This window comes from Varroa destructor, unplaced genomic scaffold (assembly GCF_002443255.2).
Source record: "Varroa destructor unplaced genomic scaffold, Vdes_3.0 BEIS01000004.1, whole genome shotgun sequence".
NCBI classification, from domain to species: Eukaryota; Metazoa; Arthropoda; class Arachnida; order Mesostigmata; family Varroidae; genus Varroa; species Varroa destructor.
This window is the reverse complement of record NW_019211457.1, coordinates 21,107,000-21,230,647: the sequence shown is the minus strand read 5'-3', so window position 1 is coordinate 21,230,647 and position 123,648 is coordinate 21,107,000. Positions and strand designations below refer to the sequence as shown.

Below are 123,648 nucleotides of genomic sequence, written 5' to 3'. Positions count from 1 at the left end.
TGAACTGATGAATGTTATGGCTTTTTATTATTCTTATGAAGAGTTAAGAAATGCAACTGTAGCGGAGCCTCTTATCAGTGACACTTCAAAGTATTTATAGTCCAACATGACCCCATTAAAACGAAACAAACTCGGAAAAGTAAAAATATGGAGAATTATTTTTATGAGATTTTTGTACTTCTTTCTATCGGAAAACCTTAAGGTATTATCGATATTTCGAAAACGGTTACAAAAAAACCATGTCTGGCATATCGGCTTGACCTAGTAGGCATCGATGTTCATATATCATAGCCAAAAACTTTGCCATTTTATTAATTTTATTCAACGAATTCTGAAATCACTCTGTAATTTTCAGTTAGCTTACTTTTTTTTAATTATTATAGTGTAATATACAGGATCAAATAAACTGTGAGAGCTTAGCACTAACTTCTACCAATATCTTCGCCAACCTATTATAATGATCGTAGTGCTGATATTTCAGACGTTTGAGGTAAGGCTAAATATTGCAAAAGTGGATTGGACCTATAAATTTCTTAAACTTATCTATACGATATGCAGAACAGCTGCTTCACCTTATCATATAAGTACGTCGTAAGGAAAACTTCATTGTACGGTATGCTCTCTTTTTCAATGCACCCCAGCTCATAATTTATGGTCAAATCATTTGTTGTGCGCTTCACAACGCGATCGTCAATCAATTTTAAGTACCATGAGTACGCGTCGATTAATCTATATTCATAAATTTACAAAGTTAACTGGACTTATATTGGTCTATATTTTCCATACACTTAGAACTCCTGCGCCTTCATTTTAAGTCAAAGAAACCTTTCGCCATATTTTCTTTCTCTAAGGGTTGCAACCCACTTCCTGTGGTTCTTTTTATGTTGCGTTCTAGTCACCTCCTACCGCCGTAATTACAGATCAGCAGCAGTTGACTGGTTGAAACCTCCTCCCTCGGCGTAACCCCGTTAGTATTCATCTCTAGTCTACATATCCTGCCTCTGACTTGTCGATACGATTGAGGCTTTGATAATAAAGCAGCGCCTTCGTGAGATACGATATCCACATTGTCTACTTACTTATCCTCATCATCTCTTCTGAGATCTTCACTATTTCTAACTTCTTTTTCAACCTAAAGGTGCTTGCTTGTAAGCACCTATCAACAAAAGAGGCTGTATAGTTTTCGTCCCCAATCCCAAGTTTGTCCGTAGCTAGGGTACTACTACCTTTTGCGGGTTAGGTTCCTAAAACAGGATCTAGCATATCCTTCGACCCAGTTTGTCTGGCTCACTGCTATTTCGGCTAACTATTGAGCAAGTTTCTGACCGTTTGAAAGCAGAGAATGGCCAAACATGTTCTCTTCGCTAAAGAAACAAAAACTTCGATATTCTTAACAACATAAAGCACGTCAGAAATAGTTGTGTACGTACCCTAAGAAGTCCGAGCAATCGATACCGCTTTACTTACAACTCAAGAAAATTTTCGGCATTTTTAGATTCCTTTTGGCATTTGCTAGTTCATTTGGTGATCTGGTGAGGCACTTTTTTTTTGAAAACTGATAAATTGTGCAGGCTAGTCGTTCTCGATTTTTCCTACTGTATTGACAGCATAACTAAAGATAGATGATGATTTTGCAACTCATCGCCATAGCGGTCCACAATCGTAAACATCCCCGACCTTAGACGCTCCTTAAAGCGTTTTTTCACATCGATAGATGCTTTACATATTTGAACACAAAAGATAAAAAGGCTTGTGAGCATAATGACGAGTGATGCGACCAAAGATGATTATGATATACCGTTGTATTACTCATTGCGAGCTTTCAAAACGGTTCAGTCGTTCTTGAAGATAGATTCTGTAATAACGTAAATTAAAAACTATTATGTTTCATCATAGGATGCATGATGTTTTTCATATATAAATAAACAATGTAAAACAGTCAAAGACAGAACGGTATTTGTGACAAGAGTTTCACAGGCTTTTCGATTCTGCTACCAGCGCCTTTCGTGTGATTAGTTCTCTAAGTTTTGGAAAGAATCAACTTGCGGAAATAAATGGCATCCTTAAATAGGAAACGAGGTTAACATGCTTGACTGCTTTATGATTAAATTGTATAAGTTCTTTGCAGAAAGTGAACTCCTAATATGTTATGATAAGTACGTAAGAAGCAGAGATAAAAATTTTATAGTCGGAACTCTTCTTTGCGATACAGCTCAAACTGGTGTGTTTTCGGGGATAACTTTTACATTTTGGTGTTTTGTGTACCAAAGCTTTCCGCTATTCTTTTATGATCTAGCCATTTCTATAGACAAACATTAAACCTGTCTAGAAGGATAAAAAAAAAAGATAACCTAATCTGTATTTTCACTTCGGAAATATCTGTGCTTCACGATTTTACAAGTACCATTGAATTACAGTTCACTACAACGCCACTTCGTTTGTATCATAAAGGTATCTCTGAGGGCTGACCAGTAACTTTTTAGATGAACAGTCGAGGATCATTTTGCTAGTCGGGAGGAGGTAGTTGCTGGAACCTAAGAACATCCATATCTTGCATATGGATTTCCAGTTCAATGGGAACCTACCAAGAATGTTTGACTTTCTACGTACTTTGTTCTATAATTTGATTTTCTTTTGAGTCGGTCATATAGGTAAATATATATAACCATTTTGTCGAAAAACATACCATGTTACCCCTCCTTCGTCTCTGTGTGCCTTTAATATAGTTTTTTGTAAACTATGTTTAAGAGATGAGATTCACGATCCAAGTGGCTTTTTTGGCTTTTTGGCTTTAAATACTGCCAACTTTAAAGGTGACAACATCACTATTTTTGCAACAGGGAATGAAACGAAGATCTTACTGTGGTGCAAGATGGAAGTGAACGTAGAGAATACACTGAAGGGTTCAACTGGCTTTGGAATGCACGCTTTGCTTGGAAATGGAATGCTTGAAAGCGGTAATGCGAGAAACCGACGATAATAAAGGATTCCAGCTAGAAAAAAAAAATAAATAAATAGGCAGCAGTCTTTAACCGGTAAATAATTGAAGCACTATCAGACAAGGGTTGAACTTGCATACTTCAAAAGAGTAGGTAAATAAAATGCATCTATGAAGCCATGCTGAAGTCTCCTATGACGATACATAATGAAGTTATTAAGTTATCGATTGACCAGCCCGAAGAGACTCGTATGCTTTTCGTATCAGGTGGAAATATTTAAGGATGTACACACTGCTGTAAGCTTCGAGATAAACAGAGGACATTGTTGTAGCGAAATTACTTAGGACTATTAAGCGACCAAATCTATTGATAATATTCTATTGGCCAATGTTTGAAAACTTCTGAGAAGTGACTTCCTAGGTAGACCACAATTATTACAAGAAGTTCCTTAAAAATTAGCATAGGGAAGAAGTAAAAAGAGATATAATTATGGTATGAGGAATAAATCGTAAAAAAAGACATTTTTAGTGTAAAGGTTTGCATTTATGCCTTCTATACATGTGATCCGGCAAGTAAGTTGGAGTACGTATCCTCTAGGTGCAAATCCCATATCTATATACCGTACTGATTCACCATTTCATACTCATTGCCCTCACCTTCGTACGTTGCCGCAGTACGCAGCGCTGATGTCGCTTATTGAATGACCCTTGCAGGTCGATTCGCCTATACTACCCTGGCCCTGCAACCATCCTTTTCCAGCACCGAGCAGAACCGTTGTCTGCTATACGAAGGTGACATAAGCCTACGCGCCCCGAGCCCTTCTATTTTTGAAGTGCATGCACTGACGTCATTACTTGCACTTCTGATGGTTCCGTTGCTCGCGCCTGAAACGATGAAAAGCTTTTTACCACTAATATTATAGGTCTCTAAAATCATGATTATATCGAAGTAGGCGGTCACGCAGAAAATTAATGTCTTCACACTCTGTTAAATTTAATATACTGTGACACATAGTACGGTTCGATGCGCGGTTAAGAAACCTGAAAGAAGAGCTATCCCTGGCGCTGCTCAACCCTTTTCTTCCTTAGACATGTTCGTTGGTCTTGACGAAGCCAAAAATTAAATGGAATCAAAATATCTTGTGGCTACCGATTACCTCGGGTTTTAACACGAACCACAAAAATAAAACTAACGATATTTGGGCGATGCGGTTCTTCTCGCAGCTCTTTTTTAGGTATTAAATGTGTGTAGTGATAAAGTAACGCTATTTCGAGCACGGCGATCGTGATTAGATCAAATAGCCTAGCAAATTTGACTGCTGTTTGTCTTCTCACAAGGTGATCCATCTTGTCGAAAAAATTATACGTTGTCTCGCCAATTAAAACTCGGGTCAGTGTTTTGATTGCCTCGTTGGCGTTTGAACGATACGATACAATACAATGTGAGAATCTTCTGCAGATGCAGAACTCTTAGTCAAAACTTTTTATTTTACATTCATTTTTAAACTAAACGATCGAACTATATGATAAGCTTAATATATTAATTAATCAGCTTGAAGATGTAATAATAATCTTTGCACCCAAAGGGTAATTCGAAGTGACGCATTCGTTTCGAGGATATTTTAGACTACCATAGGATTGTGTTATAAAGAATAAATTATTACTATTTTGATGTCTTATTGTTGTGTGCCTCTGGTGTTGTGATGTTTATTGCCTTTAATATTGGTCATGTGGCTCCCGATCGCAATATTAATCAGTTAGGCTCTCCTCTGTGGTAAGCTCTTTATAAAAGTGAGGTACCTTCAATATATGAAGTTAAGATAACACCTATATAACGAGAACAACTATTTTTAACGAAAGATGGTCAGACACAGTGAAACATTTCTATCCTGATGAACTATTGATTAGCTATAAAGTGTGGACAATACCGCACAAAACCCAAAATTATTACACGATATGCTTTAAAAACTACAATATCTAATCGGCAATAAGAAGAGCTTTATATCAGCTGTATTTGTTATATGAAAAAGGCCTTCGGTTATGCAAATATAATAAAATTCTCCCTTTTCTCCTTTTTAGTCTATGATGACATATATTATTGAAAATGGTCCAAAAGAAAATTTTGTCAGTGTTAGTACTAGTAACGATAGGACAGCCTATAAAGCAAAGCAGCGAAAGTTTTCAAAATGACTATTTGTTTTGCCTGTTTAGTAGGGCTTATGAGTTATATTTTATATAAATTATTTTTTCAGCAAGGGCAGAGCCATTAGGCACGCTGCTTCATGTATGGGCTTTGTGCATGGCCTCGAGCGACATAAACAAATTGCAATTATGCGTGGAAACAGTGTCTATGTGATGTGAAGCAAACGGAATGCGGGTTGTTGGGAAGAAAATGAGCATTATGAATTTGCTATAAAGTGGATGGGAAATGGAAGCATATACAGCCAGCTATCTTTTGGATGTGATCCTTAGTATTTCAAAATATACCTCAGTGCTTCAACCTGCCAAGTTCCGAAAGATTGGGCAGCATTAAGTACCACATTAAAATGTCACATAAAAAGCCACACAAAAAAAATAAAAAGGAAGTCCCTGCACTTCTTGTTTCTTAGTAGAGATCATCCACTTCTTTATTCCTGTGATTATTATGTTATAGATTTCCATTAATGTTCACGACTTTCCCATCTTTCAATCACATGGTATATGCCGTCTGGCCAATAAGTTTTGGCCAACCATAGAGTTCGGCAACTACGTTTGAGTTCCCGATCCGTGTCTTGGAGCAGGATGATACCGACGCCATTAGTCTTTATTTTGAATAGTGTGATTGATTCGGTACAATTGTCTGGTTTGTAGGAATCAGTTCCCTCTCAATCAGATCCTTACGGTCCCATCAAATGTTAAGCATAACCTTTTTTTGCCTGAAGATCTGGTTGGATCCTTAACCTTGGCTTTTCTTTAGGGGCCACTCATTATGATCTCTGGTCTGTGTTATCAAATAGAAATTACTTCCCGACCGTGTAAAGTTCGGTACTGGGCGAAACAGTGAGACTCTGCGTTAAGCTCTGTCTTTTCATTAGATTCAGAGAGTTCATGAAATACCCAAGCTTCAGCATTCTTTGTAAAGCCAAGGAACTTAAGGTCGTGTTGCTGCAGCTCATATTTTAGGATCAGTTGCCTGTCGGCCGTTTGGTCTCAAAAATGGCCTCGGATAGTCATCACCGAACTCAAGCCAAAGCGGAAGGTTTACTCTAGGTAAGACTGTTTTCAAAATTGAAAAACCAATCTTGAGCAGTTTTATAGCAATAGAATTGCCGTTGTACACAAAGCAAAGGACCCAGCTTAATTCAACAGCATTTTGGCTTTGATGAAATACATTTGACGTTTTTTTTAAGCGCGGAAAGCCTCTTTCCAACGTCATATAATTTGATAGAATCTTTGCTCAGGACGTTGATAAACGGTTCGCATACTATAGAGTCACATGCTCGACGGATCTTAGCGCTACCAGCAGCTAAAGCAGAATAAGTTTTTAAAAGTAAGGCTAGGAGTAGATATACTTGATTTTAAAACCACCGAAACAACAGATCCGTGAAGTTACACATGATGGGACAAACAGAGGCTTCAACAAAAGTCACGGGTCACTTGGATACTAATTGTGCTGAAATTGCAACACGCCACACGCAACCTCGATTGGTGACAAAGAGCATGGTGAAAGCTGTAAACAATAAAACTTGTTACAACTTGCTTAATGCACGAAGGCGTATTAGAAGCTCCCGCACTGAAAAAATCCGACTTCAATCACCTATGAATCACTTTCCGCTACATTGGTTGAAAGCATTGATTATATTTGAACCGGAGGCACACTGAACGATCCGAGTTTCCTGTTTAACGTATACCAACTCAAGGTATCTTAACGTCTAACACGCGTTAGGACAAATGCCTTGATTCAGTTAAAATTTTCATGTATCTTCATATAGAGAGATCTTCCTAGATTAATTTGCTTCCGTAGACTGTTATCGGAATAGTTTTATTGTCGTACAGTTCTAGCATCGTCTTCGCCGACAGTAAATGTGGTATTTTACTGCGAGGGTTCTCCTGCCTTTCTTTTTTACGAACAGAGTGAAGGAATGCGGATACAATCACTGCAAGGTACTGGAACTGGCTCACAGAATATCCATTTTGTAAGCAAACCTGCAAGAATGATTGGTGATTCTCCGCCGTTCGACCGCTACGTTTAAACTTGATCATTTCCATTTTTACTATGTTGATATTTAGGCGGAGTTGAATTTAGTCTTGCTATAGCCTGCTATAGAAAACAGCTCTTTGCAGAGAAGTACCTAACGTACCCTCGCGATAACGGCCGTGTCCAATTGTTTCTCCTTATAAGAATTTCGAGTAGAACTACGTCCTGTCCGTTTACCGAAATAGATTTTCTCAAGTGCATCAGTTGAACTGCGCGATCCAGCATGATCTAAATGGGAAATAGAACGAAGCGTTTTTGCCTCTTCCAAGCATTTAAGAGTATTGTTTGTGACTTAACGGGGTGGATATATACACATCATCAAACAGGATAGCTTTAACGGAAAACGGTTCCCGAACTAAAGTCAAGTGCGTTTATGTACATACACTGAGATATATATATATATAGTAATGTAGTTCTACCCAGCGGTGACAACTACTGGACTTCTCGAGACTCGCAAATTATTTTTTAATGCTATTTTTTTAACACCACGGACTCGCTTACGGAGTCAAATAACTTGGGACATATTTCACCTCTTGCATGACTCTTCCCACGACCGTTGGAATGCTTAATATTTTTGTTTACAATTGGTCGAGTTTTACACCATGGATTGAATTCCTTCGTTTTTTTTCGTTATAATTCACACGACCGCGGGTCAGTTTTTTATTCAAACTAGAACAATCGCTTCTAAGTTCTTTTAATTGTTACTATGTGTGTACCAATCAATAAACATAAAGGAAACCATTTAAGAAAGCAACTGCACACGAAACTAACAAACCTAACATTGTTAAGTACTTCGACTTACACAAGACTTAAATTTGTTATAGCAGCTTTTATACGGTTTGATTGACCGCTCTAATATCATATTAAAATACAGGTTCGCAAATATGCCGTAAAAAATATTTTTTTCAATGTATGGACTTATTGAACGTATTTCTAATTACTAGTTGTGGATTCTAGAGTAAGTATAAAATATGGGCTGTTCTAAACGCTTCCATTTGAATAGTTTTCGAACTATTACACTGAACCCGTTATTGCCCCTAACAGAGAAAAACAAACGTGTACTATTTTGCATGATGTTCGCTAGTCGTGTTTTGCGCAATAAAAGTTCGATGGAAGAACCATTGCTCTAGAGTCTCAGCTTTGATATTAAGCAGCGCCTGTTATAAATAAGGTAAACCGTACAATAGAAAACTGCCTAAAAATGATTTTAAGAGCACTATCCGGAGAATTTCTAAAGTTGCGTCTTTAAAAGAATACTAACAATAACAAAACAATACTTTAGGGCGAAACCAAAGCTTAACGAATGCTATCTCAAAGATCAAGAACTCTAATAATATTTCATTTGTATATTCCGAGAAAAGGATAAGAGTATGAAATAAGGAAGAAGGAACGTGTAATATGTGACGTAACAAGGTAAATTGTTGCATTTTGTGGCTTCGTAGTTTATACCTTTTTAAGAAAGATTAAAGATTCATTGCAAAGTAGATGAGGTTCCATGTGTCATTGAACGTAGCGCCTGATAAATATTTTCTCGACGCATGACCGCTGAAACTGCGTTCACTTTCGGCGAAAACGCTTTTGTACAATTTTGCCGTCAGGTGTTAAATAGTTGTATTAAAGAGAGCAACAATGATGACGGTTCAGATGTAGGTGCAATACCGATTAAGCTAACCATACGCGCTTCTTCATGTTTACTTAAATATCAGCCGCTTCTGACTGCATGCCCAGCTCGTGTAAGCATGGTATATGTTGTTATTTGCGGAACCAAGCAAAGAATATGAACTGAATAGTGCATATACCGGGTATGTAACGACATGCTTTAAATACACAAAGAGACAAAAGAACAATGCAAAGCGCTATTTATTTTACTTTTTGGCCTGTGCTTGCTTCTGACATTTCTAGCGCTGTTTCTCGCAAAAAAGGAAGAAGTATTGAATGTAACTCAAAGCGAGGCCTGGCGAAGATATCGAGTTCCGACGCTTAGCGCTTAAGTGTCCATTTGAATGTCCGCGTTGTTTATTTAATCAAGTCGAGCTTTTAGATGTACACGTTTCTTCTTAATATTTTTCTTTTTTTATTAATATTAAAGCTTATGGTCTAAAAAAGAGCTACAAGCTCAATGTTATCAAGATAAGTGACGTTATGATCTATAATCATTTCCAATGCATGAGGGCACTATCTATAAGGATATATATTCCACCATACTTACAGAAGAACTTGCCTTCCGTAAATATATTTCTTAAATGTTGCATTTAAGCCGTTAAGCATTATTCCAGACGGGTCTTGCTGGGCTTTTCTAATATATCTTTCCAACAGACTTAGAAGATGGCAGGGTCATAATATGCCATAGCAATTATTTGTCATTTGAACCAGCAGTGGCTGCATGTTCATGGTTACGGCGGCAGTACAGTGTAAAAAACGCCCATTAACCACTTCAGTCACGCCACTCCCGCAAGTATATTGCCGTTTTCAAAAGTCGAGTTTTTCCCGGGGTTAACTTGCGTTGTGTGGCGCTTTTAATCACTGTAAAGATTCACTTCTTATCGCTAGTAATAAGTTGATAGAACAAACATTTTTAGTGGCTTAATCAGGCGTGTTCGCTGTGGTATCATATACATTTGTTCAAACTGTACCTTTTTCCATAGTGCACAGAAAATTTGAAAATACTTGGTGAGTCACGTCAGCTGATCAGCAAGTTCCTGCTAAACTCCAGGAGAATATTTGTCCAGAAATGCCTGAAGTTCTTCATCCCATATCAGCACAAAACACCCTGACCATGAGTAAACATCTACGGAAAAATTTCCTTTCATGAAATTTAACAAGTCACAGATCTATCACGAGAGTTCAATAAACGTTCTTTTCTTGTAAATAGTACTAATTTTGCATTGGAAACGCGAATAACATGTTGCCTCAAGTGGAATACTTGGATGTGTATCTGATAAAGGACACAAATAGCTGTTCTGATTCAGAATAGCCATGATAAGCGAGCCGAATTTTGAAGCAGTACCTTTCTCACAGTGCAAGTATTGGAACCGCTAAGGGTTAGACGGGAAATTGATTTGTATACTTGATGTTATGCTGTTCGGTTGTTTGATTTCAAGAAATATCTATACGTTATTGACAAAGTCATATCCTTCAGGCAAATTCGGGGTCTTGTTAGATATTAATCTCAGATAAATAATAGATTTTATACTACAACGAACACTTTTCGCCAGAGCGTATGTATGATAAGTTAAAAACCTACATACATAATTACATTAGTGAACTGAATGCATAATGTGCTCCATTAAGCTAATAGCATCTAATCTATCTTTATATTGTATTTACTTCAGTCATGCGTTGCAGTGCAGTTTGCCAGAGATAACTTGAAATGGCGACAAAGTCGTCATTTCTACGGATATAGTAAGAAAGTCTAGGGAGCAGCTGACTGCTGCTCATTTCTCAAAAGCGCACTGTCCTTATGAGCCAAAATTTATGAAAAAGATCGAAGTAGCTAAATCTGTCGTAAGGTATCACAACACATTTACGCTTTCAAACATCACAAACTGATCATTTTTGAGCTGCTTTACTACTTCATATTTACTAAAGGTTGCATTCCCAGGTTACACAATCCTTGAATTATGCAGCGCTTTGAAAGGTTCTGTTCTCCCGTTCGTTTCCGTGATATTTCAGCCTTAGTTCTCCTGCTCCTGGCACGGCCACTTGAATGTCAGCAAATACAGCCCTTTATTGTCTCCTTTTGGCGTTTCGAGGTTTCTATTGCCGAAAAAAGGTGTAGGTCAAGGGCCTACGCTAGGCTCGGTTCAGGGTGTCCGCATTTATTACTGCCCACGCTTTGCGTCAAAACCACCGCGAGTTGCTTCTGGACATGCCACTGATAGCTTTTCAATGTTGCTCCTAAACCAACTGCACTAGCTTACGAGCCTTAAAATTTCCTCAATAATGTTGCAATCGTGATATAACATCTTATGATTCGTCGATAGAAGCTTGTTAATCCAGGAAATTTCATTATTTCATCAGCCAGCAATTGAACCACCTTAGGATGAGCATTTGTTGCACCAGCATCTAATGGTAGATTAGAAAATCCCATGCGTATAGTTCTCCTGTTTCAGAGGGGCTCAATCTTGACAATAGAATACGGCGTGTTCCTCAAAACATGTAGGGTTCGTCATTAGACTTGTTGTATATATTGGTAGAAACAAATTTACCGTTGTGTCAGAGCGACATGGACACGAAACGATCACAAGTATCGTCCTAGCAGCCTTTCTTGATTTTTGTTTATGGTTACCCTAACACAGGTGACAATATTGCACAAGCGGACGTATGCTATTTGAAGACAATTCAGCTTCACAATAAGCGCCATCTGGCTGATCTACCGATTGATCGATTAACTAAATAAAACGGGCAGCGAAAAGTCAGACTGCCTACGAAAACCGTCAGGTGAGCTGACATTTCGACAGAGATGTTAGTGGGGCAGAGCGTCGGTCGATCTGAGTGTGTGGTGCGTGTTTAAATACCTCCCATATTAGCACACAAACGACTCCTTTCGTGTTGTTGTTGTTGAATAGGTTTCTTCGTGCTGCACATATCATAAATGAGATCCTGGCAGTTTAGCTGGCTTGATGTACAGACAACACGACACAATCAATGATGTCGCGGTCTGAAGCGGGGCAATGTTAAAGAAATATTAGCTTAACGGCTTGCAGAAAGACCAAAGAACATGCTAATTTATCAGAACAAGCCCCTCGTTGCAATAATGCGAAAGCTAATATCAATTAATATATATTCATCTATGCAATACGAAAGGGTAATCGTGGCACATATAGCAGTGACTATGAAAAATATATTATACCGAATAAGGTAAGGATTCAAGTTCCTTATGCTTCCATTACGTTTCCTTAAATGCTTGTAGCTACCCGATATCTTCACATTTTACTGAAAAGAAACAAATGCGAGATGATATGCAAGAGCTATATTCAATGTAGAGTTGGGGAAGAAGACTAAGTACTGTTGAATATTCAGAGCCATATTTTGATTAAACATAATTTAGAAATATTATCGATGAAAATTTAAAAGATGGTAAGCCTTCGCAGGCTATTTTAAAGAATCTCTCTCGAGGAAAAGATAGAGCCACAGATGTAGAAAACAATCACTTTGTTTACCTAGATTCACATATTTCACTTGAGACAACAACAAGCGGTCACATAAATAGAAAAATTAGCAACAACTACAAGTCAATTGGACACAAAAATATATAAAATAGTTGTAACGAATATGGTTGGTTCATTTGCAGATCGCACACGGTTTAATAGGTGGTATTTTAGGCATATTTCTTCGCATGTGCCCTACATTCACGCAACGAGGTGCGGGCACGCTTCGTTTCAAGCCTAGATTACCTCACGAGATAGACACGTTACCACTGCACCATTGCGGAAATCACTGAATTAAACACGTTAATGACCTGCTGTACATGAATGCAGCTCTCTTTATAAATAATTTAATTAATTCTTTTGGTTCCGCTGATCGTGTCCGACAAGTCTGTCACAAAATGAAAAGTTTTTTAAGATTTGAAAGATTACTTGCTCGTGTTAGGCCGGTTGTTCGAAACTGTGATCACTTATCATCGATTACAATTTTATTCTTCTGCTTTGCCGCCGACAAACGTTCCAACTTACGTCAAAATGGGTAGGTTGGTATTACGGGACTCTGCGTCAAAAGCTAACAAAAAGTTAAGAAAAACCTTATATACTCTAATTGTCGCCTCACCTTCATACTTCTTTTCCACGGCAAGGGCTGAGCCAAATCGCGTTTTTCTTCAGCAAACAATTTGCCCTACGTATTGTCAGTTTACACGGTTAACAGTTATTACAAGTGACTTTTCAAATCGCGCAATCCTATTTTTCTTCATTCGGCGCCGGTAAGAATTATGCACCACAATGCGAACATGTTTGAAAAATGGTCGATTAGTAATACTAACAATCGAATATATTATGTATCCACCTTAGATTAGTAAACCTTTTTGTTCTTCATGGTTTTTTTTCTACTCTTGTTGGCAAGTTTTTTTACGGGTCGTTCAGAAGGCAGTCGCCATGGTCTTACAGCCGAATGTAGACTGGCCACCAGTTTGACCGGTCATTGATTATATCACATACACTGCTGTACTGCATGGTTAAGGTATTGATGATTAAACCACAGCCTTCCTCTGCGCGTTGGACAATGACCTGTCGTATTCTCGAAGAGTCTAGGTGCAAAAATGAGTATACGTTTCCATCTCACAGGTATTAATATGATAGAAACCATGCTACAACATTTCGGATCATCGGGGTTTTAGGGTTAGACAATACGTTCGAAGATATACTAAAATCAAATAGACTTGCCTTTTAGTTTATTACCAGGCTACTTGCTCTATTTTCGTGATAGTTTAGTGGATAACGTATCTGCCTGCTACTTTTAGGGACATGTTGTGGTTTAATCTCGAACCACCAGGCATAGACACACTTCGTTTCGTCCTAGGAGCCACTCATCTGATGAAATGCCTAACGGTGATACCGGAAATATAAAGGCTATTCACTTTCTCCGCTCTCTTTCTAAAAGTAAAAGAAAAGGTAGGGTTCTAGTCCAGTCGTAATTCTTATAGTTGGCTTTTAGCGTTTACCAGTTCCTATGGATCTCCTGCTGCTTAATAAGCCCAATTCCGCTAGTAGATTGCATCATAATGTGTGCTGGCAAAACTTGTCCTATTTTTTCTGTTATAGGCGGAAGGTACCACCCTCGATACTTCTGTCTTCAAGCAGTTTGTATGAAAATACAATTCTTAGGTATATCATTCGGTTCGTTTTTCAAAAATTGTCAAGGTAGCGTAAAGCCTTCCCAGTGTTTTATAACATTAGTGCTTATTGAACGCCGATTCCATTGTTCCTGACTTTGGATCGGTACGCGTTTTGGTGCTACTTCGATGTCAAGAGGATTTTTTTTCACCTCACGCGCGATTAGGGCAAGTTACATCGTCTATGTATTTTTCTTCGTGGTTATTTTTTGCAATTTACTTACTTGTGTCACGTGGTCCGAAATTTGATTGCAGTCTACTGTACCTAATCATTTCCTAATATCTCCTTTCTGGTACTGCTGTCACAAACTTAACTATCGAGAATACATATTATCTGTAAGCTGAAATTAACTTATTATTTTGCTATCAAAATTAAAATTTACAGCATGTAATTATTAGCTATGTAAGTAAGCTAGAGATATAATATTACATTATGAAAATATCAAATAAACTAATGTAATCTCTATTGATACTAAATTAGTTGTTTTTTTTGCAACCCTTCCCCTCACTCTAGGCTGAATGATTATATTCTTATAATTTGTTCATATTAATTCACAATTATAATTACACTTCAATTTTTGGTACTAACGGTTACTTTTTAAGTGACACTTGGCACTACTGATTCTGTGCTTATTCAAGCATAATTTTCAGATACTCTATCAGTACATTAGTGTTGATATAGTTTTATTTGCGCAAGTAACTTTGTCTGGATTACTTTTCCTTTTGCGGAAGTCTTTTTTTTTTAGTCTATGGATATCTCCTTGTCCCTTATCGCTTTTCCGCCTCATTTTGGTCGGTTATCAACCAGTTTTAGTTGACTGACATCCTTAAGTGTTAACGTGCCCATGCTGAAACGTGATGATTGCTTTTTATGGATTGAAATCGACGTAGTAAGTGTCGGGTCTGAGTTGTGCTTACTAAGCCTTCGTCTAAATTTTTCAATTGTAACTCTGCGCTCGCTTGCATGTATTAATTCGCAGAATTTGCATGCTTGCGTTATGTTTCCTTTCTTAACCTTCGTCAATTTTGCGGCATAACGGTGCGAGTTGGTGCGGGGTGACTCCATATTCGCTTTGCAACAAGGCACTGTGTCAAAGTGCGCTCCTGTATTGTTATTATCCTGCACCGATTACCGAACCGTTGTTGTTTCCAGCAGATGTGTCAGTCTATCATGTGTTATCTATTTTTCGTAAATTCTGCCCCATTCTCAACGCGCACCTTATACGTTTATAGTCTCGCCTCTTTTGCGTAGCGTCCTAGTAGCCATTTGTGTAAAAAATTTGTAGGCCGTATTTGTACTTGTTGACCCAGCTTAATGGGTGCGAACTGCCTTGTGCCTCTATCGTAGGTTAGGTCCGTTTCGCTTTTTCTTGCCACCTCGAAATAATTTCGGTACTTTAACAATAATTTTTTGTGCTGAGCCTATCTTCAGTGATCGGTAGTACGATGGCAGGTGTATGGTCGAAAAATTTCTCAGCTGCTGACAGACTATCTGACTGTTTTGTTGCTCGGCCTTTCAATAATGCTCTTTTGATGCCTTCTTTGTTCAAATCTGCCTTCTTAACCATGCCTCGGCTATTTTCTGCCCTTCATTCAATTGAGGGTGGTATAACGTGCTGATTACAAGCTTAACTTGCCAGGTATTGCAAGATTGTTTAAATTCTCAAAACATATACCTGGGACCCACATCCGCTTGTAATTTACTGGGTCTTCCTTGTCTACTGAAATGTGTGCTGGTCTTTGTTAGAGCCTCAACTGTAGTCGTGTTTCGGTTTAGTTCATCTAATTTAAAAAAGCCACTGTAATTGTATACAGAGGAATCACTTACTATGGCCTCTCGGAAATTGTTTTGTTCTGTAATGGTTTCGAGCATTGTCATGCTTTTTCCGTCCGACGCACACTGTACTTTCCCATTGAAATTCTCAAATCATATTTGACTCTAGGCCAATATATCGTATTTGTGATGCAGCAATACGCATCATCATAGATTAAATGTGAATTATGCGCCCGGTTCATGAACTAAATTTAAAGGTTAGGTAAAATTATTAGTGCTTCTCAGTTTACAAGCCCATTATCTACTACAATGTATCACATCGAATATTATTCGTATTCGTATCGAATGTCCAGTATGGGACAATATCTACCTTAACATACTTTTTTAACGGGCTAACCTTTCTGAATTGTTCTAACAAAGTGCATTAAAATTTTACAGTGTTTTGTCCCTCCTTTAACTAGATTTGTTAATGAATTGGACACCCGGTCGTAGTTGTGATGTTCGATTTGCTTCATTGAGGGTCTCCAGACAATCATTTGTCTGGCTCAAAATTGATATATCTGCGAAGTTATTCTTGATTTGCGTAAAAGCCTCTGTCGCTGACTTTGTCAGGCGAACTGATACTAATGTTGTATTAGCCTACGCAATGGTTCTGTGATTTGAGAGAGGTTAAGAATAAATGCAAACATATAGTTTACACACCATAGGAAGCTTGGCGATGGCATCGCTGATATAGCCTTTATCTTAAATAACTATAATCCAAATCTGCATTTATTTCCTTTCTCCTAATGATATAACCCATGAACTTAACTTTTGATATTCCTAGAGAAGTATGGTTTTGTTGAATGGGAATCCTACTTGACATGTCCTTTCGAACAGAGCCTGTATTACACGACTGATCCTTGCCGGCCTCCTCTTTAACGTTTTCTTCTCCCCATGCAATCGTATCATCCGTAATCACCGCAACATTTTTCAGCCCATCATTAACCTGACGTCTCTGATATTCCCCTTGGACTGAACCTACTTCTTGAGGGACCTTACAGTATTGATATTACCCTAGGGGAGTGAACGTTATATCGTTCATGCGTTCCGAATTTAAAACCATTTAACAGAGTCCGTCCCTGGCATCAAAAACTTCAAACATTTTTGTCTTGCTGAGATGATGCAGGGTATAACTGGAAGTGACCATTGGATATTTAAGTCTTTGAATAACTTTATGAGATGCAAGCACATCTAAAACTATTTTCGACTTACGTCACGTTGACACACGGCTATGATATATGAGACCCATTTTGTCGGATGATCTATTTTTTTAAATGACTCCTTGACGCGCCGGTTATTTGACGACACTCACTATAGCCTTCGTAAATGCTACTGCACAGGCCTTACACCGTCCTTGGCGTGGATTTTTTACTAGTTGAGGTAACTCGCCTAGGCCTTCAAATATTTTTTCGTCTTCATCAATGAATACGTTCAGTCGACATTTGCATCGTTCCACCACTCTGGTTACGCTTTCTACCACACTCAATGCTCTTATTAGCTCTAGCTCAAGATAAATGTTTACAGATAGTAACATCCCTGCATACCTGACGAATATTTAGAATTTAGCAACTTCCTTTGCCTTGAAAGTTTCGATCTTCAATGTTGTCAACCCACAGCTCTCGCTTACAAGTTGTATTTTTGTATTCGATTTGCAATTATTTTATGCGGCTACTCAACCTTTTACATATCTTTAGGACCATGACATCACACGTTGCTTTTGTGTCGAAAAGGGCTCGCAGCCTCCTGCCCCAGTTTTCGATATGCACGTTGACGTATAGTTTCCGTATGGGTAAACCGCCTATCGTCTATGTCTGGCAGAAATTGTGTTTCGAGTCATAACTAAACCCTCGGTACTGTTCCAACTGGCATTTCGGTACAACCCTAATGTGAAGCGCTTCTTTTTGCTCCGACCTGCACATGCGGCTAAAGTGATTTCTCTTGTTGTGTGTGTTGCCCGTTTGGCCCCGAATCGGATATTCCCTTAAGGCATGTACAGCTATGAAATTATTTAATCGTTTTTCGTCGTAGAATTTGCACGTTATCTTGTCCTGTGTCGCGTTCCCGTCATGCGCACGGCCGTGACTCGTTCAGCTCGAGTGTTTTCCTTCCTGGTATCAAATTAATCTCTTTCGACCAGCTGAAATACTCCTTCCATGCGTTTATATGTCTCCAGAATCCGCAAGACGACTCGAACGGTTTAATTTTGGCGGTCAACTTTTCTGAAGAGAAACACCCTGGCCATATTGAAACATGTGCCTTACATCAGTTGTCTTTGACCATGGTAATTTCATGTTTCTCATGGACACATTTCGTTATCTGTTGGTTTATTCGTTCTCCAAATTCTTTTGTGGTTCCAGCACCACTCTAATTAGCTGACTGGAACAAGACCTGTGAAAAAATATATTTCGATTGCACTTATACCGCTGCGATAAAGTCTCAATATTGAGAGTTTTAAAAGATGTGCATGTTTCTTCCTTGGGCTTATCCGGTCTATCAGAGTTATGTTAAGGCTGTTCGGAAAGGGTAGGTTTGCATCTCCAAACGCGGGTCTGAAGCGTGCCAGCCATGAATGAGGACCGAATATGTTGTTTAGCAGGGCGTAGTCGATTCATACCTCTAAGAAAATTGGCCGCCCTCGTCGGTCATCGATTCTGGAATCATGCCCCCTTTTACTGCACTTCCTTTGCTTGCTCCTAACCGTTATCTTACGTTGCTTTGATATCTTCACGTGCCTTGTTAAAATTTCCGAAGTTTCCTTTTATTCTGTCGGCTGCATTATGTTAACATGCAACAGTATGAAAGAGACAATGGTTGCGGTAGAACTGGAGTACAGAGGTCTCTCTGGAATTCATACTTGTTATCTATTATTGCTCTTTCCAGATATGTGTGCTAGCAAATAATCTTTCTGTTTGAGAACAAATATCTTTCAACAGCTTTTGCTCCATTTACCAGAAGCAGATCAAGATGCAGTGCGATGAGTCTACGAATAAAAAGCATAATTAACTCATATAAGTCATGACGGAAAAGCAAACAAATAGAAAAAAAGATTTCAATGCTATACTAGATCTGGTTTAGCAGCCACTTCGTCCTTGCATTGCTAAGTTGTTCTTAACGTAAGTTAGACTTAACTAACCTATATATAGCAATTACCTCGTTGTCATATTGGAATTTTCCAATAATTCTGTTATCTTACAGCAACTATTATATCTCATCACGTGGCTTCGATTAGTTTCCTTCGTCTTAGAATTACGCTCGAGTCGGGTTATAATTATTACAGTTTTTCTGAGTTTAACTGATTCTATTTCCTAGCTGTAGCTGATAGCTCTGCTTGTGCCACTAATTGTAAAACTGCAATCAATTTATGACCGTGTCCCGTTGGTCCGTTATTTGAACTTATCCTATTGCTCTCCGTACGCTACCTAGCTCGAACTAAAGATCGACTAAAGACCTTCTTAACTTCAGTTATTTCGCTGCGTGTTAGGCAGAAATACCATTGTATTGATTCAGTCACCCCCTCGCAGTGATGTCTTTCCCGTATTGTTCGAGCAACCTCCTTCTTACCTATTTACAGTCAGCCTATTCTTGTATCGCAATTAATCCATTACCCCACATCACTTATTTCGTTAAGTGTAACTTCAAAACATTATCTCCACCCTACAATTCCACATATTAAATGCACGATTATATTAAAACTTGTGGTTATAATGGTTGCACCGAGGTCACATAAAAGAAAGAAAATTTGACAATAGGGTTACAAGTTTTTTACGTTCGCTGTACAAAATACGACCGTTTACCACGCACACCACACGTAATTGTGGTCCATTTCGGCCCAAGACTCTCTGATTCAGTCTCAAATCTTGTCCACATAGACATAGCGTAGCTCACGTCGTACTGCCATAGTACGGATAGTGCCATAGTAGCGGAAGGCGGGGATAGCAGTTACTGCGGCCGTTGCAACAGCCTCATGAGGCTACGCATACACAATTTGAGCCGATTTCTCTCTACTTTATTTTCAATTGTCTTTCCCATAGCAATAAAATTGCTGCCGCTCTGTGAGGTACCTTGAATTCACCGTATTATGTATCGTCGAGGCCGTATCATGATGAGCTAACTGTAGTTGGTAATGAACGACCTTGCTCTCTTAACCACTACTACCACTGGATTATAAACATCTAGAATACACTCAAATTTATTGAGCTCTGCCGGTATTATCGACTCTTAAATATGTACCTCTTGCGTCAGTATTTACAACGTTGCAAGAAAGTGGTATGTTAAGCACTTTCATTAGACACCGTCACTCGAAATTCCACATTTAGGCCAGCTCCAATGCTTCATTACTCAAATACAAACCCATGGGGTTTGACATGACTTCCAACGCCAAAGAAGCTATCTTTGTTTTATTATATGTGCTCCAGGTAATATCTGTTGCTTCCTTAGATGAAATGTCGAGAGATCCAAATATCGATGCCTTAGCAAAAAGCCCTAGTTTAATGTAGTAAATATATTCTGCGCTCAGATACGATATTTGATAGACAATATAACTGATCTATAAACGTATTACCACGAACTGCAGTATATGTTGCAAATATGCCTTCTGTTTTAAACGTATATAAACCTAGATTAAGCCATATCATTACTATATAGCCGATATAAAAACAACAGCTTTCCCAAATTCTTTTCCCAGCTAATAATGTCTTCATTGACCCTTTTGATGAGGCAGCCATTTGCTATACCAATCCTTACTTGGGAGGATCATATTTTATGCTCTGACTTGTCGACTGAGATCATGGAGGATGTAACCCATACGCTAATCCCTTTTCGAAACATAGCCTATATCATTCTGAGCTCATGCTCATTCTAACACTCGACATTTTGCCTAACTCGAGTGGTTGCATTGCGTCGGGACCTCGCCCGCCCATTCCCGTCATTTGTACTCCTGTCATCCCTCTCACGTGTGTTACATTGGGTAGCAATGTATTTGTCCGTGTATTCACTCACAACTATCCAACTTGCTTGAATTCTCTATCTAGGAAGAGATCCGCCCCCAAATGTTGCCACGTTAGAGAAACTGTCATGCGCTGAGAGGCTTTTTGCTATGTCTTCTTTCAATGTTGGACAGCGTTGTCACGTGATCTGGTTGAAAACTCTGTCCCACTGCAGGAGTGATTTGTACTACTGAAAAACTGAAATTTGTTTTCGCCAATTGAAATTGCCTGAATATAATCTTAGAGGTATAACAATAGATTGAAAATCAGGTTTATAATCTTGGTGTAGAAAGAAACAAATAAGGGTAATCGTCTACTTCTTTTCTTACCTGCTATAAGATTGGCACTCCTGGCTCCCGACTGTCTCGATTTCTGCATTCAGCTTAGCAAGACAAATTAGCAATTGTAGCACCTTTTGTTGGATCTTGACAAATATTGAATTTGCTCGTCCACTAAAGAGACAAAGTGAACCTGCTTTCTCCTCGTCTACGATTACCGATAGCAGCAAAAAAAAATACAGCAAAATCTTACTCCGTCACGACTGAGAAATAGAATAAGCAGATGAGACATTAAATATTTGGTTATACCAGGTGTGTACTATGAATAAGTGCAAAAACATGTGATCTGTGCGCGTAGCACTCAACACACATTGGCATGATATTCCTACTTAATATACCTAGCATAAAAAATATTATCATCGCAAAATTAACCAGCTAGTTGTCAAATGCTTCAACTGAAGTACTATCTAAAAATCCACTTTTGGCTGAAGCGTGGCTATGGAAAACCGCCTGCTTCAGGGGGCCAGTAGAGAAAGACTCAAGTTCGCAAATGCAGTTTTAGCAGTTAGTGTTAGGTGTAATCCTTTGGATTCTACAGAAAGACTCATATCCAACGCGTAGATACAGTCTCGGGTGAAAACCGTCGTATTAGGGTGCAATGCGGAAGATAGACTTGTGCAACCATGCGTGAGGCTCGCACGGGATTCGTTGAGCTTTGGTCAAAGCTTTCGAAAAGCCTATAATGTGAGTAGTGCTATCCAAACCACGGTCGCAGTAGCTCTGAGCACTTTGTAGAAAGCAGTCTACGTAATGGCTCCATTTGAAGACAGATTTATGTCTCACGCTGAGCTGCTACGGTATCCCCGCTATTCTGCATTGTTACCCTTGCCCTATATATCTATCATCTTGTTCTGTGTAGTAATGGTGATTCGTTTTTTTTTTAGGTCTTTCATGAACTCTATGCCTTCTGCTCTCTGTCTCGTGCCTTGTCGTTCACATTGATCATCTCAGGCACACTTCACAATGTCAGCACCTCTACATATATTCCCCGTGCTGACTTTCTACATTGGTGAACACTTTTAAACACGCCCATGATTTCATTTCAGGTGGCCGCTCGATCGTTGCTTGCCCGTTTTCTTTCTTGAGTAAAGCCACACCAGATAGACAGAGTCACGTGCTTAACTTATGTTTAGCGCCTGCCTCAGCACCCATCTTTCGTGTTCTAGAGGGTGAAGCTTTAGCTAAATAATATAGGTTACCTCTCTTGAACTCTGCTCGTGCTTCGCATGCTATAATGTCGGATACGGGAACACCTGACAAATAGTTTCGGTTGTAATTGTATTTAAAGTATAACCAGGGACTAACCAATTTTAATTGGTCGCTAGTTTAGTTTCTGAAGCGGCTCATTCTAAACATTAATGCGCCTGGAAATGACTTTCGATTCGCCAGAAAAAACGTGTGGTTAACTGACGCGACTCTTTAAATTTTTCAATTCTACATAGTATTTCATTTAAGGGAATCCAAATTCCGTGACCAACTAACGGTGATTGGGCTTTTGTTGTTCCATGCATATAGATGAAATGAAATCTTGAAATTTTGAACATACGGCGCTTAGATTTCGATATGCAAATAGTTCGTTGTGGATATTTAGTTCTTGCTCAGATAAAATGGTATCACATGTACTCGGTATGAAGAATTTAATATAACAAGTAAGTTTCGTTCATATTCAACAAAGACTTCAGAAATTTTATTTTGCGTCCTGTATACACTTCGTTCTACAGACACCTCCAAAATTTCTCTAAGCTGATAAATTTCGGAGGGCTCGTTGCTGTAGTGAATTTATTCTTGAGTACTAGGAGATACTATATTCCTGCCCTCGTTAGAACCCCATGAGGAAGGATAGATTCGCAGAGGGGAAGCGAGATGACAATGGATGAAAGTAGATGAGGGTTCCCGCTGTCAAGAGGGAGTCGCGTGTGTCTAACCGGCCCCAAAATTGATACTTACATCACCGAGAAAGGCCGAGCTCAAAGGAAAGAAACGGTATTTTCCTAACGACTAAGGTGGCCTCCCCTTCCAACTCTGTGCAGCATGCTGCCTATCCGGACATTAAGGGTGTACGATGTCTATAGTGGGTGGACAAGTCCCACACCACCAAGACACGAAGCGCGGTATGACCTCAGTAACTTCGGCAAGCTTATATAGGAACATAAGAGTTTTCGCAGATTTCGATAAACTCTATGATCTTGGCATTTCCCTTCACGATAAAAGGTAGCGAAATACCAACGGCTGTACCGTTACGATATATTATTTTTTTTCTCTGGCAAACGTTATTGGTAGCGTCTTGTTTAAGATAAACGAACTTTAATGTAGGAATACATACATATCGGTACGAATTCAGTCTTTGAAGGAGTTGCTTTCGAAAAGATCCAGTATTCGTCAAATGAACGTTACGCGTGTCATAAATTTAGTTTGACTATAAAAATTAATATAGTAAGTCTACGGGTATTTAAAGAAACCAAGAGCACCACATGGATTTCGCAGACAACAAAATTCTTATCCTCTGAAAGGACCACTTATCAGTTTTAGATTTCGAATTCGGCAGGAACATTCCAATCAAGAACAGGCCAAATATTGTGTAATATCATAATAGATCTTTCGAGAAATACATTTATGTATAGAATTAGGTATGAGTTGCATATCTTTTTATGATCATACCCATTTTTGTTAAGCGCATACGCTTCAATATCATGCATATAAAGCAATATGTACTTCTGCAGGAAGACATAGGTAAAGTTCAAGCAGCATTTATTTTGACTATAATTATGTTTTTTAGTTGAAAGCTTATTTTTTCCCAAGTGAAACCTTACCCCCAACTTTACTATAAAATGACATTTGCAAATTATATGTTTTGCCAGGTAAGGCGCATATTGACGCGTTGGTTATGAAAACGATAAGCATTAGCATGATTTATTAGGCAAACACTAAAGCTATCCTTTATTTTCTTTTTGTATACGATTAGTAGGATATGCATAGTAAGCGAACAGATAAAAGCTGGTTAACTGTCAATACCTGATATAGAGACAGAATGCTCGGCTTCACGGCTGGTTCTTTGAGGGCATCTTAATCATATCTACCGAGGCCATTTGATCTCAGCTGTCCTACAACTTCCATTGCAACATTGATACCTCCTAGCCAGTAAGCAAAGTGTCGATTCTAAGAAATAATAGACGACGAAGTGTGGGACTTCGCAAGGACAATAAAGTATATATATATACTTTAAGGGAACGTCGCTTATATCAGATAGATCGTATTAGATATACTTGTTAGAAATCTTGTTATCCAATCAATATTCACACATCTGTAATCAATTAAAATATATATCCCTTCGATACAGAACAAATGTAGTGATATTATTCTATTTTTGTTTTATCTTTAGAATTTAGTTTCCTTTTAATATAATTACGTTAGCTTTTCGTGCACAGCGTTGTTTTCAAGCAATTGATTTGATTTTTACAACACGTTTTTTTACTTGTTGCGATTTTTTCTGTTCTATCAATGGGAATGTGATTCTTTTGGATGACAGACAATTTATCTGGCATATTTATTTATTTAACGAACCTACGGGCGAACGGTCCAGCCGTCACTGAAATGCGGGGTCATTTTTAAAAACAATTTCTTTTTCTTGTGCTGAAGACGAATAAACACGGAGTCGTTTTTCTCGATTGCTGACGAAGACACCTACGCGTAGCTTTTACCGATAAGCTTTTTTTTTAATAAACGTCGTGTTGTCGGTTAAATGCCTAAGTGTTTTTAAATAGGAACCAAGGATATCGCTGACCCTACAAGACAGCCAAATCAGAAAAACTCCGCTTACAAATAGACCGTCGAATCCGCGGAAGTAACACGGACGCTACATCTGCCGTAGCCACCAATCCAGCTGCATCCTTACGCCGGCAGTTCTTTGTATTCTTGACCGTGCGTCCACGGCCAATTTGCCCTTAATAAGTCAGCACTGAATTAAAAAAAGAAAGCTTGTCCGTCACTTTAGCGATGCCGTTAACTGAATAGTGAGTAACCTCCTCATTAACCCCCGCTGTTCAGCACTTTACTTACCACATATAGTCGAATACTCGATTGGCTGCTGCTTTCAGTATGGTGTCGCCGACGACCCTAATCGAGGCAACTTCTCATTCCTTTTACGGCACCGTTTTGCGGACTACTGGGCCTGCCCTTTAAAATTCTTATTGTGTTCATCTTCGGCAATTTTTAAGTTTTCCTGTCCACATCTCTGAATGTTGCCTGTGGTCTCCCCAGGCACCTTCTCTACGTTCTCTGGCCTCCAGTCTTCGCAAGCCAGTCTTTAACACTAAACTACTCCTCTTCCGACCTTCCGGTCGTCCAAATCATCATATTCCCGACCCCACTACTGACGAACTTCCATACTGTATCAATATTTACCGCGATACTAACCTCTTTGGCTAGTAGCGCTAACAAATATTAAAGCTAAATTAAAATAGTAAAAATATCTCAAGCAGTCGGGACGAGTTTAAGATAATGAACTGAGACAAAAAAAGGCCTTATTTATTTTATTTATTTATCTATTTTACCTATTTTATTTAACAGATAGCCGGAAGTGATCAAATTTATTAATATTATAATACCTCTTGCCATTTATATTCTAAATGAACGGATTCGAGCTTTGTAGCTAGCAGGTAAGAACCAGGCATTAAGCTTTAAGGTGCGCCCTTTCCTTGTACCAATAGCAGACTGTCAGTTTCCGTCACACATGCTTTCCAATCTACGAAAGCGTACTCTTTGGCACGTAGTCTCGAACTACATTTATCAGATCCACATCTGATTTCAGCCGTACTGCTGTAACACGTTAGACAAGGGTTCAGATTTTTTTTCTAAACTACTGCAAGCTTAACTTCCAGTTCATCGAGCAGTGCCCTATAGATCTGCACAAACTTTTCGAATATTTTAATGCTAGAAAACATTCTATCAGGCGATTTTCCTCCAGGGAAAGCGGTTAAAATCATTTTCGTTAAACTTCCCGATGTTTTCCCATTCACGGTCGTCAAATGGAACCAGTCGCAGAATGCCGTGTGAAAACGCACGTATACCTCCGATGTAGTGCAGTTAGCTCCTCAACTAGATGATGTTCAAAATAACAGCCGAAATTCTTTTTAAGAAAGTGACTAATTATTGTGAATGAGATAGCCTTTGATCCAAGTATGTACCATTTTGAGATTCTTCAATTGCCACAAAATAATTTCTTGGCACGTACTATTGCAACATCACGTGTTTCACGCGCAGATTTTTAAGCGTATTAAGACCGTAAAGTGTTTTTTCGTCGAAAACATGTGCATTACGTTAACCCTATAATTTATCATTTCAACGCAGTTTCAGCGCCTTAAAATGTTTGGTCTAGAAATTATGTTACTATTAGATATGTCTACTACTTGCGGTCATTCTGCCGTTTAAGCAGCCACATAAATCGTCTCTTCGGTTCTTCTCTTCATGTATTATTCTTCATGATGTATTAAATTTATCTGAGAACCCTCTTTTGTCCTTTGCATATCTATATATATACATATATGTCATATGTATATATGACAATAATCGCAACTATTTTAATACTTACATGATAGCGCGTTTCGCACGATTTGCAGTAACAAGAATTAACGATAAATACGCCTAAAACTTGAAGCGGAAACAGGTCCAGCATATATCGTAATATATTATATAGTATAATGTAATTATAAGGCCATTCTAACAAAGAAAGCTGAATGTATGCCTCTGCCAGGTAAGTACGCTTAGAAGCATGTATGGGCCAATTTTATCACAGCGATTGTGTACAATTGATTCCCAGGGTATGAAACCTAAAAAGTAAAGCAGCTCATCGACTAAACGTTGTTGTCTTTTCGCAAAACTTTTGGTTGCAGATCTATTGTCGACAGGATTGCCCCACCTTCTGTATAATTTATTTACTATTCCTATATTTAAGAAGGACGTGGAAGGGCATTAGAAAAACGCGATAAAATATCAAAAATGACGCAAACAAGGCCCCGTAAAAAGTCAAAAGCTGACAAAGACGATTCAACAATATCGTTGAAACAATCACTTAAATTACGGATTGACATATGACAAAAGAAACAAGAATACGGCGTATTTAGTTTACAGCGATAGAAGAGTGTTCTACGAAGTACACAATATGGTTTTACTTATAAAACCGTTTACTTTTTCCGTTCTTTAAACTCTATCTTGGAAGAGTTTCATTTTACCTCACCACTTGGGGCGAAGTGGAACAGTTTTCAAATATTTATCTGGTCTTGTCAAAGGTGTAGGCATGGCGGAGGCATGAAAAAGGAAAACACGATCCGTGCCATTGAATACAATGGGAACTGAGTTTTATCTTTAAATTATTGTTGTAACTAAAAACAATTTACAAATCATATTAATGTACCCTGTTTGCTATATCTTGAACAACCTGATGTACCTCTCTAACCTTTTATCAGAATGTTTTGAGGGCGATTTTATGCAGTCAAAAGCCTTACTGGAGGTATCAGCATAAAAGCTTTACATTACATCTAACTGTCAGGTATCACGCTAAAATCTTCATGGAAACGCTACAACAGTCTTGACGATCTTTCGACACGAATAAATACACTGTGTAAGCACACATTATATTTACTATGAGACTATGGATAATCGGCGTACAGTTGATTCGATAATCTGCGCCATGGCTACGCCAAATCTACATACATTGTCGTAGACGGGATTTCGATAACGCTTCAAAGATGCATGTCGTCTCATTGGAGACTTATTAATTTTAGTTAAAATTGCAATTTTGAAGACATTAAAATACAGTTAAGCAATCTAGAATCGGGACTAAAATTTTCTGCAAATACGTCTCTCGTCTGTCCTCCTGAAGTGCACGGGATATGTTAAAGGAATCACAGAGCAAAGGCCAATTCTATTTAGTCAAGACATCTGCTAATTTCATAAACTACCACCATTTTCAAATAAGAAAAACGGGAGTTTGTAAATCTGATAGGATTCTTAAGTATACTTTTAATTCTTTAAAAATTCCGGCGCAATTGTGGATCTTCTCTAAATGACATAGAACAATTCCCTTAAAGCTTAACTTATACGTAATTACAAGAAGTCTGCAGGTGGAACACCCACCAGCCTCGAACCAAGATAAGGCGGTCAATCATTTACGACTGTCCATTTCTTATCTTTTCCAACTTTTGAAAAATAATTTGGAAATAAACTGCGTGTGATCTGCCGAAAAAACTGTTCCTTTAACGGGGTTTCTAGTCGTACCAGTAAAATGTGAGCTCTTCCGGTGAGATTGTCCAGTGGGTTTTATACTATTACGTTAAAATATAGAGTGATGATATTCAATCTCTGCACTTTGAACTCAGCGAACTGCTGAAATTGACTTTTCATTATTATATCATATGACTATTGGCTATGTATTCACATCGTATACATACATAATGTGTATGTACTCATATTGTAATGTATTCATATTATGTACAATTTTAGCAGACATATGTTAGCTGTGGCTCTGTAGTCTAAAGAAAATTGTACACTAATGAAATATAGTGGCTAATGGTTTATATAAATTATTTACCTTTTTAGAATGTACCCGAAGTATTTCTTTATTAAATAAATACCTCCAATAATATGATAGATAAATTTTCTAGTTTTTCATAGGAAACAATGTAATGCCACGTTTCCTTTTTTAACCTAAATAATGTTGTAACTCTGTGCAAGAGGATCGCCCTCAGTATCTGTCCCGGCCTATATTAACTTTGACCAAGACGGGGACAATCGTCTTTGAAGGGAACTTTGGGTTTGACGGGTTTATCCTGAGACTAATCTATCATCATCATAAGCAACTTGAGATAAATGTGTATTGTATGGACAGTACGATATAGAGGGTATCGTCACATGCATTAGGGTAAATCGCTAGGTACCAGTGTATTATGCAATACCACATACTTGATATCGACATCGATGCAAAGCTGTGTTGTAAAAATAACTTCTACTTAGTTGCTATTAATTTCGTTGAAACCTGTGTGAAGAACATGCGGCAAAGATTATGTATAGCAATACCAGAAGTTGATGTCTTTGTTCCTATTGGTCCAAGTATCACAAGCAAAACGGGGTCATTAAAGTACAACTCGCTCAGAAGGAAAATACTTTATGAATTGGGTGCTCTATAGTTTGTTTGTGTTACGGCGAGGACAATGCTTGAAAACAGCAGTAGCAATAGCGGGGAGCATACACTTTTACTAGTTACAGTATAAGTTACTGACGTTGTTGCAAAACTGTGAGGAACTTTAAGAGTGTAGGCTATTGTTGTGCTGCATTTTCCGTGCCTGACTGTGTTTGGAATCACTGACCGTTTGTTTCATTCTTTTTTGTTATTATTCTATGGCCGATCGTCGCTTGACGTTTCTTAGGTATGTACGCTGAAATGTACCTAAGTTCTTTACGTTATTTTTGTTTATGAAGCCGACTTCTCCGAGATCGCGTGCCTTGCGCATTGGTGAGCCCACCTCGTTGAAATGCTGCCGTTGCTGTAGTGGCAACAACAGTACAGTCAGCAGCGGATCGTGTCGACGAAGTTTTTTCTTACAGAAGTAGGGTGCTGCCATCAGTAATCAACATCATCTCAATGACGACACAGGACGCCAAAGCTACTGGCTTCTTAGACGCCTCCGCCACGAGTCGACAACCAAGCGGTCGTTGGTGGGGTAGCTCGCCGTACACGTATATATGTGATATTATTCAATATTTCTCTAAAAATCATTATAAAGCGCTCGCAGTATGTTTGGGTGTCGTCGGCTGAATCCAGCCAATAAGCAACAGTGGGCGGAGCCTAATGCTCCGCCTTAGCAGCCGCTGCACAGAGAGCCCCTCTCCCGTGACAGCCGTGGGCCGCACCGGGTTTGCCGAAAGCTGCGGCCGATTCAGCCAGTGAAGCTGCGAAACAGTCAGATTGCTTGCTCTGCCTGTAAAGTGAGTGAGGTGCTTCTGCTGTTGCAAATGCTACCGGCCTTATTGGTGTAGCTGTAACACTAGTCAATATGCATTTTTCTCGCTCCTCATGTTGAATGCGATGTTTGGTTCAGGAAGCCGTTCGCCAGGACACACAAATTCCTTTACTTGCAACTCGGTTCTCCCTGTATCTTGCTTAGCATTGGTATTCCATTACGAATCACTTAGGTTGCCGAAAGTTTCCAGTTGGTGTCAAAAAACTATGCCAAACACTTTTAAGAAATTGGACAAAAGCCAGTGAATGGATTTCTAATATGCTCTGTTGCGACACTAAAATATAAGGGAAGTTTGTGTTCGGCTGAATCCAGACTTAATGGTGATACTGCAAAGTCGTGAAATCGTTGTGTAACACTTCGACTATCGGATTATTATTACCATGTGCTCCAGTGTCTTCGATAAGAACCGTGCTCTCACAATATGTAACGGAATCGGGGAGTGGAAGTGACAAGAATAATCTTTGTGTTATCAAGGTGGTAAAAAGGTCGCTTCTTAAGCCGCTGCCAGCGCGCTGCAACCATCATTGCCGTGTGACATCGTCATATACGCTAAAGGCAGCGAGGCGTGACGGCTGTTATGATCGGAGGTAAATAATTCACGCGAAGCTGCATACAAGCTGGAGGCCCGGCAGGAAATATTGGCAAGTATCTACGCAACAGGTGAACTGGTTTAGCTGTGCGATAGTACTGGCCTAAACCGACTGAATTTCTTTGTCAAACTGGACACGGAGCTTGGCAGTCAGCGTAAGTCGCCCTGCTCCGAGGCCGTGGGTACACAGTCAGCCGGCGAAGGCGAGGAGCAAAGCCTAGGTATACGGCCACATCAAGTAGCCCAGGCTCAACAGCAGCACCTTTTTGAAGACTACCGACATCAGCAGCACCAAGGGGACTTCGAAACAAGTCCAAAGGACACGATGTCCCATACGCCTAACGAGGGTGGCTCAATGCATGACGAGGCCAAGCAGCCCTTCATGGATATTGCAGGTCACCTTAATCCCTACCTGCGCGGTCAACCAATGGGCCCTCTAGGAGGATATCCCGGACCGCAGCAAGATTTTCAACAGCGCATGGCTGGTTACCCCTTTTCTGGTGTCGGTAACGGCCACCTGCAATCACCGTACGGAGGGCCGCCCGGCCACGCCGCCCATTATTTTGGCGGATATCATCCACCTACCCACTGTCCACCTGCGCATTCACCTCCGAACGTACAGAGACCCCCCGGACAGAGCAACAGTAACCCACAGGCCCAGCAAACCTCTCAGAACAGCGATGGTAAGTATACGGTGGTATGAACGCGATATTTGGTTATCTGTGTCAACAATATATCCTGATAATATAACATAGCCAATCATTAATTAATTTATACAGATCAAGTCAAATTAACGTGGCGCGTTGCTAGGTATTTAATCTATTATAGATGGAAATGCAGTTGCGCTTTTCCCAACGGAAAACTATTGGTAACTCAAACGAACAAAAGCTGTGGGTTCTATCCCCAGCTGAGGTTCGGTAATTTTTTAAATGATTTTCGTTCTAAAATTAGCATAGCGCACACTTATAAGAACGCAGTTTGACGGGACTGGTATTATTCCACGTAAAATTTATACCTGAATTCGAAATTGTCACTTACAGGGCTATTCATGTTCAGAAGTTTCAACTCTAAAAAGCAGTGCTCAGGTGTTTGCTTTTTTTGAATAGTCTCTCATTGGCAAATTGGCCTCTGGCCTATTTCACTTCGAAGATGGCCGACCTGACTTACAAAATTATGGCCTTCACTCGACAGGTGTCAAATATGTTGCAACGGACTGACAGAAAGAAATCCGACAGCATGGATATGGATAAGAACACGTTACCAACGTATCTACTACTGGTACAACTCCTCTTTGTTTTATCTATAATGGGCTCTTACATATACGTCTTTTTGGACACTTACATATCCTGTTAGGCCCTCATATAACCTTACCGCTAAAAACACCTTATTTATTATTGGTACACTTATTATTATTGGTATACTCATAAAATTATGTAAGAGCCGAGGCCAATTAGTAGTGTACCAAAATGGCTCGAAGAGTTCAAGTTAAAGTAGTAGAACTGATGAGTATTAGTTGATAGCTTGATCCTCACCAATGCATAGCAATCGAAGTCGACAGCTCGAAACAACGATATCAAACCAGAGCTATGTCACGCACTGCGTTTGTGCTTTCACAATTCATATAAACTACTTTTTTTTGGCCATTTCTTGTCATACCTGTGTCAAAATTAACCCTAGAGAGCCAGATATCAATATTTATGTAGTCTAGCAAAATTCGTGAAAATAAGGACGTCAACGGCAATATAAACATACTGTTATTACGAAATATCAATAGCACCCAAACACTAAAACTACACATCTCAAACAGTGCAAGGGCGGGTTCCGTAATCATGGGAGTCCATGTTTTGCTTAAAAACTACTTTTTTTTACACTCGACTAATTCTTGATTGGACTTGCAAAGTCAATTTTCCCTTCCTTTGAATGTATGCCCCTAATTGCTGGTATTAAATTGGGGGAATTGGTATAAGCTGATGGGTTATGTTAGGAAAATGTTAACAATAGAGTCGAGGAGCCCATATATATGTAGATCAAACTCGCACAGCCATCAACTTTGTCCATGAAGCAGCAGTCAAAGCTAAGTATTTCTAGGGGTCAGTGCCAGACCTAGTAGTGGGGAAAAAATAGTGATGAACAACATATTTTAACGGGAATAGCAGTTTCTTCATGTAGGTAGGTATACCACTTTTTTCTATAAACAATAATAAGATGCTTCAGTAAATATTGTGATCATAGAGCATTCCTGCATCCTCAGGGCTGCACTGCAAGATGTTAATCCACGTGGGTCTTTTTAAATAATGATCTAGCCCATGGTCAGAGCTTAAGGCAACTCTCTATTACGAATTAAATTTTTGTGCAATTGCATATTTTCAGCTAATACTCCGTTCATAATGTACGCGTCCAATATTCGTTTGCCTTGTGATTGAAAAGTATTAGGTCATACTCATTAAAATAGTACCATAGAACTAACATCATTAAGTCCATTTCTGCTACCCAAAAATATTTCTAGACTTTCAGTTTACATTATTCTCTATCTTGTGTACAAGTTATTATCCGAGCAACGATGAGCCCTAGACTGCGATTTGTTACATACGTTTGACTACTGTTCGCACCATTGTTTACAAGCAAGCATATTGAGTGCCTTACTTTGCGCACATAATGGCGGAGCAGCTTTTAATTTAGTATTATAGTACGTGTTGCTAAATCTAGTTCCTAGATCGGTACTTTTTAATAACCTGGTGAATCAATATTAGCCGTGTATCATGTAGCACAACCTGGATGGGCTCAATCATGCGCGAGCAAGCATATCTGAAGCATGTTTTCAAAGCACCTAGAGACAAAGAAAAGTCTGCTGTAGTGTACCCGAAATGCGATAAAATATGCGTATGTGACAGTATAGTGAGGGCTAAACAATGCATAATACAGATCAGATCTCCGCGTGTTTCAATAATTATTATTGTAATTATAATGCTATGAAGTAAAAAGGTTCCTTTTCTTGGAAGCTTTTTCGATTAAAATTACTTAAGACAAAGGAGAAAAATAGAAATCAGAAAAAAGTTTCCAGTTGATATATCAATTGCAGTTAGTTTTAGCCTAATATATACCGACACCAAGCTTGTCCTATTGGGGTTCAAGTGCTATTAAAAGCATTATTTACAAATTACTTTGATGAATATTCATATAGCATTTATAAGAAATAAAACAACGTAAATTACAAGATAATGAAAATAGTTTTTTTCTTTCAGATGTGCTTTAGCTTCCTGTCTATTGCTCTGTATTGTTTTATGTCTATACGATAATTTTGATTGTTATTAAAAGCGTATGATTGTCATTAGGCTCTGTAAGATGCATCGAAGGAATATTACCAAATTGTTCGTGCTTATTACAACGGTACCGCTAATACCATTTGCATTAGGTCTAGGATTTATTTTATTAAGAAATTAATGCACTGCGCTTTAAGGGAGCTTTATCTTATGATTGAAAATGTGCAAAGTATAACCAAATTTACCAATGTGCTTCACATAAACTTAGGTACCTATTCACACCTATGGTAGCGTCCTCATAAAATGCGAAAAATTATCAAGTGTTTGCTAAACCGTTCTTTCATTTTAAACTTCCGTTGATAGCTACTTTCGGTGAGCAAGATTTAGACTCAGGTCTCTCCAGAATATCGAAGTATTAGTAAACCTGTGCACATTTAAGGTCCAGCGCCCGTATGAAACAGACTAGATTTACATAGTACACAACAGATTTACCCATTGACTACAAAAGATTAACGTTTCGTTTTCTATTTGCGTTAGGCTCCATAAAGTCGCATACCGTATCTTACAGGGAGTCGCAAGACGTCTCAGTCCTATTATTGAAGGGATGTTTTGACATTCGTTACCGGATTACAAGTATTATTACTACAGATAAGAATATATGACAGTTACTATATATTACAAATAAGAATTAGTACATATGATTAACAACTTACCGCAAGTACATTTTGTCTGATTATTTTTTTGAATTACTAAAGAGGTTAAAAAGGAGTGACGAGAATGCATACATTACACTTTGTTAAAGATTTCCTGGCAAAAAAACAAGCAAATACGCAAAAGCACTTGTTAGCTTTTAAAGTAAAAGTCTACAGTTAATATTATATAAACTGAGGCCGTTTCTAAAAAGGAATGTTATTTGGGATACTTGAGATGAAGTTAGTAAATATAAGGATATGTAAACGCAGTTTTGCTATTATGCTGATATAAGGTTTGCGTATTAATAGCGAGGCTTGTCTAAGACGGCGTAGATTTGAGTCAAAATAGGTTACAATAGAAGTTGCCTATTATTTCTCAACTAATAATAATTTAGTCAGCCAATATTGCGTCTCAAATATTTTAGAGAATTGTGGCTACCGGCGTGTGAATCAACTGTTTTCTTTTTATCGCAGTTGTTTGGCTTTGTTGTTTGTACTTAGAACGTAAATCTCCCTTTTAAATGAAGGTGTGCACTGATACATCCGACTTGCATACATAATGAGTATATGCAAATAATTGCTTGGATATTTCTGAACCACCGCTCAAATTTCGTCCTGAACATCGACCGCGGATCAGCTGTGTGTTTTAAATTGACCAAGCTTCATTTTGTGGTAGGCTTATTCATATTTAAATGTCGGCGACTGATCCAAGTAATTTGTCACTGACGGCGGCTAGAACGTGAGCCATATGACTGCCCGTTCGCCTGTGTTTATATCTCGAGTTTTACGTTCGGTACCGCCATTAGGCAATCCATAAGACAACTGGCTCCCAGCATGAAACGAAGTGTAGCCACGTTAGAACATGAACCCAGACCACCACGTGTCTTTCAAGTTTAACAAACAAACAAGGTACCCACTACACCTTCGTCAAGACCCACTCGCTTGTCTGCAAAGACTATTTACTAGTTCTAAGTGTATTTTGTGCAACTATAGATGCTTTTGGCCCTCCTAGACGAGGCTATCCTGGCACAACTCCCTATGAATTTGATTCTGAATAACCGTCCGAAACTTTCAAGTTCATGTTTAAATTGTGGCCGCGATCTCTACACTCTTTCGGCAATTGACGAACCTCATCCGAAATTTTTGTTTTAACTACACGAAAGAATAGATTGATTTTCTGAATTATATCTTCGGCTATTGTTCCATTCGCGGCTCGACATGAATATATTATTTTAAAAGCGATCGAAGATTTATCCGCTTTCAAGTACATCACTCCACTCTCCTGAGGGTTGTCCTAGCAACTTAACGTACCGCTTATGGGTGGCTGTATAAAGCGGAATACTTCCTTTGTACATTACTCCTTTCTGTGTTCAGCAGTAAATTCGTTCAGTTCTTACCGTTGTCTAAGGGGTTTAAATGGCTAGCGTTCTCATACCTGTTTGAACATTATTTCACGCGGAACCGTATGTTCATATTAACTTTCGAGTGTGTTTAATATTCTTTCTCACAAAAACAAGATATGCCGCGGATAATGTTTTGGAACATATAATTCGTCATATAGGCGCGATCGGCGATTCAAGAGAAAACTTCAGTCGCCCTTTTTTAGATTTAAAATTTACTCAGAACTTCGATTAGTTAAATTTTAACGGGAATTTACCCAATCACGGAAAAGCACACGAATCTAAAATGCGCTGTTCATCATACAGGCAGCCAAAAATACGCTTGATTCCAGACAAACAGATAAAGTATTTGTCCGAGTTCTGTATTCCCCTATATGTTTTATACGCAAGAAAGGTCGAAATAAAGGAAAAGCAACAGATATTCTCTTCTTTGTTCAATACTGCAGTTATTCTTTTAAAATACTTACTTAAAATACGTCGAACGCCTGTCGATGCTCGTCAAATGTTACAGGGTGCAAATAGATGTAAAAACCGAAAGACTAAAATACGTTAAGAGAATTATTGAACATGAGCAATTTCTTTTTGTCCAGTTATTGAGGACCGGCAGTGATGCGGCACTTTATAGAGTACTTTACGTAGAAAAAAATCAGATCTCACAGAGGTTCGTTATTGGTTTGAAATTTTTTATTATTATTTATTTGTTTGAAATTATTAAAGTTATGTATCTTAGTCGACGAACAGTAATGTAGTTCACCCAAACATATACAATCGCTTCTCGCGACTGTTGTTCTTTCTTTAGCAAACACAGCCCGACGACAAAAATTGTCCCTATCTCATTTCTGCACGTGTTGTCAAGTAACCACAGTAGAACTGAGTGTCATGGGGTACCAATCGTGGTTGTTTCTCATAGTGAGTCCTTTCTATTGATTTTATTTTCTCAGACAAGAACTGTACCTTTCGGATTATAAACATTATATTTATATATTTATTTATTATTATATATTTATATATATGATCATTTTTTGACTTTGTATATTTGTATTCTCTTAAATTGAAACAACTATAGTGAATTGCGTACTGCTGTTTCTTACATTAGTGTTGAAGAAAAACGAGTATAACAGACAACAGATGGTATCTAAATAACTAATAAGATGTGATCTTTGGAATCAAACTGACTTTTAGTATCTTCCTATGTATGCATTATCTGCACTAGAAGCTATCCTGCTAGCAGTAGTAGAAAATAGACAACAAAGTTATCGTCATTATCTCGTATATGGACGAAACCTACCTAGACAACAGTTCCTTTAAACAGGACAACATTTATGTAAATCGCATAAAACATTACAAGAATAGAAATCAGATGCATGTTTTGGACTGTTGCAATGCTAACAAGTATCGCTCAAAATAAGTTAACAAGAGTTTTCTCTAGAAATATGGGGATAATTCACAATATTTCATGCAATAAAAAGTGTACTCTGCCAGCAAACAACTAAACGAGCGTTGACTAGTTCTCAAACTTTAGTAAAATAGACGCTTATTGCACGTTACCTGTATCATTTATGTAACGTTACTTCGTAACGTAATATCGATAGGAACATCGATATTTTTAGAATGCTGTATTTACAGTTACTCCTGAAACTGTCATCAAATATTGTGTAACTTTATTACAGCAATCTAATGCGCAAAAAACCAATTCCTTATCTCTACGTAGAAGAATTCAGTCCATCTACTGGAGGGAGGACCCAGGCTACTTAAGAACAAGCTATGTTCGTCTTTTTTTGCCTAATTTGCTCACAAACTTGTTCCCGGCCGTTCCAGTTGATTACTGGCCTCTGCAGCCCCAGGCCAAAAGGTTTAGTTGGTGTAGGCTTATCCGTTTGACCAAACCCTCCATTTTTCTCAGCATTGTCTTATAAAGGCCCCAATCTACACGGCTTCACTTTTTGTTATGCTGTTGTCGACTACGTTGCAGCTGCCGATCGTGGTTTTCTACCACACAAGCCTGTGTTCCTCTCAACAGCTATCGTATCCCCCTAAAGACCATCGTTGTCTACATTTTGCCGCTCTGCTCTTGTTTCGCTTACCTCCTTTCCTGCGTTGCCCTTGTCCCAGTGTGCTGCTAGTTTTCCTAAATCTGTTCTCTGGCCAGCAATTCTTAATAGATTATTATTTCTTCTATGTGCTGGCGTGCAAGGGGACACAATGCCCTACACTATGGGGCCTAGATAAACCGCATGTTATCTCCTTTTTCCTCGCGAGGAAACAGCGCCTCGTGTCGAAGGCAAATGTTTGGACCGAGTGCGCCCTCTAGCGGTCGAATATAAGAGAGCCAAGAGTTAAAGCGAGAAGCGCCTGTGAGAGTGAAGCAAGTAGTAAACGCGGGGTCGAGAAAGTGTGTTGGAGGACTAGGATAGTATGTGGTTCGAACCTCTACGAGCAGAAGAGAGCGAGTGAGGCAGCGAAAAGTTGCTCTCGACAAAGAAAGGGGCGGGACCTGCTGTCTAGCGGAGACTCGTACTCTCCAAACGCCTGCTCTGCTCTTGCACCATACAGACTCGGAACATTACCCACTGCTGGTTGCTTAACGCATGCTTGTGAGGGGAATGAAAGTCTTATACAAGAGTCTAAAACAGAATATGTCGAAGTGAGTGCAAGCAGTCAGGCGCAAAAAGCTTTGAGTGAATGGAACTATCCGCCCACAAAGTAAAGGATAACTAAGGGGATCATTTTATATCTGTGTGTATCTTAAATTTACGTTCATCTTTCTCATTCCCGCCTTTCTTCAAAGTCTGCATTTTGCCACTGAAAAATGGGGTGTGTATAAAAGGCAATATAGTAGTAAACTGCGAGAATACTCGTCTGTGGAGTACGAATATCATAGAAAATATGATAAATATACTAGAAAGAGTTAGGGAAGGATCATTGCAATTGATGTAATCGTTTCTTTGTTATGACAGCAGGTTGCCCATGTTCATGCGACCTATGCACGTGAATTCACTCTACGACAGAAGCCCAGGAATAAAAAAGGCGCAATAGGCATAAAACACCTGTAGTCTGCAACTAGAATATATATTCAGCCATTGAGCCTAGTTTCGAGATGGTAGGTTTACTGAACGGACAGGCAGATAGGTAAGAAGACAGGCGGCGTGCATGGATTGAAGACTACTACACTACCCAGCTACGCTATCGTGTTTTCCTGTCCTCCAGTTCTTTCTGTTGTCTGACCAACTCTGATAGGGGCTGACACACCTGCTTCTATCGGTTGAAGTTGCTGCACGCGATTTTCTTTTTATTAAATTTCCGCGGATGCTTCGATCCATTGCTACGCCTGTGCTGGCCATGTTGCTCTTGTTGAAGTTGCATTGTTATTGTGGCCTGTATGGATAGGCGCGCACTCCAATATGTCCTTCATTTGTTCTTTGAGCAACTTTACCAATACCAGTGTGAACTGTGTGCCGTAGCAAAATGAGGGACAGCCGATTCTTTAAAGGAGGTTGGAAACTCTAGTCCACAGAGAAGGACTGTAAAGAAATGGCAAAATAATGGAGGCGATTTTCGATTCTCGATAGGAGCCTCTCTGTTCTTCGATCTGTCTTGGATTTGTATTCAATTCATACACACCTGGCAATAGTAGCAGTAAAAGCAACAATGATTGTATGATGAGCTACAACAGCTTCGGTACGATAACATTATGCTGAACTCAATGCTGATATTCTGCGCCAAATGTGGCTGGATACATCGGAATCTTTGATCTTTTTAACATTTGTGGAAAATATGTAAGCGGCTATTAATTTGGGGGAGTAAACTAAAATTTAAAAGAAATACAGTAGCGAAATAAAGCTGGATGTCCTACGTATAAAATTCTGCGTTATTTCTGTACTGCACTATTTCATTTAAATTTGGAGCAAATGTTCAACTGGAAATTAGAACAGAGATGTCACAACATTCTTAACTGATTTATATGCATACCTTTCAATTGCATCCTTACCTTTTCCTGAGCATATTTTTTTCAATACTGTTTCAAAACTGGATTTCACCCTTCTTTTTTGAGTGCATGTTAAAACGACAACGGATCTGTTTGTCGGCCAGCATTCCCAACGATGCACTTTCTGAATCGGATCCGCAGCGTACCCTTGAGTACGATCAAACAAAGTATCAGTTGAATCTCAGTGAGTGAAAAGCTACTCTGCCTATAGTAATAATTACACCTCTTGAAAAAGAGTTGTTATTGAAAATTCTTTGGTACAGAAACACGTGTGACTAGAGTACGGCAGTCCAACCTATCGTTGCAGAACATACTAGAAGAACATTAGTAGATGTCATTTCTAATTGCCAGCAAAGCAAAGATGCTCTTGCATTGATTGATGTATATGTCAGAAAGTCATTCTTTATTTCTTCATGAAACCTGTCTTCATAAAACACTTTGAATTTTATAATGATCATTTTGCAACCGAGTACAAAGAATTATTAGTAGCAAGTACTAATCGCACATCGCAGCTCATTTCTTGATTACCAGAGCAGGAAGTGATTTAGCGCAAAACTGACACTATTAAAATACCTTTCTATCGTAGAGTAACAACGACGTAATTGGTTCTCATATACCATATCAGACTATAGTTATTAGTTAATTTGACTGGTGGTTGAGTACACTGAGTCGTGAGTTTGTTTTCTCCAATCAACTGTATTCCATAGTAATTCTGCTACCCTTCCTAATGGTGGCTGCCGTTGTACAATGTTCTGGCCGTAGTGATATCGGTACCTTTATACAGCTGTGCCCTGTTAAAACCTTGGATCTTTTCACAAGGTCAGACGCTTTGCTTCAGTACTGGGCGCTTATTCAAGCCAATTGGCTTAGCGACTTCAGTAGAACTAACGTCAACATACTTGTTGGTACTATGTGCAAAACATCTTCATCTAAAAAAAAAATGGTTGCGCCGCGAACCCCCTTAACTTCCTGCTCTGTTCTGAATAATACTCAGTTACAGTAAAGTATGTTGAATATCATTCCCTTGGATTGGTGTTCTTGCTGGAACAAGACTGTCAGCCCGATTTAAAGGTTGTTCAGACGCGGACGTAGACCATATCAGGTTTATTGTTTCAATACACTATAGACAAAACAGTCTTCATGATTGCACAAGGTGAGAACTAGTAAAATTCAACACTTCTTATGCTAGCACAGTTCTATAACAAATCACGTTCCGACAATTATGGAAATATTGTAAATTAAGGAATGTGTCCTATCGATTTCTTTTTCAAAAGATCAGCCTTATTACTAAGCCGTAGTAGGTAACGCAACTATAGTGCAGAGACTGTACGTCAATTTTGACACTTTTTTAAAAATTACGAATATGACCTAGAAGAAAATATCTAGAAGTAAAAGGGCTAACCCTCACAAAGCTTTGCATTAATAAACATTTACACTTAGGGTTTGTGGAATCTGTGTAGTTTATTAGAATATAGAATCATTCTAAAAGCGGTATGTTACTTTTTGCAGCTACTTTCTAAGTATATGTAGACTGTATAACGAAGAGGCGTTATTAAAAACATTCGTTATTAATTTTAATAAACGAATGTTCTCAGCGATGTGTGCCGTCGTTGTAGTATCGATTAAGATTTTTGCAGCGTATTTCAAAAACTTGTTAATCGACAGAGTTTTTCATAAAAAAGATGTAGTCCTGAGGAGACTAGATTTACCGACGGCGTGACTACTTAGGTGTTAGTATGTTCACTGCGTACCAAAATGACTTATAATGTGTTGAAACATTTAACGGTCTTACAGCGCATGTTGATTTGGGTGGGTGCAGGCACGAACATTACAAACATTAATCTATATATTCGATCCTTATATAATATCCGTCTACAGCCCGCCATGTTCGATTAAAACATATAAGGACTGAACGCCTCCTTTATGTCTTCATCAAAGTTTTATGATTATGATGATCTTTACTTTTGCACGTTAGCCAGTGTCCCTGGCAGCCAACATGGTGGACTCGTGATACTGTCGACTCTCGCAGTTTCTGTAACTGGTGGGTTGTTGAATAGTGCGGAGCAATGTTCTTTGTACTTTCATCTTTCGGCTCACCTTCTGCCGCTTAGTGGACGGCCATGTCCAGCGTCAAAATACCAATTCTTTTAACAACGAATTAATCGAGCATTTCTGGTCCCAGGTAACGAAAAACTCATCTTCCGCCCAGACTGAATATCCTACTTGTTGAGGTACTGTGTGTATTCTTATCGGTTCGTTTATCTAATATGAAATACATTTTGATCAAACCAACTTCACCACCAAATGACGAAGACAACAGGAACCCGAGCTTAGCTTTTGACGATATAGTTTCTGTAGCTGATCGTCTTGTCGTAAGAAAGAAATATCAAACATTATGCCGGTAATGAGAGAAGGCGATCGGACATAACAGGCTGTTATTGGATAGAGCGGTGTATAAGCTATTGTAACGATGTAGATGCGGTGTGAGCAGATTACCGCAAGCCTATGAGAAATAGAAGCAAGGAGATTTATGGCCAATGCAGTAGCAGCCATCGCTGTATCGAATGATAGCTTGCGCCAGCAATCAGCGATACCGACACAGAACGAATCGACTTCTCATGCGCCTGCTATTGCCTATGGTATGTTTTCATTATCTTTCATTATTCCCTCCCTCCCTCCCTCCCTTACTGTCAAAGTGCAAAGTGTTTTTTAAAAGTCGAAACAAATCACTGAAAATGGGAATGGCAGGCGAAGGCCGACACAACAATAAGAAAGCCACAAATAGACTATCATATATGTCACGCGTGGCGTATTTAAATGAATAGCTGGGGACATAAAATAAGCAAATTTCATCCTAAATCTACCCTACGTATCTTCTCACCTATTCAAAGTGATGAATATTTGTAACATTCACTTTGAAGGCTAGTAAAGCTCAGTTAGTGAAGCAATTTTTTTTTTACACGATATGGAGGCATACCTTATTGACGTATATCGGGATTATGCACAAAAACATCCTTTTTCGCAGACGTATTTAAAGGAAGCTATCGCTGAGCATATTTTATATGCTATTAAGTTCATTGCTTCGATTGACGCGGCTAGGGCAGCTCTGCACCTTTTGTTTGCACCACAAATCAGTTTTTAAAAAAAAAATAGTTAGTCACAAGCTAAACAATATGTGCCAATATAAGTCACCAGATGCGCTTTCAGTTGCCATGCCAATGGTCCGTGAGTTTCTTGAGAAAATTGAGGTAGTAGGCTGCATTGATTGTGTAATTTTCGGTGAGTATTTCATAGTAGCAGATGCTCCTGATGTCCGTTCCAAGGATTACCGTCACCTGATGTCCGTACCTAGTTGACACTGCTACCAAACTTGACTTCCTTTTAAGAGTTACGCCATCTTTTCGCCTGGTCCATCTCTGCCTGGCAATAGAAATTTAATCATGCCTTGTGTATAGCGACCGTATGTTCCAGGCGGACTTTTTGTTGATTGAAGTTCCACGTATTACATATGGAATACACCATAAACATCTTCTGGGTCCCTGGAGTCAATTTCCGCTTTTTCCATATTTGAGATACAATTATGTAACACGCTACATCTGAAATGCTAGTTTTGACCGACAGAGCCCTTAGATTTTGAGCCTGCTCGATTGCGGCAATGCGTTCTTGTCATTCGGGACCCGATATCTGATGCCTTCCTTCTCGCTGGTCTGCAAGATTCCTGTCTCTATTTTTGTGATCTTTGCAACATTCAATTAAGGTGATTTCGCTTAATGCCGCCTTTTTGATACATTTTCGCAGTGCTGCGGCTTTCGAACAGTAAGAACTTGACCATTAAGCGTTGACCTTCAAGACAAAAAGATGCCTTTCCTTTTAAACTAATTTCTCGTGGAAGAAATTGAACTGATGTTCACTAGCAAATTTCTAGAACATAGAGTATTTACTAGCCAGATTTGGTTTGCTAGCGGCGTGTAGTTCAAAAGTCATTTAATTTTAAAGTTCGCTAAAACCGCTTGTCACAACCTAGTAGTTCCTTATTACCTCATAGGAGGCCTAGGTCAATATATATGTATATATTAGGTGAAGGGATCCTCGCAACCAGCTTCTCAGAAGTGTTCAATAGAGTTTCAAAGACAACAGCTTGCGCGCGTTCTTACAAGAAGAAAAGAATCTCGATATGCTCAGCGATGGCGAATACTAACTAACAGGCTCTAGATGTTTTGTTCTGTCCATAATTATCTAATGAAGAATCTTAGCTTTATGCGGACCTTTATAAGTCTGTTACAACAGAGTGCTTCTTAATATTTCAGTTTTAGAGCAAAAAAATCAACCATATTAAAAAAATGTCTTCAATTTTTTTTTCATTATCTAATGTTGATCCAGCCTTGTCTTCGTTTGCTGAATCTAGCAGTGTTCCTGCCCCAATAACATACTTGGTATGTATATATGGTATGTATATGATAGGAAAGGGCATGTCACCTTTACACAATTATCGACATTTAACGCCAAGTCATATAGTCGAAGCTCATGGTTTTAGCGAAGAAATGTCTTCTTCCCCTTAAAATATTTACAGTAAATTCTAAAATGTGTCTACGTATCGACTAGTTGCTATTGTTGGTTTTGTATCAGACGGGTTGTAGGATCACGTTGTTTAATGGGAATCAACTATAACAGCAGTGGACAGTAATTACATATGGGAATTATGCCACCGTGTTAATAAATAATCGATTTGAGATGAGCGTAAGTATTAGTCAAAATCTGAATAGGTTACATAATGTGTAATAATAAGTTGTTCATTAAGCTATCGTAGCCATTGTCACTATTTTAGAGCCAGTATTTGTGCCAGTGATGATATGCGCCATAGCATCTGAACGTCAGTCAGTTATTCAAAACCTTCTATCAATGGAACAGATTTTCAGGTATGTGAACATTCGACATATAACTTCGTAGTGCAAAGTCTGCATTTAATTGTACAATTATATAGGCCGCAATTACCTTTTAATGGCAGGACTGGAAAGCTGTCTCTATTATTTCTTTTGTTTTGAGGGGAATAGCTAGTCAACTACTCGTTTAGAGTCTCGTAGAGGAACCGACAAAAGGCAGCTTCCGCTGTTTATTAGAATGAGTTAGAAAAATATTCGTCATACTCGCTAGCAAATCACAAGTGTTAACCAAAATTGGCAAGGAATGATTGAAAAATGAAAAGCAGCTTGAAAAACACCTTATATCAGGCTCAGGTGAATACCAATAATATATATTTGTAAGTACAGGAACCACTGCCACGTACTTTTCACACACGCTCGGCATCAAAACGTTATAGCGTACGTATTTGTGTCATTATATCACATGATCATTTATACCATAGGGCTCGTAAAGAATATAGTACATAGCAGAAGCACTAAAATGTTAAAGCATGGGTATATTGAACACTTACATGCAGAATGGACTTCTACTATGTGTAATATGTCGAAAGTCAATGTCGTACAATTAGGGAAAGTGGTAAGACAATCTATAGTTTGCTGTTAGTGATTTGGATATTGCCCCACTTCAAATATTGTTGTTCTAGTGTTTTCCTGAAACAACTTAGCTAATAACGGAGTTGGTGTTATAGTTTCCCCAGCCAGCTTGTATCTTCGTGTAGCCGTAGTGGTGCTAAAGTTACTGAGTAAGCAATGATTTGGCCCTAGACAAACACCCATGTGCTGTCTCGTGCTTATTCCTTCTCTACGATTTTATTCTGCGCGGGATCATATAGTTTGTTTCCCTTTAGCTTCAGTCAGCCGGCCGGCCGGCCAGCCAGCTAGCTTTCAGTCTGATTGGTTGGTCGAGAAACAAAACATGGATTGCGGTAGCCATGTCTACTGGCCGAGTTCTCTAAAAACACTACAACAGGAGTCGTAATTAAAAATCCGTTAATCTGGCTCTCGCAGCAAAGTCTTTCTACTTCTATTCTGGTATCCCAATTCCTTTCTTTATTAGGCCAACGGGAAATTAACAAAGGCGATGGAAGCAACACGAGTAGCAAAAAACTAAATAGACACCTTACAGCATCAACGTAACATCGGTCCATGCTGAAGTAAAGCAAGCAAGCGATAAAGAACTTAAAAAGGGCTCTGTCCTGGGTATTGTGATGCTCCTATCCGCCAAAACGAACCCACACGCTACACCTAACATACTGACTCATCCACTAACAACGGCATTTTCTTTTCCCCTTCGTCTTTTCTGATACCGCACCAACGAACCTGTCTTTTTGCTGGCGCTACCAGTGCAATTCAATGAGTCAGCAATTTTTTTTGTTGCAAAATGCTTCACATTTACGACGCAATGATTGCAGCAAAACGTTCTGCAGCATCATTATACAAGGCGTCTGACAATTATAATAAAGTTTTTACTTTTTAACTGGGACGCGTTTGTATGAGAACTGATTATTATAAGGGTCCACGTATACATAAAGAATATTGAGTAAATAAATACCAGATTAAGCTTTTAATTTTACATTGTTTGTCCAGAATGTTCAGTCAAGTTGATTTAGACTCGAATACACCGTTGAAGTAAATCATGTACTTGTGTAGGTGGTCTGAGCCTTATCGCAAAGCTTCCGCTGAGCTTTGGAAGCCGATTGCTTACGGAGAGTCTTCAAAGTTAAATTAGAGTTTGCTTACGGCAATTTATGACAGACACAAAACTTGAGTCTTCTTCCATTCCTCTAATGCTGGCATTATATGCTGCAGTGTTTCCGCACGTGATTTGAATCAAAAAAGATATGACTTTGTGTAGTCACGACTTTACCGTTGCGTATAACGATAAATAATAGACGTATCTGAATTTAATGGAACAAATAATGCTAGTGACGAAGTTAAGTACTCGTATTTCCGGTGCGCAAGCCCTGAAGATATCCTATCAACACGCTGCAATGTACGATATTGCAAATCAACCACACCTAGGCCCATGTTAAATTTTCTACAGGTGTACTAGCTTGCCTCTAGCCCTTAAGTAGGAAATGTATTTATTAAGAATAATGAATTTCTAAAACTGGAAATTTTATTACCTAGAACCTAAAGCGGGATCCATCCTGAGTAGCTATAGTAAAGACAACATCTATTACCATTAGTAAACATAAATCTACAAAATGATTATTAAATTACACATGCCTTAAATCAAGTTATTTAGCTCTAAAGTAAGCTTTGTCCTGAACTACGTTAGAAATATTTAGTTGATGTACAAGCTTTTTAAGGTGTAATTGCTTTTATTTACTTTGGCAGCAAACACACGTCATTACATACATCGTACGTAGTTTGAAAGCATGGGAAATGATAATACTATTATCGATTCAAATAACGCGGCACGCTAAGAGCACAGAAAGCTGCAAGAAGCAAGAGTTTACATTTTCTAATCTACTGCTATAGTGTTTTTACTGCTCAGGTTATTCATGACATCGCTTTATAAACGCACCTCAGTAGCAGCTACATTACATTGCGAGTTAGTGACGCATGCCAATATTTTACAATTTACAGTGTACGATAGCAATGACCTGAGAGTTGCTGTACTATAAAGCTTTTCTTGATCAAGACAGAAGCAGGACTCTATTTTATTAGCAGCCTTAAAGGACAACTCAGAGCTTGCTGGCTTAAGCCGAGCTCGACATATCTATGCTTGAGTATATTTCGAGGGCCACGCAGCACACAGCCAGGAGGAAGGCGGCTCACAGTGTATGAGAATGGACACAATAGAGCTGCTGCTGAACGCCCACTTAGTTGCATAACAAGTGCTTACTCGTAGCTAATGCTTCTCGCTATTATACAATGTTATCAGTTTGCCATGATCTTTTAGCGAAGCAAAGTGACAACTAATGTAAATGCGTCAAGTTTACATTGCTCTTTTCCTATCTCCTGTTTACGTCACTTGTGTTCCTCCATATTGCATAGGATCTCTACCCAACCTCAGAAGCTGCCTCATATCGTTGTTAACAAAAATATGCTCGTATGTATCTTTTGTCGTTGATGCTCCCTACTTTCACCAGCATCAGCATTAACACCGCTCATGTTGCGATTGCTATTTATGTTGATTCTCTATGGTCATCCCTTCGTTGTCCGCTCGCTGCCGTCTTTCCATAGGAAATCACTAATTTATGGATATGTTCGGCTGCTCTCCTCGCTTGGTTCGAACAGGAGTAGATCATCAAATCCGATACCGGGTGTGAGGCCTATTTCTCTATATACAAAGAAGTCTGTTTAGAACTTACCCCCGAGCATTCATCACAAAATATTCAAATATACGATGTTCATGATCGCAGATAGGCACGAGCAGAACACGTAATATGCACATTAATATTAATGATACGTACTGTATGTACAATATATGCACTTGCACGGATTTAACAATTGATCTAATTTTTTTATGCCATACTGACTTTATTGTGGGTTTAAGCTGTGAACTGCTCGTTCAGAAAACACAATTGATTAAAGATTGATTCAAAGCTAAAACACAAGCGGAAAAAAATCAAAGCTTTATTCACTTACGTGTGGTACATATAAGCGCACGGCGGGCTCGAACCAGAGGCTTCCTTCAAATAATATTCCTTGGTGTAGTAAAAAATATTTTTAATCTCTTTAAAAATTAAGCTAGATTTGCATAGGAATAACTCTGATCTCAGTGTACGTATTTGCGTTTTATAATTATTTGAAACCTAATAGGTCGATGCATAGCTGCACACTTAAACAAGCAAAATTTGGACAACGTATATGGGTATAAATTTTATTCTTGAGAAACCCCCTATTAAAACCCATTTTGTCAAGAAGTCACGAGCTTCTTAAGTCTCAAGTGATCCTGATTATTTCCGTCGGCTTTCAAGCATTGCATTAGTTATAAGTTATTTGGTTCGGTGCGTTTCGACTGCCGTCAGCCGAACGCTCGAAAGCATACGCCTATACCTGAGACAGAATAAAAAGGTGTAAACGATCGATTTAGACACTTTTTTTTTCTAAATTGAAGTATTTAGCTGTTTTTTCTTTTCTGTCTTCCTACCATGCATTTTTTGCGTGAAGTCACGTTATCAGTGATGAAGTAATCCATGTTTATTGTTTTTACTCAAAGGTGCTAGGTGATATATGTGTTTAGAAGCTTTATTGCTTCGGATGAGTCTTGTAAATCATGACCATCTGTCACTAGTTTGATGGAGTTTTTCGTAAGCTTGACGGTTGCTTACAGAAAATTCTAAAAATCTGATTTTTAAAGCCTTGTTTTTTTTCCTAGCAATAAATCTGGGTCTTGGTGAGTTTTCGATCAAACTTAACAACCCGCAGTGGGTGGATAAAAAGTCACAGACAATAGAAACGATGCTTACTTTGATCGCAAATGCCATAGGTGACTGAATGATGTCTGAGCTATTGTAGATTATGAGACTCACCTCATTGCAGAAGCCTACCGGCTATTGGATCCGCCCTCGATTAATGCGCTGAACAATGTTAACACAATTTCCTGACGCTTTAAAAAAAACAAGCAATATCGTCGAACGTAGGACAGTCTCTTGCGCTTGAAAAGTCCGTAAATAGTTACGCCTCGCCTATGCATCTACATAAAACGAAATCTCACAAGCGTATCAACGATAACAATAGAGTGTTTTCAACAACGACTACTTTGTACTAGCCATTATTGACTAATCATGCAAATTGTACTTGTCATTAAGTATATGTTGAATAAAATGGGCGCACATTGGTGAAAATAGATAGTCAAGTAAGTAAATAGAATAAACTTTATTTCGTTTATGGACTGAGTAACAAGTGAATAACATAAACATGCTTTGTTGTCTGAATCCACATTTTTTCATCGGTACATACATGATTTTGTTGCAAGCAAAAAAAATAAGTGAAAGTATCCTTATCAGACTTCAAAATTTTTCTTATTGGGTACACTGTTAGTTCGTATACATCGTTTAAGGAAAGGTTGCTCCTCAAAAACGGATTTCAAAAATATAAGACACGGTCGTAATGTTCTCTAGTAAGATCGAACTATTCCGCTAACTCATATTGAAAATACACATGGTATGAAAAAAATTTACTTCGCTATGATGAAGTGTTTTTACATTATTTCAGATGCGCCTTAAGTATAATACTGTGATATCTGAAAAAGTTAGAAAATAATAGCCTATTCGGTTTATAAGCCACCATCCTTTGTTGTCATCATATTCGAATAATGGGTTCAAATCATAGTTATTGGAGAACAGTAACTGCGAAATATGTTAGAAATACGGGCTGGAAGTGTGCAGCGTATGTAATTGTTTTAACTAGTCCTTCAGTACAATGATAATCTCACGATAATATTTATTTACAGCGCCCAAATTAAATTAAACTTTACGATTTTTCATATTTCCGTAGGTTCGGAAAATGATAAGCGCGTTGGGAGCTTTGGATCTAGTCGCTGCGTGGGTGGGTATCCGCATCAAGCCGATTCTCCAACCGGAGGGCTCGGTTTCGCTATCAAGAGCGAGGCCAAGGAGGATCACCTGGGTAGGACCATGAGCAATCACATTATCCATAGTGACTACGCGGCTAACGGTAATGATACTATTTTAAACTAGAGTTACACCCGTCCATCTTTATAATTCACATGTTCAACCATTAAATGTAATGTATTAGCAGCATCCAGTGCTTTCAAAAATAACTTAATAACTTGCACACTCGTCCCAGCTCTCTGGCAGCTTCTGGACAGCCAAACACATAACATTCGCATTCTAGTAAGGAATTACTTTATCTATGGTTTCTCGAAGTAAATCGATAGTGGGATATACTTACTCATCAGATGACCTTTTTAGGGCATGGAAAGCCCCGTTAACACACAAACTTATATCTGGAGAACACGCGGATTGAAGTCAGTGTTGGACATTCATTCGTCTGCTCAATCCAAAGAGCAAATGAGGCATAGAGCATGAGAGGTCCGGTGTCGTTATTATGTAATCAGATTGCGTACTGTCAATTACCGTGCTAATAGTGCATGAGTTTCTTAAAGTTTCTTAAAGGCTGTGTTTATTGGTTTATTTTCGGCAAGTATCTCAGAGTGGCAGATGCTCCCGATGTCTACTAAAAGCACTACCATCATCTTACATCCGAATTTACCCTACATTGTTACTGAGCTCAATATCTCCGCAGAGCGAAATCATTCTCTCGCTTGGTCCCGGTTCGGCAGCGAGAGAGATTGAAGCGCGCCGTATGTTCCAGGCTACTTTTTCGTTAATTAAAGTTTCGCAAATTGCACACAGAGTGCACAACACGTATTCTTAATTGGCCTAGGGCTAATTCATAAGTAAGTCATTTTTCACTTAAATTTCGCATATTCAGTGCTTGGGTTATAGTTCTCTAACAAGTCACATGTGAAATGCCCCAAGCTCTGCTTTCGTAAGAGCTTTCTCGATCGTGGCAATGCGTGTTTATCGTTCAGGTTCCGGCACCTGATTACCCCTTCGCTAGTCTCCAATACTCTAATCATCGTTCTGAAAACATTTGCATTAGTTACGTGCTGTGCGTTCCTTTAAGGCTTTCTTGCCTAATGTCTTCGCCAATTTTTTATAAATTTCCGCAGCGCTATGGCATACGAGGAACAAAAACTTAACTACTGAGCGTTGATTTTCGAAACTAGCATGTTCGCTTAGCACAGCCTAGTAGTAGAGGCTACTTAAAACTTGAAATTCCATCGGACCTTTAAACATCTACCGTGCTTACAGCAGGGTTCGCTAAGTTGCACTCATCTCTTTTGAAGGAACGAACAAGAAACATGAATTTTATCATTCAACTTATTTCTTCGTTCTTTGGATTAAGTTTCACTAAGATAAACTGCTCGTATATAATACTCTTTCGCGATAGTAGAACCGTAGGACAAAGAGTAAAAGGCGCCCCTAAGTGGAAAGGACAGCTCTGACATCTTCTCAGCTATATTGAGATAGACCGTATGATACAAAACAACATGCTCTACTCTTCCTTATCGTTTGATCTTCTGTTGATAACATGTCACGCATTTTGTACACACTATATTTGACTCTTAAAGCAAGATTTAATGCATTACGCTGTCCCTCAACTCTTAAATCTCAGAAAATCAACAAAAGGTGTTTTTTGCACTTTCCTCACAATTTTAAATGAAAAAGAAATTTCGTCACATAAACATGCTTTTTTTTTGATTAAAAAGCAGTTAGCGGACAAAGTGATCGTAATTGGCACACGCTATAATTATAACAGTATATGCTACACAGCAGCCTTAGTAGAACAAGAAAAAAGATTACTACAAATTCGAGTTCTGGTTAAAACCGGAACTGAATTATAAATTGCTACCTGTAGCATATGTAACGTCTCACTTGCTCTATAGAGTGAGAAGCATTCTGCTTTCACCTTATGTACATTTTCACACATAATATATTAGTAAAAAGTCAGATTACTGCTTTAACTTGGCGCGGAGTAGATTAAATATTAGTTGGTTAGGCGTATTACAGTAAACACACCGTCTGCTTTCCACCTAATAACCGTATTGTAGTATTACTGTGTTATGGTTTTATTCGACGACGGTTTTTTGCATCGATGACAATCTAGGGAAATGTGTTAATAATACAATGTGGTGTTGTCAGCAGCACTAACAGAACAGTGACTGACTGGCATATGGGTGGCCGTGGGCATAGAGTTTGTTGTTGATTGTTGTATACTGCCGCTGCTGTTGACCCGTCAACGTTTGCTATTTTTGCTAACAGCGGGAGAACTTATGAAAGCAACAAAACCGGGTAGAATGCTTGAGTTGGCACAGTGATCCCTGTCGGCCCTGTGGTCCATACGCCTGCCTCTTTTGGCACCACTGACGCTTCGCTCACTAGAGCGGCTTCAGCGCTGTGTGACGGTAGCGATGCGAAGCCGAGCATCAACCGTCTGCTCTTTTCTGCGCTTCTGTGACCTGAGATTTGTTTGCCAGTGCGGTTGTCCAGCATCCAGTGGGCAGTTCGCTACTACTTGCCTGTGTTCCGTGCAGTACAGGCCAACAACGCCGGTGTCATGGCCATTTAACTGGCTATGGCTTCTTGTTAGGACCGCTGCTATGTTACGGGCCGTTCACCGCGTGTCGTCTAGTAACTTCTATAAATTTAGTGGCTGTCGCATGGGGTCGGGTTAAATCTTGAGCTGAGGAAATTTTCTATGCTTCGCGGTGCTGACGCTATCAAACGAAGGCTCCTACTTTTCGTGCATTGTTTACATATGATTGTTGCTTTAATAACGAATCCTGAGTTACCAGGAATATTTCGAAAGTACGGTTTCGAAATCTCCATAACTTGTTTGGGGTACGATACTTTTCGACAGACAATACATGTGCATTGTAATACGTTTATCACAATTTTATTTACATTCATTAAGGACACTGTCAAAGGCAGGCATGGACAGCTCTGGACAACAAAAAATACTGTTGAGTACAGTATATAATCAACGTAGCATCAAGTACTTTAAAATGTTATACGCAGTTCAATGACTACCAGGAATTTGATATTTACGAACATAATTATAACAGTTCGGCGGCGGCGACATGCCTGTTTTCGCGTAGACGATGTGCAACCTATTTTTATGCTTTGCGTTTCATAAATGTACATAGATTAGTTTAATAAACGTAATTGGAGTAAGTGAAATACGAAGTCGATTCGGCTAGCTAGAGTTGTATGTTTATGTGAGTCCTGTCTTTCATACGCCGTTATTAGCGGTATTATCGTCGTTTAATGTTTCCATTTAGTGATTACGTTTTCGGGATTCCTCGTTATAATGACGCTAATCTGATATCTATTATCCATATGACAGTATGGCTTTCTGGCTGTGCACGTTGTTGAATGCCTGTCATTTTCTGCGGTTACCAACCGGGTTTGAATTTCTGTTCCCGGCACGCTTATTAGTCTTGCTGAATGTTTTTATAAAATAAGAGAAAGGAGACCGTTTGCTGCCGGATATATGATAAATATGTTCTACCTGGATTGACAGGTGAGATTAGTGGTGCACATAGAGCTTATGAAGCCTACAGGGATGCACTGCATAGTGGCTTAAATTTCCAGCTATTTACCTTCTTCGTTCGTTGCTTGTGTATCAGTAAACCTGGTTTAACTAATAGATAAACACTGAAGTAGAGTTCTCTTACTGCAATGAAATTGTACTATGAACCGGTTTCAGCATGCTCTCACTAGGAAAGCCATGATCCATCAAGAATTACCCATTTTCTCGGTTTCTCTGCCGAATCTGTTATCACTTGCTCTGTACAAATGATACAAAAAATTGTAGCTGCAGCGTTAAATATGCACACACTACATAACGGTGCAGATGTGTGAAAAGATATTTAAATACCATAAAGTAAGACAAACACTAGCTAAGATCAACATTCAATAGGATACTATTTTGTTGTCTCAAAATAGAATTAAAGATATAAACCTTTCTAAGGATTTTGCGGCTCATTTATGTTACGGCGCTATAGACATGGGTGCCGTTTCATGTGCATATTCGATGTGCATTAGGAAGCATTCGAACTGAGGTATGGCAGGACATGTGCGAACTCTGCAAAGCGTACCTGACTGCTGGTTGCTGTTCGCCAGATGGTGGCTTCGCGCATGCATTCGACTAAAGTTGAGCCGAAGTGCTTTCTCCTCCGCTATAATAGAGTTAAATGTTTTTAGTCTAGTACTAGAGCACCACCTGCGGCCTTCGCCCCGCGTTTGTTTTGCCATTAACACATTTTGCCAGTTTAAAGGTAAAAAGCGAATAATAGTCATAACAGTGGTAACGTTAAATAACGACCAGCCATGATTATAATAGCTATGATTTACACTATACTTTACACAGTTTTCCATGAAATATACGTTAAACACACTTTATTCAAGAAACACAAATTGAGAGTACTTGTTCACGCAACACAATATTTACACTGGTGATATATCACATTTCTTTCGTGTCTGGTTTTACGTCTAGTACTTAAACGGTTAGGAATTGCATCAGATGACTGCTCCTTAGCACGAAACGAAGTGCATCTTCGTTTGGATTCGAATCTAGACCACCACGTGTCCTTAAGTTCAGCATACAACCACATTACTTATTGCGCTATCACAGAGATGGCCGACAATGCTGATGACCGTCTTGGTGTTTGTAAGCGCTAGTACGGCGTGGTTTTTAAACATGGAAAAAGAGGAAAAAAATTGTTGTCGATCAAAGTAACAGGTACGATTTATTGGATAAAAGCGAACCTTTCCCTCAATTATCCGGCCAATCAGCTTCATCTTTCGCGCATATCTTCCCAAGACAAATCTCTAATGCATTTAGTAAAAAATCCTACCCATTTTACAATTACAATTTTGATATATCAGTGACATCTCTATTTGCTTTATCTTACACTCGATTGTTAGGTTCACGACAGGTCACCAGTCCTTATTTAAGAATAACCGTTCTTTAGATTTACTCAATGAAGCAGGAAACATAAGAGAAATATACTGTGGAAAAGATAAGAGTAATAGAAAGGGTACATCTTGCAGCAAGTGGCTCTTAAAAAAATTAAAGCTGCAGTATATCAAATATGTATGGTAAAAAAATTAAAGCTGCAGTATATCAAATATTTATGGAATAATAGAATTGTGCCCAGAACAGGAACGTCGGTCGGGAAAGCAAATTTGCGTAAAAAGCGAGTTTACCGTTACCGAAAACGTTAGGGACGGAGGTAAATTTACAATTAAAATTGACGCTCCACAAACTATAACTTACTTTTTACTTAATTGTGAGTTCACGTGCAGACCTGTTCTTGGTATCCGTAGATCGTTCTTTTAGCTACTGTAATGGCTCTCTTAGTATCTATATATCAAGGGCGCTATGTTATTTGTTTTTTCTTGGATTCGCTCGAAAATTTAGATTTTTTCTCTACTATTTATCATGTAAGATATAGTTGTGCTGGCCATTTTATAAAGTACAATGCAGAACATTATCTTGCTGCCTAGTTAAAAAAGTGTCTCTTAAGCTAGTGGACATAGGTTTCCATGTCCAATCCTTACAAATAACGCGAACGCGACGTTCAAAAGAAGACGCTCAGTGATCCGCGGAGCGAAGTAAAAAATCACTCGACCGAGTACAGTCGCATATAGTCTGAGCACTTGGCTCTGTAATCCCACCCGCGTTGGAGAAAGCCTGCATTGAGTCTTACATACTATATGGCATCGTTGTAGGCACCGGTGGCTGTAAGTGTTATTTTTCCAATGATCTTATCCTTGTCGAGACTACTATTGCGGGCGTCATTGACGATGGTAGAGTTGGTCAAGACCATTGCGTGCCTTCCGTCGCTTACCTATTTTGTCAGCTTCGTTTAGAGTCGACGGATCTATCAATCCGACAGGCCAACAACCGTAAACGCAAAAATTGAAATTCACCAAAGCATGTAAAATTCAATTTGTTGTTTGTTTGCACTGTTGGGGAGCGGCTTAAACCACCCCCTACGTCCGTAAGAGACCTAACGATGATCCACTCTCTGACTGCACAGCAACTTTTAGCCCACTAGAAGTCTGGGCAGTCCCTGTGCAGACAACAGCCAATAGGGAGAAAAGTGCAGCGGGGCTTAACGCCAATAATGGGAATAGTAAGAATAATGGGGCGCTACTGTAAAAGACAAGCCACACAACTACATAATTGAGAATACATCACTGCCAAAACGGATTAAAATTAAATTAGTTCTCTGTCAACCAGAAGTGAAATCAGCTATCCCCATTGCTAGAAATTGCTTAGTAAAATTTATCTAATAAATCGAAACGAATATTAATTACAAAACATACACGAACTCATTAGTAGAATAACAACGCACAGTTTCTGTGTATGCAGATAATATGCATCGGGTGAATCAAGCATGGTTCCAAGGCTTTCTTTGGTGAGCTTGTTATGTTCGGTAAATCTAGTTGTATATAGGGCCATATATAAAATATTTGTTGTTGGTTCAAAAGCGACTGATGGGAAATTCGACTTGAAATCGACGTTATGACCAAGCCTGCAGCTCAGATTCTAAAATAGAAAAAACATTGTGCTGTATATCTTGATGGCTGACCTTGTTAAGTAAAGTTTCAGTTACTGTATCGCTTCTCTGCAATCACGTACTCACTATCCAATATTATTTCAGATAAGTCAATGGACGACGCGCTTCGAGGATCTGCTGGCGGGGCCCAAACGCCACAAGGCAATACCCCGGGCCCCAAAGGAAAGAAAATGCGTAAACCACGAACAATATACTCCAGTTTGCAACTACAGCAATTAAATAGGAGATTCCAAAGGACGCAGTATCTCGCCCTCCCTGAGAGGGCTGAACTTGCAGCGTCTTTAGGACTCACCCAGACCCAAGTAAGAGTTCAAATGCGATCCTAAGGTTGAATTGTCTGTATCCTATAGTAAATTTAGGTGACACACATATATATATCCCTAACATTTGATGTTCATATTCATCCCTAGCTGTATAGATGTTTACCATGAAATTAAAATAGACATCAAAATTGCCGCAATTTGAAAAAAATAATACTTTGAGCAATCTGTAGTGTTTAAGAAAAGGAAGGGTTTCCGTTTTTTAAATAAAACATTCAAACTTTGGAGACAAAATCGCTAACACAGAAGGGCGTAACCCACGAAAAAAATAGTACGATCGATAATTGATATAAATACTATACCTGCTTGAAATAATTATCAATGCTATGTAGAGCGTAGAGTTTGGAAAAAACGTCTAAATTTTGCTTACTTGACTCATTAACCGTATCGTACGATGGCATACGCTTTAAAACGACAACTAGCAGCAATACCAAAAGAGGACAGTACAGTTACCTGCGTGCGTTAAGAAAAAACACGGATCCTTTGTCATATAATATGTAGTATAGCAAGCTGTGCAACAGCATCCATTACGTTATGGACGCACCTGTTTACTCCGCCCAGATGCGGCGCAATTGCCAATATAATGTGGGTAGACTATTAATTCCCAAAGGTAGACTTCCTTGCAATTATGTCGTCAAGTTTTTTTTAATCAAGTTAAGAACTGTTGAATAGGCTTCATATATATATATATATATATATATATATATATATATATATATATATATATATATACTTTTTGCACTTTTATATGTATACAAAGAATATGAAATAAAAATGGTCTGATATTAAGAGCATTTCAATTTTTCATCGGTGCAATATATATAACATGTATCTTTGAATGACTTTTGCCCCACCCTGCGCATATATAGAGGTATAGCCTATCACACTGAAGATCGTACACGTTCACCAACACAGCAGCTGGGACTGTGCATCGTCCTTCACGCTTCGCTAGCAGCTCTGAGCAGCAATTAGTGCCGTAGATACACATCCATGTATATATAAGCATTTAGATGCTGTATCCGATTCTTGGTGATCTGATCCAGTTCTTTGTCTGTCTGTCTTTCCCGTTACGGTATTAGCTCATTGACTCAATGACAAATATGTAGACAGCGTGACCAGCACCATATATATATATATATTTGCCCATATCGTTTGTATGCTGGGCTATTTTGACGGCTTTATCTCGCCACTAGTGCTGCAGTGCGCATTCATGTCATCATGTGGCCGTGATATTACTGCAAATATTCATGAAGAATTTACACAGCGTGTGCAGTTATCCTTATCTATAATGGCTCTATGACAGGCAAACGTTTACAAAATACATGGTAAAAGGAACTTCATTCTAATATAAACATGATAACGCTAACGTGAATATATTCCCTTTTTATAGCACCAAAGCGATCTGTAAAAGCTTTATTGTGCTTCCAGGTATTATAGTTTATAAACAACCTTACTTAATTGGCATAATATGCTACATATATGGCAGACTGGAACCAACAATTCCCTGGGCTTCGCATCCATATTGTTCCCTGCGCAGCAGAGTTGAGTTGAGCTCTTTCAAAGCCGGTTGCTGTTTTGTTACAAGCATGATATTGAGCCACATAAAATATCAGTGTGGTGAAAAAAATATCGTACTAAGTTTAAAGAACGATAGAATGGAACGAAAAACCTAATCGGTCGAATAGCATTTAAAACAAATATTATAAATCACTATCAACTCTCCCAAGATTGCATAATTTTTCCCCGTCTAACGTCCGATATGGGTTCATTCTCATGGAGAATATTATCACAATTAATTTTGCTATTTATCGCATGAAAGGAAACACATTTTGAGTATATATAATTTGTCATATCTATTTAGGACACTTTTTTTTATTGTCGAGAAAAGTGATGCAATTTTGTCCCCATTTCGTCCAACTTCGCACCACACTAGTAAAAAACCCATATTTAACACATGTATTTTTTTTCTAGAGATTGAATTACCTAATCAACAAGTGGTTTAAACAATTACAGAATATGGTATCAGTATGGTTGGCTGTAGGTGCTCAATTTCTCCGATTCAAATTCAATGATACACATCGTTTTATTTGCTTGGATGAGTCTAAATATTTTATCAAAAAAATTGTATAGCTTTAAAGAATACTTTGTAGGCTCACAAATGTTTGCTTTTTCTATCAAGTTTGGGGATAAAAAGTTGTTAAGTTTTTTAGCATTAATATATAACTGCATAGTTTATCTGCTCAATTTGATTACAACATAAAGTATTTGTATTGCAACGGTTTTTATTGTTACAATGGAAACTAAAGTGGTGCAAGGCAGTCCCAACGGGGGCAAACTTAGGTAAAGTAATCCTAATTGACATATTTGTCAGTTCACACGCAGGAAAAAGCAACTCTGCAGCAAAGCCGTATAGGTAACGGCCCAGAATAGTTGACATAAATAATTATGATAACTAAGAGCATCTCATATTCGTGTCATAAAGAACTAGCATTTTCACATATGTTGCAATATATGGTGTGGCTGGTTACCACACGGTAGCTGGACCAAGTGACCGCGTAGCGAAATATCCATTTGTCTGAAGACTTTTTTGAGCTGGACATATTCAACGAATTTGCAAAATTTAACCCTGCTAGGTATAAAATATACCCTAAAGCAATAAGAAGGTCATCATTTTTAACTCTTTTCTTTTGGTAAAAGGCTATAATGATGACGCTAAAAATAAATCTTTTTAGAAAGCATATTTCTAAATAGCACATTGAACAGCAATAGCCACATGGTTACAAGGGTGAAATAAATAACGTACAAACATGTGATTCCAATAAAAAAGGAAAACTACTTCCCCTCAATTGTAACTGCGAAGTCAATTACTGACCGCATCTGAGTCCGAGTTGACGTATTTGAGGATGCCCCTCTCGTAGGGTCCCTCCTGCACCCATTTACCTTCCTTTACTAGTTAACGAGCTATCTGTATCTGTCTACTTTTTCTCTTTGCGATGAAGCAGGAACTATACCCAGCGAAACCAAGTTTCAGGTTGCCCTGTCTGGTATGATTCATGTATGCCCGCCGTTGCAGCCAATGACGGTGCTCATCTCGTGCACCCTATTTTTGGGGCAAAAAAACCTTCAACTATACCTACCTTCTGCTCTCCTTCCTTTCCGGAATGCTTGTTCTTGAAATCATAGGGCGGTTTGTTTTTCTCTAGTTTTCCTTTTTTCTCCCATCAGCAGTCCTAGACCCCAGAGCTAAACATTTTTGCTATTTTCGTTCACTGATTTCCCTGTCAAACATCGCACTCATCCCCTTACCAGTCATTTTCCTGTGTAAAGGGATCTTAAGGCTCCAACGGTCTCTCAACGCTCTGTTTCATTGTGCCTCTTCCCTGTGGTCCTCTCATTTTCGTTTGGTCTTACTCCATGCTACACGTCCTCCCCTTCTCCGAGTGATCTGCTACCTGAGAGTGACAAACGAACACCGTACAGTCGCCTTGACTCAGCCCCCGACACACGCAACCTTATGATCCTAGACACTCCTCACTCTACCACTGCAATGCTTTTTTCTATGTCATGTGTCTTCCCTTACCTGCTGCGGCAATTTTGGGTTGTACAGAAGTAATAGGTACGTAAACCATAGCAAAATAGGCAGGAGTCAACTAAACAGTTTGTGGGCAGTTTTGAATCACCGTCACTGTAACATAGTGTACGGGTAATTAAACTCCAGTCTGTGTAATTAGAAAGGTAGTTTGTAAAGATACGTTTGTGAAGTACTAAAAAAAATGTTCGATTCTATAATTCATAATAAATACATTGACAAAATAATTACGAACGAGTACGCAAAAATGTATTATTTGACACGTTTTTTTTCAGATTATACCGATACATATGATGTATGAAATAAAAAAGGAACGTGATTTATAACTAAATCCACCTACGCATCCATTAGCATGCCTATATTTCGTAAATAACAAGTTTTGTTATGGAACCTACAAGTTCGGGAGTATCTCCACTCGATCCATTCAAAATAAACTATATATGTATATATATCAATCTCTACTATATATGTTACTTCATTGTCATATGAAGGATCGCGTTCAGAGATTCTGCTAAATATTTAAAGGGAAAAAAGCCGCCGAAATGCAAAACAAAGGGGCTTTGCCTTACCCGGGCAGACTTCCATAGTCGAAAATCGTATAATCTTATAAATTGGTTTATCCGGTTGAAATAATACTGGTACATTTAACTTTTAATTGAAAGTTTAATTGAAAAACTTTTTCCCAGAACGTAACTATATTTTAGTAAGTGATAGAAAATGAAGTAGATTCAGCAGGAATTCCACCGGAGATTATTCGTCTCCCTCAATTACAGAAACTATTAATATCTAATAGCGTGTGTCCATATTTAGTCACATATAAAAATATGGACATAGAATAGAATTCTACATTAGTGACATAGTATAGGTGCTGCTGTATTTCCGCACTGTTTATTAAGTACATCTTACATTGTGAAATAACACTTCAGCCGTTTTATCAAACTGTATGCGCCCACGTTTCTAATAGTAGTGGTCAGCGATTATGACTGACGTATGATGGGCGTCCAAGATAACCATGCAACCCAAACGGCGATAGGTTATAATCGCTGCTGTTATTTTTGTGCTACCCTTCGAGTCAGCAGCTTTTGACTGTAGTTTCCATTACTTCACACTTAAATAATCGTATGTCTTAAAAATTTAGAGTACCAGGAACTAAATATCACTACACCACCAGCGACACTTGTCAGGAGCATATAAAGCGAGCTCGATTTATTTAGGCAAAATGAACGACAGTATAATAATCTATTTCGAAAGCCCGGTGTTGAGTTATGCAAAAAAGTGTTATCACTGATTGGCAACTATTGATGTACCTGCTACCATAACCATCGCTACAATTATAGCCCTACCTGGCACAGATTTCCTATCTAGGGCATGCGTTCGGAACAGGTCTACATATATTATTCAGAGTTGTATGAAGTGTATTGATTCCACATCCGTTATTCTTGCTTCGCCGTAGCGCGTTAACGTTGCATTTATCTATTTCGAAGCTAGCTGTAAATAAACATTAACGTAAACAGATAACGGTACTCTGTCATATTTTCGATAGACAGCCTGAGTCTTGACAATCTCACTCATGTCCAATGAACAGTTGTGTGAGTTCTTTCACGAAATTGCGCCGTGAACTGTAAAAGGACCTGCTCTGTCGGTATGATCAATCTTTTGCATCTGCCGTGATGGAAAAGTTGTCACATCAAGCTCACCAATCAGTATCATCGAAAATTCAATCAAAGTTGATGAAACTGTCAACTAAGCGGGGCTGTATCGCCCATCAGCCAATCTTTCGAGAGCAAATCCCCCCAAACTACTATGCTATTTTCATTGTTGATGATAGATTAAGCCGTATTCTGAGAAAACACCGTAATGAGAGAAAAGTTGCTTGCGGAAATATTTGGATGTTATATGGGAGCAAAGTTAAAGGGATCCCGCTAAATATTAGGTATGTACGGGCTTCATCTTTTTGCGGTACTCATATTGGGTAAAACAAACAAGAATATGATATTAAATGGTAGCGTAATAATGTTAAATTAGATTAACGAAAAGTTGTTTTCCCATTTTTGTTTGTTAATACTTATCCTCAGTTTGCTACTTACGAGATGCTAAGCGTTGTGTACCGTTTTGAAGTCCTTTCTATACCATAAGCTGCTATTGTTTTATTCCGCTTACACCCTTTTTAATATTTTGGACTTTGGATATCACTTTTCAATATGCGATCATTCAATAAAATAAAATTTGAATTAGAAGTAAAAAAACCTTACCAAGACTGGCTAACAAATAGAGACCGATTACAAAAATTCACTAATAAACGTAAGGGAACCGGTTTCACAAAAAAACAGCGGGACGTATTAAAAAAAAACTTTCAAACATAGCTAGGACGTAACAAATACGAGTTTTTCTTTTTGTCTCTGTCGGTTTTATATTATTTCATCGCGTGTTCGTTACCAATTCAAAAGTTTTGAATTTTTTTAGGTTTTCAAGTCGTTTCTTATCAGTTTTTAATTAGTTTCTTTTCCAGCTTTTACTTGTCGGTCTGTTACCTAATATGGTCATGGTTTTTTTTATCCTAATATGATTTTCACCCTCGGAGACGTTAAGAAATGTCGCGCTCTGAAGAATGGTATGCCGACTGCGAAGCCCGATTTGTGATCTGAATAAAACGATGATAGAAGGAGCGAAATAGCTTCACAAATTGTGTAGAGTATACACTTGGCCATTAGGCGAATTGAGGACGTTTCAGCAGTAATGACATTACCGAGTATTTAAAAGCGGTTAAAAAGTAATAGATATTAATGTGGTGTTACTATACGGTCGAGGTGCATGGTACAAGCAATAGAACTGTTGTTCTTGTAGTCGTTATGGGCGCTCGAAATGTCTAATAGATCTGCTCATCCTAATCTGCTTTTTAATATTGTACTGCTTTTGTGTAAATACTATTAAGGGACGGCCATTTGATTTTGTCTGTAACCAATTGTTGCTCTCCAACTCAACAGCTGATCAAACCCTCACTAGCTCACATTGTAAATACTTCAGTCTGCCCCGATAAATTCTACTCCTCGCTGGAGAACATGATCACGTGCTGCGATAACTACTAAGAAGAGATAAAAAATTCACGGTGAATCAAGAAACGTACTCGCTGAAAACACAGTGAAGTCAATCGGATTGACTTGACAGTCAGTAATTGAAATTGTTAAAAAAAATATTGAACAATGTGTTAAAAGCAATCGCATGTTAGATTAAATATCCTCTAAGGTAAACGAAACAAAATTCTATTATTAACAGCAGGCATACAGCCTGTATATCACCACCTAATTATGTTTAATAGTAATTAGATGTAGAACCACTTATAGCAGACCTTGCACTTCCCCTTGGTTACGCAGTTCTTTGCGGAAATGTATTTGTATTGGTGTGTATGCATTTTCCGGTATTTAACTCTTGAGTAGCTTAGCGAAATCTCAACATATATAAGGCGAAATAGCCACAAAATGATGCTAAAAGAACAGCAAATTTAGCTTGATACTCGTGAAAAAATACAGTTTTTATTCATTAAATGTTTCTCAGAGGCCTGATGAATCATAGACTAACTGGCAATAAGCAACACTAATCAGACGTCTACTACAGTTTAGGATATATAATTTTTATTGCAACGCTCAACTACTACCTGAAGATCCAACAAAAGAAAAGAAAAGACGGGAGCTAGGGTAATCTTACGTTAAATATAACATAAAAATTAAAATATCTGGGAGAAGACTCGTAAGATCCAGCAGTGAGTTCACGCGTGGTTGCTTACGGATTGAGAGCTCGCCACCTTCGGGTCTATTTCGCCGCCTTGTGTCGCTCTACTATATCACTATTGTTCACCAATTTACTTAGCCCGCTAACTGTGCAGGTACCTTGTTGTTTATAGCAATAAAGTGGTCCACCAAGTTTGATCTTTAACACACACAACAGTAGTAGTGCACAGTTTTGAATTTTTTAGAATGTTTCAAAGCCCAGCTATATATTTAGAAATATCTAATGCAACAGCCATACGATATGGGTAGATTAACGAACTGTGAGCAGTTTAATGCCAATAGGTTTCCGAGTTTCAATCTCGTAAGGTAAATTTCTAGCATTATGGTTTAACAAATAAGAAAATAGTCTCTTTAATAAGGTTTATTACATCGTACGAATCCGGGCAGCGTTGATTGTTCGACTAATGGCCACTACACTTGCTCATTAGTCTCAGCAGTATACAATATTAGTATTATTAACTTTATTCGACTTATAAATTTTACATTGCAAGTGTTTTTCTGATCTTTTATTCTATTTAGTAAATAACCGTTAACATGTTATTCCGTTAGTACTTATTCCAGCTTAGAAAAAAAAACGAATATTATTCGGTTTTGAAAAGTACTGGTGGTTCTTATCTTAGTAGTGTATATGCTGTTAACTTACATAATCTAAGGTTCGCTTTGTTGTCGCGGTACCATATTTTTCTTCTCGACATAGCCGTTTGCTTCTCACAGCTAATGGCTACTATGGATAGTTGATGTAAATGCATCAGTGTACAGCTGGCTGAAGGACTAAACATTTTTTTGAAAGCAGAATCAGCTTTTTGGAGCTTTGGATAAGCCTTCTAGTCATTTCTCTTTTTTGTTTTTAGTAATATCGCTCGTTTCTGTTGAGCCAGTTTTTAGTTGTGCTTTTTTTTTGCAGAAAAAAAATGTCTAAAAAATTGTTGTAATCTAAAAAATGGTATATTCAACAAGTTTGAACTCGCACTAAACCCACAAACATTAGGATAAGACGCGCCGTATACATATATATATATATATATATATATATATATATATATGCGTGATACTGCAAGCAACAGCCTGTGAGCGGCTTTCCTGACTCCTCTGCTACCCACCTTATTTTGTTGAAGATCAACGACGACCACTGGCATCATTGTGGTTTCGTTATGGTCGCTGATACATAGATTATTTTTCGATTGTCTTCTTAATGTTCTTTATTGTTTTTACTGTTGTTGTTGTTGCTCCTGCTACTACTGATGTTTTAGCTTTATTGTTGCTGTTGTTATTGTTGGAGACAATGATGATTATGGTCTTGTTGATAACGAGCCGTAACCCCCATGATGAGTACAGAAAAAGTTGAAACATCTGAAGATTGTAGCCAACGAGAAAACATTTGTTTTATAGAAGTTGCTCTTCATCGTTTGTTATTCTCGTTGCAGGGATTGTATCCTTATAGGAACCAAATTTCACACACGGTTATGTTCCACTTTTTTTCGTCTATCGATAAGTTTTCAAACAATCGAATGTGACTCAGAAATACCATGTAGTGCCCACTGATGGTACCGTTAGCTTTATTTGCTTAATGAAATGACAACGATTTTTAGGCGTCTGCTAAAACAACAGATTAAGTTACAGTCCAATAAATCTCGTAGAACCTTAGCCTTTTTTTATAAGGAAAAAATTAATTATATGTAATCCTTTAATATTGGGTCCTCAGTAGCTAATTACCAATTTTTTTTCGCATTGATGAGATTGGTGTTCAATTTTTACTTCTAGTTCGTCCTAAAGGATGGCTATTTCGGATTACACCTTTTAACTCGTAAGAGCTGAAGTATTTACTGACTTGTTGAGTTGTATTAATTGATTTGGGAGTTGAAGTATCCGATATTTAACACTAGGATGAATCTTCGGCAGTCATACATATTATAGGCAGCGTGAAGATAGATGACAAGGTCCTTTTCGCACATTGATTCACAGCTTCTAATGATAAAATTGAGAGAGGTCATGTAAGAAACCATTTGGCCATGCGGACTTCAAACATATGAGATGAGCTGAGCGGGTGAAACCTCACACTGCGGGCTCAGCATCAAGCACGAGAAAGGAAGTGGCGTAGACATGTACAGGCGCCTAGAGTCCAACCCTTCCGTTCCTTTATATTAGGTCTTTCCCACTTTAAGTAGGTTCGTGAAGTTACCTGCCCACCTTCCAGATACACCTTCCGCGAAGCGTAAACACAAGAACTCATCTTCAAGCCAGTAAAGAGTCACAGAAGACACAGATATCTTATTCTAAGAAGAACGTCTAGCGCTCGAAGAAATCAGACCTTAGGCAAGATTTTTGATTGAAGTCATCTTGGATGTTTTAACACCCACTGTACAACTAACAGTTATATGAATTGTATAACTTTACGAGCTACCTTTACGAATTTGTTATTGAGAATTTACATATAAGTGAAATCAATTCATGAACAAACAACATAGACAGGATACAAAAATGAACGTGTAATGACGTTGTAACTGCAAGTAACTCCAGTGGCCTTGAATATGGTCGTTTATTTGTGCTCTATTATGAAATGTTAGTCAGGGACAAGTTAAACAGGACAAACCTGGTGGTCTCAAATAATACTTCATCGCTACTCATCGCACGCTATCTTCTAGCATGTTGTGCTCTTTGCGTATGTTATTCAGCAGATATATCCCATGATCATGCACCTCTATCCACAAAAGGGTACACCAGCCTAAGGCCTCGCACGTCTCTTCAAAATCTCGCTGTGGGCACTGAAACATTAACGCTATGCTGCTGACCAGCTTTTTTGACAAAACGCACTATTGACTAATGGACGAACGAGCAAATCTCGATGCATCTGAGAATCTGTCATGCTTGTCTATGTTTGTCCATCTATTTTGGTGAGTTCACCTTAGGAGGCACCAAATCATTAATAGAAACATTGACTATGATGTGGTAACAGTAGTCCTCATGCTTTCTGATTTTTGCAGCTTTGTTGAGTACGGTACTGTGTGTCAGTCGATGTATCGAAATGGATGCAAGCTCAAATATCTAATTTCTCGAACTAAGCCTTTTAAATTAAGTTGGCAGGCCAAAATGAATGGCTGCAACACGCTAATTATGGTCTGCTAACGAACGATCAGTAATTAGTTTGTTTCAAAAACGTAGTTTGCTTTGATTGCGGTCTTAGTGTTCTGCGCCTATTCTCTTCTTTTAAGATATAAGTTGACACCAGTCGATGTCTTACTACCTCTGGATTATTCTCTTGGAGTTTGTGGCTAAAAGGTTGCAGTTTCAGACCCTAACGTTAGCGCATAAAGGCACGCGCTGCCGTGGCCACCTCGAATTTCGTTTGTGGTAAGCTCATCTAGGACAGACATACGCCTTGTCTGGTTGCTGCCATTGTTACCATCTCTTTCTAAACTTATTCAAATTACATAGCGTGTTTGGCACAGATAAATTTTCCTTCTCGCCTTTTTTCCTGAAGCAGCTATACTGATTCACACATGTACCGAAAAAAGAGGAACAAAAGACCGGTGTGTAAAGAAGAGACTTGAGCTTGAACTTGCCGGTTAAGATGTAGGCTGAACCGCGTTACCAGTTTGATGTTTGAAGGCACTAGAGTATGTCTACCGTTGCCTTAAACATATTTACTGAATGTGCTCGCTTGGCACACCGCACACCCAAACACAATTCCTCTAGCAAGAAACTCATGTCATATGTGGTCCGCCTAGAAGGGTATAAGAGAAACAAATTCTGCTGCTTTTATACCTTAGATATCTCGGATTACTTCACACACATATATATATATACACATAAGGTAATTTGGGTACAGCAAAGGTCTCTTGCCATATAAAAAGTCATTTATCAATTTGAAGGTCTTTATTTCACATCTGTATAATATATGTATGCAGCACACATTTGTCAAGTGGCTTTTGCTCTACCCTGTATTTAAGATTATATATGTATACACGCTGCTAATTCATATAACGGCTTTTCGTTCAGCTTTGCAAAGCTTCGACGCTTACTTTTTCTTTGAGTTGTATCAAGAAGGGGGTTATCATTTATAGCAGCGAGAATGCAACCCCTAACCTTTTTTGTAACGTAGGTTTGAAATTAAGCATTTTTAAAAAAATGTCAAACATTTTCAGTACTTATTTTCTTGCACAGCATTTAAAAGCAAATATTGTAAGCTCATATATTGCTTCAGTTGAGTAGCTGTGTTGAAAGTTAATAATATATTAAAGGGCAGTACTTTTTGATTTTCTAGTTTTTGCACGATAGATAAATTATATACGTATAAATAGACTTGAATAAAGTGTACTTGGAATTCTATAGATATTAAGATAAAGAAAACATAGGCGGAGCTCATCTACTGCTTTCAAATAGCTGCTGAGAATATTTTCCACACAAAAGAATAATTTCACCTCTTGAAAGGAGGTTATTGTGGTATTGACTAACAAATATTGTACCAAACTATGCCGGATAGAAAATGTCGTACACTAGTTTCTGAACTGCTAAAAGCCATGCATTCGTTTGATAATCTGATGTATCAATTAAGCTACATTACCTGAAAAATTATTTCAACCCACTTTTGCAATGGTCCCCTTTTCCAATAACCTAATATCGTTAAAAATTTAATAGCCAAACTGTTCGACTAAAAATCTACCCCGTTATCATCATACTTTCTGGATTTGGCCATAACCGATTATGTGTCAGTTGTGACCAATGTAATACGTTGTACACATACCTCCCACACTTCGAACCAATCGAGAAACGATTGGCTATTCAATGGATTAACAAAAAAAGCAAATCGTTCTTTAGTTGAAATATATAACTCCCACCAGAGAAGCACGAGGAAGTCATAGCTTTCGAAGATAAACACCCCTGCTTTAATACTCGTAAATTTTTATCCTTAAGTAAACGACGAAAGAATTCAAAAATTCACAAAAACGAATGCCGTTTCTCAATATCGCCTAATATGATTGAATTGGCTGCTCCGCTCCAACGCTGTTTGCCCTTCTGGAATTTAAGCAGTTCAAATTAGTTGTGCACTTAGCTCCTAAAAAGGAAACACTCATATTGTTAAAAACGCATCTTACTAAAGTACTATCTTTAGAATAAACTTCTCTAAAATAAATTACACCGAATTTATTTGATATTGTATTAATATTTAAAAGGCACCAGTCAACGCGAATGCATCAAGAGGAGACGTTTGTGTTCGAAGCAGCCTCCTCCTTTTCGACCTGACAAAAGGTATTGGGAAAATATCCACATGTCGAGTTAGAGGTGGTGGGAGTTGAGGCCCACGGTATCCAGGGTACGGATTTGGGTTGCTATTTCGAAACATTCTGATAGTTCGCAGCTCTCGTTACACTAGTGTCTCATCCGCATAGAGAGAGGATGAAATAGAGTAAAAGGAGGTGGAAGAGGCACTATGAGCCACCTAGATGAAAAGGAAGAAAACAGTGGGGCTTCTCGGGTTTCGTTAAATTTAAACCCAATCCATCAAAATAATTCCCCACTTCACCACTTTGTCTTCTCACCATATTTTCTCTAATCACTTCAGTCGCGCCAATGAAAATACAACGAACGAAGCCGCCGGTGCCATAGCTCCTATTCATCGTTGTCGGATCACTAATTTTAATCCTTATGATGCCTGACTTCATTTTTATTTCAATTTCAAAGCTGAACACTTCCAAAAATACGGAAGGTGAAACTTGCAAGTTAAATGTGATGCTACATAATGTTGATATTTTTTTTGTTACTTATTATTTCTAAAATTTTACCTGGAAAGGTGTGAATAATGATAATATTTGCGATAGCAAAGTTTTTTGTATGCTTGAAATTTGTACATCGGCATTCAACGTTTGTGATCAAAACACTTACAGAAAATTCGTACCAAAGTATATCATATATAATCGACCTATTTGTACTCGAAGCCATATAGAAAAAATAACAGTGGCAAAAATAACTAATAGTAGTGTTTGAGTACAATATATGAATAATTTATGATTGTTAAAAAGCTATTGTAGATTTATAGGTACCGCTAACATTTAGCAGTCGGTCTCAAGTATTAAATAGCTACAGTATGCTTCACTTACTTCTGTGAGCTACATAATCGGAGTTGCCCTTGTGCCACTTTTTTGCATTTCAACCCTAATTGCTAATTAAGATAGTTTCATTCGTACGAATACACCAAGCTAAATGCGATCATTCAGTGTAGAAATAACTGAAAAAAAGCCAATATTACTTTAGATAGAAGTATCAGCCGCTATCTATGCTTCAGGTGTCGATATGAGTCGACGTATTTCCCTGTAAGTAATACATTTTAGAGAATACCATCAGGGAAATGTGCTGGGCTTTAAAGCAGAGTATTCCGAAACGACTAACCTGTTGCAAAGACTTACGTTAAATTTCATCGTTTTATGCAATAAGATGTTGCATAGCAGGCTCGTGAACTGGATCATTTTTTCTACTTGGACGTGAAAATTTTAATTTGTTATTGATGTAATGCCGATATCCCTTTGTAGACGTTAGCGTAGTAATTACTTTCTCATCTAGCAGTAAAACGGTGCATTTAGAGGTCGTGGTCAATACGGCATGTTCCATACATTATTGCGGTATTCCATCAATAACAGTTTTTAGAGGACCATTGATAGCGTTCTCCAGGTCACTGCGTATTCAAACTGTTCGCACGCAGTTTATGTGACGCATTTCCAGCAATACAATATAAATACACCGAAAATTATCAGTTTTAGGGAAGATGTCTGCACGGATGTGCTAGTAACGCTTGTGCTGAAGGTACGTATCATCAACTTTTACTCGCAATAGCTCATTACATACTAAGCTACCAATCTGTGCAATTAATATTTAGTCAATATTGAAAGATCGTATTTTTCTTTTCATAAATGGTTGACTACCCCGACTGGAAGTTTTAGAAAATCTAAATTAGACAGACTTTCTTCCACAAAGCCATGCTGATGTTGAACTGCAGCGCGTCGTGGAGAAAGAAATGTGCGTGATCAACCAAGAACTTTTCGAATAATATATATATACGAGTGAAGATATATGGGACTGTATTATTTGTCTTAGATCCGTTTTTAACCCATAAAAGTGATTACTAGCGTGCGAAAGTGCTGAAAAAGAATGCCTTCTATACAAGCGTGGAAGAATTGGTCGGGTGGACTCTGCAATATCTGCTTTTTTTATAAAGACTATTAGAGATGCGGCTTTACTTGCGTAACATTTTTTAACATTTTGTTTGTAACATGTTCTCTAGTATAACGAGATAAAGATAGGTTGACTCTGTTAGCGAAGGTTCAATACAAAGGGCAGCATCTGTTAGACTAAACAAACAGAAATGCTTTTTGCAATCTCATACCACTTATTTATTTGCCGTAGCAATACCATCTTTCCCTTTTATTTGTTTGTTCACATACATAGAGAATGATTTAAAATCTTCCAAATACTAGTTTTTTTAGGATTAAGGCTCCTCTAGGTACTAGCATAGCAAATTTTTTCGACTCACCTGACTTTCAAGCGTCCTTTCCAATTAAGGCACATCTGTTTTAATACATGACTCTGGGACCGTACTGCCTGCTCAGGTACATATAATACTATCAGTTGTTGTACGTGGAATACTATATACATCCTATTAACTGTGAAAGAGATCTAGCGCGGTGGCAAGACTGTCATTAGCGCGGTTATGTCTTCTTTTAAAAAACTGAACTCATGATCATTTTTGACGGTACGGTAGAGCATTTTGATCGCACAATGTGAATGTTTGACTAATAGTTGGGTCGACGGCTCAAACTAAGTATCACATACTTGCATATGCAGGTTATGTTTGAGTTTCTACTATTTATTTTCTACAAAGTTTTCAAGTTACGAAGAATACTAAATTCTCATTTTTCGAAAAGAGCGGATTATTTCACAAATTTCTCTCTCTCTGACGAAACTCTTTTTCTCTTTTGTGAAATTTTGCTCGTTATTTCAAAGAGTCATAGTGTTGACATTTTATAGCAGGGAGATTGTGTATAGTGACTATTACACAAAGTGGTCATCATCATGGTTGAAGTTATTCACCGTTGATAATACTTAATATTGACGTACAATTTTAGGTGTCTTTCATTAGGTCAATTATTTGATGATAGATTGACTTTTCAACCCCATTTTCTGTCTATTCTCTGCCCGTATAAGAGCACTATGCGCCGAAGTAGACAACTGTACTTTATTTTGTTCCACTGTGTTTTAAAGATAACCGTTATCCAAAAATTCCCGTTGCTTATATTTTCTTTTATTGATACAAAATGTTTATGTGTGAGTCTTAATGTTTAGTTATGCATACATCTTTTTACATTATTTACTCATTTCTGCTGTTTTACCTAATCCGTGTTGCTAAGAATATATTATTTATTTTCATTTATAGTAGGAACTAATACGGGGCTAATACCGAAACGTTATTTTGATTAGTTGATCTATAGAAAATGTGGTTTTTAAAGCGAACTCTGTTGTTCTGGCGCTCTACAGCCTTCTTTATTTAAGATGCATTCCCTTTTCATGAATCGGCCTTTCAAACCTTCACTGTTTCAAAGCCCTTTCGAGTTGTGTTAGTCCTATATATCCACTACTCGTGGTTCATCTCCGTCTTTCGTTCCGACGGTCATAGTAATGATGGCCACATCGCGTGTTCGTGATAATTTGAGATGAGGGTCGCCCACGAGAGCTAGACAGGCGGCGCGGACAGTGCGTTACGACCGACCGCTGCAATCTACATTCACATTCAAGAGAGACAACATCCAGCCAGAGCAGTGGTAGTAACGACAACGACAACATACCAGCGACAACAACCAGCGGCCGTTTGATGACAAGTACCAGAACACGGGCCACAACATCAGAAGCAACAACCACAACAACAATTCCACTGGGAGACATTGATTACAAGAAATCCGCGAAGGGCCCCAGTGAATAAAAGTGTTGGCAAAACTTGTGCAAAATCGTCGAGATAATAAATGAGCCAAAAAAGAGAAAAAATGAGAGTCTGTCAGAGAAATGTCTCAGCTTTACCTGGTGTACTCCAGTCAGTAGTGTCTCGAATCCTTTCTCCGTGCATAGGCTCTGAATTGCAAATTCTAGCGTACGCGAAGTTTAAGTCAAACTACAAGAAATGTTCGTGAAATCAACAGTTATGCGTTAAGAAAGGTCTGCCATATATTGACTGATTACGTGCCTTAACAGATATGCGCTTTGGTTCTGCCTAATTATTTGCTTACTACTCAATGGTGCATCAAAATTTCGCAGATAGATATCATACGGTATATTAGAAATGATCCTGAGAGTGCTTGCTTGATTAGTGAAGAGCCAGCTATTATACCTTAATACTAAAAATGGTTTTACGATTTCGAAAAGCTTTAAAAGTGCTACAAGTTAATGCTGTTGCATATCGAAAAACGGTAATCGATATGATACATGATCGTCGGTACAGTCTAACTGAAAGCGCGTTTATATCATCAGTAAGGAGAGGTTACGAAAACGATTTTCTAATTCGGTCAGGTTCACCACATTAAATTTAAGATGGCTCTTTCATTTTGTTAGAGAACGCCTTCCTTTTTTTCGACTTTCGGTATGAGTATGCTGGCGAAGTCTATAACTAAGAAACGATCCTACTAAGCACCATGTAGGATCTCCCTCAACGACAGCACGGCGACGGGGCGGATCTCTGAAAGTAAAAAGAAAAGAAGTATGAGCGGCTCACTGACCAGCTATATTCGTGGTTTGATCACATCGGGGAGAGCGATGACTGTCTTCATAGAGCCTTACGCATGTCTGTCGCGGCTTGACGACGATTGGGTAGGGCACGGGATGCAGTGAGTAGCTGAGCGAAAAGGGCGGCTACCCTGTGTCAGGTTCAGGTGCCTTTGACTTCGCCGAAGGTGATCTCACGTGATTTTTCCTTTGTCTTGATGAAGCGAAAAATAGGTTGTCTTTAGACTTTAGCATCTTCGCTGTCGTCATCGTTACCGGCGGTGGAACTGAGTAGACCTGCTAAAATCCGTTGTTTTCATTTGTAGTAGTGTCTTATTGATGCCGTCGACACTTACCGCTTGTTCGCTCAGAAAATTTAAAAAAAAATTGACCATCTTTCAACGTATATTAGAACCGCTAGAAAAACGTCACATACAAATGGTCAGCTACATAGATACTACATGCAAGCATTTGCCATCCGGTTTACAGTCTAATAATTCAACATTTGAACATCAAGGCCGCCTTATCTCATGCCTTTTTTGTTATGTCATGTTAGCATTTTTTGTTGCTATGCTACGGGTGTTTCTGATGCCATGAATATAAATTGCTAAGGGGTTCTAAATGAATCTGTGTTTTGACGAGGTAACAAAGCTTGGTAACATATTAGGAGAGTTGACGAATACTACTAGATACTATCAACTCAATTAACCTAATTTCTAGATTTGTTTATTGTTTTTGTAATAACAAATCGAATACTAAGAACTATAACTATCTCGCTATTATCATATTATGTATATGGTACCTAGTAAATCGATGTTATGAAGAGTCTCCTTTAAAATGTACTTCTATGTTTTCATAGATCCCTTTTCAATTAATAATTGCGTACGATCGTGTGGTTTAAAATCAAGCATACTCAGCATTTAAACACGGCATCCACCGTCCAGCATGATGCCATACGGATTATCGTTCGACATCAAACCTTTTGAATAAGCATAGCATTTTTACCGTTTCACAGGTATATGTAAGCTCCGAATCGGTTGCCTGATGCACAAATCGATGTATGCATCTGTCACAAACCAAACTACATCTGGCCTGCATCGCCTTCAGCCTGTTATTATAGATATTTTATAAGGATTGACCATAGGACGTTGCTAGCTCACTCAACTGATCGTAGAAACTAGGTAGTCAGTTCCTCGAGTTATCAACACAGATTCATTTAGAACCCCTTAGCAACTTATATTCATTGCATCGAAAACCAAAAAATATTTTACTAAGATTTATTAAGATGTACTAAGCATTACCTGCAATAATTTTATGTCAACGCATATTGCTATTGTGATATGCTAGTTATCTTACTTACATAAGATTCTTGGTTAAGTTTTATCTTTTCAAACTGATGAGGCCGTAGGCCTTCTTGCTTGAATGAAGCTTATTTAAACCTTAAACTTATAACATACGTACTGAAAGAAACGTGGCTTACGTGTCCAATCTTGGTCAGCCAGCTCTATATAAAGAAGATAAAAAAAAAATGTTCTTATCCGCACTTTGTAGTGCTCTAAAGGCTCCCACACAGAATGAGTGTGCGATCTGTGTGTTCGGCATTTTACAATTCTCTATTACCGCGTTTCCCAAAGACCATAGGCAAATCATTGTCAAGAGTACTTTTTGAGTGAGCACTCTCCTCACATCTTTTACACCACTCAATATCACATCTGACCGATGTACCCCTCCCTCCCCCCCGTATGATGATTCGTCGTTTTCATGTAACGGCTCTAACTACCCAGAATTCTCGCTCCCTTACTGGTTAAAGTCTGCCTTAGGGTTGGGCCAAGCAGGAACCATGAGTGTATGCTGTGCCTATCCGGCGAGGTAGGCGCGTAGCGCTATGTGAACAAAGGCCATAATTATCCCATCATCGTTTCCTGCGTTGCCTCTTACCCCTTCCCTACTGTCTTGTCCCCTACTCTTTTCACAAAGGAAGTCCTCGAGTCTACCCGATGAGACCCGTCGTTTGCCCTCCTCCGTTCCTTATATCCTCTCGCCTTGACTCCTCTTTCGCACCCCCTCATCTTAACATGCGTAAAAGCCTCAACAATCCTCTGCCTTGGCTGACCAAACGGAAGTTTCGCAGAACGAGGGCTTAACTGGTTTTGCAGAGACTAAACTCTTAGGCTGAAGTACTCCTAACAATGAAACTCTTCAAAGACCTTTCGTGTTCTCATCTATGAGCTCGAGCACACAGGCCTGCTCGAAAATAGGTGACATACAACAAAATATTCAGTTGTATATTTAAAGCATTATGGAATTTTCGGTTAAGGTACCTCAATTAACTATAAGACTACATGGTCACAAATTTGATATTGCATGAACCATTGTAGCATAAACGTAGTATGCTGCCCATCGTTGACCGGATTATTTAAACTCGATACAAATATGCGTGCAACTTTTTTTATTAAGTGCAATCGATAACAAGAGGATGCATATTTGTAAGCGTTCAATTGCAGCCGTATACTAAGAATGTTTTGAGGGGAATAGCAAGCCAAACATAGAGATTCAGTAATTTCTGTCCAGTAACCTCCTAATAATAGTGAAAACCACTCATTTTGATAACCCAATAATAAATACGCTGAGAAAAAGCGCAATGGTAAAGTTTCTTAATACCTTTTTCCGCTAAAAATTAGATGTCGATACAGCGTATAGTTTTTCTTTCCTCAAAGAGAACTAACTGAATCTGTTCATTAAGCTAAAAACAAGCTTCACAATTAAAGAAAATACGACAAAATAGAAAATGCTAGTCCAAACGAACTTTTTATACGTTTTACGCGTAAAACAAGAAAGTATTATTTTAAAATGTAGATCACAAGTGAAGAAACAATATCGCACTTCAATGCGTATAATTGTAACGCGCCTTTCATACTTTCAGTGGGAATATAATAAGACTCTCCACATCTAGTGTCTTTTGTAAATTCATCCGATGACTTCTGATAAGGATCCTTTATCATCAGTTTTGGATTAATACTACAACTAAGCGATCGGTCCTCTATAAGAAAAAAAACAAAGACATAATAGTATTTTTTACCAAAGCCTCTGATCCAATTATCTGAAAACTACACAAAGTAACCAAGCTGGGCATTTGCTTTTTCCTTCATTCCTCATTCCTTCATTTAAAGTGTCATCACCAAATAATATAATAGAGTTAAAAGGAGACATCTTGTATACCTAATGTCTGAAAAATACAGTATGAGCTTGAGGCCCAGTATACTATACAACTATTCACAACGAGCATACACATCACAGTTTACGCGAATGTTGAAGCTTCTTAACTGCAAAAATAAGATTCAATCATTATAGCTTACTTCTTCTAGTTTAAATAAGGTTAATTAAATTTGTACAGGTTTTTTTGCCTCAATAACCTAAGTGACCTTTCTTCTGGCGGATAAATTCAACTCATATTGACCGCTTCTACTTGGTTGTCCTGTTTGTACTCTTAAATGGGCACTGTTAAAACTGTGTGATATTTTGGAATTATTGTTCATAGCAGTTAGTCGTTTTAAGAAACGGGCCGCTGTTTTGAGAATTAAAACCTCTCAACGCCTACTAGAGGATTGTTTCTAATTGATTCACTCAAATGATATTGGTCGGGTTGCTGATCGGTATTATAAGAATAACTTTTGTGTAGTGAACCGAAAAATCCGACTATGGACCTTCTGCTTGCCTGAAACTGACTTGACTGAAAAATCATGTATAAGTTAATTATATACGAACATAAAACGTGCAACACAAAACCTTTTTACAACAAAAAAGAGCATGATATTGCAATTCAACGGTAGAATGGTAATATAAAGATATACATCTCACATTGCATATATTGTGAAAGTAATATCGCTAGTATACGTTTCTCTTCTATTCTTACACATACAATACTTTACAAAAACTGAACGGGTTATGTGTTTTCCATGTGGGTAGCTATAAATAATAGGATGATGGTTCGATAGGCTGTGTTGTCGTGATATCTTCTGTTGTATGGCCTCCGTATGCTCTCATTGTATCGCGCGATGTTCGCCTGAGGCTTGAGTGGCAGGGGGTGGATCCCATTTTATTTTTCGTCAACAGCTCGATTGTTCAGCATATAAGCGTTCATTTAACCAGATTGACATACCATAGCAAAGAATTGGCAGCAATGATAGCATCATTAATAGACTACTACCCATCCTAAGAGGCCGTTTAGCAGCCGATTGTGGGCAATTAACTCCAGCCAACATAAAACGAAGCGCTAGTTGAACTCACGCTTAGGGTCGACAAACCACACCGAAGTCGTAAAGGTATTACCACCCGTACTTCATTGCGGGAAACCTTTAAAGCAGCTGTAGAATAGCTGTATCACCAGATACAGTGATCTTAATTCATCAATAGGTGCCTTGGGGCGATTTGATGTTTCGTAATAGATAATGTGACCTAAAATGTCGCTCAAAACAATGGTAGACCAATGTATCTTCAAGAAAATGTAAATATAAATACTAATGTATAATTTATTACGTCCTTAGCAGGCCAATAAGAATATTAGTACAAGGCAAAACGTTCAAGAGTGAAAAGTGAACTCATTCGATAATGAGCTGACTAATTTGCCCGCTTAAAAAGACGAATGTTTTCACAAACCGGGGGAAAAGTAAGCTACGACAAAAGGTTTATTGTGGTTTCAATTGCCAAGTGCTTCGATGATGAATCTAAAGAATCACGTAAAAAAAATCAACCGTCGCCCATATATCATGCAAAATGGCCAGTCGGCTTGTATCGTGGTCGTAATTAATACGAAGAACTGAAACAAGCAGAACACGTGTCGGTCTTCTATTCCGAGGATCCAGAGGTCTATTTTTCGGTTTTTCACTCATGAAATCAACTCGAAAATCGTACATTAGGAAAATTATTGAAGAACGTTTTTATGTTCTGAACGCAAAAGGTTGATTATAGTGTCTTTGATATGAACAACCGAAACCAGTTAAAACAAGGTGGACACTTAATCGAACACAGAACTATACCGGCAATCTGGTCATGACCTCTGGAACTCGATAAGCTTGAATAAAGTTTTCGAGTAAGTATTGATCTCCACTAAGGCAAAGTAACTGACATTAAAACAGCAACTTTACAGCAACTTCTATATAGTCGGTAATAAGAGTTTGCACAAAGCTCTGACAACAAATGTACGTTAGTTTCTAAATTGTTTGATCTGAAATATTTTCGTGTAACAGAAATATTCCAATCGCCTGGACACAATTCTCTAAAACGGGATTGCAGGTCTTATGGACGTCGCTATTTACGTTATATACGGAGCAATATCACGTTGCCCTACTCTGATTAGAATATGCCAAATCAAAAACATTTTCTACTACAAGAATAACCCTAATAAATAGTGTGTCTTTGAAGCCTATGCTCTTTAAAAGATTACGCATTGGGGTCTTGCCTAATCAGTAGCCTAGTACGATGGAAAAGAACGGTCACAACCAGCGCAAATGCAAGCCTAACGAACAATTGATACAATTTTGTCTATAGAAGTAGTATTAAAGTCGATCAGTCGTATTGGAATAAGTGTTTTTAGCTTTTTCCGAACAGCAGCCCAAATCTCAGGCGATTCAGAGTTTTTTTTAACGTTTTTCCCCTATGTTATGGTTCACCTTGAAGTCTGGAAACGTTAAATACGGTGATTCGAGACTGAATTTAGTCTTATTGTGGTTATAGGAGCTGAAATCGATTACGAAATTTACTGTACTGCTATTTTTCCTGCAAACTTTTCTTTATGATGTTATTCTTATGATGCTAATTTGTCTACCACACAGAGCCGGCAGTGCGTCTAGAAAGTACGTGTGTTGATTTGCTCTTTTGTCGTCTTCTTGAGGCACTTGATCAAAATACTGAAACACTGCCTCCAGACGAACGTGTAGTAAGCAGGTGCTCCGCTGGCTCATTCGCTGTGCACAATAACTCTCTAAGATTACCAGTTTAAAACTGAGGTGGAGTACGACACATAGATATTTATATCTGTACTGCGTCCCTGGTCGTTGGCATTGTAGAACCAGATGGACGATGTGCTACATTTTCCGTCTAGCGACGAATCGTATCCCATCTACTTGCTGACGGTGATAGTAGGCGACCCAACATAAAAACCGGTCCCAAAATTGACGTTAGGATCCTTCATACCTTAGATAATATAATGAAACAGCAACAAGCGTGGTCATGAGAACTGATATAGCACACAGCAGATGTGCATGCAAACGTCATCTTGACCCAACGGTTGCTTTCGTTAGCTTGTTTTAACATGAAACATATTAAGCAGGCGAAGGGCTGAAGAGACCAAGGATTGCTGGTTCAAGCCCCGCTACGGGAGATATAGCCATTCTGCGAAATAAAAAAAAGTTTACTGATAATGAATATTTGAAAACATATAAATATATATATGGAATTTTGTGATCTGTTTAAGTGTTTAAGTAACTCGAAATGATATATCCTTTTTAAAATATATTTAATTCTAGCTCTGTTCACGTTTGGGAAGTGTCTAAACAGATAGAATAATAGCCTACTATATAAACTTTAACGTTGACTTGTTCAACTATGGAACAAAATCGAGTAGAAATTTCGTGCAGATTGTTTAAATATACTTCGTAACGAGTAATTATCTTCCAACTATTGATATTTGATAGATACCTCTTGATTGACCTGACCTAAAATGTGTTAAGCAAACTATTTATCTTGTAAACGAAATCGTTCTCACGCTGGTGCGCTGAGAGTGTTGTGTGCTAATGAAGATGTTTTCCTTAAACACTAGTAACTCCCATTCCAAAACTGCAAAAAAAAAGGCGTTCATGAGATGTTGCAGTTCTCTGCGAAATTAAATAAGGTTTGGCGTTTTCGGACGCGCTCACTTTTCGTGGGTATTTTTTCTTTCGTTTTCTGTAGATTCAGATTATGGAGTTTTATATTTAAATAGAGCTCTATCTTTTTTTAGCTAAAAAGGGATAAATCATTCAGAAGATGACATAAATGTCCATGCTTTATTTATCAAGCGTAAACGATAAGAAGTCGCTCTATTTTTTTTTATAAACCTGTAAAAAATAGTGTCAGATGGCGTTAACTCGTTAACGTTATTCCATTCCTTAATGAGCAGGTTGCAGAATTTCAACGAAGATTTGCTTTGTTTTAAAGAGTCCTTTTTCTTAACTTTTCCTCGCTATTTATTTGTTTCAAAATGTTTTGTTTCCATTCGCAGTAAAAGGCAACCAAAACATTTCACAAAAAATGATTTTGAAAACATCTCGTTTTCAACATCCTTTATAGTTGACCACGTTGTCCTTACACTATCGGAATAATAGTTGATCACTAATACAACTAAATTTAATAGTGAGTTAAAATATACACTGTAGCCGATAAAACAAGTGTTCGAATAATGTCAGTGGATGTTACTGCACAAAATCTTGTGTTGTTGCCACATCGTGTCCACAAAGGTTGATTAATCTGGGGAATCAATTTATTGGTTTCCCACAGCAGAGTGAACTGTGAACTAATCAAATACGCGTAGAGGAACATTTGAAACGTGACACATTCCGGAGGTAAGCTCAGTAAAAGCTTCTCGATGAAGCAGATTCAATCGTTCGAATGATGTTCGCCAAATATAGGAATCGTGTTCTTTTTTGTTGGTATTGTTGGCCCTTACAATAGGCAGTCGGACATCATCACAGACGTAGAATGAGAATTTGATAGTGAATGGTCCGCAGCTCCCATTGAGATACATAAACAACTGCCCTCGAAACGGTAAAATGAGGTCCTTAGGTAGCTATGTAATACCGAGCTTAAATCGGCCGAGGTTTGGTGGTAGCCTGATAGCCAGCCTAAGACTAGGAACTAAACATTGTCGTTCTGCTCTTTCTGATCTGAATAGTAATATCGGCTAGCTGCTAACCCATACACTGTCCATGAAGTCCAAACGTGTACATGTATGTGTACTTTGTATGCTAATCGAAAAATTATACCGGCAAACTCATACATTGGGGGGCATCACAATTTTATCACGCAATAGCAACTGTGCAGATAGGCACACTCGAATGGGCACGGCTGCAGAAGTGACGATGAGGGTGCACACGCTCGCCTTGCATCCTTCTCACGTGCACTTCGACACTGCACAATAGGTTCAACAGGAAAATACTACCAAGCAAACCCACCTCGCACATTATTCAAGTTTGAAAAGGTAGTCTGCACACATCCTTGTTTAATGAGTCAACTATGATACTTTTGTTTTATTTATTATATAAGTTATTCCGTACAAAGCAAATGGTTTGTAAAGGTATTCAATGTTACAGGTTTAGAATATATTATGTATTATTTATGATAGATACAATTCTTAGTATGAAACGTTCAGAGTTGCTAAATTTAAGTGCGTGTTCACATGCTTTACTGGATAGCTTTTCATGATTTTTGGATACATCTACCAAGTGACATCGTTTATGGATACGATGTTTCTGGGTGCTATAAAATCTAACTGATAAAAGTTTCCTCAATAATAGTCAGGAACTACCTTTATAAACGTTGGTTATGATTGTTCTAACTGTGGAACGCTTTTGCCAATTTCAGGTAAAGATTTGGTTTCAGAACCGAAGGTCGAAATGTAAAAAAATGCTTAAAGCATCTGCAAACAATCCTCAGGCAGCGGCAGCGGCTCTCGGCCTATCGCAGCCGGTGACCCCTAACGGTGCGCCTGCTACACCTGGTACTCCTACAAGTGCTATGCCTCCGAGTGGCACGCCTCCAAGCGATGCATCCCCATCACCCCAAACACCTCCGACCCCATATCACCCGAATGGGCCTCTTGGGGCTTCTCTCGGTGGACCCCTTGGAAGCGCTTTAGGAGGTCTTGGAAGCCACCACGGGCTAGGGAGCAGCGATGGCCATACACCGGCACACTCGTTGACACCCCCGCCTAACTCATGGGATATGCCTACCCCAATGAGTAATAAAGCTCCTACTATGATGCCTGGCTATATGTCGCAGTACCCGGGGTGGTACCATGGACACCCGGCAGGTGATCCGAACCAACAGGTCCTCACCTAGGAGTCCTCCTCGACCTCATGCTCTTCAGACGACAGCTCAGCCTACAAGTTACAGGCCCCCAACCTATCGCAATGATGTTCTTCAGTCTATTGAATCTTGGTACAGCCTCATTTGAGGTAGTTTAGCAGAATTTCTGAAACAGCATTCAAATTTAGTAAAAACTAAACCGTTAGCGGGAAACGTTTTATGAAAATATACGAAAAGAGGATATTAGGACAGGCTGATGTGCTCCTTATGAGTTGACTGAAAAAAGTTAATGTTATTTATTTGTAGTCGTCGCGAACGCCGACGCGCGAACCCGTGAAGCCGGCCCGTGAAACCTAATTAGGTAGAATTTAAAGCAATCGACAACGACAGACCTTGGATTATCAAAGGAATAAAGTATTCTGGAATGTGCTGAGGGGGCAGAATTAATGTAATCCCTAAATAATTCATCCTAGGCGGCATCTATCCTAAGACTCAAAAACAGCAAATGCCCCTAGCAGGATTTTATGTATATTACCCTGTAAAGTTAAATGGAGAGACGTAAAGGCAACGGAAGGTAGCAGAAATACTGCACAGTACAGACAACACAATCACGAACAATTGCTATAATAAATTATTAGCTTATACACTAAGCAGATCATCTCTGTAAATTTATCTGCTAGAAGATGTTATTATTTAGTGCGCGAGGTTTTTAATTTTACTCGATATAGTAATTACACAGCTCTCTGCCACGTCCCTAAAAGTCATGTAATCTAATGTAATTTAAGTAAATGCGAAACCCGTCAAGGTGACTCCTAAAAAATACAACATCATCACAACTGCTCAAAGCTGGTGAGCTTTGGTAAGAGTACTTGTGTAGAAGGTGCAACCATGAAACGAACCTGGCCAGGATAGCGTTAGGTGCAATCGGTGAGAATATTCACTTGAGTTCCCTTCTATACGAGTGGGTAAGCAGAAAAAAGACAAATATTTTTTCGATAAAGAGCGCAGAGGTTATGGGAATGCCTGTGTGAGATCTATCAAATAGAAGACTTGAGCAATAGAGTTCTGAAATAAAGCTCAATTTGTGTTGATTTGGTAAATGGTTGGGTTAGAGAGCAACTATATAGGCAATTGACGACTACGTATAAACGCTGAATATTCAGTTCGATGGTAAGCGAAGTTCAGACATGATTTCCAAAACGTGTTATGTGTGCACCGCTCGTGTTACCCGAAGTCTACCTAAATGTAACGTTGTTTATATCTGTGATACCCATTGACCTCAGCGCCGTCATGCGTCATTTAAAGGAGGTCAGTCAATGTACTAATAACAAGCCCCAGCAGAAAATTAATAACAGCAAGAGTCAAACAACAACAATAGTGTAATCAGTCTCGTAATCACACAAGATGCTCAGGAACTAAGTACGATAATAGCAAGGAGATGGGAATTGAGAGTGAAATACAAGATGAGGGAATTTGATCTAAAGTGAATAAGATTCCGGTGTGGCAGCAACTAAACAATCGTGTCAGCTCTGCAAATAGTTTTCTCAAAATGTGACGCCAGGTTGTACTAGGGAATTCGACTTTCTAAAGTCAATTATGTATAGGAACAATGAATATAGCATGAGATCAGCATTGCGACTGCACATGTTAATAGTATATTGCCATTGTGAAATACATCTACATAAAGAAAAACTATAATTAAAGCGTAAACGAAGCCGAATGCGGTATTCCCATAGAGATTCACGGATGACGTAGGCTCATTAGTACAAAGCGTAAAATCTTAACGCTATAGATGTCATTTTCAATTATAGACGTATTGTGTACCAATACGATGAACAACAACTAATGAAGCGGAAAACAGTAGATACTTGCATATGCGATGGGCCCACTGGGAAGTATGCACTATTTCTACGGGTGATTTTCTTTACAAAAATAGTAATGAAATTACATTGATAGCAGAAACAACGTTTTGGGTAGTGGAGAATTAAGTAAGCTTAATAACAGAAGTATAATGATTAATAAATAAGAGGTGAGACACCGGAGAACCAACGGGAAGCGAAGGACAAGCAGATTTATGTAAATATCCTGTATATATAAATAACTTGGTAATAAAAGCATATAGTGTCATTAGCAATTAAATATATGTTTTCCATAGTTCATGAAGAAACTAGAAAACTCCAACATTGTTAGAAAATGCAAATGCACACCCCGCGCGTTTGCTATGATAGGGCAATAATTTTCGTCTAGCACAGGGAAATGTTTTAAAACGAGGAACTTGTGGATTGATATAAAGGTTCGTTCAAACCATTGAACACTCAATAGAACGTTCTTGCTTAAGCCGCACTTTTCTGAAACTTTCCTAATTTTTGGCAAATGTATCTGTAATATAGTATGATACAAAATAACGAATAAAGTACGAAAAGTTGGTCCATTAACGTAAATGTAGCAGTCAGGATGTATTATAAATACTTTGTGCAGATATTGTATATTGGTTTATAAAAAAGTGAACTTTTCTTATTCACATAAAATATTGTCGTGGGCGGGACTTGAAGCACCAACCCCTCTTTTTTTACCAGCTTGGCCGTTCAAGTCACATCATCGTCGGTGTAAATTACAAAAATTCATATTCGATGTTAGACGCGATATCTGGAAACAAGATTATGAAAAATACGTTATGAGTGGTTTAACAACAAACGATACTTTCGGTCACCTTCACACGGTCATCATTATCTGGTCTCGCTTTAGAGAGGTGTAAGTCCGCTCCCAATTACGTGCAATCTTTTTCACTGACTTAAACTAAACTTTAAACTTCCAAGAATAGATTGTCTGTAAATTTGAAAACATTACTTCGTTTACTCTTTGTCGCCAGAAACTATTTAGGGTGTTAACTACGCAGTTAGGCCAGTTCAATACCGTTTACACTTAATTTGTATGCAAAGCGTATGTTTTAGGCCCAAAATGCCAACGTTGAACTTAGCAAACACGCTTTTCAGACACGAATTGTGCACCATACATGACTTCGTTGCTTCGCTAGCTCTTTGACTTCGGCACAAGGTATAATAAAATGAGTAAATTTTTTCACCAGGAACATTCGTCTTTAGAGTCTTAGTAAACCGAAATTCGACAAGTGTATGAAAAAGAGAAGACGCTCTTGAATGTATATAGACGCAAATAAGGTACCATTTTAGGAAATCGAAAATTACTTTTTAACCGACCTAACCAAAAAAAAGCAAATAGTTAGATAAAGTGTTTCGTATGTATTGGCACGGACATTCCCAGAGAAACGCGTGTGGTTATTTATAGCATTTGCTGCGATTATTCAATTCAGAACTGAGATCACTCGTAAGTCATTTTTAGAGAATCTTTCTTCAAAGTAACGTATAATTTTTCGTTGTAACAGTTAGTAAAGCTTAATATAAATATCGTTACTGAAATTTTGTTGTAATACAAAAAAAAATATAACGGATTTACATTTTGGACGAATTGCAGATTAAATTGAATCTTGACCTTCTATGGATACTCTGCTTTGGCGCATAAAAATGTTTTTCAGATTCTTCCAAAGCCGTGTCATGATTAATAACAGTACCATCGATTCGATAAGTTTTTAATTCAGAAGAAAAAATTGGCCGTCAGATAACCTTATAACTGTCGTGACAAACTGCCCGCCACGATTCGCCCACGCTTAGGACTGCATTCTGTGTGCCTGTTTGCGCGGATTTCGTTACTTTGTAGGTTCAATTGTCTCGGCAACCACCTGCCAGCGGCAACAAGAAATACATATTTTTTTCATTTTTTATGATGTTCCTCGGAAAAAGGTGAAAAGCAACACTAAAATATACCTACCAAATTTCCATTATTAAATTTTTCGTGTTTCAAGTTTTACGTTTGGCATCGCCGTTAGACATTCCATTAGGCGGCTGGCTGTTTCTCAACATGAAACAAGGTGTGTCTATGCCGGGATTCGGATCTAGACTATAACGTGAACCTAGAATCTATTGCTAAATTCGCTAAATATTTCGCGAGCAGCAGATTCTTACTATCGAATATAATCTAATCGTTTCGATTTTATGTTTGAGTATCTCGCTTTTCTGTCGCGAGGACGGAAGAGAGTGAAAAATGAAGCGTCGTAGAAAGACACTTTACATACTCCTTCGTGCTGGTTCCTAAAAAGCCTTTTTTTTTTTTTTAAGTCAAACAAGCTCTTCACTTAAACCCATTATGCTTATAAGTTTTTGATATTAAAACTATCTCTAACCAAAGGGCCTTGAAAAATTGATAGAATTCTACATTTAGAAGCGTAGATATTTTATATTAGCTTTGAAATTTATCAAATTTCACATTAAAATTTTATCTTTATTTTTCTTAATGCTTTTTAATTAGTAGGACGTTCAATTAACCTGTTTCCTTGACCTCTTTAACAAGTTACCCTTTGCGGTTTTCTCGTGGTCGTCAATGACACTGCCTAGAAGAGCGGCTTTCGTCTGTAAAAGTGCTTTCTGATATACCCTTATCTCTGTTCTTTTCAAGGCTTGCGAAATTATCTTTCATAATTATTGTACTAAGCCAGGTTGTCATCCATATAATAGTTACAGGCTTTGTGCCCAGTAAGCACCTCCTGATAATTTTTTGGAAATTAATGTATTCACAGGGTTTTTAAATAAAATCGAACTGGATAATATTTATACGTTCGAGCTGGGTAAAGGAAGTTAATATTGTAGCTATTAAAAAATGTTTTTCAGACATTTTTCAGGTCAAAAATGCCTTGCCTTCACCCATTATGGCAACGATATAGTTAATGCAGAAGCGTTCGAGTTTCTAATCGAGCTTTCTAAATCTATCACCGCCTTAACAATTTCAAGATAGGCACACCATAATATCTAAAACAGTTACTTCAAAAGAAATAACGGTGAGACAAAACTCTTAAAACTAGTTTACTGGGGAGTTGTCTTTTTCTACAGCCACCTACTTTGTATTACAGCACTACTTTTATGTTGATGTCTAGTGTGCACCAGTATAACCATATCTTTTTAACCATACGTGTACCCAGTAGGGAGTAATATTTCCTTATTTTAACGATATTTTTTTCTAGTCTTCCGGTAACCAGCATTTTAACCATACGTTATGATCATATCTTAGGTATTTAAATAAGTCCACTCTAGCAATCCTTTATTCGATTTAGTTCACTATAGGAAAAACATTTTTTCCTCTTTACTGCTTAATTACCTTCATATTCTATTTAAACACGCTCGTCCAAGTGGAAAAGTGCATTTTTGACACTTTTTTTTGTTTGTCAGGATCAAAAAGCTTCTAAAGCGGCGTGAGATATTTGTGCTGTGAACGGTGAGGACTTCAAAATTGAGACGACCTGTCTAAATTTCGCTCAATCCAACAATAGTTTTGGACGTGGAGGACAGACTCCTCACCCGAGGTTGATGAAGCCCGACTGAAAATATCTTTGGATAAAGATGGTCCTCAAACAACTCGTGCATTGACTGAACAAATGGGCTACGAAGACTTGACTAACACTTTGTTTGGCCCCGGGCAATATGCAGCCGCAACGATTATCTCTGTGTACAGAATTATTACGGGTAACAGGGGATGATATCTTGACGTTAATATGAAATAGTGAAAAGAATGGCTGGCTCCAGTAAATACACCTAAGCTCGAAGTTCAAAAAACATGACCTGTGTTTCGTAGGGTTGAAACGGTTTCATACATCAGGGAATGCTTGGAAAAACACGGCCACCCACAAGGATCTATATATGGCTTACTTGCACATATTAAACGAGACTACAGTATATAAAAGATCTGACAGATAAGACCAATGCATATTTCCTTATGATGATGCCAGGCAGCACATTTTAAAGATAATTAAAACCATTCTGAAAGAGCTTCAGTGGGAGGCTTTTTTGCACCCACAATATTTTCCAGACCTCGCGCCAACATATCACTATTTTTTCTAATCAGTGACTACTAAACACGTGCCAGTCAATCTCAACGACTCTTCAAAACACGTCTGACAAATCCTTCGATTCTACACTTGCGATTTCTAATAGTACGAAATGAAAAAATTGTTGAGAGGTGGAGAGATCGTAGAGAGTGAAGAGAAATACGTAATGAGAATTGATTTCTTGTTATAGTTCGGGCAAGATGTTGTGTTTCTGATTAGTTTAAACGAAGATATCTTATATGTAAATACTATACGGACTGCACGATATCGACGGGTTCGCTTGATTCTGCGCTATTATTGAAAATTTCTGTTTTTAAAAAAAAGAAGCAAGAAGGAAACTTATTACCAAAAAATGCTTTTTATTTTCGAACCTGAACAAAAGAGCGTTTGGTACCAATAAACACGCCGCTTGAAGGTACGTTTGGCTGTTATCGAATGTATGGTGTAAGTAACCACTCCTCAGATAACAAAAAAGTTCGAGTTCCGCTGCCAGTTACGAGTCAGCAAAGTTTTTTTTATTAGAGTGAGGAAAAGGGATGCTTATACGTGTCATGTGAAGGAAGAAGGACAGAAAATGTTTCAGTTTCAAGCTCTCTTGGGTGTTTGAGAGCCAAGACGTTAATTTATCCTATTATCTGTTTAATAGGCTAGCCAGCAGGCTTGTGGCGGGCGTATTAGTAGCTCTTTTAGATGGAGGTCCACTCCGTATGTTGAAAGTTGCCTGTAATATTGTCATTACATCAATCAAAAACGTTTCAGTCAATCTGCGTACCAAAGCGGATGTCACACCTTGGATGCTTAAACGCATATGTTATTTTAGTGATCCTCATCCTTAATAATGAGTATTGGCCTGTTGTTCAACCTCTAAATACATTTCTGTGAATAATCCTGGCCGGATTCAGTGTGAGAAGAGGTTGGACGAAAGGAGGTTGCGAACAAAAGAAAGCTAAAGGTTCCACGAGACATGACTATTGACATATCCCAAAACGATCCGTTGTCATGGGTATGGCGAAATTTGCTTTTATGTAACGAGGCGAGCACGGCGGTATAATGCACACAAATACACTAGAAAGATGCCATTGCGTACTCCATAGAGAAGTAAAGTTCCAGATGAAACACATTGATAGAGTGAACAAAAAGTAAAATCGCAGTCACAGAATTAGTATTCATATCCCTTACTCTGAAGCATTCCGAATGCTGGCCGTCACTGTGGACAAATACCATACGGCACTAGCGATTGAGTTAAATCCGGTAAAGTCACTTGGAAGAGGAAAAATTTCGCTAATGACGGTGCTTATAGGTACATGGTTACTTGACTGTTGAGTTTACAATAGCTTGAAAATAGTGTATTATATGATAAAATTATAGGCAAACCAAGTTAGTTTGTGTTGCGTAATTGGCGAGAATGAGATAATGTTGAAAAAAATAGAATGAAATAATGATTGATAATAAAAATGGAAATAAAGAGAATGAGATTCGAAATTATCAAATACATATTCTTCTCTCACTACTCGTTAACTTCGCACGAAAAAAGTAGATCTGAAAAATATAAGACGTTTTTGAAAAAAAAAATAATGATTTTTTTTTTAAACAAACGCTATTGTCGTAAGTTAGCAATAACAACAAGTGTTAACATTATTATCATACCTTATTTATATAATCGTCCATCAAGATCCTAATCTGTTATATTTGAATTGAAACTAAATAAGGAAAAAATTAGCAGAATTATAGATTTTTGAAAGCGCAGGGTGGCACGTATACGAAAGTTGTTTTGCTGATTAAATGATTTTGACAAAAAGCTAGCATACGTTAAAAGACACAATAATCGACTGGGTCGCTGAAATGAATTTATTAGCAATGGACGCTGGTACGCGCATCATTAAAGGAGCCATATAAAACTTGCGCGTATACTTCGTGAATTCTGTTAACTGCGTGAGAGGTAATAAGCAAACGTAACAAGGTTTTGTTAGAAGCGCACATACATATCCGTAGGTAGCACAATCGTGCTTCTCGTTCAAAATAACACCTCCGCGTTTTATAGAAATTGAGTTGTATAAAGATATAAGTTAAGTATGTCGTCTTACAAAAATGTACGAGAAAGATGTATATATATCGGGTCGGCCTTATATTTGTGTAAAGCACAGGATAGAATACGCTAACACACCAAACTTGATCTAAAATAATGATGTTTTTATAAAAAATTAAATGTTCGTATTTTGAAAACTGTCTAGTATCATTATGAAATATGAATTAGAAAACTTTACCTTTTTGAACTTTTTGAGAAGCATAATTATTTGATTTTAATTGAAACATGCACTATGACTACCTGTGATTATCTGCCTAAATTATTATTATAGATTATCTGTTTATATGCTAGGTACGAGAAACCACGAAAGCTATTTCGACATTATGTTGAGAGTTGAACAACTGCCCTATTAAAAGGCTGTCGAGATAATGAAAAAATGGTAGTCAGTAGATGTAATGTATGGTAGATGGCAAAGAGTCTTAAATTAGAACTGTTGCATTTTTGTGACCATGGTTCCTGCGGGTTGCTATCGAGCGTTGTCGTGCGATAGGAGTTCTTCAGTTCTATTCTGAACTGTTTGGTAAATAGTTTACTCATCGTCTCCTCTAATTGCTGAGAGTACAGTTGTACCATAATGGACGAGCGAGGATAACACAGTAACAAATAATATCTTCACTAAGCTAGTTCAGTTGAACATTTGCTCACAAATGTGACTATGTGCGATTATCATAAAAGATCATTTTTTGTCAATGAATGCACGTGAAAGGCATGAAAGCAAAGGGTTTCTTCTTCGTATTTGATCCCCGCTCAAATTATGTAGTACCAATTTATCCAAGTTTTTCTTTGTCTGAGGTGAACAATGGTGTTGTTACATACACTAAGCACAAATGCTAACTTTTACATGGGCCAAGTTTTAGCACAGATCTATACGCTTCATACAGGGCTTTCCATGAAAAACATTTTCGAGTTCAAAATTTGCATTGAATTGTTTTAGAACGACAACGTGCCATGCTTGGAGTAGCAGATCCTTTACCAAATTTAGTTCTTAAATGGTTTTCGCTTGAATTGTGTGCTTTCCCTGACCTACCGCAGTTTGCCTCGAGTGCATTCCAAAAGCAAATAATGTATTACAAAATATCGTACGATTATAAAATAACACCATTTCAAAATATGAGATTAACGTTTTTCGCATTTTATACATAATACTCATGTTATCTGAGATAGAAAAATTGCATAATACATACAAAACTAACGAAAGCCCTTAATCCAAAATACTTAGTTACATTTCACTGCTATTGAAGCTCTTTAAATACGCTGCACAAATCGCGATCGAAGATGATTATGTTGGCGTATTTTCTCTTATTGTAAAGTCTATAAAGGAGTGTTCTTGCGATAGCGAAGCAGGAGAAGTTTGGTATTGACAAATTTAATCAAACTTGTTTTACCGTTAACCGATATTTGAATCAAAGAGTAGAAGAGCCTTTAACTCAATGAAACGATACGATTTTTGGGCGACTGTAGATCCATTTGCTGTAAATCTAGTGATACGAAACGATTAATAATAATTACGATAAAGGTGGGCGTCGGTCTAGTTCCTTATATTAAGGCGTAAATTGTTTAGACGAATGCATAAATGTAAGAAAAGGAAGCTCAAAAACGATTGTGTGTCTGAGCTAACAGAAATTAAGATCAATTTATGTGTTGCAAAAAATGTTCATGGACTATGATTTTGCAATAAATAGGTTTAAGAAGGCATTAACACACGTTTCAATACATCATAAACTTTTTGACATTCAGTCGTGATCATATAACATAGAACGTCAGTCATGACAGTAATTGATATATAAAGCGCTTTGAGTTGACGAAGGTATATTTAAAAAAATGAATCAATAAAAATTGGCAATTTGAAAATAACTACATAACTCCTCACTGTTGAATATAGACTAGTGCAGTTTTCACAAAACTGCTTATTTCTAAATAAAGTACAACTGATGAAGCCGGCATTCACCTACGAATTTTGGCGATTTTTTTTTAACTCCAACAGTCATAGCATTAACATCTTCTTTTATCAATATATCATAAGGTATCAAAATACCTTTTTAGACAAGCGTAAATTTGATAAACAGTTAAAGAACCAGTGCTAATTGTCAATGAAAGTTGCAATAAAAGACAGTAGCAATAAAATTAGCATAAAAAGCAAAAAGCAGCGCTCACTATAAGTACTGGCGCCCCGAGAGACAATTACTTCTAATTAGTATTTAAATCCTATATGAGTAGCGCGCTTTTGGTAGCTCAGATATAATTTTATGAAGTTAAAGATGTTAAGAATCAGGATTCAATGGACACTAGTATAGGCTTGCGTGTTGAGTTAATATGATGAAATGCTGAAGAGTTCTGCGTGCTGAATTGCAGCGTCCTTTCAAATTCAATTCTTCTATCTTCATACAGTCATTAAAGCTTTCATTAATCTAACAAAATATGTCAGCGAAATTTGGTTTCAGCGAAACAAATCAGCGCTAGAGTATTTATTCTTGAGAGGGTTGAACGAGGATCGACTTTGCCGATCTTAGCAAAAATAGTTTGAAAGTTTTTTACAAAAAATATCCTTTACACATGTCAGAAAATGTAATTTTCAACAAATCTGCTAGAGATTTAATAGATATATAATAAATATTGCTGTAATCACCAAATATTAGCGCAAACCCTTCTTAGTATCTAAGCTTAAATCATAACGCCGTGGAAAGTTCTAAGGCTACTGAGGTAGAAAACAAAGGAACTAAGTGTCCTATAAAGAGTTGTTTGTGAAAATATTGCTGGATATCTTTGGTGACGACATACGAAACACGTTTTAAAAATAATTGCTTAATTGAATGATTTGCTATTCCGCACGCTAAAAACACATGTGTATGGTTAAATCAAAATCTTGTATTGTTAAGTATCCTGATCCTTCGACTTGGTTGGCAGAATATAAGAGCCCACCATACATCTAAGAATTCTATCATGGCATACGATAAAGAATGTATGTCTGTGCGAAATAACAGTAATGTTTATTTTATTAAAATGTTTATTCACTTGCTTGAATGTGTCGCTAAAATGAGTCCCTAGTCACTCCGACCCATGTACTAATAATTGCACCTGCTACAAGCTTTCCAAAGCAAAACGGAAATAGCTATTAAAATAAGATATAGAATTCGTTTTCTAACTATTATATGAATCTCAAAGAGCGCAAACTATTCATTGATCGGACCTGCTAAGCAAACACATTTTGTAGATGTGCCCTAACATTTGACTTTGTATTATATAACCATTTTTCTAAATGACGCTGTGTAAGTCTATCAACTTCACGAAAAGCGGCACAGTGTGTCTGGTAAACGTACAAGAGGCTTTTAGTCCTCAATATTCTTGCGCATAGTGAGGTGAGTATGAGTTACCGCCCACACTATTTCGGCATCTGAACGATATAGCATACTGCCTTATATGTCACTGAATTCTACGCGGATACATAGCAACTATTTTGTTTACTACTAGTCAACCGTTATTGGCTAGTCGCGTGCTTGTTGCGTTCGCTATTTTCCTTTAGACACACCATAGCTATCGTATTCGGTCGAATATACAATGAAGAAGTGCCGGTTCTGCCAACGGATCGGCGAGAGACTAAAGCAAACTGACCTGACAACAGACACTCAGCCGTTTTAGGACTGGGCTGAATAGCTAAAGATAATAAGGCTTAAAGCAACAACGACGATAAAAAGAGTTCCGTCTATAACGGACGACGTCGTCGCTGTCCTCTATTGCAAATAGCATAGTTCAAGCTGCTAACCGGGTCTAGATTTGTAGGCAACAAATGCGACGTCCGTAGCGGCAGATTGTTCAAAATTCAACAAGATTACCCTAATTTTGAAAGAAAAGGCGGTGCGTCCGCAACGATTGTTATTGAACACACGCTACAATCAGAGTGAGCTTTGGCCTTTACACATATACTGTCCCTGGTACTGAAAGCGTAACTTCCAACAGTTGGAAAGTGCTTGCACCCTCCTTAGTCACCCCTTGACTACCATGCCACTGTCGTGGTGGCAGTCAGTGCATAAATCGAATCGACTTTTTGAGTATTGCTGTCATCGGTCCCGCTCGTTTCTGCATTATGATCCTGACTTAAAATGGCAGCTTTGGCAGCAAAATCGATTTTTTCAAAGATGTAATCATTTGAGCCTTCGTCTCCATCTTATAACTCTCAGCATTACCAGAGGCAAAATGGGCCTCCAAAAAGGCAATCGCATTCATTTATATTCAAATTGTTAGAGGGCTAACTTAAGCTACGCACACCGTCCAAATGACAGTCAAGGAACAAGTTTTGCTGCTTAAACATACTAAAACTACCGCCTATATGCTGTTCTGTAAGATGTCTTCAGTTGATATTCCTGTATCTCTGCTCAATTGCTATATGTTCAGAAATAATACTTGACAATCTTATAATCAAACAAACTGAAGTTATCGTCATTGCCTTGATATAATTCGAGATATCATAGTTTTTCCTTTAACTTAACGTAAAGAGCAGTTTGAATTCTGTCTAGGACCTCCCTTATACTGGATCTGCGCTCGAGAGTTTAATTCACAATCGACTGGCTAATTTGGCGAAATCACTAACGACACATGGAGGTTTCCTTACGACACTATTACCCGCAACCCCGCCATAAGACGTGATAGAAAAATAACTGACATACCGTTGCTTAAAAATACGTAAATTCACTTTCTGAAGCCGCTTCTTAAATTTTACTAAATAAAAAAGACAGTAAACTGCAAATAAATCTATACAGCTTTGTAAAGATGATGGTTTGAAGTTAGTCGGCATACATGTCGCTTTAAATAATTGTTTGTCGATCAAAACTCCTTCGACAAAACTTCTTTTCTGTACGTATACTTTTTGTTTTCTGATACCTTTTCTGTTTTCGTTCCTTGCTTGTCTAAATCCCTTCTCTCAGAAGATGAGACGTGCACCGAAATCTAATATTGCTGCCTAAATCTGAGACCGAATCAAATTTCTAGATTGAACTCTCATTTAGTAACCCTACCAGAAGTGCAGCTTTAATCATTATTGTTTTTATTTTTGTTTACTAAACACTGTTTTTTATACGACGAGATTTTAAAAGGAGCACAAAAATCGATGCATGCCAAATTTACTCTACATCAATATATCGACATACTACACCATGTATGCTTATTTGTATATCCATCTTTTTACCGTTTATCGTAACAGATATGATGCCGCATAAGGAAACAAGGTTGCATCGGATAATAAAATTAACAGCGAATTTTAAAGTCTGTCCCCTGGTATTCCTTGCCTGCCATATTTCTTACGTTTATTTGATACATGTACGTTGCATAAGCTGCTGGCTCCAGTTTTTATTTGAAATAGTACTCCTTAGTAGCTTATACATCGTAACCTGCGAGCGGTTACGATACTTATAAGGGAATCGTATGGTGAATGGTGCCTTGTTTACAAACATCTACTCCAGTCGGGGCTTCTTTGGATTTAAACGCACTGGTTTGTCTTTGTTTACATATGACTATAGATCTTTTCAGTTCACTTAATCGTGGTTAAGTAGGCCAATAGTTATTATCCACCTGAGTCCTTTGGAACTCTTCTTCTGACTAGGCTGTTAGTCTGTTCTTTTCTTTTGATTCCCACTTAAGCAAAGACCTACTATAGTAATACGTGCTGCTTCATTAGTTAGCGACAGGCCACAATCGCCTGTTGGCATTTGGTTGTAAGAACTACTTTATGCTTCTCAATAGGTTTTGGGATACGTACTGCAAAATCTCCAATTGTGCCAGTCCAGTTCTAATCTTCTTGCAACAAAGCGCCAAATTTTTTTATGATTTGATGTAGAGAGTGACTTTTTTCTCGATAGAGTCTAATGGGTTTTGTTTTGCATAACTCTATTTCCGGTCCTTATTTTACTAATCATCCAGTTATTGATGAAGCTTTTTTTTAAACTTGAAGAGGAGTAATTTTGTTCCTTTCTACCTTTTAGCCTTATACGTAGGGTTCCATTATTTAAATATTTTGAACCTAGAGCGTTGTGGCATCGACCGACTTACCATCTTCATCCCAAACAGTCTCAGGCAGGATTGGTGCAGTATGCATCTCAAGCAGATTGCACTTTCACGACATCGAGATAGAGAAATGTCCCGGAGACACTTTTGTTCACCCAGATAATCAGGTTCACTAATGGCAGCATCACACGTTTATACCTGACTTGTCGAATATTGACATGAGATTGACTTACGGAATTTTTATGAACCCTTCGCGTAAACTAAGTGGCTTAGTAAGTTGTAAACTTTTCAAAGAGTAAGAAAACTTTACTTCTGCTTCCTCAACATCGTTGGCCAAGTCCGAAACATTATTTTTGGCTGACTATAGTTGCCTGCGTATTCACGCGTCGTCTGTCAAAGTGTATTATAACTATTATGAAATTATTATATTATATTGTTATGAAGCTGATAGGATTTATAATGAGAATCTTTCCGACGTCTGTTAAGCTTATTGTGCACAAGCGGTGAAAGCAATAAACCTTCACATTAGAGTCAAATATTAATGATAACATAGATTTTCCTTCCACTGAGAAGCGCTACAGCTACCCATCTGAGGTCCCATGACACTTACTGTATCTGCTATATTCATGATCAGGTCAAGTTTCCTTCGCTGTGCATACACTTTACCCCGTGCACTGCTTTTCAGTACCTAGTAAAGGTTTTGTCGAATATTTTTCTTTTGTACTTAAACATATGGACCCAAGTGAGGTTGTTTTTTGCATTTTTTGTCCATTTTCACACATTAACAGAGAAGTGGTCCGTTAAAAATGCAGATAGCTAAATGTTTCGAGTTTTGCGCCGGATACGGCACCTAGGTATTGCTTTAGACAGCAGCGCTGAAGCAACTACTGTACAAGGTGTCCACACCATCCGCACCCTCTTGGTTACCCGAAATGAGCAATTTGCGCCGTTGCCAATTGTTACGCTGGTCCCAGAAAACCCGAAGAAGGCTTCCATGAGCCAGGAGGGAAGGTCTACCACAGCAAGTAGATTGAGAGACCTATAAAATAATCAAGAGAGACCAAAATAATTTCTGAATGCTTTAGAATTCTGCTATAAAAATGATTAACTGGTATGAAAACGGACTGATCTACCGCCTGTTGAGTCGTCCACATCGGCCTCGGCCACTGCTCGCTTTTGAGCGTTTCGGATATTGTAGGAGGTTCGCCTGTTAAGGACTTAGAACATTTCGGATTCTTGATTTGCTTACAATTCAGGTTTTGTTCGTAAAATCTTTACGGGGTACGCTGACACGTGTAGAAGCATGAATATTGCTTTACTTATGAGCGCTATTAAGAGCCTTTTTGCAGGTTGAGAGCAGGTATTTTTTAAAAAATACGTATATGTGGTATGTGAGTGTATGTGTACGAGCTGAAAAACCATAGACGCCATCGGTAATTACATTTAATAAAATAGTTCGTCAAAAACGTTTCTGCCGAAATTTTAAGCAAAATGTTTCTCGATTGCGAGTTGTTTTGAGATCAATTCCAGTAAAAACTTACGTCGTATTTGACTGGTACATTTAACGTATAAAATGCTTCATCATACTCATATTGCCGTAATCGTTATGGTATTGATAAAATGCTTTGGTTCTCCTTTTTCTGTTGTCCTTTTTATCCCTTTGAGTTATGGGGTTGTTCTATAAATTAGCTTTAAGGCAAAATCCGTCCTTATGGGTTTGACTACTGATCCTGACGTACAAGTACGATTCAAATTCAGATGTCCACAATTCGACAAAACTAAGCGACTTATTAAGTTAGAACGTGAGTCGTTTCGGTTTTTGCAGTTAACAAAAGATACAGCTTTTTCACCAGAATTCTAATAACAAATGAATTGATTACGTATTCACCGTCGCTCTTCATGGACTTCTATATGTGATCGGCAAATCATTACCTTTTTAGTATGGAGACTTAGCCTAATTCCCGGCTTGGGCCAATCTGGAGCTACCCATTTTTTTTCTCTGCTTTACATCGATGTGTTTTCGACGAAAACACCATTTCTTGTTACGGGTGGTATTTTTATGTGGAAATTTGTCATTCTGATTATCGTGTTACTCGGTGTGTGTTGATTAAAATAATAAAAAAATTCGAGTAAATCTCAAGAGTAAATGAGAAATCGTGTTTCTTTGCGATGTTTACTCGGTCCATGGGGCATATGAAATCCTGAGTAGGATGCCTGTTGATAGTTATATGACTTCAGCTAGTTTTCACGTTCAAATCGTGAACTGCTTCTTGCCGTCTTCCTTCAGAAATGTCTTCAGTCGATTTCAGATAACAGGTAAAGGATGCACCCTTTACTAAAATGCCATTTTTGAACTTCACAAATTTGTTTTGTGCTCTCAGTTATAGAGTTCTCACCTTGCATGGCGCAAATATCCCACATTGCTTCTCTAGCTGGAAGAGAACAAGAAGTAAAATACAGTAAGTTTTAAGATTGTATTTTCTTATGTAAATTATGTTCGTCTCTAGAACATGAATCAGGCATAAGGTTATGTTCACTGTAAAATGAAATTATAATGGACCTACATAAAAAAGTACATTTTAATGGAATAAAAACACAAACAAACAGTGAAAAGGTAAGTAGGAAGAAAACAAAAAAAATGAACATTACTTGCATTTCTATTTAAAATATGTTCAGTTTCTATGATAGCGCAATGATTAACATGTTTGCATATAAAATTTAGGGATGTGTGATGATCTAAGTTTGAATGCGTGTGTAGCCGTACTTCGTTCCGAGTTGGAAGCCAGTCATCCTAAATAGTGCTAAGAACTTTATTTCAGAACGTGAAACATAAAAAACAACTAAATATATGTTCGAATACTGCCGAAATTATTAATTGCTTCCATACTTAATCAAAAAATCACCAAACGGGCTAGTGCAACATTGCTTTAGCCAAGCAAAAATGAGTATTTAGCATAGAAACACAGAAGAAGAATTGATTGTTCTGAAACTAAGCCAAAGGTCGCGGTAATAAAACGATGTAATTGTCATAGTATAATTGTTGTTCATGGTAATATAGGTATGACTTTCTTACGTAGAAAGGCACGAAGATGTAAACCGTTTTTTTGGACGGACTACGAAATTCTTTAGACATTTAACGAGTTATTAACTGTTCATCTTGTTCTTGGCTTCTCTTCGTAGCTCTTCATAATTACCCCCTGATAAATGCTATCGACGAATGTTCCGTTCGACAGTTATGACGAAATGCCGTACGCGGGCTCCGAGAATCGCAGGATTTTAAGCCTAAAAGAATATTTTCCAATTATTACTGTCATCGGATTATTTCAGTTGTTTACAATACAATGCATGAATTAAACATAAAAACACGTAGATGTGTTTACTTTTTTTTTTCGAAGTGGCATATATATTTATTTTGATTATTCTTTCGCTTGTTTATTTTCTGTGTTTCTCTTTTATCTCTCTTTTTTTCTCTTTTTTTTTCTGTGTTTTCTCACATTTTCGCATTTCCGAAAATTAAGTTTCAAAGGTGCTTCCACAGCATCTACAGAACCGAAATTTCGAGAAAGAAAAGAGATACGCAATACATTTTCTTTTTATTCTCGTCTAAATTTCTTTTCTTATCTCTTAATTGGAAAAACTATGCAGGCTAACGGAAGCAAGTTATTGGGATCACTTATTTGTCTTATGGTGCTCCGCCAAGAATCCTTATAAAATACTGACAATGTAATCGTTAGTGTAAGATTATGACTTTTTGTCAAAAATAGATATGCCATATCCAGAACATTATTCTAGTTTTTTTAAGAGATCACGAGGTTTTACAAAGCAGTTATCGCGTGTGCATCGGTTGGTTTGTTAGTAGATTAAGACAGCGATTTACGTGCTATACGACTTTAACAACATCGCTGCATAAGCCATTACCTAAAATTTGGGCCGAAATCACCGGGGGAAAGAACTGCGAAATCTTACTTCCAGCTATTTTAGTTTTAACTTATTTTATTGATTTTCAGCCATTGCAAATACGCAGCACCTAGGTCGGTGCACAGTACACCTGTGTTTTACTTTTTTCCTGCCTATACATCAGGATCATACTTGCCCTGATTGTAACTAAATGCTATAGTTCGCTTTATTGTATTGCTGTTTTAATAAATGTATTCACTGTTATTTCAGGTGTGCAAAGAAGCTATGCAAATAGTTGGTTTGCTACCAAATACGTAAAAACATGAAACATGCATCCGGCAATTTTTATTCGATAGTTTACTGACAATATCTAATTGAGCTTCGATATCGTTTCTATACCTCGTTTCTACCTTGTTGAGATACTTGAAGTGTGACTGATGTTCGTTCGAGCATACGTTAGTAAAAAAAGGACGACAGACAGTAATAGTAACCGTCGGCACCCTATTATACCATTATGGACTTCGAGCCTACCCTTATCAAACTGATGCTGACACAAGCGCCTTCTTAGTTCATGTTGAAAACATCTTACTCAGAGCTTAAATTAAAATCAACAAGAAATGCCGGCGGCCAAAACAATATCCAGAAATATAAGGAAATAATAAATAATTTGTGACCTGCAGTTCCTAATGGCTCGGATCCTGGCATTAATGATGATACAGTGAGATTATGTTTGCCGGAAAGATATAAGTTATAATCCAAGCATGAAGGCCTTCGATGCTCTAGTAAGAATCAGTGCAGTAATTAAAGGGATTATTAATGAAGTAATCCTTATTTCTGCTCGGTTTCTCGAATTTGATCAAGCCATTAATTGGTCTTTAAAGCAATGCTACAGTGCTGTACCGACGCCTATTATAAGAGACAGCATCAGATACGCAAAAAAAGCGTATACTACTATGCCAGACAGGTGAATTTCTATCGATGGCAGCTGCTAAAATATAATAAGTTTGATGCGCGTCAACTAGCGTAAAGTAGCACAGTCAAACAAGTTTGGATGAAATACACTACGAAGTTTTGGCACTCAGAGAACCAATGCACTTTTAGAGTCAAAGTGATACAACATTGGGGAAAAGTGAGGCTACTGCGATGCGATGGCCAGGTGTAGACACGAAGAATCTTAAAAAAAGGTTAATGGCTGTTTATAGTCGTAAAATTATGTAAGCTATTACGTATATCTGAGAAAACAGGTTTTAGCCCCACAAATCGATAAAGGCCGCCAGAAATTCGATGCGTGGTTTTTATAAATAAAGCCTTAACCGCACAACCAGTGGACATTCATCTGCTGAATGGACTTCTAGTGTGATTTCTTAATTGATCTACCAACTCAGACGAGTTAGTGGAAATAGTACACCAAGGGAAACCTTCGATGTATAAAGTCGATACAGAAAAACAGTGCCCATTACCACAATTACGCTGTCCATGTTCAGAAGTTAAAAAAGAGAAATCAACCTTAGCAAGCATGCCTACCGTTATTTAGACCCCAGCTCCATAAATGATTGCAAATTTTACCAGAAAATTATACAATCCTGCAGTAAATCGACTATCAAAGGAATACGACAATGAGAGTAGTTTACGATGATAGACATGGGCAAGTTTACGAAATTTGGTTAGATCCAAGTTCAACACAAGCACTTAGAAAAATTAGCTAGTCCTAATTGATACAGTTTCTACAGTATACATGTGGCAAGGGCACGCAGTAAGTAAGCCATCATTATAGTTTCGTATGAAGTTTCGAGTAGACTCTCAGCGCGGTCTTAGATTATGTCAAGATATAGTTATCAATCACGTGGTATTTGAATAAAAAGTTTTTAAGCAACGATACGACGGTTAAATAAATGTTAGAGTTGCATACAACAGATCCATTTTAACGACTATATCTATCCAGTAGAATACGGCAAATGGGCTCTTCCCATACTAAGTAATATACTAAGTATACTGATCACGAAAGCTGGACTTACACCAGGAATTCCAAAAGGATTGGATGAGTAGGCTGTTTGAATGTCACTTTCGTCTTTTCAAATGAATTTTTTGAACATAATTAATAATATAATAAGTCTTTGCTACTTTGACTATATGCAGTTCCTTCAATAATTTTGAAAGACTTTACAAATGTGCTTGGCTAAATTACTGGCTGAGATCTCAACTCGTTAGTTAGATACGTCTCTGTAAAGAAGTCGATCAATGAACAACCTGGAATACAAAAAAACTTACGGTCATGTCCTGAAAAGTACCGTTCTCTTGCCTAAACGTATATGCTCTGTTTTTATTCGAGGCCTTTTGAATACAAATTAGCATGAAATGACAAATAGAAAATTCATTGCATCTACGGTTTTTCAGTCCATTTCTGCATCAGCTGTCTGTAAGTGTTTCACAGGAGGGGTGTCAAGATATTTTGTTATACGCTGTATTTAGCTCGGATTCATTCAAATGGATACTTTATCTAATATCGTCGTTAAGTATAAAATTTACACAGATAACTTAAAACTCCATTGTGGATAAGACTGCGGAGCACAATTGATTTTTTGACGTGTAGTTTAAACAACATACTATCTTGGAAACTTAAACTTAATATGCTATATGATTATGCGCCCCCTCATCCAGCAACAAATACATCCTATTACAGTAGGTTATATAATGCAGGTATAGTCTTCGAGTATAATTGCTTTTTTACTTACTAGCAGCGCAAGAAATACGAAATACTGTGTCCCTTCGAAATCCAATCCGTATTAATGATATATACCGAAGTGTTGATATCTGTACCTTAAAAAAGAGTGGTCATTCGTAAACTATTGTTTACGTTTTAAATCGAATAATTTGTTTTGTATTAAAATGTTTGGAACCGCAAGTATTAGCTTTTCAATATAAGGCAATATTGTGGAACGAATCAATTATAATGTACAATGGCCGTTAAAGTGAGCAGTTGAGTTTAGCTTGAGCTTTCTGGAATAAGATAATAACCTGAAATGACGCCAGAGCACCCAGAAACAACCCTGAAATGGTCATTTAGGGTGCTCTGGCGTCAGGTTATTAAAGACACTAGACGGAACCGGCCCAGGGGCCTTGTCGATATTTTCAACTGAGAACGATTTGGATATAGAGACGACAACTAAAGGTGGCCATCTTACGTTTTTTGTTGGAGCTGGTTGCTTTAACATCTGGTGAGAAGGGCATATACCATACCAATAAGTATTTTGAAGTCTAAGCCCTTCTATAAGGAATAAGTCTGTCATTTTGCATACTAAAGTAAGTGTGTTGCGGAACCTTATCTCTGAATACAGTGGTCTCTGAATACAAGCAGGTGAATGCTTACCGTTATTTAAATTATTTCTTTATCTTTGGTGATCATTGTCTCCAATTGTACGCTACTTTACGAAACTAGTAGCTATTAACTGTAAGTGGCTTAATGCAACGAACTTTTATCATGAGTGCTGTCTCCTTAAAAGTCATATAGACAACCCTACTAATAAAGTTAACAACTTTCCTCAGATTTATCTTTATAATCTTTCGAGAGAATTTTCTTAGAGATCGCAGTTTTCTACATTTAGGCTATTTATAACGCATTCTGATAGTATCCTAGAAATTGTTTAATGGGGACATCATGAGCTTTCGTGGAAATATTTCCTACAACGATTTGAATGAAAGCAAAATGTTTTGTTAGAACTAAGAAATAACGCTATGCGTGTTCATAATTTAGAATATTTCTAATGCATGGAGTGATCGCTAATCTGCTTATTCAGTTTCAAGAACTAGGCGCGCCAAAAGAAAATCATAAAAATAAATAAAGTAAACACACAAATGGATTAAAACAAATTTTGTGATAATTTGATCATTTTTTAACTTGTATGCTTTAAATAATTTTTGAAAATTGTCATTTTGGCCGGTTTTTGGTCGTCCATTTTCAGTCTTTTTTTTACGTAATTTATTTTCACTATTTATCTCAACCTGGCATAAATTTCTTTTTACCGGAAAAATTTTTTTTGTTTAATTTATAAAATATCAATGTGTTTCTATCGACAAGCCATGGACTCAATAGATACAGAGAAGCGACTTTTAATTAATAAAGAGCGTACTTGTAGCAAACAAACGGCAAAATATTAGTGGGAATAGGTAAACGTGGCTAAGGGTATAACTAATATTTTAGAAGGTGCAAAAAATAAAACGGTTTTTAATTTTACGTTTAGAACTTAGATGTATCAAAAATGGTTTTTGGATCATTTAGAATTTTGAGTCCTCTAAGTCAAGACCCTGTTTGAAATCTTCCGGTTCGCTTCGTAAAAGTTTTCTTAGGATTTTATAAAAGCCGCATGAAAACTAGCAGTAACGTAGACCGCGGATTTCGGCCAAAAAAACTTCTTAATTATGTTTAGATTTCATCAGTGAGAAAAGGTTAGACAATAACTGATTTTCTTCCCAATTCCAAAGACAAGTTCTGTACAGTAGTTTGCTATTGCTTACTACTTGTTTTGTTTTAAGAAGGCTAGCTTTTACCTTGTGCCGGCAGTAGCTACGGAACGCATGCTCGTTGCGACGGCACATATGCCCGTTACGACAAACGGCCCGCCAAAGTTTTTCCAACTTTTAATGCACAAACGTACATATTAAACGGTTATGTAAACCATTTGAGAAAAGCTTCGAATCACCATAACTCATGAGTACAATTACCGGAAAATGCTGGGAGCCAAAGTGCGGAAATAGGACTAACCACTGACATCAATAAAATGATAATCTTTTTCAACTTAAATAATTGCTTTTACTGTATTGGATCTTTTGACGACGGTATATTTATACTAGGTACTACTTTATGTTTCTTAGCCATAAGTATGTGTATATGTCAAGAAGATTCCGTTACCGCTGCCGGTTGCTTACGTGTGAATTTTTCAGAACTATATATTAGAGGAGTAAATGAGACGGGTAATTTAGCCTAACTCTGAAATTTAAGGAAATACAATTAGAACCCAGGGATTGCTTGCAAGATCATTTAAAAGATTGCCTGAGTGTTAAAGAGTGATGATTATCGATGCAGAAATAATAATTACTATGCTCATGACAAAATAGGCGACGGGGCTCTATGTTTGCTGTTATAAGAAGACAGCCATATATTATAGCATACAAATGGGTAAATAGAAACCTAATTTAGGCTCACCTATAAAAGGTAGTCCATGTCAACTTGATCTTGTACGTTTTTAGGTAACATTATCTGGAGGCGAAATACGTGATCATTTGATTTCATGCTTTCGCTGTTTGGTTTCACTTATTACTTCCCATTCAGCGAGAATTGCCTTAGTGGAGTTTAGCCGATGATAATCCCAGACATTAATTGCTTCGGTCTAAAATTTAGTATGGCCATTGTAGAATGGCGATGAGGAGATAGTGCCAAAACATTATGGTTTTACAATATTCTTGGCTTGAACTAACTCAAACATTTCACTAGAAGATACAATATTTTTTTATCCACCTCGTACTGTAGGAAATACATTTATGACGTGAACGAATAATGGAAACGCCGTGTGTAACGTAAAATCTCTAATATGTTTTTATCTTTTTATATATATTTAATATAAGGCGGTGCGGTGTTAGCCATCCACTTGAATGGCTTTGTCGTTAAAGTGAATACTTTTTTTATCGCCTTTAATTTAATCTTATTAGCTTTCTTGGTAATCACTTTTCTTAAAATGTCCATCTGGCCAAGATGTGCTCTCTTTAAACTTAGCAGCTCAATATTGAGCAGCCCCTAGCATATTTTCTATATTTACATATATATACATTTTGAGCTCGAGATGAATTTCGGTTGACCGAAAAACCTTACCTGAATATTAGAGGAAGCGCCTCTGAACGGTATTAAACATTAAATGGGCTGTAGCATTTGACTTTCAGAGAGAAAAGCAATTGAAGAGCCAAGTTATTTCGTGTCTTCCAGTTTAGTGAGCTATACAATTGTTTTCGACGTGATAGGCAAGCTTAACGTTCCACGTAAACCTCCAGCTGGAGTAGTTTTATACCTCTATATTTTATCTGCAACGTTAGGTAATATGAAAAATATTACGTTGTTTCGGACGAATCCAGTGCTCTGGCAGCTTTTAGGGAACTATGTACATACCACTCGAACTTCTCCTTTTAATTTTACTATCTATGGCTTCTCGATGTAGATCGATAAGCGGATATGCTCGCCCACCGGTTGCCCTTTTTAGGGCATGGATATCCTCGTAATTACACAGACTAAGATCGGGAGAACAAGCGAGCTGAAGAACACGTTGAATATTCGTTTGTTCAACATTGACAATCACAGATTGAATAACATGTCATGATCGATCGGCTCGATCACTGCTTGAACATTGGCTTTCAATTGTTGAATCAATGCCATCTTGCTTATCGAAACCTTATCTTTTGTACGACCCTAAAAAGAAGCGATCGAGAGGTCTGTTTTCTTCTAAATCGGGTGCGGAGTAGGAATATGTTGTCGCAAGCAATGTAACTCGTGGCTTTATCTGGCTGGAAACTATTGAGTACATTCTGGTAAAGGCGCCATAATACCAAGCTTCCATAATACTTGAGCGTATGACCAATTGCTGTCGTAGAATTCTTTTACAATTTGGTTCGGCCCAGTGATCCGTCAGTGTTACAAATTCCAGTCTACGTATATTTTATTGCCCCTAAAATAGAGGCTTTCGCCACCTACCATAGCAAGTCGTAGAGGATTTTTATTAAATAACTGAAAAAATAAGTTAAATATTATTTTCACTTGTTTGAAATTGAGGTCCCGTAGAAAAGAGTATCCTTTTCTGTTGATATTTATTAAATAAAATGTAAGTAGTAAAAGGTAATTTAATGATACATCGTCTTGAAGGACATTTTTTAAATACTAATAAGTAATAATTTGAATAAAAAGATAAAATTGTGTGACATCTGAAAAAAATTGAGCTAAATAAAAAAGGTGGAGCTGTATAGGCTGAGTTTTACTGAACATGATCGTTGACAACGACTATTCTTGAGTGTGTCCGCCAAAAATGCTTTATCTCGTAGCCTAGAAAAAGCTCATAAGGATTAATTAACTTTTTGGAATATATCATTTGAAAACATCTATGTCCTTGACACGTATGGCATAACAAAGAATTATGATATGGATTTAAATTAGGATTATATGAATTAGTGATGATCTGGTACAAGTGAGTCAGTTGTTCAACAAAGGGAAGGGGGAAAATGCCTCCAAAATGTCTGAGAAAATCTGTGATTTTAGTTGAAGGAGGTGAAACTCGATAATGATATGGTGCCTTTAAATATCAAAAAGTTAGGCCAATCGAAGCACGTCAAAGATCATAATTCATCTACTGTAGGTACTCATGAAGTTTTGCTGAAATAAGATTTCGAATGCATGATCTTGTTCGAGAGGTGAGAAAAAGTTAGACCGCACTGAACAGTCTTGGTTATTCATGGTTCTGGTATTCAAAACCATCCATGGCTAATCGTGATCAGAATTTTGCTTACCTGTATTGACGATATTGTTTTGGTCACAACGCGCTATGCGATCGTTACAATTTCCTTCAAAAACAATCACAAGTGGCATGTGGTTGTCAGCAAAGGCATATGATACGGCAAGTAGGTTGACATGAATACATAAATATACAATATATACCTAGTAGGCTGAGTTACATTCTGAGGGAAGTAATTATTTCGATCTCTCTCGAATTAGCAATCGATGGCATCTTGTACCAAATTATTCTTGTTGAAAATACTATAGTTTAAATAGTTCTTCCTCATCTTAGCCCGTAAGCCCCCAGGGTGATCGAGTTACTTAAGCTGATATTTAACTTTTATAAAAGACAATTTGCTCTTAGTCGGTTCAGGAACGCAACTCTACAACAGCAATAATGCAGCAACAGCAAATGGTTATCTTGCTTTAGAGTTCGACAATCGTTCAATAGCGTGTAAAAAGGGCCCAAAATAGGTCCTTCAGTCAAAATATCGGTAGAAAAAATATAGTAATCCAAATTGCTTCGAAGTTCTGATTCATACGGTCTCAAGAAGGCTCAAACTTTGACAGCAGTATTTTTAAAATTAATGGCTTTGTATTTGAAAGAATGGAATGTCACGTCTAGCCCCGCGCGCATACGGACACATCATTCCAGAATAGTTACAGTAGATTAGCTTGTAAAAAATTGAGTAGTTAAGCTCATCATCAATGTGTCATCGATGTGACAGATCTGACGTGCAAAAGAGAAGAGCATATGATTTACGCAGAGATAGGTATCAAGGCCATCCTTACTAAAATGCATTGTATTCACTGTGACTGATTTCGTTAGTAATGGTATTCTATATGATGAAAATAAACAGGACAAAAATTGCATATCCGACACTGCTTTCATTCTCAGATCTGCGCTAGGCGAAGTAGAGTAGAGACCACGAAAAACTAAGAAAGCTTGCCGAAACCGATTTCACCATATTAAAGCTATGTTTGAAATAAGACGCTAAGTAAACGCGGATGACGCCAGCCACACGCCCTATAGTGCCCATATTTTTCGAACAGATTAAGAGCTTCCCGAATAGCTGGATATTCACTGCATCATAGTAGTGAATTGTTTGCAACGCCAAGGAAGATTCTTCGCTAAGAAGACAGGAAGATAGATTTTACGTAAGTAGAGCTTTAAAGCTGGAGTTAACTTTGTCTTGAGATCTTGAAAGTTACTGAAATGCAGTACAATCGTGAAAGTGGACTCGATTGAAACCATTAATTCAATCTGTGTTTAGTAGTTGCCCCGTCGATTTACCATATACATGCAGTAGGAGCTGGAAGGTCAACTTCTTTTTAATTAAAGGAGAGTTTTAGACTTAGTTGATAAGTGAATCGCCCTTATAGTCGACGTCTATCTGCTGCCTTGCAGGTGGTGAAAGACCATCAAAAGTAAAATAATTTAATGGCACACTGGAAGACTAATTTACTTTGAGAAGAAGCAGCGTTTGAGATGAGTAAAAAACTCGTCAAAAAAATCGAACCTTTTCACTACGCCATTATTATTTTGACAGCTCTAACGCGACTCTATTCTATGCACAACGCATTTATGACCATCATCACTAAAGAAAAATAAGAAAAGTATTTCGCTACCTTACTTATTAGAAGTATCATTATTTTAAAAACGATGTTAAAATATGCTTGTCAGTGCGCTCCCAGTGATAGATTGTGTAGGGAAAAGAGTATGCACTCACCGTCAATCAGGCGACTTATAAGGATGTAGGCTAAAACTGTTTCCCCCCATAGGATGTTATTTGTTAAAGCAGTGCTCAAAAAATGCTATACAGCTAAATCAATTTTGGAAGTAAAGGAACAGCTACTATCACTGAGAGATTATATTCGAATATGGACAAAATTTTCGTCAGGTTCTTCTTAGCTAAAAGGGAACAACTTTGTCATTCGTTTAATATGTAGAATACTTTTCTCATTTATTTCTAGTTTACTTATGTTCGTAGGCTGACTAATCTGTTTTCAGGAACTAGTAATAAAAATATATTGTCGAAAAACTAAGTTTAGAGTATTTTTTGGCATTTTGTATATTTTCTGGTTAAAACTTGTTGTAAATACACTAATTGTAATTTACGCCTGCCCTCACTCAGAGCCATATTTAAAACCAGACAAGTTTTAGGGGATCTCTTTTGTAACTTTAACAAACTGCTATTAGTTTTAAAATACACTGCGCTCTATTTTGTTTTGTTTTTTTTTTGTATAAAGGAATCAGTTTTTGTAAACATAGTGTTACCTGAAAAAACTTATTGCAAATAGACTTGTTACAAAGCTATATCGGTCCAAGCAAATGGAAAACATTAGGTAAATGGTGTTTGCAAAAGGTGTTTGTATTTCATTTTAGATTTGTAAAAAAAAGTCCAAGTGATTCTATATTTGATTAGCCCTTTTTAGTTAATTTATATGAATCATTGCCTAAAACAAAGGTGACGTTTTTTTTCACAACAAGCCTGTCGACTTATCGAGTTATTAGGTTCTTTTAACTGAAATGTTTTAACCATCAAAGTACACACCCAACTACGCGTAGTTGGCCTGATTGACGGTAACAAAATTAAAACAACTCGATGAAGCGCATAAATATATGGTACCGAACTTGACAATTATTTCCGTTATAACCCGCGGCCTTTCAGAGCATCTATAATTACACATCTGCAGCCTTTTTCATTTTTGTATTGAATTGTCATATTTGGTACAAATTCAAAGCAAGTACCTGCGCAATCACTTAATAGCTAAACAAGCTTCGAAACGACTGGGATTGAAATAGGCTTAGTAATGTAAATATGGATTAGCGGTACAACAGTACCTTAAGAACGAGTGCTCCTAACGTTTCAAAGAGCGTAATATATTAACTTTTAGATAATGAGATACACTTTCGTTGTCCTGACATTCCAATCGGATATCAACGATTAATGAATTGTGCTAAATTATGATAAATCCATAGACCTGCTGATTGCATACAAAATAATTGGACTACAATAATAGGCGAGAAAAGAGGTTTCTCACATAGGGAAATGCCAGCAAACTGTAGGAAAACAACTTCGTCCAACTTCTTCATCGGCTCGCTTTATTCATTTCGAAAATGTGAGAAAGTAAGGTAGCAAATTGTTTTACGTGGTTGTGCTGACCAACGCCAGGGTCTAGCGTTATTATACCCAGCATCAGTGGAGTGAGCACTAACTTTTTGTTCACCAGACCTACGCGTTTCTTCGAAAAAAAACAACATATGTAGGCATGGATATAATCTGTAAATTCTAATTGTACTATTAGATTCCCAAAAGCTGTAAGTAGTTGTTCGCTTGAATACCTTGCTGACTCACCTAGGTTTCCTATTAACTAGGCAAACTTCTTTACAGTGCCATAAGGACCACTATAGCAGGAATAAATTCCATTCCTCGTGGTCCACCATACAAGTGCTAGCTTTGTTATTCCTAATTTATTCTACTCTGACCTCTATTTAATTTGCTCGTTCTTTAGAACCCTTTAGTTTTTTCTTAATTTACTTCTATACTTATATATTTATAAGGTACGAGCACTCTACCCCGTAACCACACAGCCTACATACGTGTCGTTCAAGCCCATTCTCTTCATGCTCTAAAAAAATCTTTGTTGTCGCTGTAAAAATGCTTTGTGCAGATTTTTAAATTTGAAAAAGTAAATTAAAGACAAGTGACTGTAATTTTAGCTTTATTACTGCTTCAGTCATCACTGGAACAAAAATCCAGTTTTATGGAGGACAAGTAACTACCTTCTTGAATATTCTAAGATGGCGTCCTTAGCTGTTTACGCAGCACGAAAGACAAAAATTAAAAGTGGAATGGCCGTCTCTTGGTTAATATACTGTAAGGGCGCGGTAACAATATTCGTGCAACCGAGATACCATAAATGTGTGAACTCTGACATCAACACCTCGATAATCAAAAATCTAGGTAGGAAAGTTGTCCGCTTGGGACCGAGATCTATGGTCTCTGTATTATTTATTACCACATGAGGGCTACAAGGACTCGACTACGACCGATATTCTTACGAGGAAAGCGGCCAAAATTAGAAACACCAAGAACCCAGAAGAGTAGCAAGTTAATGGCAGAGTCGATGGCAGCTTGATAAACACCGAGATGCGATTTCTGGTAACACGGTTGACCATCGATAACTAGGTACGATAACAATGAGGTTAGCTTCGTAAAGGCAGATCAGCAGCAATCTCGGGCAGTATCGAAAAATCGTCTTGCCTGTCATGCCGCGAGCATCTGCCGTTGTGTTCCATGAATCGGACGACCGAGGATTTTAGAAGTGCTTACAGCGATGTCTGCCCAAGCGATACTCTTAGGACATGGTACACCTCGCCGGTGCTATATTGCTCACGCCCGGGATTTGTCGCAGCCTTGCTTCAATAATGACAAAGCTCAGCAAGATGCGAAGGAATTCCCCAATGGAATTCCAATACTAAAGTTTTTCCGACTTTTTGAGCTGACTTCGACGTTCTAATGCTGTGATAGACCCGAAGCACTAGTCCGCTCGATCTACCCGGCCTCTGCGCTGTGAATTGTCTAACTCAAAAGGATAATGGGGTTGTATATTTCGTAAAAAAAAAATAAAACACAGTGACTTCTTGTGAACTTATTTAAAAATAATGTTATCGCGTTTTGCTACGAACATTTTCCGAGCTAGATTCTAGTTGTTGGAGGAAAGTAGATACACACTACCGCACACATCTATTGCTACAGGTCTGTTAGTGCTGATGGAACGTTTCCGGGTCGTCTGCAGCCAAGCCCTGTCACGATGCTTGCATAATAAGGCATTCTGAAGTGAGTACAAGGAGTCACCCTGGTATCTCGTGCTATTAACACGAAATATTACACGCAGCATCTTGTCAAAATTCTACAGTTATTGTCTGATTCATCATTCTCAATATGTGAATTGAAAAAGTCAGCACAGATCCTAATTTGAAAATACGTCTCCTTGCCCGAGAAACCCAGAATACCTATAAAGTCAGAACAAAGGAGCATCCTGCGATTCAGTTCATGATTACGGAACTTGTACAAGAACGTACGACTTGGGTCGTCTGGAAATATGTTGGTCAAAGCAGATGTTCGATCAAATAGATGGGGAATTTTTAACATGGAAACGATGGAGCGATGAGAAAAAGCGGAACAACTCGAACCAGATAAATAGTCACGTTGTTACCTGTTTTGCAATCCATGGCTTACATATATATACATATATAACAGCCATGGAAAGCTTATAAAGAGATGTCGATGTAATGCAAATAAATTTCAACCGAGATTGTAAACGTTTTTTGGATTTTCGAAATCCCTCGATTATACTGTTTCCACATACTATGTGATTACTGAAGAATCTAAAGGTTTTTATAAAACAAAGTGGAAAATGGAAATAAATAGCAACAAAGATTAAACTGAAAAATTCGAAAACTTATCAAAATGGGAAAAATGCCATTCTGATGATTTAGGAACTTAGATGCCGAATTTAGCATCTATTTTCGATAAAAAAAAGTAATCCGTAATATTTTTTAGCTTCTTTTTGCATGTTTATACGCTTTCTGGAACCTTGAATGTTCTAGATTTTTAAGACTAAAGTTATATCGGCTGGGCCGTCTTGTATTTGGCGTGTATCAGGAAAGCTTCAATAAGCATACACGTATGAATATATTTCACTTTCGGTTACTCTTAAAAGGATATTCGTAAATTTACAGAAGGAATAATTGAAAATGGCTTGTAAGCACTCCAAACTCCAAGTTGAAGCGATAACTAAAGCAATGGTAGAAATATTAATGTATGCGTTACGTGCGTACATGCGCATGAACAGACACATATATGTGTAAAATAAGCTCATCAATGTACAGAGCCTAAACGCTGCGTGTTTCACTTAGAATAGAGAAGCTGTTTCCGTATAACATCGGTAACAGTAGATAGATGTTACTTCAATTGTCCGCCTATAGTTAATGTCTATCCCTAATGTTCTATTAAATGGTAATGATGTTTATATAGACATATATGTAACATAAATGTTCATCCATAGGAAAACTTTCTTTCCATGATAGTTCCTCTTTAGAATTCCTGAATGCCCTGAAATATTAATGGGTCGTTTTTTTTTTTATTTACATCCGTTAATTGTTTTTACCATGGGTTTCATAATGGTAATATCTTTTAATTCGTTTTCAATTTAGAAAATATTGTTTTGATAGCACGACAAAAACGAATTTCTATTATTGTTGAAATACTGAAACCGTAATCTGCCACCAGCATTAATGTTTTGTAGAGGTCTTATGGTAATCCTAATAAATGCAAAAAAAACAAATGTTTTTGAAACTGAAATCTTATTCCGGAGACACTGCATGGTGCACGCGCGTGGATTGTTTCAGCCATCAATGAACAACTTTACAGCAGGCAAATAACAACATTTTCACGTTTTTCTCAAAAAAGCATTTAATAATAATTTCCATCATTCCCAGATAAACCTATGACTAATAAGTGGCAGGAAAATGTACGCATTTGAGTCCAATTTGATGTTTCATTGATGCTAGAACAGGTTGTTATTGGCGATATGTTCTCTGCAAATACAAATTGTAATTTTTTCCACTCTTTACTTCTGTTATCAGTATGTATTATCAAGCAATATATGCGGAAGTCAGAGAATACGCTGGAATCGCAGATGTGTGCAAACAACTAATAGCACACAAGAATGCGTATACATAATAATGTTAGTAACTCTTGGAATATCACATTCATATACAAAGTATATGCAATTTTTCGTCTTCCAAAAGTATTTGACCGCTCTGTCATGTTAATGATAGATTCAACTCAATAGTAAAGTTCAAAGTGATTTATTATTAATAGAAAAATATTTTTAAAATAAGCAATCATAACACTATAAGGCGCTAGCAAAAAAAAATTGAACGAATAAAAGAAACAGCAAAAAAAAATAGTGCTTCTAAAGCATTCGTAATGTGTTTATCCGTTAAAGAAGATGCCGTGGAACCTATTGACTATAATACATACATACAGAGGTCGAAATCACGTAGACCAGCTCTTGTTTAATTTGCATTTCATTTGTTAGATAAATGTCTTTATGAAACTCAAATAGTAGAAAGAGACTCAAAAGCAAACTGATAAAACCTAATATTGAAGCCATATTACCAGGGTGAATTGTTGCACGTAGTGAAGACGGAAGACACCGGACTATGTGGTTAATCATTCACCAATCTTAGAAAACGAACATTTGTATGAAGTGGCGACACAATAAGGCTTTTCGAGTTTTTGTACTACGAAACGAAAGGCTGGTGGTCAGGGAAATTATTAGATATAGCTATTAGCCTTATAGATCACTGAATAGGTAAGAAAAAACAACGTACACGTCTTATAATGTAAAGCGTTCTTGTAAAATTGCCATCACGACTAACTGAGCGGTGCTAAATTTTCGATGTATGTAGAAAATCGAAAGAAGCAAGTAGAGTTCGCAATTATGTAGTAAAACAAGACTTAATATTTTTTTAATAGGGTTATACAGCTCTCGACACCAGCCTTGAAGGTTGGTTTTGTGTGAAATTGTAAAGGCCTTTTTTTGGTCCCTGCGTTTTTTTCAAAACTATTTTTAAGAAACTATAGACTACTGCAACATTCAAACCAACTCTTACTATTCGTCTGATATGTGGGACCAAAAAAACCTATGGGAGTTAACTGGTCTTCACAGCTCGTCTTGTATATATATCCTTGCATTTCTGGAACTACGTCTATTGACGTATGCATTTTTTGCAACCGTTGAATTAAGCAGCGGTAGTATCGATGGCAGAAGAACTCCTTCTGCACTCAGTCGCTCTATAACGGATTTTAGCATCTCAGTTTGGCCGATTACTTTGTCTATTCATGAACCTGGTATGCGAAACCTAACATACCAAATTATTACTTTCCATGTGGATGGGCTTTCTAGGGTGACCTTCGAATCCTCAAGCCCCAAACGTTACAATTATGTTTTTGATCTAGCCATTCTAGTGCAAATGGGCTTTATAAAAGTATCGTTCGTGATATGGACGCTCTGCATAAGCCATTTTTGTAAATGTAACTTCTTGACAAAGTTCTTGACGAGTACTATTGTTTTGTAAAAGCTTAGCGATCTCAAACAAAAAAAATCTAAAAAAAGTCTCCTTTTGAACGAGTAAGTGAACATATCAAGATAACTAAATAAATCATTTGCTAAACAATAAGAATGAATAAATCACATTATAATTCTGCATTCTTTTGAAGTTTGTTTACTTAACATACGTGATAATTTCCTGATATGTTGCCCTATAAACGGTTTTCAGGTATTTGTATGGCTGGTAAGTATTTACTACTTCTCTACCAGTAGTCTTTTATAATCGTAAAAACCATTAAACAAGTTGGCCGCAAATAAATCTGCAACCACTCAGCTGTAGGACGATGTAAGAAATCTTAGAAGGGCTTTATTCTAGTCACTTTATCCAAAAAACTACTGCATACAAGCACAACTGTAAGTGATCCTTACAGTAAGATGCGATTTCAAAGCTACTCAATTGGATCTCAAATGTCAAAAATATCTTAATTACTTTTTGTTATACTCTTTCCAAAAGGAAAAGCTGGAAACTAGACAATACTACCACGTAAAAACGCCACAAGAGCTATTAAACATATCTATATTATCATAGATTGATTTAATAACATTAGTAGCTTGTTTCTCTGATTTTTTTAATGTTCCAGGTAACATTTCAATAACATAAATTCCTAGGCATTTCAACCTAATACACTACTCTAGAATTGCTATACGCTCTAACGAAACAATGATATTAAAACAATGAAGGCCCCGTAAGTGAATTTCTCTGAAAAAACTGAACCACTAGATTAACCGAAAGCATTTTTGTCTGGGCGATTTTGTAAAGACATAGGAGTTATATATCACTATAGAATTGCTATAACTGCAGATTAATGTTTCAGACTCAGGTGAGTTGGTCAATGATTTCTATGAATTGACGGGTGATTAGTAAACACACGCCGATTACACAAATGGCCGCGGAAACGTTTTGGAGCGCAGGGAGAAATTGCGGGTAATATAAAAGGTTTCAACATTGTCTTTGTGTAACGATGCGGAGATCCTTTTTTTTTCTAAGGTCAGTTTAATAGGATGCATTGTATGAACTCTTTCGTGGAGTGCTTTTCAATAGTATATTCCAACGGACATGGCTTTACGGCGTCTAGTTATCCATTTTTGGTATAGAAACTATTTTCACACCTAGTGGTGATTCACATGAGAAGCGGATATTCTATCATTCAACTGCGAATTGATATATCAGATGAAACTATGGCAAAGAAGGCCTTGCCAGATGTAAGGTGACGAGATCTTTACAATAAGGCAATAAAAGGACATCTGCAAGTTTTGCATCCAGTCTGTCGATCTACCTTGGAATAACCCATGTGATTAAACAAAGAAGAAGCACTTTGAAAAAAAAGGCATCCTAGACCTTAAGCTGTTGGTACCATACAAAAATTTACATAACAAAATACAGCATTCTGGTCGTCCTGGATTTCGACACTATAAGAGACGCATGTTATGGTTGGTTTCTAGCTTCTTTTTTGTTTTGGGTGCTATTAATCTGCTGCTGGTGCTGTTACTAAGGCTTCTGCGGAGTTTTATGTATCGTATCCTCTAGAGAAGATACGTGGCTGCAAAGGCGGAAGGGTTCGTGGAAACTTACTTTATAAACTACAAATTGATGTAGACTACTGAACAAAGAAGAATTACGCTTAGTGATAAAAGAAAAAGGTAGTTTTGACACTCGCAACAGTTTTAATAATGATCAGCATAATTTACGCATTTGTCTGCGTCTCTAGAAAGGGTTAAGTAAGGTAAATTTGTGATGGTAGGATTCGCTGAGAAATATCACAAAAAATGTCCTAACAGGTTCCCGGGAACTGTATGGACGGAGGCAATTATGTGGAGCTATCCAGTAATTCAGTTCAAGTTCAATAAAGTGTTGCAATTGCGACATATGTCTTATGCCCAATGTACGAACATGGCGAAATATCAGAGATGTGCAACTTCCTAGCGAACAATACTTAGATATTTCAAGTTCTAGCGTTATGCTTTACGAGGGTATATCCTAATAGCCATCAATAATAAGATAAAAATATTTTGTAGTTTTTGAATGGCCTTATGGATAAGTTCAATACAGCTCTAGAATTATGCCTGCAAAATTCGATCGACATTTATTCATCACAATGTCAAACGCAATTTAAGAGCTTCGAGATAAATTATATTTAATTACCGATGGATCGTGGCAAAATTCAGATATATGTATTTATTAAGGGCCCTATACCGTTTTAACAACAGCTGTGGTAACATTTCCAAGCAGTAGTTTAAATAACCTAGTTAATTATTTGAGCCACAAAACTGTTTTTGGGGTTTTCATTCAGGTTGTTTTAATCGACTTTGTTGGTAATTACATGTAGCGCTTATGAGAGGATATATGCTTTAAGTTGGAAAAGTAAGGAATGTTACTTCTTGAGAATGACAGGACAAGTAATCAATTTAAATTCTCAGCTTTAATTAAATTGTAGAATTACTGCATGCGCGGAACGTGAGGTTCGATTGGCGTCGAGAAGTTTTTCATCGTATTAACGGTGTCTTAGTGATATTCCAAAAATAACCCAACTGAAATGTGTGAGCTGAAATGAACCTCGGATAAAGATTTTTTGGATAGATCAAATTTGGAAGCACTTAACAAAATAAAAACAATGGCTTAGCCAGCTACTTATTTGCGTTTTCGGTTCTCTAAGGGATCCACCTGTATGGTGCACACGAAAATAGTCCTTCAATGCATTGGAAATGCACGTATCGAGGTGCTTCGGCCATCCTCTGCAATCAACAAGCGTCGCCTAACGAAGGTTATAAACTCTCATTTTTATTAAATACCAAACGTATATAATAAAAAAATAAACGTTCATGCTCGTGTTTAGCGAAGTTAGGTTTTCACAGAAAGTTTGTTCCGAGTAGAGTCCTAGCTGTAGACGAGCGCTTTGTAAAAACAGTGCCTAGAAGCCGGTCAAATTGGTCTCATGTTAAAAAGTTGTTTTCGTATATGATAAATATTTGACTCTTTTATTTTATTTATTCATTTTATTTTTTATGTAAATTTTTTTCGCCGAATTTAAAATATTCAAGCGTTACGAACTTATTGAAAAGACGTAAGAGCTATGAGAGAATTAAACTAAGTAAATAATCTGCTGAACATAACTATTAGGTCAACACATAAGCTGTTGTTTATTGTTTCTCTTGTTAAACATTTTATTTGACCACTTTTTTTTTTCTCTCCACACTACTCATCGCTCATCTCAACCGCAGAATTTTATCTTAAATTTGAGCGCTGAAATCAATAATTTTTATTAAAATATGACATTTTTTATGTTTATATTATAAAAAAAACACCGGAAATTTGAGATTCAGTCAATATCCTTTGACTCACGAGGACCCCCATTTGATTTACTAAAATTTACCCCGTCCACTTTTTCGCATAGTGTAGTGCATAGCTGTAGTGTTCTACAATCTTAGAGGTAAAGGTTTCATACCGTGTCATGAGAACGACAACGTTATGGCCCTGTGGGGCTCTAGAATGCGGCTTGGGGCGGCCTATGTGCAACTAAACGACGAGGAGCATACTGCGGCCCTGCGAAGAAGTTTGTCGGTGGATTACAGGTCGCAGCGGGCTCTACTTCCAGCATTCTCATCATCGTGGTAGGAGACTTTAATGCGCACCTGGACCAGTTTACCTCAAGCCGAATTTCAGCCCTTCAAGATAAATCAATGCAGCACTATTGCTGCATAGTCAGTCTTAGTACCAACGTTTGTCGATTCTGCAGGAAGCTTTGCCAGATATCTTTGCAGCGAATGACCGGTAGAAATAAAATCTAATACATTGAAGAAAATCATTAATTTTGCGGAGGGGAACAGCTTCAATCACATATACCTCTCGGATTAAACCTCAAGGTTTTCTTAGGACCTCTGCTCGTTCAGATAAACATATTTTTACTGCACAAAGTGCACTCGGAAAAACTCCTGGAGCGGGCTCACAAAATTCTTTGAATGTCAAAGTCGACTGATGGTGGAGTACGTTCACGTCGTCTCATCGACGCCCTGTAACCTTCGATTTGTCTAGCCTACTCAAAGATTTGCAGCCGTCGCTCGATTACAATCACCACCTCGCCCGGAAACGATAAATGATAAATCTATATCACATATTACTATGAGATTTATACACCCAATGAAGGCTCCATAGTGGATTAAATATGTGATTCAAGTGGTTGGAATGCTACCTGACGAAGGTGAGTAAATGATTTTGGTCCACTGATAATATAAAAACTGTGTTTTAGATAAACGTAACCGTGGCAATTTAAGACAGCAAACCGAAACTGATCGAAAATAGAAAAAAGTAATAAAAAACTGAATTAAAACCTATTTTTAACAACAAGTTCTAAATTTATTATTTATTAATTATATCAGAAAAACATCGACTGAAATAACTGCTGAGCTTAATACACGTCAGATTATTTCTGAAATTTTATCCCACTCTGTCGGTATGTTCTTAACGTTTTACGAAAAGCTTGTTTCCGCCTTGATTAGGCCCTCTTGCATTATCCTTTGCGGCAGCGCCTCACTGTTTTTTGCTTACCATTATTCATACTCTTACAGAAGAAGAATTATAAATATAGTTGTTAGCGTCAGGCTGTGAACTATAGGCCCCATAGGCCTAAGGTGAACGACAGGCTAATTTCATTTTGGAAGAATTTTTGTATAGTAAACTCCGTGGCTTTGCTAAGGATCAATTCACTTTTGCTGAGTTAGTACGATATACGACCGCACAATACACAATAATCGCAAACAAAACCATCTCGATTGGATGTATTTAAATTTCGCCCTCTGCGGCCAATATAAAATTTGTGCTATCTACGAGTTGATAATATCGAGACATTGCCTGGCTGGGTAACTATTTGACTGAGCAGCGGCTTAATATTAGGATGAAGTCGTAGCTGAGTTAGAGTGGGTGATTATCTATCAAAGGGATTTCAAGGATCTAGTCTCAAAGATATGTTCCCTGAAGGCTTGCTTGCATATAATCGGCATGAAATTGACTCATTAAAAAAAATTTCATGCCGACTATTTGAAGCTGTATATTACTTAGGGCATTATTGACGACAAAGAATTTGCGCGATTTTCAATCGACCTGCTTACGAAATGTTATGAGCGCAACTAAATAAAGGCACGATTGTGTTAACTGAATCGCAGCTCACTATATTTAAGATTTAAATGTTATCTGACGAGATAGGCTTTGCACACTACTGGATTATCAAAACAACACCTAATTTATTTACAGATAGGCGGATTTCTGGGTTATACTTTGTAATAGCCAGCCCTCTTATTCTCAGACACATACACCTCTTGGGTATAACACTTGACAGAAAGCAAAACATATAATTATAACCAGTGAGAGATATGGGTTCTGTTATGTTGATGCCCGTACATTTGCTTCTCGAGACTGCCAATTGCTAGTATTAGGATACGAATTCATAATAATTTACGTAATAGGAACATAAGGGTAAATCAATGCCCAGTCTCTAGCAATAGTAATATACGCAGTGGTCGAACTTGAAGTTGCTCGCTCATATGAATGACGTTTATGCGTGGAGAGCGGCTTGGCCATTGTAGCGAATAGTGATGCTGCAATTAATGACCAGCAAATGCATTTAATGTTATGCGATTTTAAAGTACCTTCAAGCTACACATAAGCGAGTATTTGATCTAGTAAAGCTTAAATTACCGAAGTTTAGTTTTTATTTAATACGTTGTTAAAATCTTCGCATTCTGAAAACGAGTACATCTATTCCAGGACAACAACCAATGTTAGCTTTGTTGTTTGGAGAAATCTTATGCTACATAACCTTTGAGGTTATAAGCAACTAAAAAATTCTAAGAGAGACGCAATAAACAAAGACAGCAAAAGCCTGTCCATTTATCTGGCACCCTTCTCAGAAAGCTTACGGTGACTGAGGTGTAAAATTAGCTTGTTTCAAAGGCTAACGTATTGCAAGTCAGGATTAACTAAGTGTTAATCCTGACTTGCAAATTGAATCACTTGAAAGCCCCGTCGAGGTACAACGTAAAGCTAACGTAATGATCTGATAGATGTTACAACAAAATAATGGCGCAGCGAAGAAAGGCATCGAGACGAAATATCACAGTAATAAAAGGTGCTTTTGGCGGAACATAAGCTTAAAGTCAACAACACTCACATAAAGACCGACCTTACAAAAGAGCGTAGTTGGAAGCATTGCAGATATTAACGTATTTATCAAACTACTCTTAATGTACCACCTGAAAAAGCCTTCCAGACTTTTCAAACTGTGGCTATATATCGTATCTGCCAGTTAATTTAGTGAACTTTACAAACCATATGGTAGAATCTTTCGTTGTTCTACTTGCTTCGTGTTCTTCTACACAATTTCAAGAGTATATA

At 37.8% G+C, this 123,648-nt stretch overlaps 1 protein-coding gene across 2 annotated transcripts; it reads left to right on the top strand.

The window, feature by feature from the left end:
* Nucleotides 1-30,069: 30,069 nt before the first annotated feature.
* On the top strand, nucleotides 30,070-85,763 carry LOC111248923 (uncharacterized). Of its 2 annotated transcripts, XM_022802048.2 has the most exons (4): nucleotides 30,071-31,426; nucleotides 50,451-50,630; nucleotides 57,217-57,434; nucleotides 83,181-85,763. In XM_022802048.2, exons 1-4 carry the CDS (start codon nucleotides 31,069-31,071, stop codon nucleotides 83,655-83,657), a joined length of 1,233 nt encoding a protein of 410 aa, XP_022657783.2. In that variant the 5' UTR covers nucleotides 30,071-31,068; the 3' UTR covers nucleotides 83,658-85,763. The 2 variants fall into 2 exon arrangements, with proteins under 2 accessions (XP_086843203.1, XP_022657783.2); XM_086987077.1 differs by lacking the exon at nucleotides 50,451-50,630 and having other exon boundaries at nucleotides 30,070-31,426.
* Nucleotides 85,764-123,648: the final 37,885 nt, after the last annotated feature.

Bases quoted from the DNA above. Each gene is read 5' to 3' on its own strand.
- LOC111248923 (XM_022802048.2), top strand. From the start codon at position 31,069: ATGTCCCATACGCCTAACGAGGGTGGCTCAATGCATGACGAGGCCAAG. The intron at 50,631-57,216 runs GTAATGATACTA...ATATTATTTCAG, and splicing joins TAGTGACTACGCGGCTAACG to ATAAGTCAATGGACGACGCG. The intron at 57,435-83,180 runs GTAAGAGTTCAA...TGCCAATTTCAG, and splicing joins TAGGACTCACCCAGACCCAA to GTAAAGATTTGGTTTCAGAA.